Source organism: Heteronotia binoei, chromosome 1, assembly GCF_032191835.1.
Source record: "Heteronotia binoei isolate CCM8104 ecotype False Entrance Well chromosome 1, APGP_CSIRO_Hbin_v1, whole genome shotgun sequence".
In the NCBI taxonomy this organism is placed as follows: domain Eukaryota; kingdom Metazoa; phylum Chordata; class Lepidosauria; order Squamata; family Gekkonidae; genus Heteronotia; species Heteronotia binoei.
Window position 1 is genome coordinate 247,777,209 of NC_083223.1, and position 123,207 is coordinate 247,900,415.

A 123,207-nucleotide genomic window follows, 5' to 3' on the forward strand; every position below is an offset into this window, starting at 1 on the left:
CAGGGCCAAAGGAAAGGCTCGCTTGCCTGATTGGCGACGACAGTAATTTCAAGGGCGGGCCAAAGGGGAAAAGTGGGCAGCGCCCTATGTTGCCAATAGGGTGGCGTTGATTTGCATGGTGCAAGAAGGGAACCAACTGACGCTGGGCCAGTGGCTGCGGGGTTGGGCAAGGGGGCTTGGCGCTGGGACAGTGGGCGGCTGCTGCGTGGGGGTGGGAGGGCTCTCAGGACCCCGAAAGCGGCGAGAGCCCGATCGGCGCCTGGGAGGTGGGTTTGCCTCCGCTGTGTGCTCGGCGCTGTACAGCAGGGGCGCTTGGCAGCACCCCAGGCGTCGCCCCGCATCCATGGGGGAGAAGCGGATCTTGTGCGTTGGCCTCGTGTGCTTGGATATCATTAGCGTGGTGGATCGCTACCCGGAAGAGGACACAGACACCAGGTACGTGCTGTGGCTTCTCTGGGGTGGGTGGCGAAAGGCCAGGTACTGGGGTGAAGGACGGAAGTGGGAGGGACCGGTTGCGGTATGGAGAACGGCGTGGGTTATGAAACGTGGGTTTGTGTGTTCCTTAATCTGAACTAAACTCCTCCTCCTCCAGTAGTTCTGCCTTCTCAATGACTAATGTGGAATGGGCTTTTCCTCCTCTCTCCACTAACTCCGTATCCATCAGTTCGCAGAGGGGTGGGTGCAACGCCGGTTTTGGCCCTAGAAGCCAAGAGTGTTCCCAAAGCCCCAAATCTACTGGAGTGCGGCATTGGTCAGTTCAGTTACGGCTGCTAGGCTACTGCCCTAGAGATGACTTGGCATAGACCAAGTTGGGAGCTCTGCCTAGTTCCGGAAGTTTTGCCCAGACTGTTGCAGAGCTGGCAATTCCACCATGGTCTGTACTACTGTGTAGAGTTCCTACAGCAAGTTGCTACAAAGCAGATCCGACTATGTCATTTTTGCATCATTTAAGGTGTCATAGTTATACTTGTGCTTTGCTTCAGTCCTGATTTCGGATTTCTACAATGCAATGCTGGATGTCTCGTCCTATTGATTGTATTGACTTTCCTTTGTAATCCACCATGAACCCTAATAAGAAAGGAGAACTATAATGTAAAAAAATAAATAAATGTCATATTGCTAATACCAATTCAGACAGCTTTCTGGGGCACCTTTGGAAATAATCAAGGCTGTACATTTTATTCTGCAAATTGTTTTGTTTTGTTTTTTGCACACATGAGCGAGTCCCACTGAGGCTGGCCTTTGATGTGTTTCCAGGTGTCAGTCGCAGCGCTGGCAGCGAGGGGGGAATGCCTCCAACACCTGCACGGTCTTGTCTCTCCTGGGGGCACCCTGTGCTTTCATGGGCTCACTGGCTCCGGGCCATGCTGCAAAGTAAGTGTGTGAGGGAAGGGGGGGAGGCTTGCATCATTTCTCCTTTAGGATGGGCAGTCCTAAAATGAGAAATGAGTCGCCTGCTGGACTTAACCAGGTTCTCAGTTTGTGTGTGTACAGGTACAAATGCATTGGGGGAAAGGGTAGACACAGCACTGATTTCTGATCCGTTGCCATAAAGGCGGATTAGCTTGGGTTGGCAGTGCTGCCGCCTTTTGAGTAGCAGCAAACTAGTTGGAGGCAGTAACTGCACTATCAGGGAGAGGACCAAAGGGAAAAAGTCCTGCCCTCCATCTCTCTTGCTGCGAAGCATGTGTAGGTTTCTGACTCTTTTCTAGTACCCTGTGGAATGGCCTCTCTGCACAGCCTCCAAGGTAATATTTAGGAGGAGGAAGAAGAGATTGGATTTATACCCTGCCCTTCACTACCCGAAGGAGTCTCTGAGTGGCTTACAATCTCCTTCCCCTCCCCACAACAGACACCCTGTGAGGTAGGTGGAGCTGAGAGAGCTCTGACAGAAACTGTTCTTGAGAGGAACAGCTCTGCAAGAAGGTGCAGTTGACTCAAGGTCACATCAGCAGGTACATGTGGAAGTGCAGGAAATCAAACCTGGTTCTCCCAGATAAGAGTTCATACACTTAACCACTACACCAAACTGGCTCTCCAGGAGAGTGGTTGTGCAATGAATTTCCTTCTAGAGCTAGTTTGGTGTAGTGGTTAAGTGTGCGAACTCTTATATGGGAGAACCAGGTTTGATTCCCCACTCCTTCACTTGCAGCTGCTGGAATGGCCTTGGGTCAGCCATAGCTCTTACAGTTGTCCTTGAAAGAGCAGCTTCTGGAAGAGCTCTCTCAGCCCCACCTATCTCACAGGGTGTTTGTTGTGAGGGAGGAAGGTAAAGGAGATTGTAAGCTGCTCTGAGATTCAGAGTGAAGGGCGGGATATAAATCCAATATCTTCTTCTGGGGTCATCTCTCCCCTTAAAGGCCATCTTGAACCAAGTGAAAAGATGGGATGTAAATGTTTTAATAACAAAGTTAATAATACATTGAACCCTCCTTGTTCTTAGCCTATCTTGCCCTCGGCTGTCCTGCCATAACTCTGGTTTCCTCTTTGCGGAGATGCTCATGACTCTGGAACGGAAGCTTGCCTCAGTCTGCAGCTGGGTCCGTTGGCAAACATGCCAAGCGTAGCGTGAGGCTCAGATGCAAGTGTCAGCCCCTCTCTCTAGTTCTGGCCATGTTCTGGCCCTTGCTGCTCAGGAGGGAGGAGCAGCTCTGGTGTGTTGCTGGGCTAGTGGCAAATGACAAGCCCTGGGTCTCACCACTTGCAGCTGCCTTGCATGGTTTCCAGATCTTGCTTTGGTTTTGTCAATGCATCCAGGAGCCCATTTTAAATGGCAGGGCTCAGCCTTAGAACATGTAAAAACAGAGCAAGCAAAAATGGATATGAGCATGTCTCTGCACGTATGCACAGTTTATCTGAGCCATGGTCTTTTTAGGATAGTGGGAATGAACTCTGGAACATAGGGCATCATAAAGCCTGTGCCTCTGAACATGGGCAGAATGCCTTTAGTCACCACTAGGTAGATACAGCTTGTTGGTTTATTTACTTAATCTCTAGTCTGCCTTTCGAACATGCTCAAAATCACTCTGCAAAGTCTAGATTAAGGAAAGGCTCTGCCTTCTAGGTGAGAGCATTCAAGCAGGTACTCAGGGCTCCTTTCATTTTTTAGTAACTCACTGCAGTTATTTGGGAGTGAGGTTTTGCTTCATAGGAACATTAAGAAATACCAAAGTATTTAAATTCACAGTTTTTGGCATGCAAAAAACAGACTCCTTCAAAGCAGCACAAACTGCCAAAAGAAAGGCAGCTGTCAAAGGAAGGGCAACATACAGACCCCCATTCACCACCTTCAGAGCTGCCTACCTTCCTTCATTCCCTGCTTAGGGTAGAAGTCATATCTGTTAGCATCTGTCTTGTTTGGGGATGGGATGGAGTGAAGAGTATGACTATTGCCCTTTATTGAAAGGATAATGGACTAGATTGGAGCAGAGAGGCTTGGGTTTCCTGGATAAATTTAAGCCCCCTTCCCATGAGACCACTGTCTCCCTTGAATGTTTGCTGTAGCTCTGAGCACTCTTGTGGGGACTAGTTCCTGTTGGATGCTGGGAGTGGCTGTTCTGTTTGGGAACCAGGGCTCCTGGCTTCTGTTCCATCCCTACAGACAGAGACACCTCTCCAAGACACTCCTGTTCTCTGCACACCCAGCTTTGTCCGTGATGATTTCAAGTGCTACAAGGTGGACCTTGCCCATGTGGCCGAGCACCCGGCATGTGCGTTGCCCATCTCGGTGGTGATCAGCAACATGACATCAGGCACCCGCACCATCCTGCACGCCACTAGGTGCGTAGGCAAAATATTCCTTGTTTTTGGCTCTAACCCTCCTCTTTCTCTCCCCCTTCCCTGGCCCCAAGATTCATCCTGTCTGATTTCCTGCACCGCAACGTGAATGTGGCCCATGTGGTCTGGCAAAGCCAGGGGGACACACCGTGTGCCTGCTGCATCGTCAACAGCTCCAACGGCTCTCGGACAGTCACTCTCTTTGACACGTAAGGCCCAGCCTGGCTGCTGCTTCTAACTCCCCCTGCCAGTGGGTGGCGCCAGAGGGAACCCTGCTATTTGCCTTAAGGACCAGACCTGCTCTAGCAAGCCCCTTTGCTCTTTCAACCAGCTTCTTCCTCACATGGGACCCTAGGGCCATGTTGGTATTAACAGTGATTTCACCGGTTTCATGCTTCCATTCTTTTTCCACAAGGAAGGAGAAATACAGTCCCAAGAATATCAGCCTGTCCCTCCCATCCTTAAAGAAAGCGTCTCTGACGCAAAGGAGAACACAGGTATGCCTGAATTCTGAATATTTTGTATCAGGAAACACCAGGTGATGTGATGCGCATTTCAGGCATATTTGCACTGCACTGTTCGTTCAGCTTTTTAGTGTTTTGCATTTGCTAAAAATTTTGCTGATCTTGAAGGAGCAGCAGGAAAATATGGTAGCCATTGAGAAAACCTTGTTCCGCAATCTTGTTGCCTTCCCCAATTCTACCAACATTGCCTTTGCAGAAGGGTCAAAACTCCAAAAACAGAGGTTCTTGGGAATCAGAACTGTGGGGCCAAAATAGCGTCCTGCTGATTTTGGGATCTTGTGTGGAACTGCCGCATAACTAGATATAAGAAGTTGCCAATACGGAATCAGACTACTTGATCAACAGCAGTGTCTGCTCTGACCAGAAGCTGCTCTCCAGTTTCTCTGGCAGAAAAAAAAGACTTTTCTCAGCACCAGCTGGGTTCCTTTACGTGGAGATGCCAGGGACCTTCTGCATGCCAGACATGTCCTTTCTCCCTGAGCTCTGGTCCTCCCCTTAAACAAAAGCAAAGCTGCCATTGGGCCCAGCATTATCTGATTTGCCTGGCAACCATTCTCTAGGGCATTTCCCAAGAGGCCTTGTAACTGGAAATATGAGGGATTGAACCAAGGATCTTCTGCATGCAAAGCACGTTCTCAGTCACTGGCTAGCACGGGTCTTTTAAAGGAGAGGGGGTTAGAACCCATTCCTCACATAGCAATTCCAACTACAGCCCCAGGAGCAAACTAATGCAGCGGGGCTTGGGCTTCTTATATGTTCCTTGTCTAAGGAAACTGAAGCCAGTGGAGAGATGAAATACAGGCTCCTGATTCATAGGGTTGCCAGTCCCTTCACCCCGGTAGCACTCTTGTAATGTTAAGAATGGGGCAACAGGCCAAAATATAGTAAGTGAAGCATGGGTCAGAAGACCTGCCAGAATTTCTGTGCCTTATTTCTGCACATCTGCTGCGCTCTGGGGCCAGCCGCAAAAGAAGGCTGAGCTCCTGCCCCTCTTAATAGTTGTTGAAAGAGAATTTTGGGAGGAACAGCTCTTCTTAACTCTGACAACAAAGCTGTATCTCCAAAAGAAACAATTGTATGTATCTCATTTTCAGAAGGCCAAAGCCCTTTTTAAAAACTTTCCTTACAATACCCCTGCAAGGTAGGGCTCTGTTGTCATTGTGTATTGCTGAGGAGATGAAAACAAATGACTTGCCTAAGGCAAGTGAGTTTGTGGCAGAGGAAATATTTAAACCATTCTCTTAGCCACTTTGCTGCATGTTTCAGTTATAACTATAAATTTTAGTTGCTGTAAATGCTTCTTGGAAGCTGGAAACTGGATCCCTGGGTTCTCTGGAAAAGGAGTAGAATCTCACAAGAAAAAGAAACATGGAGCCAGAGTTTCTGGACTTTTGCCCTGACCTGGTAGGAGCTCCATTGTATTCCCACTTTTCTATCTTGTTCTACCTTTATGCAAAATATGACGAATAGTGTGGAATAAAGAGCACAGTAGGGTGTGGTTTTATTCTCTCTCCCTTCCTTCCTCTTATCAGCAATGACTAATATTAATTATCCATTTAGTACACTTAATGTACAAAGTGCTTTTTGATTGCTATCTTGTTGGTCATTGTGCTGTTTTAAGGTCGCCCCTTTTGACTAACACAAATCCAGCAGGTAAAGCTTGGCATGCAGAAAATCTTGGCTGAATTTCTTCTTATTGTGCAGCTATTAAAAGACGGTTGGCAACCTGACATGCTGGTTTTCACTCACGTTTTACAGCTTGGGAGAACTGAGTGATTCAGCATCCAAAACATGCAAGTTCAGATCCCGTTCTTCATCTTCTGGTGCATAGCTGTGGCTGTGCTGGAAGGTACAAGCCAAAAGATGTGGAGTTCTGTAGATTCTAGCTTAGTCTGCTAGGGCTCCAAGACGGTGCTCCCAATCAGGATTTGTGTAGGGGCTTGCTTGAGCAGGTCAAAAGAGTCCCCGCTACCTTGATTCCCAGAATGGCACCACCCAATGGGAGGGAAAATACCATTTGTGCACCATCAAGAAAGATCTGACTCACTTAATTCTTGGCAGATTCACCTACTAATTCTACACAATGCAGCCAATCATCTTCATCAATGCTAATTCCTGATCATCCTTTTTGGTAATTGCGCACCATCATTTCTCTCCTTGTGATGTTCCTTCTCCCTCACTGAGTCTTTCTGACTCAGGACTGAGAGTTGCAGGTGCGAGAGCTTCTGGACCAGAGCAGGGGGCACACCTGGAATCTGGACAGTGGAAGGTGAGAGGCTGTGGGCTTGCAAATAGACTCACTGGGCCCAGTGATCCAAGACAGAAGGGAAGGCCACCACTGTGCAGTAGAAAAGTGCTTCTGTGACTCTGTGTGCCAGCACCCCGCCATGTGCTGAGACAATGTCCCCCTTCTTTGATACTCTTCCAGAAGGCTTTCTATGGTCCCCTTTCCCCCCCTGTCCCTGTACCTTAGGCAGCATGGCTAGCACATGTTCAGCCTCAGTGCTTAAATATGGGGTTGTGATCAAGTGAACTCCTCCTGAGGGGGTTCCTTAATCTTTATAGGGGATGGGCACCAAACTCCCTTTTTGCTGCCAGTGGAGCGGCAAGCCCTGGTTAATGATTCCTAGGGGCCCGCACAGATCCGGGAATGTCTTCTGGGTGGCCTTTGTCCCAGGTGCAGGTTTTGAGGGTTAATAATTGAAATGGGGTAGAGTCCACTTCCCCATCATGGGGGCTGAGAGTCAGTTAACCCTTGGCCTACCAAGCACCCCAGATTACAGCCCTTGACACCTCTCTGAGGCATGATATTGTTCCCAGTAATAGCGGCCCATGAATTAAAAAGATGATGGCTCTTCTACGCATGGGTGAAATTTCTTTTCTATTGGAACGGAATAACCACATTTAGACGTAGGGATGCCAGCCTCCATGTTGAAACTGGGGATCCCCTGGAATTTCAGCTCATCTCCAGACTACAGAAATCGGCTTCCCTGGAGAAAATGGATGGATTGGAGGCTGAACTCTATGGCATTGTATCCTACTGAGGTCCCTGTCCTCCCCAGGCTCCATCCCCAAATCTCCAGGAGTTTTCCAACCTGGATCTGGCAGCATTTGCCTCCTCCCCCATCCCCTGCTGGTGGCCAGAGTGGACCCAGCAACCCTAATTAAGCCCTATGTATCTGGGTTTTGGACAAGTTTGCCCAGTCAACATAAACCTTAAAGGAAATAGAGCCTCTCTTGTATGCCAATGAATGCAGCAGGCTCAAGTTCAGATATTTCCTTGCAGTCACCTCCAAAAAAGCTAGTGGGCAACCAGTTTCCATGACAGCTAAAAAAGGCAAGGTCAAGCAAGTGGTGATGCCAGTACGGTCTCTCTAAAACCATAAAATGGGAAGTATCCACTAACTTGGGGAAGGCAATGACAAACCACCCCGTAAAAAGTCTGCCGTGAAAACGTGAAAGCAACGTCACCCCAGAGTCGGAAACGACTGGTACTTAAATTACTTTGATGCCAGAGGGTAGCCCACTTTATTAGACATCCCAGCATGCAATGCATCATACCAGACACCCCTGAATGGGCATTAACCAATATCAAAGGGCATCACCACTTGCTTGACCTGCACACAGTTCCAGTAAGACTTTTTACGGGGTGGTTTGCCATTGCCTTCCCCAAGTTAGTGGATACTTCCCATCTTATGGTTTTAGAGAGACCGTACTGGTAAGATACTTAAATTACCTTTACCTTTTTATCCACTAACTGCTTTCTTACTGGAACTGTGTGCAGGCTATACCGGCTTCCTTTCACTCCTAGCTATTCTCTCCCTTGGAGATTGCAGAGTGGAGAGTGAGAGAATTGCTTCATAAAGGAGTAGGTGGCCCTCCAGGTGTGGAGATGCCAAAACATATAGGGCTTCAAAGGGCAAAACCAGCACCTTGAATTGCACCCAGAAACAACTCAGAAGCCTGTGTAGATGAGCCAAGACTGGAGCGATATGGTTCCTATGACCCACTCCAGTCCGCATCCTAGCTACAGCATTCTGCATCAGTTGAAGTTTCTAAACACTTCTTTAGGCAGCCCCATGCAGAACTCATTGCAGTAGTCTAATCTAGATCGGGACTGCCTCCTCTGGTATGTACTTCGAACAGCTTTATGCTCTGCAGGGAACAATTTACTGGTAATCCCCAGCTCAAAAGACATCTGGCTGTCCTCTACCTGGTGGAACTCTCCGAATAACGTGCATGCCCTGTGGGACCTAATACAGTTCTGCAGGGCTTGCAAGGCAGAGAAGTTCCACTAGGCTTTTGGATGAGGACAGCAACAGGGACCATCCTGCCTGTCACTCCCTCCCTCTCCATCCTGTTTCCTCTCTACCTCTCCTGCAAGACAGTGACACAAATTGGAACTTTGAAGTTTCAAGCACCATCTGAGAATATTTATATCTATTTTATTTAACTCTTGGTATTGTTTTTATTAATGTACAAATGCCTTTACTGTTTGTTTGCTGCCCTGAGCTCTGTGTACTCAGAGAAGGGTGGTCTATAAATTTAAATTATAAATAGAAATAATCAGGGCATGCACCTCAGTGGCCAGATCTTTTCTGCCCAGGAAAGACCCAGTTAACCAGTCAAAGCCGATAAATGTAACTCCTGGTCACAACTGCCATGTATTTATCCAGTGCTAGACCTGGTTTCTAGAGCCCTCCAGTGTTCTGTTCAGATTTTAGGGCATGGATTTAAGAGGCTAGGCATGTTGAACACATTGTCAGGACATTTTCAAGATGCCAGGAGCAAACTCTTCAGGGCTTCATCAATCAAAGCCAACACTTGGAATTGCTCTCTGCATACTGCTAGGAAGGGAAGCCGCCGTAGTGTTTTCAGAGTCAGCCCCAGATGCAACACGTGAATAGAACCTCCATATTCAGAAGGAGTCTGAGGATGGCGAGCTTCTTAATGCCTTGGCTGTGAGCTGCCCAGAAGCACTGGATGGGTGCCATGGAAACACAATTCTAGACTGTCCGAACTCGTTGTGTTCGGTTGGCTTCCAGGCAAGGAAGGCAGAGTTGAATGGAGTAAGGTTAAAGGGTTTTTCCTCTGTCAGTTATTTTTCATTTTAATCGTGGCAGCCTGCATTCCTGCTCTTTGAGAGCAGGCTGTTGATTTAAATAAATAATCCGGAGAGGGCTCCCCCCCTCCACCATAGCCTGCGTCATCTGCTGTCTCATGGATTTTGTCCCCTCTACATCTCTCCCACCCCTTTCTGCAGCAACCTGCCAGATGTGACAGATGCTGATTTTGAACAGGTTAACCTGTCTCAGTACAAGTGGATTCACTGGGAGGTGAGTGAGACGACAGTCCCTAAGCTCAGTGAGGAGGATTGCCAGCTCTGGGTTGGGAAGTAACTGGATATTTTGGGGGTAGAACCCATGGGGGGCAGGGTTTGGAGAGGGGAGGGATGTCAGTGGGATAGAATGCCATAGAGTCTACCTTCCAAAGCAGCCATTTTCTCTGGGTAAACTGATCTCTGTCAGCTGGACATCAGTTGTGATAGCAGATCTGCAGCCACCACCTGGAGTTGGCAACCCCAATTGATGAGTCCACGGCTTTTTTTGTAACAGGACATCCTTTGCATATTAGGCCACACATCCCAATGTAGCCAATCCTCCAAGAGCTTACAGGGTTCTTAATATGGGGCCTACTGTAAGTTCCAGGATTGGTTACACCAGGGAGGTATGGCCTAATATGCAAAGGAGTTCCTGCTACAAGAAAAGCCCTGGGTGAGTCAGAGGTATACCTACTGAGTTGAATGGAGCTTGCTCCGTAGTAAGACTGCAGCCTGGGATACTGACCTTCCCTGTCTCTGGCTGCCTGTGGAATATGGGATGGCAAAGTCCTTTGAGGTTAGGGCACCCTTCAGCTCACCTGTGGGTGGTCCTTTTAAGTGGTGAATTGCCTGCTGTTGTTCAAGCCATCAAGTTCTGCTCCCATCTGTAGATATCCTCCTTGCTTCTCCAGCTGGTTTGCCAGCCCTCTTGTCTCCTGTCCCCATGGCTGTTCCCTGCCTCTCCCTGTGGCTGGTGTTCCTTCTCTCTTTCTGACCTTGTGCCTGGGCTGGTTAAAAATCTCAGCTCAACCAAGGAGGCTGCAGACACGAAAAGGAACAGCCATGGCTCAGCCAGAGAGCTCTTTCTTTCGTTCCTTCTTCCCAACCAAAATGTGCATGCTGCCGTTCTGCCCCCAGGTGGCTAACCGTTAAAACATTATAAACACGTACCATAAAAGAATTGTCAAACCAAGCAATTAACAACAAAACTTAAACACACATTAAAAAGAAAACAGTAATTAAAGCATACAGCAGGGAGGAGGGGTCGTTGTGGGAATGCCAGATGAAGCAAAAAAGTCTTCACTCACTGATGGAAAACAGTGACAGAAGAGGACAGATGACATTCCCCTGGGAGAAACCTTTTGTGTGTCATGGCTTACTACATTTTATTAGTCTTCAAGGCGCTTCTGGACTCCTGCTGTTCTCTACTGCTACAAACAGACTAACCTGGCTTCCCGTCTTGGTCTATCTCGAGGGAGTTTTTATTGTATTTGTTTATTGCAACATTTGTTAGCCACTTTTCTGTCTTGTGGAACTCAAGGCAGCTTACAATGTAAATAAAACAATTATTAAAAGCACCTTAAAAATTCACAAGTTCTATAGTTTTGGTGCCATGACCAAAAAGGCCCTCTCTCAGGTTGTGACATGCCTAATTTTTTTTGGGGAGTGGGGAATTGACCCAAAGCAAGGCTTTGGAACATCACTGCAGCAGTTGGGTAGGTTCATATGAGTATTGTGTGGTCCTTCCTTTACGCCGGAAGGTTTTGATTTTGGTCCCTTGGAAAGACCCCTGCCTAAGCCGCTGCTGGTGAGAGAGCATCATCCCAGGCCTAAGAGGTCAATGGTCAGACACTATAGGCAACTTCGTATAAGTGGGTGTTGTCTCCAGCTTGGTTGCAGGGCTGCTTCTCCAGGATGGGCTGGCTGGGCATTTGCCAAAGCTCCAAGACTACAGCAAAGCCATGCCTTGCATGGGACAACTGAAAAGACAGTTCTAGAAATTTGGGGGTGATAATACTAGCCTGCATTACAGGACTGTTATATTATCCCGAGATCATGCATGTGAAGCCTTATGGAAATGTCAAGTGTCACCCATGGGCTGAGAAATGGGAAGGGGCAGGGCCCATTCCTGCAATTCTCAAAAGCTGTTCAAAGAAATGGGTTGAGCAGAGAATCTGAGCAGCCTGCCCCACTAAGAGCATCTCTTTCCCCAGGGCAGGAACGCCTCTGAACAGGTGAAGATGATACGACGGGTAGAGGAGTATAGCCGAACCTGCTCCGAGTCTCAGCGAGTGGGCACATCTGTGGAAGTGGAGAAGCCACGACAAGATTTATACCAGCTGTTTGGCTATGGAGATGTGGTAGGGAACTCCAAGGCGGGAGCTGTTAATAATCTAAGGGGGCACCTTGGCTGAATTTAGGAAGGATGCGGCTAGTTCTGGAACAAACCAAAGACGGGCATCCCAACCTGGATTAGGGCACACCAGACAGCTGTTGCCCCACTAGTAGTTATACTGCAAGGCCACCTGGGGAGTCCCACATTCTTGTCAATGTTTTTGATCAGCAGCAGCTATAGAGACCTGCAATTGTAGCATAAGATGAAATTCCCTTTGGAAGAATCCATAATGCTCAAGTCAAAATACATTTCAGTGATCTATGTGGCCTTCTCCTGTTGACTGAGGTATCCAGTTATTCAGCTACAAGACTGGGCAGCCAGCATGTTCAGATATCTGCTAGCTAATTCTAAGTAGAGAACCACGGGAGGGGTTGTGGCTCAGTGGTAGAGTAGGCAGAAGTTCAGTCCCCAGCATCTCCATTTAAAAAGGACAAGGTGATGTGGAAGACCTCCAGATGAGAAGATTCCCCACCAGAAAGATTAGGCAATACTGACCTTGATGACGGAGCAGTAGCGCAACACAGTAAAAAACAGCTTCCTGTGTGTCCAACATTCCTTTCATGGCCTGCTTACGGAGCCCCTGTACCGTAAATCCTCTGGCAGACAGTCAGCTGAGCAGGGCTGGGCAAAGTTTAAGAGCCAGTTTGGTGTGAACTCTTATTTGGGAGGTTAAGTGTATGAACTCTTATTTGGGAGGACCGAGTTTGATTCCCCACTCCTCTACATGCACCTGCTGATGTGACTTTGAGTCAGTCACAAGTTCTCACAGAGCTGTTCCTCTCAAGAGCCGTTTCGGTCAGAGTTCTCTCAGCTCCACCTTCCTCACAGGCTGTCTGTTGTGGGGAGGGGAAGGGAAAGCAGATTGTAAGCCACTCTGAGACACCTTTGGGTAGTGAAGAGCAGGGTATAAATCCAGTCTCCTCTTCTCTTTAAAGTGCCTTGAAATGATGGTGATTTTGCCACTGTTCTCTTCCTCCAGGTGTTTGTCAGCAAGGATGTGGCTAAAGATTTTGGTTTCTATTCTGCCTCTGAAGCTGTGAAGGGGCTGTACAGGCGTGTGAAACCAGGGTAGGTGGAGGCCACGAAGTCAGGTGGGGTAGTTACACTGGAATTGCTTCATATAGTCCCTTATCCAGTGCTTGAGGGAGAGGGGAATGTATGAAATGGAACCGTGAGATGGAATCAAACTGCAGAAGGACCTCACAGGGCCCATATCAATGGCAGGAGAAAGTCCCTGACTTAACCTTAACCTGATTTAACTTAACCTGTTGACAGTTGCCATTAAGAGCGCCAGTGTGTAGTTGTTAAGAGCGGCAGACTCCAATCTGGAGAACCGGGTTTGGTTCCCTCCATATGAAGTTTGCTGGGTGACCTTGGGCCAGTCACAGTTCTCTCTCAAAACTCTTTCAGCCTCACCTACCTCACAAGGTGTCTGTTGCGAGGAGAGGAAGGGTATGTGATTGTAAGCTGCTTTGAATCGTAGAGTTGGAAGGGACCTCTAGGGTCATCTAGTCCAACCCCCTGCACAATGCAGGAAACTCACAAACACCTCTCCTCTAAATTCACAGGATCTTCATTGCTGTCAGATGGCCATCTAGCCTCTGTTTAAAAACCTCCAAGGAAGGAGAGCCCACCACCTCACGAGGAACCCTGTTCCACTGAGGAATCGCTCTGTCAGGAAGTTCTTCCTAATGTTGAGTCGGAAACTCTTTTGATTTAATTTCAACCCGCTGGTTCTGGTCCTACCTTCCGGGGCCACAGAAAACAATTCCACACCATCCTCTATATGACAGCCCTTCAAGTGCTTGAAGATGGCGATCATATCACCTCTCAGCTGTCTCCTCTCCAGGATAAACATCCCCAGCTCCTTCAGCCTTTCCTCATAGGACTTGGTCTCCAGACCCCTCACCATCTTCGTTGCCCTCCTCTGGACTCGTTCCAGCTTGTCTATATCCTTAAAATGTGGTGCCCAAAACTGAACATGATATTGCAGGTGAGGTCTTACCAGAGCAGAGTAAAGCGATACCATCACATCACGTGATCTGGACACTATACTTCCGTTGATACAGCCCAAAATTGCATTTGCCTTTTTAGCCACCACATCACCTCTGCTCTAGTCCCCAGTAGGCCCTGACTTGAATAGCCCAGCCTATTTCATAAGCTAAGCAGGGTCCACCATAGTTACTATTGCATTTGCCTTTTTAGCCATTGCATTTATCTTTTGAGACTCCTTAAGGTAGAGAAAAGCGGGGTATGAAAACCTGCTCTTCTCAATGCTCTTCATTGACCCTGCCAGAGAATGAAACTCATTGGCCCTCTGTGGGAATTCCCTGCACCTCTAATTTCTCTAACTGGTTTGGAAATATTTCTTGATCCCAACCTCAATCTGCTTCCTTGGCTACAGCTTGAGCTGGTGGCTTCTCATCTGTCTGGAGGTGAGCATGAGGGGCATGTGTATTCACACTGCAAAGTGCTTCCCCCACACAGACTGCCACTGAAATACTTTAAACTGCTTTCTTTAGTTCCACCCTACCAAGCTAACTCAGAGCTCACCATGTTATGACTCCCATCTGCATTCATACTGGGGTGGGAACAGCAATGGGGTTATCCATCCTACCTGAATGGCCAGGCACCTGGCTTTTGCTGTGCCCTTTTTGGTCACCTTGATTGTGTAGGATGCAGTGTTTGTAAGCAGAGGGTGTGTTGAGACAGGTGTCCTCACCCCACAAACTCTCTGCTTCTCCCCCCTCCCCAGGGCCACCTTGATCTGTGCTTGGGCTGAGAATGGGGCTGATGCGATGGGACCAGATGGGCAACTGGTGCACTCAGATGCCTTCCCCCCCGACAACGTCGTGGACACGCTGGGAGCCGGGGACACCTTCAACGCTTCTGTCATCCTTGCTCTAAGCAGGGGTGAGTACAGCAATCCTTCTCCTCCCTTCCTACACTTCTGTCTTGTCCAATCCTACCTGCCTTGTCAAATAGCAGCACTAGGACACAGGGCAGATGCATTAGATGTTCCCTTCTGTCCATTTACCCTTCAAGTTTTAATAGGCTGGTTGTGCCTCTGTACTGTGGAGAGAGTTGATGTTCTGCTTTCTGTGGCAGGGAGACCACTTCAGGAGGCCATCACCTATGGGTGCCAGGTGGCTGGCCGGAAGTGTGGGGTGCATGGCTATGATGGGATCGTGTGAGCTGCATTCCAGAACGCATTCCGGAAGCCACATCTGCTGGGTCTGGGACCCTTCTCCAAGCCAAGGACCAAAATCTTCTGCTGCTGCACTGCATACACACCATGGATGCTGGTGCTGCTTTTATGCAACTCACAGGTGGTGGGAGAGGGAAAGGCCAAGCCTGACTTGCCATCCTGCACGTACCGTGCTGTCTGCTCTGGCTGGCCCTGGTGCTTTTGTCCCCAGTGGGGACTCTTGTGTTGCTACTTCTTGAGTAAAGATCAATAAAAGCGCTCAGATTTACAGATCACGGCTGCCTCTCTGTGCAAGTCCCATATAAAAGGTTTGCAGAGGAAGCCTGTCTGTCTCTTGGATGGTCAGGAGGAGCAGCACAAAGTATATATCGGAGTATTGTTGGAACTCTCTGTCTGGGGCAGTGAGGCTCTGTATTCTTGGTGCTGGGGAGGGGCAACAATGGGAGGGCTTCTAGTGTCCTGGCCCTACTAGTGGGCCTCCTGATGGCATCTGTTTGGTTGGGTTTTTTGGCCACTGTGTGACAGTGTTGGACTGGATGGCCATTGGCCTGATCCAGCATAGCTTCTTTTATGCTCCTAAGACCCTAGGATGGGGGTAAGGAGCAGGAATCCGGATACTGCTGAGGCATTCTGCATCCTTCAAAATGACCAGTGGAAGAAGGGATAATTTGAAGCCAAGGGGGAATCAGGCTATGTAATTTAGCATTTAGCACTCTTTCTATGCACTCTGCCCTGCCCCCTCATGCACTATGCCTCATGAAGGGCTACAGGCATTGGGAGGGAGGACAGGAATCCTGGCCTTATGATTAACAAGCAGGGCTTTTTTAGTAGCAGGAACTCCTTTGTATATTAGGCCACACACCCCTGATGTAGCCAATCTTTTAAGAGCTTACAGGGTTCTTAGTACAGGGCCTACTGTAAGCTCCAGGAGGATTGGCTACATCAGGGGTGTGTGGCCTAATATGCAAAGAAGTTCCTGCTACAAAAAAAGCCCTGTAAAATATTTTAGAGCGCTATATAAACTTGTATGGATACTGTGGCCCACCAAAAAGGCCATGACCTGGATAGCCCAGGCTAGCCCAATCTCATCAGATCTCAAAAACGAAGCAGGCCATGGCTAGTATTTGGAGGACTGACTCCAAGAAATACCAGGGTTGTGACACAGAGCCAGGTAATGGCAAACCACCTCTGAAATGTCTCTTGCCTTAAACCGCCCCCCCCCCAAGTTTAGCTTACCACCTAGTGGTGCATAATGCTAAAACAGCCAGAACTTCTGGCTGCCAGACCATATCAGGATCTCCTGGCTATATTATACACAATGCCATAACATAATCATTGTTATTACCACCCAGAAGACAACTAAGTGGATTCTAGATCAAATCCAGCCTGAATTCTCCCTAGAAGCTAAGCTGACTAAACTGGTCTCATTATGAGAAGACACTGCAAAAGACAATGCTAGGGAAAGGTGAAGGCAACAGGAAGAGAGGAAGACCCAAGATGAGATGGACTGACCCACTTAAAGCCCTTAGTTAAGGAGAGGATGTTTTGGAGGTCATTAATTCATAGGCTCGCTGTAAGTTGGAAAAACTTACCAACACTTAACACATGCACATGAATTCACAGAGAATAGGTGGCTGTTAACCCTAAGGCTACATCCATAAGATCTACAGATGGTGGGGGCTCACTGTGGGTCATATGTTGCCACTAGGGCCATATGTTGGTGGTGTGTGGTTATGGTTACAGTGAGTAGTAGAATTAGTGCCAAGCTGCATGCTTGGTTGATCTGATCCAGCATGGCAAGTCTTGAAATCCTGAGCACTGGTGGTTCTTTTCTGCTTAATGCTAGCCGAGATTTACTGTGGACAGGGCCTGGCATCAAACATAACCCAGGCTGCCCTTGTGTTTTGGGTGGCTCCCTTCAAGATGTTTGTTTCCTCTTTTTGTGACACAAAGACATCAAGTTCAAAGACACTTTATTGGCAGGGCAAAACACAGAGAGTGTATCAAAGTACAGGAGATTGAGAGGGCCAATGCCATCAGTAACCTTCCTTTTATGAAACCTACAAGGAAGGAAAGGTAGACAGCAGCTGCCCACTTAGGAGAGTTGCTGCGGCTCAGTGGTAGAGCATCTGCTTTGCGTGATTAAAGAGCCCAGGTTCAATTCCAGGCATCTCTAGTTTAAAGGATTACTTGGTAGGTGATGTGAAAGGCTTCCATGTGAGACCCTGGAGAATTGCTGCCAGTCAGAGTGGACAATGCTGGCCTTGATCAACCAAGGAGTGACTTGATAGAAGGCAGCTTCATGTGTTGGGAGGAGCCAAGACAGACACTAACCAGTTCCCTAGCATGCAGGCATTGTGCTTCTGTGTTTCACATCCTGAGAGTCTTGAGGCTGGGAGTAGGAAATGGTTCTTTGCCTATTTGGTGGGGGGAGTGGCACTTGGAGGTGGAGAACACCACTGGCATTGCAGCCTCCAGACCTACTTGCATGGTACACAGAGAGCTGGGTAAAGCCTTCTCTGCAAAGAGATGTTCTGTGAAGGACACCAAGGATACCAGGTCCTGGACACCTGATCCAGGCTAAGCCAATCAATATCCATACAGGGGACAGTACATTTGGGATTCTCAGTTGCATGTTGATGGGGATGGCACTTGGAGCAGGCAAGATAAGCAAGGATTTGTGCACAGAGCCTGAGAGCTGCACACATGACTGAAAGGGTGAGAAATCTGGGTGGTTCCAGGGACATGGGCACAACAGGAAATGACAGCAGCAAGCTCGAATTGGCTGGAAGGGAGTGGAATGGAGAACCACCTACCTGCAGCCTCTTCTAGGGAATTGCCCTGGAATAGTTCTGCTCCTCTGTCCACAGGGCCAAGCCACCCACCAGACTTCTTCCTCTCCTGAGCAGGGTATGCATCAGTTTCCAGGAACAGGAGGCATCTCAGCCCCTTGTCCCTGAGTGTCCAGCGATGCTTCCTGGCCAGGATCCCCTTTATGCATTGGTGTTCCAGGGCTCAGTGAAGGGGCCTCCATCACTCCCTGCTCCTGAAAAGTCTCTGGGGCAGCCGGGGGTTCTGATGTACCGTGCTGGACTGGGAGGTCTGAGAGCCCAACACTTTGTCCGTCTGGCTCTGGAGGGGCCCATAACACTGCCCCATCTTCTCCACTGGGGGCAGCAAGCAGTACTGGGGCCTGATCCTGCCAGGGGCCCAGAAACAGCTCGGAGGGATCCAGCAACCCATCCTGGTTCAAGTCCTGTGTCTCCAGGATGCTGTCCACCATCAGCACCAGCTGCAGAAGTGGAAGAAGAGATGAAGTCAACACTTTCATTAGTAACAAAAAAACACCCATGGTCACTGTTTCCCCCACTCCGCGGAGCTTTAATCCTTTATTTGATTGCTTTAGTCTTATTAAAATAATAGAATTAAACTATGCCTAACAGATACCTTGGGTGCCTTCTAAGTATACCCAACTCTGCCCTTTTAAGAAGAAAACTGTGGCAACCAGCCTTTGAGGCTAAAGGGAGGCAAGAGAGAATACTTGTTCTGGTGGCCTAGGGTTGCCAGCTTCCTAGTGGGGTCTAGAGATTTTCTGATTCCTCTGGTGAAAAATTACAGCTTTGGAAAGTGGACTCTATGACGTACCTCTCTGAGGGAGATCTTAGTGGAGCCCAAGATCCTTACACTTCTTGACTGAGGGCTGATTCATATATGCCCCAAGAATGAGAAGAAAAAGCCCTGAGTCAGTAGAGGCGACTGTTCCACTTGAGACTGCAGATGGATTTGAATGTGTCTTCAGATGGAAGGAAAACCATGAGAATTAGTCCAGCAGGGAGAAAGGCTCAGCCCTCTTGCCATTTGCTTGCAGTGCTGGTTTTCTGCTTGCCAGTTTTTAAAACAAAGGGAAACATGCTAAATTGTAATCTTCTACCTGCAGTCTGAAGTGGTGCAGTCCACATTGCATGTCTGCTCCAGGGCACATTGTAGCTATCCTGAAACTCAAGGGAGTTTCACGAGAAAAATGAAACAGCAGGAACAGGAGATGAAAGATTTTAAGCAATTAGAGCTTTGTTAGGGGACTGTCACAAAAATATGTAGTTAGTAAAACTATGCTGAAGTCACATGAAATCAGAAAAAAATAATAAACACTGTGTTCTTGAATTATTTTTATGTAGCAAATTTTTATTGCACACAAATGCAGTATAGTATAATGACTTACGTATTTTGTTTTGTGATTGATGAAGACCTACTAGTTTGAAAAAGCTGCTTTGTCATAGCTGCTTCCTTGGTACCTCCTAACATTTTGTGTAACCTTTTAACATTTTGTGATTGACCTGGGACAGCCATTTTGTGATTGGCCTCAATCCCCATGATAGCTGTTTTGCCATTGGTTCCAACTCCATGGCAACCATTTTGTTGTGGTGGCCACTGCCTGTTCTTCCAGACTGCTCACAGGTTCCCCTGCTCGAGAGTCAAGTTATGACAGCCAAGAGTGGCAGCCTCAGGGTAACAAGAAATGAGATCCAGAGGTTACCTCCTAACAAAGGAGGCAACAACCTAGGACAAGATGGCAGAGAGTGTCTTTCTCCTGGCAGAGGTACCAAGGACGAATAAAACAGCACTTACTAAGTCAGACAAGGGTTGCCTTTTGGCTTGTTCTTCCACCAGCTCACTAAGCATCCGCATGAATTCGAGGCCATCCAGTCGGCCACTCTTGTCATAGTCATGAAGAGCAAAGAGAAGTAAGAGAGCTGCAGATAAGGGGAGAAGACTGTGTCAGCCAAAAGGAAAGCAACTGGGAAACCACTGTAGGAGTAATGATGGTGGTGATGGATTTTCATTTATACTCTCCCTTTCTCACTGGGACTCAAAGCAGATTACAAGTAATGATGCTTCCTTCTGTCTTACCACACCTGTTGTACTTGTAATCTGTCTTGAATCCCAATAAGAAAGGTGGACTATTAATGAAAATACGTAAATAACTTGGACTGCCTACAGAGACTACCAAAAAATTACTATAGCCAAACTATAATGGTTTAATGGGACAGAGCTGTCTTTCCTGTGTGGCATGGAGGGGCCTACTGGCTAAAGGAAACAAATCTAGGTCATAGAATCAGACTTAGAATAGGCCATACAGGCCATCTAGTCCAACCCCTGTTCAGTGCAGGATCAGCCTGGAGCATCCCTGAGAAGTGTTTGTCCAGCCACTGCTTAAAGACTGCTAGGTCAGTTTAGTAAGGTGGCTGCCAACATTTAAATGCAGAGATGCCTCTCTTGAGCTGGTATTGGGAAACATGTGTGCACATCTGCCTGTAACTTGTTGATAGTATACATGGAGCTTGCTGGGCCTGGGTCTATGGGTTGCTTCCAGTGAGGTGAAATGAAATTTACTCAGCGTAGTTCCACTTGTGCAAAAGGTAACATAGAGGTTCCTCCAACACAAAGCAGTTCAATATAATTCTCAATATAACTTTAATGAGGGGTCACCCAATGTTCCTTCTAAACTGAGTTAGTGTAAGCTAGCTGACAGTTTTTTAGCCTCCGGTTCACACATTTTTGTCTTAGCTCAGGAAGGATGGCCCCAGAGAAAAATAATGTATGCAGTAGCTTGCAACATTAATGGCAGTAGCTCATGAAGTAGAATTTTTGCTCACAAGACTCCACAGCTTACTGGGGGTACTATGGCTCAGTGGTAAAGCAGCCACTTGGCATACAGAAGGTCCCAAGTTCAATCCTCAGCTTCTCCAGTTAAATGATCTGGCAGTAGGTGATGAGAAAGATATCTGGGACACTGGAGAGCTGCTGCTGGTCTGAGGAGACAGTACTGACCTTGATGGACCAATGGTCTTATCTAGTATAAGGCAGCTTCAACACTTCCCTTCTGTATGTTTCGTCTAAGAACTGCAATAACAATAAACAAACTACAGCTTCAACACCATGTGCGAGGAGCAGTCAAATGTGCAGCAAGGTTTAATTTGCTTTTGAAATTGTATCAGCAGAAACAGCTTTTGTTGTGTATGTCTTGTACTCCCCCAAAAGGTGCAGGGACTGTTGCATAAATGGAAGTTTTCCATGGGATGCAACCCAATGCGTCGTCATGGGATCTGCCTCTATGGGGGGACCTTTGTTAAGTCGCACTGCTTGCCACAACTGGGAAATTTTTGCAAACAGCATTTGTAAAGAGATTTTCCCTCTTCATCAGAGTCAGAAGAACTGTCCTTAGGGTTACCCTCAAAGCACACTAAAGACCACCCTAATGTGGGGGAAGGAGGAGCAAAAGAATGTGTTGCATGCCAGCTGGGAGTAAGGCAGCATCCTCAGCCTCCAGCAGCACAAAGCACTGAAAGCTGCAGCTGGCTAGTTTCTTATTTTAGGTCTCGGTTACGCTATGTAATTTTATGCCTGGCTTCTATTGGTCAAAGCCGACCACAAGGCAGCAGGCTGGAGAGAGTGATGGGCCACATCAAATCAGTTTACTTCTCAAGGCAGAGGAGGAACAGACATCTTGTAATGGGCAATCATTGCCACCAGGCATTAAAACACCAAACATTTCTCATCTGAGTGTCTTTTCCAACTTCAGCTTTATAAGTATGATTTTGCTTTAGAAAAGCAGGTGAGAAGTATGAGGATCTGCCTTAGAACATGTTTCTCTCTCTCTGTAAAAGGCTCTGAACAGACTTAGGGTGGGTAAGAACCACACCTTCAGCCTAGCCAGCTGAATCAAAAAGAGCCAGTGAGGTATAGTGGTTAAGAGTGTAGTATCTGGAAGACCCTGGTTAGATGCCCTGCTTGTGCACTGGAAGCTTGCTGGGTGACCTTGGGCCAGTCACACTCTCTGACCCTAATCTAACTCACAAGTTGCTGTTGGGATAAAATGGAGGAGTGAAGTACGTAAGCTGCCGTGGGTCCCTGCTGGGGAGAAAGGCTGGAGTATAAATGAATAAAATAAAACAAATAAATCTTCAATACAAGAGGCCAACTGAAGATACTGAGACCAATTTTGCATTAGACCTTTAATCCTGGTTTAGCCCTGTCCCCAAACTGACATTCTACACTAGAACAATAGAATCAGAGAAACCAACCCTATGACTATGATTCTATGATTTTAGTGTGAATGTCATCTTGGGGACAGGGCTAAACCAGGATAAAAGGTCTAGTGCGAAAGTGATCTGATTGTCCCTCTCATTGGCTGAAAAAATATTCTAACCTTTCTAATTTGCTTCTTGATATTTAGCATGATATACAGACACAGACTGCCTCCTCAGGCAATATCCAACTTGCCACTTAGGATTCTCTCCCCAGGCCTCCTCCTCCTCCTCCTCTGCAGCTGCAGCTGAGAGGCAGATGACAACCAGTGACAAGGCTTTTTCAGTGGTGGCACCTCATCTTTGAAATACCTTTCCTTGCTGCCCTTTAAGTGCCAAGTCAAAACATTTTTTCTTTTCACTAAGGCTTTTAATGGAGGGTTTCCATATTTTAATGCTTTTTAAATGATCTGCTTCTAGCCTGAGGATTCTTTTGTAAATATCATGTTAGATGGCGCACACACACACACTCATACATATATGCACACTTCATGCCGAGGTTTTACTTTGTGTGACTGATGAAGTGAGCTTTAGGTTGCACTAGTAAATCTGTTCATTTTCAAGGGGCCACAAAACTCTTTGTGTTCAGGCTGGATATTATGTAAAACAAAACACATATACCTCCACACAGTGGAAGAGAATCAAAGATGTTCTCAGGCAATATCAGACTAGCAAACTTTGGTGTGATTGGAGATCTTTTCTGCACCCAGCATGGACTAGCTTAATTAAATCTGCATCCCGCATTTTCCATTAGGTTCAGTAATATCTCCCCCCTCTTTCCCTCCTTTGTGTTTTCATTCTTAATTAACAAGCAGTCCAAAGAAGAGTTCTAGGGAAATCAAAGGCTGGCTCATTGCTTTAGTAGATCCTAATTTAGGGTATGTACTCTAGTGTAGCTTTGGAGTTTTGTTTTTTCCCTTAACAGATCAGCATAGCTAACATTTGCAATTCCTACATACCTCTACACTCTGTTATTATTCTGCTTGTAATTTTAAAATTCCATCAGAAACCACTTCCACTGTTGATCTGGAATTCTTGATTCTGAATGTTGGTGTTTTCTACTTCTTTCACATCTGTCATTCAGTAAAGTTTGTTTAGATATATCCTTCGTATGTCTCTGTTATCTAGAACATAACTGGGACTAGAGAGCTAAGGGATAAATCCCAGATTTGAGAGTTCCTGACTACTGATCCACTCAAAGCAACACCAGACATTGAAGGCAGATCACCCACTGCCTGAACACAGAGCAACCAATTAGATCCCAGACCCTTTAGATATGAGATCAGGAGTTGCCATTTACCACCAGATTCTAGCACCAAACAGGAATGTGATTCTTACCCTGTTCCCTTGTCATGATGTCAGCATCCTTCTCAATCTGACCAACATTCCTCAAATAGTCTTGGAGCATCCTATGACAAATGGAACCACCAGTTGGTCCAGCCAAGGCTGGGACAATACATAATACAGGTAAAGGATGATAGAGACTAGAATGAAAAGGTATCACAGGAAGGGGCCTAGCAATTAGCCTTCAGATCTGGTCAATAGGCCCAGTTGCCAAGAATGCGCTGAGAAAGAACCCTGCGTGGCTGGATAAATTTCAGGAAAAAAGTCATCTCAGGACTCAGATGTGCCTGGAATGGGAACAATGTACTGGAAGCTTTACCCTAAAATCCCATATGCATGCAGGATTCACCCATCACCATACAGCAGTAAGGAAACAGCATTCTGCATGTGTTCAGACTGAAGTGTGCGTGGAGTTAATCCAAGCTCTGGAAACAGGCATTGTGGCCAGCTCCTTGCAGTGTTATACACTGAATCACCACCAAGCACAATTGAGAACTTCTTGTCTGCTCTTGGAGCAGGAAGAGGCTGTCTTTTCCACTTGGAGAGGAATTGGGGCTGAATGGCTCATTTTGGGGATAGGAGAGAGGGAGGTTCTGCACTTCAGGTTCATTTTTAGTTATGCTAGTTAAAGACAGGCATGAATTTATGGGAAACAGAGCAGGATGGGAGGGAACTTTCACCTATCAATCTCCATCTCTTCTCTCTTCCCCTGCATCTCTGGTGTCCCCCTTCCATCCAGTCAAAAGGTGATGCAGAACAAAACTAAGCAACCTGGAAGCAAACCTCGTATTTGTGTGTGTGTGTGTGCATGCATGGGACAAGCACTCACCTCACATTCTCCTTCCCTGGATGCAGAGGGTTAAGGATGGGATGATTCCTAGAATCATTGAGGGTCTCTGGCCTAGAAAGCTCAAAAACAAAGAAGGGGGTGAGATGTGGATTGGCCATTTAACTTACAAGGAAATTTCCCAGTGGACCACTGCCCTAGATGGCCACTGGCAGTCAGGAGCAAGCAGAGCCAACCCCCAGCAATCATGCCAATTACTCAGGGGCCACTCGGCTGCTTATCAACACAGAAAGCCCCGCTCAGCAGCAGTCTAGAGCTGTGAAAGGTCTTGCATTGCCCATTGTCCATTTTAAGATTTACAGCAATTATATTCTGCTCAGGATGTGAACTGTTCTGCTCAGTGGGGGGGGGGGATTAGAGGGAACATTGCTGAGTTTGGTGTAGTGGCTAAATGTGCAGACTCTTATCTGGGAGAACCGGGTTTGATTCCTTACTCCTCCACCTGCAGCTGCTGGAATGGCCTTGGGTAAGCCATAGTTCTTTGAAAGAGCCACAGCTCTCCTTGAAAGGGCAGCTTCTGTGAGAGCCCTCTCAGCCCCACCCACCTCACAGGGTGTCTGTTGTGGGGGGAGAAGGTAAAGGAGATTGTCAGCTGCTCTGAGACTCTGATTCAGAGAGAAGGGCGGGGTATAACTCTATGGTCTTCATCTTCTTCAGACCCTTCATCAGCAATGGCAGTCGGCATCAGATCACCAATTGTCTTCTCCTGCACTGCTTCCAGTTTGGGAGACGATGCAGTGGGGGAACAGATGCACTAAGTGACCCTTGCAGCACTGGCTTCTAGCACAGCTTGACTTGCTCCAGAGTCATTTTCACTTCCCAGTCCACTCCAGGGTGTTTGTGTGCTCTAGTGAGCATTGGAAATGAGGCAACACAGAAACCCCCACCCCACACTGCATTGGGCTTGATAGGACCCCATTACCTTCCGCATCCCTGGATTAAAGGAGCAGTTCAAGGCCCCTTCCCTCCCCCTTGTTTCCCTGTTTGGTACCTCTTACTGCCATCCTTTGGTGCTGCCCAGCTGATTGGCAGAATGAGTAGCAGAGTGGCTAAAAGAATCTCCTCCTTCATTCTGGCACCATTCAGGGGAGTAGCCTGGAAGGAAAAATAAGGATTGGCATTAGTGAGTGCCCTGTTTGGGGTCAGTGGTATAGGAGGGAGACCTCTAGTGGTTGTTCCCTGCAATGAGAGAAATGCTATTATTACTCTAGCTATTATTACTATGCTATTATTACACAGCCCTCACCTGGATAGCCCAGGCTAGCCCAGTCTCTTAGAAACTAAGCAGGGTCAGCCCTGGTGAGTATTTGGACGGGAAACCAGCAATGAAGTCCAGAGTCTCTATGCAGAGGCAGGCAATGGCAAGCCACCTCTAAACGCCTCTTCCCTTCATACTTCAGCTGCAACTTGATGGCAAAAAAAAAAGTTACAGAGGATACATTTCACACGTGTAGTGGCAGCAAAACAAGTCAAGGGCAGATGTTGCTCTGCTCCACAGCTTAGTGGAGTCTTGTGAGCAAAAGCTCTACTTTGTGAGCTACTGGCATTAAAGTTATGAGCAAACCATTTGGCTGCTGCATAAATTGGTTTGCTCTGGGGCCATCCTTCCTGAACTAAGACAAAAAGGCTAAAAAAACATGTGAGCTAGCTTGCACTAACTCAGTTTAGAGGAAACACTTATAAATTGCCTTGGGTCTCCAAGGGGGCAAAGGGAAAGGAAAGATCCCCTGTGCAAGCACCAGTCATTTCCAAATCTGGGGTGATGTTGCTTTCACAATGTTTTCACAACAGACTTTTTACGGGGTGTTTTTCTACTGCCTTCCCCAGTCATCTACACTTTCCCCCCAGCAAGCTGGGTACTCATTTTACTGACCTCGGAAGGACGGAAGGTTGAGTCAACCTCAAGCCGCCTACCTGAACACCCAGCTTCCACCAGGGATCGAACTCAGGTTGTGAGCAGAGCTTAGGACTGCAGTACTGCAGCTTTAACACTCTGCACCACTGGGCTCTTACAAGGGGGGGAAAGCAGGGTATAAATGTAAAGAAATTTTTAAAAATGCAACCCCCCCCAAACCAACAACAGTGGGACACACAAAATAGTCAGCTGCTTATCAGATGTCTTTCCGTTCCACCCTGCAGTCTGTTTAGGACAGTGACCAGTCAAGAGTTCCACATACACAGTGGTGCCATGATCTGATCCCAGACACCCAAGCAGGCAGCCGGCCACAGTGTCCCCCCAGGCGGAGAAGCCACACAACATCCAGCCAGGCAAACCCTGATGCTCATTCACACAGGCCTTCTTCTACAAGCAGAGAAGAGGCGCTCAGAGGGCTGCTGCCCATTCATTCCACTGTCAGCCGCGGAAGCACCCTCAGCGCTCCCCTCGGCCTACCAACCAACCATCCTCCGCCGGCGGCCCCACGCCCTGGCAGAGGGCAACTCTCTCTCTCAGGGCACGATCCATCCAGGCACACACGTGCAGCAGGTGCCCGCCCAGCGTCCTCGCCGCCAGACCCTCCGGCGCGCTCCCCTGGGCTCCCCTCCCCTCGCCTCCCAGCACTGCAGTGCGGCGCCGTCCACGGCTGGCCACGCACCCGCGGGCAAAGCGCTCCTGACCAAGCACCCGACTCGGCTTGCGGCTCAGCGGGGACGGAGGGAGGGGCGCGGGGGACACACAGGCCAAGGAGCCGCCTTCTTCTCCCGCCGCCTGGCTGCGCTCTGCTTGGCGCCCCCCGCAGTCCCTGGGGCCACGTGGCGTGGCGGGGGAGGCGGGCGCTGGCAGTCTGCAGCCCGGGCCCGCCCTGCGCCCCACCGCAGCCCCCCCGCCCTCCGGTCGCGTCGCCTGACACAGGAAGCTTCCTGCAGCGGCCCTTCTACCCATTCTTTCAGTGGGCGACACAAGGCCGGGATCGAACCCGTGTAACGCAGGAGGAGGACTGGAGGGGAGTCCTCACTTTACCCTTCATCTCACAGCCCAAAGCGCGCACAGCGACCCCGCAGGGAATCCCTCGTCAAGGGGGATTGCAAAATCAGGGGTGGTGTGGCGGGGGGGGGGGGGGGAGAGGGAAGCTCATGGTTGGCTTGCGTGGGGGAGCGCTCTAGTGCCGGCGTGAGCTGTCGGCTTCCACAGATCTCTTCCTCCTATCGCCTCGGGCAGTGGCTGCTGTTTCCTTTCGGCTCTATCGGCTGCCTTTGAACGCAGCCCCTCTCGAGACGTGGCCTCAGACAGGCGGCCGGCAAGAATCATAGCAAGACTGAGATAGACGTATCGTGTGCTGTCTGCAAGGAGCGTTTAAATGCCTTTGATCTCAAACATTCCCTTAAAGTAGAGGGTGGAAAGGAAACACGCCGGGGTTTGTGTTTACGTTTTTGATACAAAAAGGATTTTTAAAAAAACGAAATAATTTTTCCCCGTCAAGCTTTTCAAAAAGAGGCAGTATGGTGTAGCGGTCAGAGGAAACCCAGGTTCGAACCTCCGCTTTGCTCACTGGATGACTTTGAACCAGTTCCGCGCTTTCTGTCTAGCCTACCTTACAGGGTTGTTGTGAAGATAAAATGGAGGCGAAAAGAATGATGTCCGCAGCTTTGGGTCCCCATTCTCTAGGAAAAGGTCGGATAGGCTCCAGATAGACGAGAAATTTGCAAGCGTGTTTGTTTCTAAAGAAAGAAAAAGGTATTTGAGCTGTAGGGGTAGGCGACAGGTATGGGTCGGAGAAGTTTACCATTGCAAAGTGTTAGAAAAAGGAGGCTTGTGGCACCCTAGAGAGTAACCGCATTATCCTGCCAGAAGCTTTCTGGGCAGCTGTCCCACTGGGTCAGAGGCACGCACGGCAAATGCATTTCCCCCCTTTAGATGAAGCGGGCTTTAACCGACGAAAGCTTCTGGCTGAGGCAGTTAATCTGTTAATAGTTCCAGAGGGATGGCCGTTTAAGCAAAAATACGACAATCAGGGATCTGATGGCGCCTAAAAAGCTAACCACATTTACAAGCTTCGCCGGACTAAAGCCTGTTTTTAAAGGGCTATGAATGGATCCTTTAAGGTTGCCCAGCTCCAGGTAAGACCTGGAGATCTCCCGGTATTCCGACTGCTCTCCAGACAGCAGAGACCAGTTTCCCTTGGGAAAAGGGCTGCTTTTGAGGGTCTGCTCCAGCCTCCAGTCCGCCCCAAATTTCACCTTTCCAAAACTCCACACCCCCCCGTCCCAAAATCTTCAGGAATTTCTATTCCGGAGCTGGTTTTAGGGAGCTAGCCATCAGTCTGCAGTAGTAAAAGAACAAAATTAGAATTCGGTACCTTCTTAGAGATCAACAAAACTACCAGCACGGTGTAGCCTTTCTGGTGTCTGATGGAGTTTTGACCTCTGAAAGTTTATACCCTGATTATCTTGTCGGTCTTTAAAGTGCTCCTAGTCTCGAATATTGCTCAGTAAACATAAATCTGTTGGGGAGAAATCTTTAGTGGGTCTTCCCAGAAATAAGTCCAATATTATTTACCAGCCCCCAGCAAAGTATCCTTAAGGACTGCAGCCTCTGTCTCGAAAGGTGCCACAAGACTCCTCTTGTGGTTGTTTGGGCTATGACAGAACTAACGGGGGCTAACAGCTACTCCGGGGACCTGGGCTAGGGTTGCCAAGTCCAATTCAAGAAATATCTGGGGACTTTGGGGTGGAGCCAGGATACATTGGGGGTGGAGCCAGGAACCAGGGTGTGACAAGCATAATTGAACTCCAAAGGGAGTTCTGGCCCTCACATTTAAAGGGACCACACACCTTTTAAATGCTTTCCCTCCATTGGAAATAATGAAGGATAAGGACACCTTCTTTTGGGGCTCATAGAACTGGACACCCTGGCCCAATCTTTTTGATACTTGGAGGGTGTTTTGAGGAGAGGCACCGGATGCTATGCTGCAAATCTGGTGCATCTACCTCAAAAGTAGCCCCCCCCCTCGAGCCCCAGATACCCACGGATCAATTCTCCATTATACCCTATGGGAATTGGTCTCCATAGGGAATAACGGCGTGCCCAGCAGACATTCTCCTCCCTCCTCCCGCTTTCTGTTGACCCTGAAGTGGGGGGAGGGACTCCAAAACCGGGGGATCCCCTGCCCCCACCTGGGGATTGGCAACCCTAACCTGGGCTGACATCAACGCCTTCTCTCGTTTTGGCTCTGCCCCTCCAGCCGCAATGAGTGGCAGGCGGAGGCTGCACGGTGCCCGTCACAAAGATGGCCGCGGGCGGGCGGGGTTTCGCGCCGGCCCATCCCCAAGAGGGCGGTCCAGCTGGGGAAGTGGGCGGTGCTTGCTCCTTCCGGCAGCGGCGGAGTTCGCTGCTCGCTGCGGGGTTGGCTGGTTTGGCGGCCGAGGGGCTGCGCGGAAGATGCTGGGGCTGTCGCTGTTGGTGGGCTTCAGCACCGGGTTGCTCGCCTATTATTGGGCTCGCGTCCCCAAGGTCAGCGCTGCCGCCTCTTCGAGCGCCCTGGACGGGCTGGGCAGGCGGGAGGAAGCCGGCAAGTTCTCCTTCTCCGGCAACCAGGAGGTTGGAGGACGGGTGGAAAGGGCTCTTCTGCCCCGGAGCCTGTCCGGCTGTTGCCAACAAGCTCCCGCCGGTGGGAAACGAGGCGTGTGGCTCAGCTTTTATTACTCTCTGTTGCTTCTGCTTCCTGTGCTTCATTGCTCCTTGGTGCGACTGAGCATGTACAGAGTGCCTTCCTCTAGTTCCTGACAAACGACAACCGTTTATGCCTACCATTTCAGAGATAGGGAGCTTTCCAAGGGCGAAGGCGGGGTGGGTGGGGGTTAGACAGACCAGAGGTTGCGGAGCTTTCACTTTTAAAGAGACTGAACTCTGACCGCCTCTTTCCTCTAGATCAAGGGTGGGGAGCCACATGTGGCTTTCACACATATTGTGTGGCTCTCGAACCCCCACCGCCCTGTCAGCCAGCTTGGAGAAGGCATTTGTCTCTTTAAATCACTTCTCCAAGCCAGCTAGTGGCTTGGATAATGTATTTAAAGTTGCTTTCTTTCCACCTCTCCCCCCAATCTATTTGCCTGCCTTCCTATCTTGCAGCTCTCAAACACCTAATGTTCATGTCTTGCAGCTCTCGAACATCTGACATTTATTCTTTTGGCTCTTACATTAAGCAAGTTTGGCCACCCCTGGTCTAGACTCACTTCCTTGGTGGGAATATTGAGGTCAGGCTTGGCATGCTTGCGGAGGGGGGGGGGCGCTACTCATCTCCCCATCTGTTGGCTCATCCGGCTGCTTGTGCCAGCTCCTTTCTCCTCCTGTGACTGTCTTTGGGATGCCCAGTGGTTAATTATTTTAAATGGTGGGGCTTTCCAGAGAAGTTTGAAATTCTGTCTTGCCCTGTCCCAGATGTTTTCACAGGGTAGCCGTATTGGTCTCCAGTAAAACAGTTTGATTTGAGTCCTTGGAGATGAACAAGAGTTTCAGGGTAGAAGCTTCCGAGAGTCAAAGCTTCCTTTGTCAGATGTGGGGGTTTTTTTCTTGTGAAAGGGAAAAGATGCTTGGTACATACTGGGATATAGTCTTCCTTTTATTGTCACATGTTTAAGGCTAATCCCTGCTGCAGAATACAAATCTTGTAGCTGGGTGTCTGATTGTAGTTATTAGGTATGGAAACCAACACCCTATTTCTCACCTCCCACCACTGGCTGCTCCAGTGTGTTTCTCTTAGGTCACTTTCCTTCTGTGCCTTTCCATACAGATATTGTTTTTCAGTCCCCTCTAGAATACACACCTTCCTCTACCTTAATGCCTCCCTGTAACTACACCCTGCCCATGAAACAAACAAACAAACCATAAAGCAGAGGGTGTTTCAATATAAACACCTTTGCACTGGAGTCAGGACAGGTGTGCGTGGGTCAGGAAGCGCGTGCTTCTAAGGGCAGCTGACCCACTTCACCAATACTTGTTTCCACTGTGTAGTCTCTGCTAGTATTCCTCCAAACAAAGATGCCTACTTCGGGGGGTGTCCCATGAGAAGACATAAGGAGAAGAGCACACACATAGTGCAGTTCCTGCGTTTTGCGGGGGATTTGCTTCAGTTCTTGACTGGGGCTTTTTGTTATATGTTGGGTTCTAAGAATCTGAGAACTGTGTATTGGATGGATCAAGTGAAAAATCAGGCTCATATATTCCCTTGGAAACGGCTTCGCTGGGGGAGACCCAGGTTCAAACCTTTTCTCAACTGTAAAGCTTGCTGGATGACCTTAGGCCAGGCCCGTAGGTACAGGGGGGCCAGGCCCATTCTTTCAACCTCCCTTTCCATCTGCATAGCCCCTTTGCTCACCACCACTCTGAACAAGTAGTAGCATTGCACATAAGAAGGGGTGGGGAGTGGAGCTGCTGCAACTGCCCAGGTGAAGGGGTTGTGGAGCTCAAGGCAGCTTACAGTGCCGAGAGCCTAGGGCTGCCAAACTGGGTGGCCTCCTGGCCCCCTCAAACAACAAATTCTGCTGTGGGCCCCACCAAACATGGAATCTTGGCTACGGCCCTGCCTTAGGCCAGTTACCGCCATAATCTCTCTCCACATCATCTGCCTCAAAGGGTTGTTGTGAGTTGAAATGGAGAAGAAGGCGGCACTACCTTTGGGACTACCTCTCCCCATATGAGCCCTGCAGGGCTTTATGATCAGCGACTGTTCCTCTTAGTGGTACCCAGCCCCAAAGATGTCCAATTTGCCTCAACTAGGGCCAGGGCCTTTTCGGTGGAATGATCTCCCCTTGTAGATTCAGGCCCTGCAGGACCTACTGCAAGCCCACAGGGCCTGTAAAACAGCTGTTCCACCAGGCCTTCAGTTGAGGTGGTGGACGTCACCCGTTATTGGCCTCACCCTCCCAATCTAGTGCTGGAGGACCTGACGGACTTGGATCAATAAGCCATGCCTGTTGAGGCTGAATCTGTTACTTTTAGCTTCTGTAATTTTAGCTCTTTATATAATTTTAATCTGGTTTTGTTTGGCTGCCTGATTTTATGCTATAACCCGCCCTGAACCTGTTTTATGGGAAGGGCAGGCTATAAGCCCAATAAAATAAATAAATAAAGAGAAGAACTTTCCTGCACTGGAACTCACCTTATCAGATACACAACTCTTTTTTAAAATGACTTGGGTCCTTGGGATGCCGAACGAGGGGTCTACATCTTGAAAAAGTGCCATCTTGTCTGCCAGTCAATTGGTTGCCTGTGGGTGTTGGGCAGAACCACAGAAGCAGTGGTCGTCTGCTGCACCCTTGCCAAAAAACCCACAAAAACTGTTAGCCTGCTTGCTTGTGCACACAACAGTTGTAGTGCTCCCTCTAAACTTTGGAACCTTGTGAGCAAAAATTATCCTTTGTGAGCTACTTTGAAGTTGTGAGTGAGCGATTTGTCTTCTGCATAAATTAGTTTGCTCTGGGGTCATCCTTCCTGAGCTAAGACAAAAATGTGTGAGCTGGAAGCTAAAAAACAGTGAGCTAGCTCATACTAACTCAGCTCAGAGGGAACACTGACTGACTATGAGTAGTCATTTGCAGCATATAGACAGCAGCATATAGAAAAGAGAGACTCCTGCCTGGTTGTTTCACAACACCTATTACTCACCCCAGGCAAGTTACTTACAGATCTCCAGTTATGCTGTTTCCTGCAAGGAGGCCTGTGGGTGTGGGTGGATCATCTGGAACTGAATCTGGGCTGGCCTTTCCCCCATATACAGCGCCCCCTGCTGGTGGCTTGTCAGCCATTCCGTTCCTTCCTGGAGAAGTACTGTCCCATTGTGGATGAGACGTTCTATCCTACACCGTGGTGCTTTGAGGGCCGACTCCAGACCATTGTTCGTGTCTTCCTCAAGTCACGCCCACAGGTCCACTACCGCAGGTAGGACTGGGGAAGAATACTGGGAATGTCTCGGGGGCAATTATTCTTCTGTAGGCTGCATGAGCAGCTGTTTGCAACTGCTTAGGCAGGTGAGCACCGAGTTTTGATCCCTTGCATCCTATTAATCTATCCTAGGCCCCTGGGGCACAATATCTTGTTTTCTAGTCCATCTAACCTCGGCATAGAGTAGAGGTCACTGGAGGAGAGGTAGCTGAAAATTTCCAGTGTTGTGTAGGGGGTTGGACTAGATGACCCTTGAGATCCTTTCCAGCTCTGTTTCCACCCTATCTCTTTGTCCCTTCATTTCCCATTTAGCGAGGTGCTGCGAACTGAAGATGGAGGGCAACTGTTGCTGGATTGGGCCAACGATGAAGACAGGAATACAGGCCACCCTGACCCAGAGAGCTGCCCTATTGTCTTATTCCTGCCAGGCCTGACAGGAAACAGTGAAGAGACCTACATCCTGCACATGGTGTGCACAGTCCAGCTACAGGGCTACAGGTGAGAAAGCTTCATTAGGTCGTCTGTGCCAGTTTCCACAACTGTGAAGTAGGCATAAAGAACTGGTTATGGAGCAGCTTTCTCTTGCCGTGTGTAAATTTTGAATAGTCCCCTCATACCTCTGTGACCTGTCTACTGGAAGAATGGCCTCTTCTGACAAGAACCTATGCACTCACCTCAGGTTTAATCACTTAGAGAATGATTAAAACGTGGAATTTGGTGTCTGAGGATGTAGTGATGGCCATAGTAATAGATTAACAGTGAATAGGTCTATCAGTGGCTAGTAGCCATGGTGACTAAGGGGAACCTCCACATTCAGAGGCAGTAAACCTCTGAATCCCAGAGCCAGGAGGCAACATCAGGGGAAGTGCCCCATTGTTGGCTGTCCAGGGGAACTGGTTGGCCACTATGTGAGACAGGATGCTGCACTAGATGGGCCACTGGTCTGATCCAGCAGGGCTCTTCTGATGTTCTTAATCTGCTTCAGTTGGAGCCATTCCTCCAGCCACCACCCAGTCTTGCCCCTTGATGACAGGCACTCCAATTTTCTAAAATGCTTCTTTGATGGGTATTAAGTGGCAGATCATGTCTGCGGAGATTATAAGAGGCTGGCTACTGGCATTTGAAGGCAGCCCCATGGCGCAGAGTAGCTAAGCTGCAGTATTGCAGTCTCAGCTCTCTGCTTACGACCTGAGTTCAATCCCAGGGGAAGCTCGGTTCAGGTAGCCGGCTCGAGGTTGACTCAGCCTTCCATCCTTAAATGAGTACTCAGTTTGCTGGGGGCGGGGGGGAAGTGTAGATGACTAGGGAAGGCAATGACAAACCACCCTGTAAAAGTCTGCCATGAAAATGTCATGATGCGACGTCACCTGAATAGGAAACAAATGGTGCTTGCACAGGAGATTACCTTTACTTTTTACTGGCATTTTAAAACCCAAAAGTTCACAGAAATGTAATTTCTAGCTTTGGCTGGCTTTGTATGGGGCCTGGTGTCATAATAAAATATTTCAACTTGTGGGGCAGAGCTTCCTTGCCAACTTGGGCCAAATGGCTATGTTTAGAAGATGGTCTGAAGGCAAAGGCTGGCAAGAGTGATGGATGGTGAGGTAAAGTTGCCAGCTCTGGGTAAGGAAATCCTAGAGATTTTTCTGGGGGGACTGATCTCTTTGTCTGGAGATCAGTTGTAGTAATGGGAGGTTTCCAGGCCCCACCTGGTGGTTGGCAACCTTTGGCTGAAGCCTCTTGTACGAGGCAGCGTCAGGGTGGAGGGTGATGATCCTGCCAGTCAGCTCAACTTCCTTCTCTTTTCCTTCCAGGGCGGTTGTGTTCAATAACAGAGGTTGCAAAGGAGAGGAATTGCTGGTGCGTACTAGTCTGGCCCATACCTGTGTTCCCCTTTTGCCTGTCTTTTGCCGGGTATGATGGATGTTTGCAGTGACAGTGCAGAGATGCTTATCATGCCCCTTCCAGACTGGGCACGTTGCTTCTCTCTGCAGAAGGGGGTGACTTTTCATCCATTCTCTGCCGTTTGGCTGAAGGCTCCCAGTATGGTTTCCAGGCCTTCATGCCTGCTTCTCTCCCTCAGACCTACCGGGCTTTCAGTGCCAACAACACTGAAGACTTGGAGCTGGTGGTGGCCCACATCAAGAGCCAGTTCCCTCGGGCACCACTGATGGCAGTTGGCGTTTCAATGGGCGGGTGAGTTTTAGCTTGGTCATTTGTGGGGGAAGATGTAATTGTTCAAGGGAACAGGAATGAACACTTGCCGTCTGTCCTGTGCTGCCTCAGACCATGGATCTAACAAGGTCATCATGGCCAGCTTTGTGGCAACAGCTCCCTTCTCAGGCACAGGTCTTTCATAACACCTCCTACCTGATCCTTTTAACTGGAGATGCTGGGGATTTGAACCAGTGATCTTCTACATGCCCAGCAGAGGCTCTGCCACCAAGTCCTTGGCCAAAAACTGGTCCTTCCACAACAAAGAAGTCGCTAGACTACACTCCTATTCGCTTTCCAGCTTGATTGGGCTTTCTTTGGCCCAATTGGGAGCTTCCTCAAAGCTGTGAAATCCAGAAATCCTCCTTGGGTCACATGGCTGACTCATGCTTGTAGGAAACCTCCACTTGGCCGCCCCACCCCAGCTCCTTCCTGCTCTGCCTGGGCCCAGTTGCAGGGTGCGGTCAAGAGGATGACTTCCCTGTTGTTTTCTCATACTTGTTTTCATTGTCTGTTGCCTCTGGTGCTTTTTAATGTTGACAACCATGATAACAATTTTAAAGTTTTTGTAAAACCATTGACGTTTTTACCACAGTCGTGTCCCTCAGCCTCCACCAAACCCAGCACTGGCAGCCCACTTTCTTGTATCCATTCTGTTCCCACTCATCTCAATGCATTGTGTGCTCCCCCCACCCTTAGGGGGCTGCCTGTGATTATTCCCTCTATTTAGTGGCCTGAGAATGTAGAAGTCCCTTTTTAGGAGCAGTCAGAAAGGGAATGTTACCAAAAAGAAACCTACAGCTAACCAGGCCTCTAGCTAAACATGGGCCCACAGGGCCTGCCCCCCTGGCAGTTTTTTTTTGGGGGGGGCTTACCCCTATCCCAGGGCCATCCCTTCCCTCCTGCACCATTTAAATCGCATAGGAGGGTCACCCAGGAGCAACCACTGCCCCTCCCATGCCAGTTAAAGGGCCCACCAATCAGCTGCTTGGCGGGGTCTTTAAATCATGCTGGAAGAGCAGCTGCTGACCTCCCTTGCAATTTAAAGGGCCCCGCCAGTGAGTTGATTGATGGGCCGTTTAAATTATGTGGGGAGTGTGGCTGCTCCTGCAAGTCCCTCCCCCATGATTTAAATTGTGCAGGAGGGGGTGGAGGAGGGAGAGGGGCAGCCCCTGGCCTGCCCAGCTTCCTGCTCTTATCCTTGTAGCCCCCTCCCCCCCCAGCCCCTAGCTACAAGGCTGAAGTTAACTGTGCCATCCTAAACAGTTACGCCCTTCAAAGCCTACAGTGCACTTGGAAAGATACAGCTCTGTTTAGGATTGCACTGTAACAGAACAAGTTGTTTCTCATCAGGTTGATGGGACCTGGAGCTCTTCCATCAAAGGCAATGGCAAGCCACCTCTTGCCTTGAAATCCCCAAAGGGTTGCCATAAGTTCCCTGTGACTTGACAGCACTCTCTTCCACCACCATCACATCATAGGGGGTCATGATGCTGCAGCCAGACTGGAAAGACACCTGGTGAGCCAGGGGCATAGGGACTAGGAGCCACACGCCCAATGGCTAGTTGTCCCCAGGAGCAACTCCATCACCCTTCCCTCCCACTGACACTTCTTCTCTGGCAGGATTCTGGTGCTCAACTACCTGGGGCGGAAAGGCCATGAGGCTGGGCTGGTGGCTGCTATGACCTTCTCTGTGAGCTGGGATTCCTTCGAGACCACCCACTCGCTCGAGAGACCCCTCAACCTGGTGCTTTTCAACCAGCGACTCACAGCCAACTTGCGGAAGCTCATCCAACGGTGTGTGTTTTAAAGGAGGAGGTGCAAGAAATGGGAGGACTGGACTTGCAGGGTTCAGGACAGACATTCTCAGAGGGAAGGAGAGGATATGTGAATTTCCAGAGTAAAGAGGGCCCCTCTAGATGAACCCCCCAGAGCAAATGTGATCCTCCTTCCCCTCCTGCCACAAGACCCCAAGACAAGTCTTTCCTCCCCTCCTTTCCTTCTGGCTCCCCCACTGACTTTCCATCATATTCCAGGCACAGAAAGGTGGTTGCTGAGAAACTGGATGTGGATCATGTGCTGAAGGTACCATTTCCCCCAATCCCAACATTGCCTCTTCTGTCTCCCCTCGCTGAGCCTTGCAACACCCTGATGCTTTGGTGTGATCTCACCCTCTCTCTCCTTCTCTTCCTCCCCTCTCCCCAACACTAGGCTCGTTGCATTAGGGAGTTTGATGAGCGCTACACATCCGTGGCCTTTGGTTACAACTCATGCAAGGAGTACTACCAAGCAGCCAGCCCGTGTCACAAAGTGCACCGCTTCCGTGTGCCAGTGTTGTGCCTTAACGCCTCTGATGACCCCTTCTCCCCTCAGCATGGTGAGTCCTGGCCCACACCCTATCCTGCTCTCCTAGGCTGTTCTCCTCCTGGAGGAGAGCTGTCTGCATTTGACTTTGTTGTTGTTGTTGCAGCTATTCCTCTAGATGCTGCTCAGTGTGTGCCCACATTGGCCTTGTTGGTGACATCCCACGGTGGCCACATAGGCTTCCTGGAGGGCCTATTTCCACGCCATGGGAGTTACATGGACCGTGTCTTTGCCCAGTTTGTGAGTGCTGTCTTTGAGCATCAGGAGGAACTGCAGGCTGCAGTAGCAGCCAAGGAAGACAAAGAACTTGAACAAGACCAGAGTCTTCTGCTGCTGGATCAGTGAGAAGACACCACTGAAGACTGGGCCAGGAGATTCCAAGCCCTTCCTGTCAACCTGTGGCTCTGATCCCACCTGCCCTCCCAGGTGGAGGGCCTGTATTTGCCTTCACTTTTAGGGAGGCGGCGAGATTATAGCCAAGGCATGTGCCACTATGCTGCAAACCCTTGTTTTCCAGTATGATCTATCCCACATGAAAGGCTGTGCCCCTGAAGGGATGTCTCCATGTGTCCACACCAGCAGGTGGCATTGGAGACTTCATGTATTTTGGGGAGCAAGCAGTGGGATGCTGAGCTGAATACAGAGCTATTTTTTTCCATAGAGCGATCTAGTTTTTTTGCTTCTAAATAGGAAAGAAGTTGTGGGCATCACTATTACAGTGGCATCGCTGCACCTCACAGGGATGCTGCTTTGACCCTCCTGGACCACACTTACTTGCCTGAGTGTGAGATCTCCAACTCCTTTTAATTAAACTTCCCTTCTTCAGTTAACAAAAGCAACTGACTTTAGCCAAAAATGATTGCGTGCTCAGTGTGCAGTGTGAGTCGCTCCTAAGAGAAAGGTAGGCACAGTCCAAATGTGCTCTTGGAAAAGAATATATACATTTCTCCACGAGGCCGAGGAGAGCCTCTAAAATCTCATTCTTGCACAACCAAGGGGCACCGACCTGGTTCCTTCCAGGCAGCCAAGTGCAGCACCCCACTGAAACTTATTCCACACTTGAACACAATTCAGCTGTGATGTGACAGTGTGTGTGATCCTTAACAGACGGTGGTGCACTGCTTGCCTCCTACACCGAGAAGAACCCACCGCCAGACCTTTGCCTTACTTGCAGTAGAGACAATCTCAGGAAAGCTTTTTTACAGAAAATTTCGCCATGAGATCAGAGGCTTTGAGTGCAAATTCATACATCAAACACTTCATTGCAAAGTCTCATCTTCATAGGCTAACTTCCAATGGGAGGAATGCAGGTGCTTGGAATATTTAGCTGCTCTGTGCTGCTGCCTCTAGGAGGGGCAAGAGTGAATGAACAGCGCATAATGGTCGGCTGTTCAAAATTTCACATAGCAGATGGTGGTGAAGCAATAATATTCATGTTCTTCCTTCCTTCGCTAGATGCACATTTAAGATAGGATGGGTGTGATATTTCCCGCTCACACAAACTGGCTTTCAGAGATGCATTGCTACTGGGCATAACTCCCACTTCTGGTCTTGGGAAGCCCCCTGCAGAGAAAGCCACAGGACTGGTGACAGCAAACCCATCATGCACCTCTGCCTGTTTTGATTTCCTTCTATATCTGCCAGAGCAGGGCCAGGGGCACCTGTAATCCTCCTGAGCCATCTTTCTGGGTGAAAGGGAGGCCACCATGGACCCTACCTCTAGTCCTTAGGATGAAACACAAGAATACTGTGCCCAGACTAGCTGTGCCTCTGGAGAAAAGTGCCCTTAAATATAGCTGTCATCACTGTGGTCTCAGTGGGTGCCTTTTGCAGCCAAAGGGGATTTCTACTTGGAGACAAGCTAGCTGGGTGCTTGTTGCACAAGGGTGGGGGAAAGAGCATGCAGGTAGCAGCAAAACTGCAGTGGAGTGGCCAGTGGGACTGAATGATAGGATGCTTGGGGAGGCCAAGGATGAGCAGTCACTGAACTCAAGTTCTGAGTTGGTGGCTGCCTCAAGTGGTGAAGGAGGGCCAGTTAAAGCTGCACCTGCTGCTGGTTGAAGCTAGCAGGGGGCATTCATTCTCCACTCACCTCTCTTACTCCCAGAAGTGCTAATGCAAGCAGGTGCAAGTAGCTCGGAGTGGCACAGAAAAGGCATATCTAAATGACAGCAGGGAGTTCCCTGTGTCCCTTGTTCAACTAGCCAGAGGCTGTCAAAGCAGCTGCACTGTGATGGTACAAGGAAAGTGCAGCCACAAACTTGGGACATGTGAAACTACCTTATACTGAGCCAGGCTACTGTACAGTTTTGTCTATGCCAGCCAGGGGTCTCCAGCCTCTTTTGAGCCTATGGGCACCTTTGGAATTCTGGCAGCCACAGATTGGTTGACACAGAACTGGCTGCTGCAAGAGGCAAAACGAGCGCCAGAATGGCTGCTGCAGCTTCCCTTTGGTCACTCAGTGCAGATCCTAGTGCTGTGGTAGCAGCTGCTACTAAAGCAATGTTTTTAAAAAGCAATTTATTAAACACATTGAAATTTATTAAATTAAAAACATGCACAGCCAATCAGATCTCCAGTCAATCAGAAGCCTTGCTGGGCAGAAGCCCCGCCCACTTTCTAAAAATATTTTGCAGGCCCCAGGAAAGGTGCCAGCAGGAGTCACAGTGCCCACAGGCACCACATGCTGGGGACCCCTGGCCTGCCCTATTGAGCTATCAGGTAGAGAGTTGCCCCAGCACCTGCTCCTTGCCGCTGGGCCTTGAACTTGGAAACTTCTGCATGCAAAGCAGGTTGATTTACCACTCAGCCACAGCCCCAACCCTTCCGCCCACACCAGCAACGGTAGAGCAGGAGGGGGCGGCTCAGCTCCACCAGTAGGATGTGCTGCTGTTAGTAGCACCACAGCACCCGCTACAGTCATGCTGGGGCAGCTCCCCCCTCATTCCAACACAGCCCTGCACAAGCTCCCAAAGGAAAGGGAGAGGTGACAGGCAACCAGAGAAGAAGGCGGGGAGAAGAGATTTTGCTCCATCCTATTTAATTGCAGTTGCACGACTTTTGTCTGTTGGATGGAACGGGACTTACCACTCAGAGGCTGGAATGTTTCAACTGAACCGTCAAGAAAAAATGGAGGGTTTGTGTGCGTCTTCCCCCGGGGGATGAGACAGAGGACCAAAGTTCATGCCCAGGACTTGATCCGAGCAAGGCCCCGTCCCCCTTCCTCAGGGCAAGCAGCTCAGCCAAGCACACCTGAGCCACACATTCAAGCAGAGTGAGGCTTGCCCGGCTTTCTGAATCACTCTCCAGTCTGTGAGCCCAGGAATGGGGTCAGTGCAGCCCCCCAGGGAGACTAGAACAGAGTCCAAGCTTTCCCAGCACTCGATCTGGCATGAGGAGGGCTAGAGGAAGCCAGGGAAGGCTAGCTGTAGCAGCAGGACTGTGCCCACCAGCAGCCCAGCACACAAGAGCAGCAGCAGCCACACCGGGAAACTCCCTGGAAAGAGACAAGCATTTGGGTTGTGTGTGCCGCACCATTACCCCACAGTATCACCCCATGCACCATTACCCCACACTCTGCTCTGAAACAGGGAGTGTTGCTCCATGCCCTGTTTCCCAGAAAGGCCTGCTGCAGTGAGAAACAGCTCACTGGCAGGGTGAAGCCTCCAACCTTGGCATCAATGTGCTTCAGCCCTGGCACCCCCAATTTCCACCCTTTTATCTCGGGACGTACGCCGGCAGGGGATCCGGTGCAGACGGCAGCGGCTGTCCACGGCCACGCTCAGCAGGGCCGCCTCGTTGTCCTTCAGCAGATCGGGGGTCTCAGGCAGGAAGGCCACAGCAGTGACCACAATGCCATGTGCTTCTCGCACATAGTACAACCTCTGTGGGTGCAGACAAGGGTTTCTTTAATGGAGGCTCGGCGGGACCCCAGTGTTGCCGAGCAGGGGCCAGACGGGGGGGGGGGGGGCAAACCGGGGGGGCTTGGGAGCCAGACGTGGCTCTTTCACACATATTGTTTGGCTCTCAAAGTCCCCACCACCCTGTTGGCTGGCTTGGAGAATGCATTTAAAGTTAAAGTTGCTTTCTTTCCAACTCTCCCTCCCTCCCCTCAAACATCTGACATTTATTCTATGTCACTCTTATGTTAAACAAGTTTGGCCACCCCTGGGCTAGACCCAATATCAGTGCAGTGCAGAGCCCCTGGAAGCAAAAGCATCGGATTGCCAACCCCTAGATTGAGTCTGCTGGTTAATCCATCCCCATGCAGAAAGCCCCATGTGGCTGCTCCAAAATACAGCCACCTTGGGATCTCAAAGCCCAGAGGCTTTCCTACTCCTAGGAAGTCCCAGCTGACCTGGCCCAGCCTTGGGAGTGAGCTGAAGACCTCATACCTGCAAAGAGAAGGCAACAACGATGGCAACAGAGCCCGTCACAGTGCCCAGACCCAGGAACGTGCCAGTGTCACTGCAAGACACAAACAGACACAGCTGTGAGCTTCAGAGCCAGGCAGGCAGGTGCTACAGCAGCCTGGGAACTTCTAAGATGGACGGTCCCTTTAGCCAATCATTACATCTTGGATAAGGAAAGGTGTCTGGCAGAGGATGTGGCTTACAGGTGAGCACAACTTTCTTCAGAAATAAAATACTATCCCATGCCAGCTACGCACAGTTTTTCTCTGCTCCCCCAACCTTTCAGGAGGAGGGGGGCACAGAAAGGAAGTGGAAGAACCAGTAGGCCTACCTGATGGAGAGGCAGGAGACGACCTCATTGCCGCAAGGCCGGGTGAGCAAGGGCAGGAAGCTGTGCCCGTCCCACTTGGTAATGTAGCAAGGAGGCGGCCGTCGCTCCCGCTTATAAGGTATCTGCACTGTGTACAGCCGCAGAGCCTTGGCTTGGTCCTCCACTGTCCCAAACCTGTGTAAGGAGGAAGTGTCATAACAAGAGGTCTCCCCGCCACCCCAAAGCATAATGAGGCTCCTGCAAGATCCAGGCCACCAACCCAACCAAGCTGATTACCTGCAAGCCTGGTAGCGGTAGGCCTTATCCGGGATGCCTGGGAGGTTCTCGTTCCAGTGCAGCCCTGTCACCAGCTGGTCCCTCTGCCACACGCAACACTGGAAGTCCCGGCCCACCGTCACGACCTGCGGAGCCACAACAGGGCAGCGCTAAATACATCATAAGGATGCTCAACGTCTGCCCACACAATCCCAACCAGAGGCAGGCAGAGGTCACAACTGCTCAGCCCCTTTCTGCCTCCAGCTTTGCCTTTTCTGTTCTTTGCCTCCCTAAAATTTCTGCGAGACATGAATGGGATGGTAGTGCCAGGGTTACTGACTGGCCCGAACTGCAACCAACTCATGATGACCTCTGTGATGCTACACCTTGTGGCGTCTTCAAAGCAAGAGATGAGCAGAGGTGATTGGCTGTTGCCTTCCTCTGCACAGCAGTCCTCATCTTTCTTGTTCTCCCTTCCTGTCCAAGCACTGACCCTGCTTAGCTTCTAAGCTTTGATGAGATCCAGCCTGTCTGAGCTATAAGGGCTCTATGGACATTTTTCTATCATATTATACCTTTCTTTCAAAAAACAATTTACAGTATTTTCTATCAAAGAAATATACTTGTAACTGATATTAAAACTGAATAAAAAGGCAGTGTAAATCTATCTGACTCCATAAGAAGACATTACCACTAAGACAAGTCATTAATTACATTAGGAATTGCTTCTTGTGAGGTTAGATAAACTAGGAGACCAGACAGCACAGAAATCAGAAGAAGAGAGAGGATGTTCAAGCTGAGCAATATCGTCTGTTATCTTGGCCATGACCACAGGAATCCTGCCCCCCCCCCTCTCTCTCTCACACACACACACTCTCTCTCTCTCTTATACTGGAACTAAACAAGGGCTAGGAAATTCCTAGCTATCAGACTCTGGGGCAAGGAAATTTGGAATATTTTTCCAGTCCTGAATGGTGCATGACTTTTGGTTGAGGCAAGCGGGCATCCTTATCCTACTGCTTATGCCATCTATTCGTCCTCCCTTACAATGACTTACCATCTGGATTGTTTTTTGACTGTTTATTACTATTTTATTGTTGGATTTTAACTGTTTTTTATTATGTCCGTAACCTGCCCTGAGCCCGTTATGGAAAGGGCAGAATATAAATCTACCAAAATAAACAAATGTGCTTAGATACAGGTGGAGACTGTTGGAGCCATGCAGGGCAAAGCAGATTATCTGGTCTTTTTTTTTTTTTAAAAAAGACTCCCCCTCTAAACACCTGGCCTGAGAAAGAGCTCGATTCAATTCTAAACCTTCTGAGATATTAAAACCACCTTGGCCTAAAGAAAGGAGTAAAAACCTGCCCTTTGCTCTCTTTCCTCCAAATGCTGGGGTGCTGCTCCCTTGCTCCAGAAAGTGAAATTGCTCCACACTCTCCAAATAGAGGCATATTCCTTAACCCATTGAGGGCATTCACCTTGGTTGGGGGCAGAAAGGCACACAGTTCTCACATGTTCTCCCAGGTTCCTTTTGCCCATGAAAACTGCTCTTGGTTAGAAACAGGCAACTGTCTGAAATTTTGAGCTGGCACACCAACAGCTCTGATAACCACCCGGTTGCTTAAAGAGGAAGGTATACACAGCATTAAGGCAGTTTGAAGCACACCATTCCAGACATATTTTAAGCGCACTTACAGTGTGTACATGTGCTCTATTTAGTGCAATTTATAAGAAAGTATAAGTTTATAAACAAGCATGTATACTGTAGCTACTCAAAGCTGAAACACAAAACCGAAACACTAAGTGTCCTTTTCTCCCCCAAGCGTCCTTGTAATAAGCTTTAATCATCAGGCAGCTGTCACTTTTTTTAGTTTGTAAGTCCGCAATTTGGGTGGAGTCTTTAAGTGTTCAGCTATAAAGATCAAACTGAGAGAATAAGGAACTGTATCCCCAGGATTTTCCACAGTTTTGTGCCTCTGTCCTTCCTTAGCCTTTTCTCTCGAAGATGCTGCTTTTTTTGAAGCCACAGTTTCTCCACATCAAACCCGGATCAACGCATGTTAAGGTTCCGGAGGAAAAAGGAACTTTGAGTAACATGCACTGATCCGTGTGTGATATAGAGCACTGGGAAACAAACCTGCCTTCTCCAACAGATACAGCCTTTTACAGTAGGAACACTACAGACAAATCTAGTTTTGGTCACGCACCTTATTATCTGGACTCAGAGCTATGTCCTCAATTTCTCCATTGTGGGCCTGGAACTCGAGAGCTTTCTTCATGCTGGGAAACTACAGAAAAGGAAAGGGAGAAGAAGTACTTGGCATTGCCACATCCCCATGAGGGCTAATTTGGGGGAGCACTTCCTATACTTTTACATACAAAGAGCCATCTTTGCTGTCCATAATCTAAGCACCCTTTTGACCTCATTCCCAGTTGTAGGCCATCTCCCCCAGCTCTCACCCCTAGACCAGAGCTGCGTGTACCTCCCAGACCCGTAGGAATCCATCCACGCCACCAGTGGCCAGGAGGGTGTGGTCATCGCTAAAGCACACAGCCTTTTGCAGGGCATCAGGGCTGGTATCTGTCTGGACCTGGTGCAGGGTTTCCACAGTCACTTCATTTGTCTCCTTGCGTGTGTCATTGGTGCTATCAGGGCCACTGGCTGGGGGGGCCTTGCGCCTCCGGGGACCCTTCTCATCACCACCTGCAGGCAGAATGAAATCAATAGACAGCTCTTGGCACATGTAGATCAGTCCCTTTCAAATGACTGAGCCAGACCACCTTGCTAGGTTTTTCAACCCCATTTCCTGGGCCCACAGCAAACTGTTCAGAGACCACTGAACTAAGCCGAAAGGGCATGCAGACTCTACCAGCCATGCCCTATAGCCCTGCATATAGGCATTCTGTAAGTCAACCTTTCTGTCCTGCAGTTCTGCTAAAATCTGAACAAACTGGGGCATCTTCAGGAAACACTGAAGGATCTTCCTCTCTGGGGTGGTATTTAATCACTATGGGTAATATGTAGCTATTTTTGTATATTGTATATTTTAATAGGCATTTTCTACATGATGATAGAAAGTGCCATCAAGTCACAGCTGACTTAAGGCAACTCTGTAAGGTTTTCAATGCAAGAGATGTTCAGAGCTAGTTTGCCATTGCCTGCCTCTATGCTGCAACTCTGGTCTTCCTTAGTCTTCCATCCGACTACCACTCAAGGCCGACCCTGCTTAATTTCCAAGATCTGATGAGATCGAGCTAGCCTGGGCCATCCATGGCAGAGCATTTTATAGACAGCAGCTTTCTTTAAAGTTCTCTGGGTGGGATGAGTTACAAAACTAAAAAAGATAACTGCTAAGCACTCACTAGCTTTATCGAGGGAACAATCACCACTACTCCCTTTCTGACTGGGTTTCTGCAAGTGGAAGTTCAAGATGTGGCAGGTGGCATCCTGTCCTGCAGCAATGATGTTTCCAGCCAATGCCATGGTCATGGTGGCTCGCGTCTCTGTGTCGTGCGCATGCAACAATGAAGCGGACAGGTCACCTCCCCTCCAGTCCAATTGCAAGAAATGCTGGGAAAGAGAGATGGAGAAAAGATTTAGGGGAACAGCTCACAAAAAATACAGAAAATAGCTTCCATAATCAATCCCTTTGCATTTCCAGGTGTTTCCAATTTTGCCCCGTCCTGCCAGTCATAACTGGGAAGAGGATGTGTACCATACAATTGCCAGCCCTGCCCCCACAATGGCACTATCTCAGCCTCCTGCTTCTGGTCCCTGAAACTAGAAGGACTGCAGCAAGGAATCCACAAGTCAATGGAGAGAACAGCAGCTCCAGAACACTGCAGTCAGAATCTCCCCAACTGCACAAGGCAACCTTTCACGTTCCTCATTCCAGAGCACAAAGAGGCAAGGTAACATCTGTGGAACACCAGTTCCAGATAGCTGCCTTAGTCTGTAACAGCAATATAAAACAGCACTGGCACTTTTAGGACTCTGAACATTTATTCCAGCATTAGGATTAAGAATATAAGAACATAAGAGAAGCCATGTCGGATCAGGTCAATGGCCCATCCATTTGTGTATCAGAGATCACTTCAGAAGATGCATGAAGCGGCCATCTATAAATCCTTTTTAGACTCCTGCATCTGATGAAGTGAATGCTAACACATGAAAGATTAGATAAATCTTTAGTCCCTGAAGTACTACGAGACTCCGTTTTCTTTCTCTGGAAAGTGCCAGGTAAATACAGTGCAAAGTGTCTGTTCCCTGGACAGAGGGCAGCTACATCTAGCACTTCCCAGACCATGTACCCCAGCAAGAGATCCACCTGTCTCAAGACGCAACAGTGATGCTGCTTCTGCCCGATGGCCAGGTGACAGGCACAGAACTGGCTCTCTCTAATCCAAGCAGTAGCCCAGGGCTCGTGGGCACGCTGACAGGTGTAGTGCCAGCCTGGTGCCAGTGTGATGGGCGCAGCTCTTCCTTCCCTCTCCTTACCAGGCCATTCTTGATGCCGGTCTTGGCAGCTCCGCCGCCACCCCCGATCACAGCCAGACCAGCCTCGCGATGCACGCGCAAGGCATAGAGAGGGAAGGGAGCCCGGTAGAGCTCCGGGGGTCGCCGGGGGGCCATGGTCTGGATGACAGAGGGTCAAAGGTCAACTCATGCCAACCCCAAGTAGACTTTCCCTTCACTTAAGCCTCCCTCTGGCACGACCTCTGGCCCTTTTTTCGCCCGCCCCCCGATGTCCTCCCCTCCTCTTCCTCCTCCGTTCCAGTCCGTTCCCGGTAGCAGCGGCTCTCAGACCCCTACTGGGCATGCGCACACTTCGCGATCGTCTTCTTCTTCTTCTCTGCGCAAGCGCAAACGTATGGCTACACGTCAGCATAAAAACTTAGCCGGCCGGTGCGCAGGGCTTCTCGTCACGTGACAACCTCATGACTTCACATACTTATATGCGCCATTTTTCTGAAGGGCGGAAGTTGGGCAGTGTAGAGCTCTTTTAAAGAGGCGCCGCAGTTAGTTGCTGACTTGTTCAGTCAGAAGGCAAAGGACAGTGCTCCATGGTAACCCCCGGGAAGGGGGTTACCTGTATACTCTGTGTTCTCTAACAGTTTCCTTTTGTCCAGACTACATCAGGAGTTACATTCCCACCAGTTACATTCCTGACAAAGGGAGTTTGTCTCTCCAAAACTTATGTCCCCAAAATCTCGCTGCTCTCTAAGGTACTACTGGATTCTAGCTGTATTCACACATGTTTGCCATTGAAAACTATCTGGAAACTTAAGCTGGTCAGATATGAGGCAGTCAGAGTGGCTGGCGTTGGAGCTGGATACGTGGATGGAATCATTGCTACAGGCTATAGTGAAAGTAGATGCATGCTTGTTTTCAGGCACAATTCAATGTACTGATTTCTTAGCTTTAAGGCTACAGTTGCCAGCCTTCAGAACCTGGACATCTCATGCTATTTCAGTTGATCTCCAGATGACCAAGATTAGTTCCCCTGGATAAAATGACTGTTTAGGAGGGTGGATTTAGAAGCTCCAGATGTGACCCTGGAATTACAGGTCATCTCCAGACTACAAAGTAGTTCCTCTGGAGGAAATGGATAATTTGGAATGTAGATTCAATGTCATTGTACTCCACTGAAGTTCCTATTATCCCCACCCCCCAAATCTCCCAACTAGGATCTGGTCCCCCCCATCCCCCACTGGTGGCAAAGGAGGACCTTACAACCCTACTGTGGTATTATATCATGCTGAGGTCCCTTTCCTTCCCAAACACTGCCCTTCCCAGGCTGCATCCCTAAAATCTCCAGGTATTTCCCAACCAAGAGCTGCAACCCTACATTAGACTTGGAGCCAGCATACTCAAAAGAATGCTTCCTCTCATAGTAACCATCCTGCCAATTAAGAGCCTGCTCTCTGTGCCCCACCTGCAGATATGGAGTGGGTGGCAGAGACAGGGCTTTTTGAGTAGTGGCACCCTTGCATTTGGAAGTCTCCCCCCCCAGCAATGTTCATGCAGCCCCTGCTTTACTGTCCTTTATGTGCCAGTCTAAAACATGTCCTATTACCCAGCCTTTTGACTGAATGTTCCATTTTTAAAGCTGTCTTTTAATGCTCTGCTTCTAGCCTAAGGCCTGTTTTAAGGATATAATTTCTCCTTCCTGGATGTTTTTATAGCTTGCTTTGATAATAGTTATAAAATCATTGGTTTAATTATTTTATTGTACTTGGTTTTATTTTTTAGCTCTCTCGAGCAGGACTTTGACATGCCACTTTTCTGAATTAAAAAAAGAAACTAAATGATATATGCCACGCAAGCACACCTTCTTTGGCTCAGATTGGAAAAGGGCTGCCTCCAAGCTGGCTAATTGCATACTTCTTTAAAGTTTTCATAGCATGACCAATTGTCTAGGTGCTATACGTGTCCTCTGGCCAGAGCCCGTCTCCAGAGTGCTCCATTTTGTGCTAGGTGACCAACAATGTTCCTTCTAAGCTGAGTTAGTGTGAGCTAGCTCACAATTTTTAAGCCTCTGACTCACACATTTTTGTCTTAGCTCAGGAAAAATGGCTCCAGAGCTTGTCTATGCTGGGCAGAATTGCTGCAATTAAAATGAATGTTCTACCAAGAATTATATTTTTATTTCAAACAATTCCAATTGTGAAGGACAATAAACAATTCGATAAATGGCAACGAAAAGTCTCAGAATTTGTATGGGGGGGCAAGAAACCAAGAATTAAAATGAACATTTTAACTGATGCAAAAGAAAGAGGAGGTTTCCAACTGCCAGATTTAAAACTGTATCATGATGCAGTATGTTTGGTATGGATTAAAGATTGGATGACATTATTAAACAAGAAGCTGCTGGTGTTAGAAGGTCATGGAAATATTTTTGGTTGGCATGCATATATGTTTTATGGGAAAAATAAGATGGATGGTTTTTTCTCACACCATTATATAAGAAGAAACTTGCTAAGTACTTGGGTAAAATATAAAAAAAATGGTGACGAGAGAAAGCCGTTATGGATTGTGCCAAGGGAAGTATTAAAATTATCTTCAGAAACTGATGCAGGGATGTGTTTAATGTACAATCAACTATTAAAAATACATGATGGAGGAAAAGTGGAATTAAAATCAGTTGAAGAATTACAATACAAATATAATTGGTTTCAACTACAACAAATTAAGAGCTTGGTGAAAAAGGACATTAAAAATGAAGGCATAAGACAGGAGCAAACAGAATTGATAAAAATGCTGTTGGGTGATAATGAAAAGTTGATTTCAAGGATTATAAATTACTATTGAAGTGGTCAACAGAAGAGGAAGTAGTTAAATCTCAAATGATAAAATGGGCAATTAATTTTAATAAAGAAATTCAAATGGAATCTTGGGAGTATTTATGGAAGAACTCTATGAAGATTTTGACATGTTATAACATTAAAGAAAACTGTTATAAAATGCTGTATAGATGATACATGACACCTAAGAAACTGGCAAAAATGAATAATCAGGTGTCAGACAGATATTGGAAATGTAAAAAACATGAAGGATCTTTCTACCATATGTGGTGGACTTGTGAAAAAGCAAAACAATTTTGGCAAATGATTCAGAAAGAAATGTCAAAAATTTTAGGTTATGACATTAAGAGGTCTCCAAAAAAAAGGTATTTTTGTTGGGATTGCAAATGGAAAGTTTTCCAAAACAAGATAGAACGATGGTGTGGTATCTGCTTTCAGCTGCAAGGACATTGTATGCGCAGCTATGGAAGCAAGACAAAATACCAGAAAAATGGTACTGGATTTTAAAAGTTTTGTCATGGAGTGAAATGGATACACTTACAAGAATCTTAAAAGACTATGATTTTGAGAAGTTTAGGAAGGAATGGGAGAAATTTCACAACTATGTTGAAAAACAATGGAAAGTAAAAGGACACTTGGTGATTTTTGATAAAAACAGGAGGTGGAATAATGGACTAGAATTTATAAAGGGAAAATTTTCTTATTGAAAAATGAAGACGAATTTTTAGAGTTAACTTTTCTTATTTTATATTTTTATTTCTTCCGTATTGATATAAGGTTCTAAAATGGGGATTCTTGATTTGTTAAGTTACCTTGTTTCTTTTTTCTTTAATTTTAAAACACCAGCGGAGATCAAGAAAAAGGGAGGGAGGAGGAGGGGGGGGGAAGTGATGTTTTTATTTTGTATTATTTTAAAATTTCTTATAGATTTCTATAACAATATATTGCTAATTAATAAAATTGTTTAAAACTGGGAAATTGGCTCCAGAGCAAACTAATTTATGCAGTAGCTCACAACTTTAATGCCAGTAGTTCACAACGTAGAATTTTTGCTCACAAGACTCCACATCTTAGAGGGAACTTTGGTGACCAATTATGCAATCCAAGAATGCTTTTCTGGGAATGAGATGTTAGTAGACTTCAGTAGGATTCTGAGTAGACCTGATTAAAATGGCACTAAAAGGCAAGGATGGGAAGAGAAAGGTCAAGGAACAGTAGGGACAGGGTCCGCCAGTGAAAGTGGACACATAGCTAAGGAAGTTCAGGTAATATTTCCTGGACCTGAAGCCCTACTAGTCCACCATTCTGTTTCTATTTGAAGCCTGGAGAAGTCTACAAGCATGAAGGAAGGCAAACCCAACCACTCCAGCAACTAGTATTCAGAGGTACACTGCTCCTGAGCATAGAAGTTCCATTTGTGATGGGTAGCCATTGATAAACTTGACCTTCCTGAAAAGGCCTTGTTAAAAACATGGTAGTAAAAGCCCCGCAGGAACTCATTTGGATATTAGGTCACACCCCCTGACATCACCATTGTTTCACACAGGTGATTTTGTTTCTACAAAAAAGCCTAGCAGGAACTATTTCCATATTAGGCCACACCCCCTGATACCAAGTCAGCTGGAACTGCATTCCTGTGCGTTCCTGCTCAAAAAAAGCCCTGTAGAGGAAAAAGAGGCGGCTTGGCAATGAGAAGGGGGAGAACATTCCATGGCGGAACTCAAAGAGATACCAGTGGGAGAAGGTGCCTTCTTCAATGAAAGAAGCAAGGTCAGGAGAAGATGAGGAGAAGCATATATTCAAGTTGAGAGGTAAAGCATTTAGAGCTGAGTACAAAGTCTACCTCTCCAGTCTGTTCACGAGCACCCAAAATAGGCTCTGCTGCTATACATGTGGTTTCCAGACAGATCCATTGAACAGCTGCACTGTAAATGAATTTTAAACAGGAATCTTTTGGCATCCTATCCAAAACTGTGAAGGTGATGGACAAGTTGCAGAAAAGTTGGATTACTCCATCTCCATGAGGGCAGTGGGTCTTTCACCAGGGACAAGCCAAGGCTGTAGAGAGCCACCTCCTGGCTGTAGATGAAGCAGGAACCCTGCACCAAAATACGTGTTTAGGCTCACTGTCAGGCATTTCTAGTTATAAGATTCCAGTAGCAGGGCTGAGGAAGACCTAGGAGAGTCTGTCAGCTAGAATGGACAGTGTCTGGCGAGATAAGGCAATACTCCGATGTTAAGGTTAGTCTCTGGAGTGAGACAAAGCTCTGGAGTTCCAAAACGTCATTTGGCAGGGAATACCTGCAGGGACTGGCAGACAGGGTAGTATGTAAGCAAGCCCCTGTTTGAGAGGCTGAGTCCGAGGGCAGGGGCTATGGCTCAGTTGCAGAGGGTCCCAAGTTCAGTCTCTGGCATCTCCACTTAAAAGGGATCAGGTTGCACGTGAAGTGAAAGACTTGCACTCAAGACCCTGGATAGCGGCTGCCAGTCTGAATAGACAATACTGACTCTGGTAGACCCAGGGTCTGGTTCAGTATAAGTTAGCTTCATGTGTCCATTTCTTCTCAATGCTGATCTCTAGTCCGGAGGAGGAGGAGGAAGAAGATGATGATATTGGATTTATATTCCACCCTATACGTTGAATCTCAGAGTCTCAGAGCGGACACAATCTCCTTTACCTTCCTCCCCACCCCCACCACAACAAACACCCTGTGAGGTAGATGGGGCTGAGAGAGCTCTTACAGCTGCTGCCCTTTCAAGGACAACTCCTATAAGGGCTATGGCTGACCCAAGGCCATTCCAGCAGTTGCAAGTGGATGATTGGGGAATCAAACCCTGTTCTTCCAGTTAACAGTCTGAGCACTTAACCACTACACCAAACTGGCTCCTTCTCTCTAGGGGGTTCTCTCTGACAAGAGGAGCCAGGGTGGAGCTGGCCAAGCTATCCCAGAGCAGCAGCAGCAGCAGCAGGGGGCTGGGCTGGTGCTTGGACCTCCCAGGAAAGCAGTGTACTGCATGGGTGGTTGGGAGGCTGGGCTGGTTCCCAGGGAATCTGTCAGGAGCCAGCATCTCTCTCTGCAACAGCAAAGTGGCAACTAGAACTTCTGCTCTTCCTGGGAACCACCAGCTGCTGAAGAAGTGCACGGGTGCCTTTTGGCCTCTATATCAACAGCAGGAAGCATGGCTGAACTGAAGGAGGCGGGTGCTGATCAGGAGATACCCGTGTTAGGCACTGGGACCCTTGAACTAGCTCATCTCCCACACTGTGGAAGCTGCAAAGACATCCAGAGGAAAACCTGGTCCTCCTTCAGCAATAGGAAAACGGGACAAGCAGAGCCGGGCAGGGGGCAAAGAAGAAGCAGCAGAAGAGTAGCCCCGCTGCCTAGTGATGGACCACAGACCTCAGCCACAAATAGGGTAATGTAATTAATGGAGCATGCTAGTGGGGAATAGCAGGGGATGCTTCATGCTCTGGGGTGGGCGGGTGCATTTACTTCTGTGGACTTAGAAAGATATAACTCTATTTAGGACTGCAGTGTCAGCCCCTAAATATTACAGGTTTTGGAATATCTGGAGCTGTGAAATTTTGAAGGCGTTTTCTGAGATGGGCTTAGATTAGTGCAATTATTAAAGAGATCCAATGGTAGAGGGTGAAGCTGCATGCAGTGCTTGAGGAACCAGAGCAGGCAGGTGGGGCTGCTTCAGTTGTACGGGGAGCATTAAGGAGGGGCACAGCTGGGGTGGGAGGCAAGTCCATTTGTCTGCGTTTCTCAAGCTGCTGCCTCCTTTCCTCAGGGCCAAAGGCGCGCCACTCTCACCCACAGAGTAGCCACGGGGGCACAGTGCCCAATGAATGCCGCTCGAGAGCGAAGCCGGGTACGGACTCTCCATCAGGCGTTCTTGGCACTGCAAGCGGCTCTGCCCACAGTCCCACCAGACACCAAGCTCTCCAAGCTAGATGTGCTTCTCCTGGCAACCAGTTACATTGCCCACCTGAGCTGGACCCTTGAGCAAGGCCCCCCCATGCCCAGGATGACCCCGACGGCCTTCTTGCACCCTCTGAAGGTAATGGGTGCTGCTGAGCTGCCCAGAATGAGTGGGATTGGTTAAGCATCATTAGGGGAAAGCTACTGCTAAGTGACTCCTTACAGTCTTGTCACTTTTCCCTATTTACATCTCAGCCCGTGGCCTTTTGAAGGGGTGGCAAAATGGATGTGCAGGAGGCGGCCCAGGCTAGCCACATCTTGTCAGATCTCAGAAGCTAAGCAAGGTCGGTCCTGGTTGCTATTTGGAAGGGAGACCATTGAGGGATGCGCTGTGCAGAGGAAGACAATTGCAAACTACCTCTGAATGACTCCTGGCTTTAAAACCCTATGGGAGGTTGCCATGAGTTAGCTGCAAAAAGCAAAAAAGGTAAAGGTAGTCCCCTGTGCGAGCACCAGTCGTTTCTGACTCTGAGGTTATGTTGCTTTCACATTTTCACAGCAGACTTTTTATGGGTTGGTTTGCCATTGCCTTCCCCAGGCATCTGCACTCCCCCCCCCCCAGCAAGCTGGGTACTCATTTTACTGACCTCAGAAGAATGGAAGGCTGAGTCAACCTCAAGCCAGCTACCTGAACCCAGCTTCCACCAGGATCAAACTCAGGTCATGAGCAGAGCTTAGGACTGCAGTACTGCAGCTTTACCACTCTGCACCATGAGGCTCTTATGTTAGCTGCAACTTGATTACAAAAGGGGGGGGATGCTGTAGTAGGGTGGGGGTAGAAGAAAGAAAGAGGGGGGGACATCTGCATGTCAACCCCTGCTTCTTTTGTGTGGGGTGCTGCTGAGTGTCATGTCCCTGAAAGCCCCTATATTGGCTTGCTAGCGTTTTATCAAATAGCAGAATCCTTTGAGGACTCAGAAGGCTTGGGGATGCCTTCCTGTAACATTCCCCCTCTTCTTTATTTGCAGAAATGGCCCATGCGGTCCTGCCTCTATGCCAGCTCCTGGACTGAAGGCATCCCCACACCCACTCTCTTCGATGGCTGGTCCCAGCCTAGTCCTGAGGCTAGAGGAGCATCTCTGTGACCCCCTCGCAATGCCCCTCCTCCGTACACTGCACTGTAGTGGCTTCAGATGGTGATGGCTGTTTCTCTTCTATGGCAGAACTTTTGCTGCACCGGGGAAATCTAAAGGCCTTTCCTTGCCCTCTTCTTCCTCCTCACCTACTTGCCAGCTTCAGGAGAGCTCCCTCTGCTTTGTGCTAGGATTCCCCCCCCCCTTAGTCCTAGCCAAGGCTTTACTTGTAGTAAAAGCCCACCAATAACTCATTTGCATATTAGGCCACACCCCCTGACACCAAGCCAGCCAGAACTGCTTTTCAAAAAGCCCTGGTCCTAGCTGTCTACCGCTTTAATGGGGGGAATGGGGATGCATAGCCCTTCGAGGTTTGCTGTGACTGTCAATGAGTCACAAGGACCTACTGTTTCCCCAATTAAATGGGGAACATATAGATCACTCTGGATGGCTACTAGTCACAATGGCTTCTAGCCGTGATGGATACCTATTCTCACCAGCATTAGAGGCAGTATGTCCGTATATCCGTTTTTGGGGGGCACAGGCAGGAGGATACTGTTATATTCATCCTCTTGTGGGCCTCCTAGAGGCAGCTGATCGACCACTGTGAGAACAGAATGCTGGACTAGGTGGTCCTTTGGTCTGATCCAGCAGGACTCTTCTTATGTGCTTATGGTCATTATTGTTCTACACAGCAATTTCTGTTTTCCAAACAGCTAAGAGAATGAGTAACAAAAAATGTACCTGAAAGTATCATTCTATGTAAAATGACTCACATTTTTGTTGCTTTTCCCCCCATGTGTAAAACCAGACTTATTTCCCCTCCTCCTTCTCTTTTGAAAACATGGTTTTTTGAAGCTGAAAAACAAGTCTGTTTGAATTGCATTGGGACATGCGATTTTGCCTTCACACAGAGACATTGATTCACAGTATGTTTCCCATTTGCAGTGGATGCTGCTGTTGCATGAAGAATGATTCATAAACATCATAAACAAAGAGAACTTGCTCTCCCAATACTTCTCTGACATGGGTCTGTGAGCATATGCAGCGTGCCTTTCAGTAACACAGAGCACAGATAAGGTCTTCCAGTTCAGATTATGGGAGTCCAGGCAGCTTAAGGGCCCAGCACTTGAGCCCGTGAGGTGAGATAATGTGGGTAAGAAATTCTTCCTTTCTGTGGCAGTTCATGGGTGCTGTAGGACCAGCTGGTATCCCAGTAGCAAGTTTCAGAAGCCCCCCCCCCAACCCTCCCCATGTAGGGAAACAATTGAGGAGTAGCAGCTGTGGCTGTGCTCTGGGAAAGAGGCCGGGGCCAAGGCTGAGCACATAAATCTATCCTGGGCCTGGCTTGGAGCCTGGACTAACGAGCACGTTAATGAGTCGGCCTCCTGCCTTCCTCTTCCAGGTACTGGCAGGGACACATCTGATGAGGCAGGGAGAGTCACCCCTGCCTTGGGTAACTCCTAGCTTTCCTTCTCCTTCCCACATATCTCAAAACTATTTTTGACCCACTGCATTCTCAATAAAAGTTGGCCGAGTTATTCCCAAGCAGCTGGCTACCCATGGGTCAAGGCCATCCAGAGCTGTTGTCTGGGAGATGCAGGAAGACCATGGGACAGGGGAATCTCAGATCAAGAGCTCAGCTCGATCTTTCAAGGGGAGTGTAATCCCATCCCACAACAGGAGAAGCTGACAGGTAGTAGATTAAGGATAGGCAAAAGAAAATACTTGTCTGAAGAAGTGAGCAGTGACTCATGAAAGCTCCTTAAAAAAAAAAAAGGGTAAAGGTAATCCCATGTGCAAGCACCAGTCCTTTTCAACTCTAGGGTGATGTTGCTTTCACAATGTTTTCACGACAGACTTTTAATGGGGTGGTTTGCCATTGCCTTCCCCAGTCATCTGTAGTTTACTCACAGCAAGTTGGGTACTCATTTTACCAACCTTGGAAGGCTGAGTCAACCATGAGCCAACTACCTGAACCCAGCTTCCACCAGGATCGAACGCAAGTCATAAGCAGAGCCTGGACTGCAGTACTGCAGCTTACCACTCTGCGCCACGGGGCTCTTATGAAATCTCCTACCCTACCACAAATGTTATTAGTCTTTAAGGTGCTACTGGACTCTTCCTCTTTTCTGCTGCTACAGACAGACTAACACTGCTTTAAAAGGGAATTAGATAGATTCATGGAAGACAGGTCTGTCAGTGGCTACTAGCCATGGTGACTGAGGGGAACCTCCGCATTCAGAGATATATCAGGGGGAAACCTCAGCCTCTATGCCCTGTTGTTGACCATCCAGAGGAACTGGTTGGCCAATGTGTGAGACAGGATGTGTGCCAATGTGTGAGACAGGATGCTGGACTAGATGCACTGGTCTGATCCAGCAGGGCTCTCCTTATGCTCTTAACCTCCATTCCCAGACCAGCTTTCATCAACCTCAGCACATCTGTTTTGCCTGGATCTAAGCACCCGTTTAACATAAGAATGTGCATACGTACTGGCCTTAGTCAAGTGGCAGGAGTAGCTCAGAACACTTTTTACCATCTGGGGCTAGTTCTCCGGTTGCCCCTGCTCTTAAAGGTGACCTGTCCACCAACATACCCTTGTTACTTGCCTCCGATAACATTGATAAAAGTCACAGATGCCTCTGATATTATCCAGAGTTGACTACTGTAACACATCCCATGTAGGACTCCCTCAAAGAAATTTCAGCTGTTCCAAAATGTTGTAGCAAGAGTCCTTATGGGCATCTGCTGGAGGAATCAGTGCTATATCATCTGCAGCATCTGTTTTACTTCTGCGCTTAATGCAAGATATTAGATTTGACGTTCAAAGCTTAGGCTAGGACTACCTGATGGATGGCCTCCACCCCATCAACTGACTTGAAGTGGGCTTTTGGAGTTTGCTTAGAACTCTGCATGGAAAGGTGATTTTTGTGCCCTGAATGGATTGCCAGGGGCATGTAAAGTGGCTCTCAGCAGTCTCTTCGCATCTGCAACACTGCTTCCCTTTGGCAACGTACCAAGGTTTGAACAGTTTCAGGCCAAGTATTCAGGCCAAGTCCTCCTCCCACAGATGGCTTTTGGGGATCACAGTACAGGTCAACAGGGAGAGAGGACTGCTGTAGGGCTCTTGTATCCATTTTACTGATTTTTTTACTGTTTCTTTGCATTGCTATTTGGAGCCCAAAGGATGAGGTTGAGTTAAGTGGGGAAAATAGTAGACTAAGCATGTTTGGGGGTGTGGCAAGGAAAGCTGCTGTGGCTTCCACTTGCTGCAGAGCTGGAGTGATGAGTGGCTGTAGGAGGGGTTGGAGAATCACAGAAGACATTCAGGGTTTGCCGGCTCCTTTCCTGCAGTTGCTGGAGCTTTGACACAGCAAGCCTGTGACCCTCCATCCTTGACTCCCCAAACCGATTAAAGCAGTGAACCTTTGCACCTTGGCACGCCTGACCAAAACCAAGGCCAAGCAGCTGTTGCTGCCCTAATCTCTTGGGGAAGTTCTGTACTTGGCAGGGGGGTGTGCCACAGATTTGGAGGAAGGGCAGGTTCTAAATTAATAAATAAAACAGCTACTGCTGGAATCTGCAGGGGTGCCTTACAGACAACTCACAGTCTGACATCACTCTAGTGTGTACAGAAAGGCCAGGAATGGTTTCCGAATTCCACAAGGTGGGGCAGTAACTCTGGCATCCATCTCACAACCCAGTTCTCCATAGCATGTGCTCAAAGAGCAGAAATGGAAGAGGGAAGATCTCCACCAAGCGCTGCCCACCTCAAACCCAGCAGGCCTGAGAATGTAAATAAGAAATAGAAAGTATTCCTCAGGGCTGATGTCACATGCTGTGAGGTGGGGCAGCTGCCAGGGCCCAGGTGGGGCCCACTGCTGTTGATCCCCCAACTCATGCACCTCCCCTGCCATCTGTCTGCATGCCTTTCTCTGTCTGGTTGCTTGAAGTGCTCTGCTGCCCATGTTCCTGGCTGTCCAGCATCACCGAAGAAAGGTGCACAGTAGAGAGACACACTCACTGGCCAGTGTTGTTGGGGAAAGCGTGGGGGGGCAGGTACTGCAGGCAACTGAGCATGGGCAGTGAGAAGGCCTATGAGAGGGAGAAGAATACTCATGCAGGTGAGGGCACACAGGTGGGTGGTGGAAAGGTATGAGTGGGGACTTTTGGTGGGTGGGCAGACAGGGCCTCTGGCCACTTTCTGCCCACAGCCTTTCAAAACCTGGAGCCCGCCCTGGCATTATTTAGTTATTTTCTTTCATCCCACCATTAAGTGGTGTGTTTTCCTTCCACTCTAATGAGCAAAGTCTGAAACCTTTCTCCACCCCAAGGAGCCTTCCTCTAACTGAACTCTAGCAAAATTTCATCTAGCCTAAGGGAGGATTCCATGCCCTTACTTCTGGGGAAGGACTGTCCATCATACACTCTGCAAGCCACAATGCATTTAAAGAGGAGCATCACAGGAGGCTGCAGAGGAAAGAACTCTGCCTCATGGTGATGATAAGCCATGCCTGAGGGGATAGTTTGGCGCTCCAGTGGTATTGAAGGCTCTGTTCTTTCTTTCTCCTGCCTTCACTTGTATGGCCCGAGCACAGAGCTGATGCTTCATCTTTTCTCACAAAAGCCCTCTGGAAATCTTCTCTTTTCTTCTTGCAGAGTGTTCTTTATTCAAACTGGGTATAATGCAGAAACTTCAATAGTGGGGAAGTTAGAGAAATGATATGCTTAGGGGGGATATAAACAAACGAAGAGTCTTACACGTTACAGTTAATGTGTTTTCCTGAGCATAAAGGGTAAGAGGCTTTGCTGTCCCCATTGGGAGCACAAGACCTGAAACAAGCCCTTGAAGAAAGGGAAGGACTTCTTCCTTCCCCCTCCCTTCCTCTGAATCCTCCATTTCAAGGTTGTTTCCTTATGGGTGTAACCTGCTGCCCCACGGTCAAGAAACATGGCACGATCGCTCATGAGAACCCACTTTCTGCCCTCCAAATAAAACCACAAGAACCAATGATAATCGTTTTTACTAACAGCAACAAAATTGTTGCCAAGCATCAGAAAGACAAGAGACAAGGTCCAGGAAGTTAACTCACCTTTTCACAGACAAGAAATGCATGGTACAAAAAACAGAGAATGAGGGAAAAGGTCCAGTGTTCAGTCCCTCTCTCAACCCCAGCCCCGCCAAGACAATAGGGAGGGAAACAGGCGCTGCCTTCTAGGGACCAATTGGCATGAGATGTTTGGCCATGAGCCAAGCGGGGGTTCTTCTGACCCAGCTTGCATTCCAGACAGCAGCTGGGAGGAAACCTTATTTCCCAAGTGCTGCAGGGCTCCAATTTGGAAGGGGACCATGACAGGAGAGGAGGATGATACTGCTTCCCCCACTCCCCGGTGCCACTTTCCCAAGCTGAAATAACCCTGGGGGCCTTAACTGCCTCCTTGGGGGGGCTGCGTATGCACTGAACACAGCAGCTGTCTGTCTGCAGGGAAGGTGAGTTGAGTTGGGAGAACCTGGACACAAGGCATGGCTGAACATCTTGTGTGGTTTGGCTCTAGGAGATAGGAGCCACCCAAGGAGCAGGAATGTTTTATGCTGCCAAAGTGCAACCCTTCCCCCACTGGAGAAGTCCGGAACTGAACCAGGCACTCCATGGACACTGTATGTGGATTACTGAACACTTGAATTCTGCACCTTGTCACAGAGGTGCCTGATGAAAGCAGTCAAAGTGGAATGAAATGATCTCTTGGCATTCCTGAAGGCGAGGTCGTCCCTCCCACCTTTTCCTTCAGGCTTCAGGCAAAGGGAAGGTGGGGTTTTCGGCTACAACCGAAGTGGCCCCCCCGGCATCGCGAACAAAGGATGAACAAAATTTGGGGGAGCAGCAGGAGAAAACAGCAGAGCTACAGGGACTGGCTGCCTCTCAAAGCTGGGAAATGAAAAAAGATCTTGACTCTTTTACAGCTGACCCTTGCCCAGGAAAAAAAACCCAGCTGGTTCATTGGACAGCAGAAGCTGAAAATGTTCAGCTGAGAACAGATCTCAAGGCATCACGAGCGAGAGGAGAACAGAGAACCTGAACTTTTTCTGCAAATGCAGAAGGATGATATTTCCATTCATGGTGCTCAGTCACCTATTCAGCCAAGCAGACATCTTGAAGTCACACCCCTTTCCCTTCAGAAGTGAAAGAGTCAAAACTTGAATGGTCTTAGTGTTCACAATAAAATAACAATGCCACAGTGGCGGGAGGGGGGGGGAGTTGAATGAAGCTATTGCCCTCATCAGACCCCTGCCCTTGCAAGGTTGCTAGGGTGGTGGCAGCAGCATGACCCCACTGCAAGATCAAGTATCTTCTTTGGCAAGACTCACCCTCCCCCAGAGATGAGTGGGTCACAGACATTTAAGCTCAGGGCACTAGGGGTGGAAAAGGAGGCATCTCGAAGCCATGGAGATTCCTGCCATGGCCTTTTGTGCTTCAGGATTTGGGGATGGGCAGCATCTGCTCATCTCTCCCTGGTACATTCACAGTATGGTACAAGCAGCAGCACTGAACCTTGGAAGGGGAATGTACCACAGTCAGGAAGGGGTGGGTGTGGCCCCATGCCCATCTGGCACTGCATGACAGGAGACTTACGTCCAGTACGGGATAAGCCTTGATGGCACAAAGGAGGGCCCAGGAACTCCTCTTGCGCAAGGAGCCCCCCTTCCATCCTGGAAGAGAACAGACCCCTGTTGATCTTCACTATCAAGCTTTGCCCAACCAGGTCAAAGTGCCGTCTCTCGCAGGATGTAGGTGTGAGCCCCATCTGCCCGAGCAAATCCTTCACACATTTCTACTTCATCTGTGTCGCTCCCTGGGGGCAGGCCCTCCGGCAGTCCATTTGGCAGCCCATTGCTGGTTTTCTCCATGGCTAGAGGTGCTGGCTCTGAGCCACTTCCATCCTAACAAGACGGCCAGAGAGAGCAAGTCAGCCATCGTCCTCTCCAGATTGTTCTCCAGCATAAACACCCCATCCCTGTTCCCTTCCAAAGCGGCTCCTCAGCATTGTGGTTCCCCTAGATCAGGAGTGGCCAAACTTGCTTAAAGTGAGAGCCACATACAATAAATGTCAGATGTTTGAGAGTTGCAAGGCATGAACGTTAGAGGAAGGAAGGAAGGAAGGAAGGAAGGAAGGAAGGAAGGAAGGAAGGAAGGAAGGAAGGAAGGAAGGAAGGAAGGAAGGAAGGAAGGAAGGAAGGAAGGAAGGAAGGAAGGAAGGAAGGAGAGAGAGGGTAAGGTGGAAATAAAGCAACTTTAACTCTAAATGCATTCTCCAAGCTACTAGCTGGCTTGGCTCAAAGAAGTGATTTAAAGAGACAAATACCTTCTCCAAGCCGGCTGACAGGGCAGCAGGGGCTTCCAGAGCCACACAATATGTATGAAAGAGCCACATGTGACTCCTGAGCCACAGTTTCGCCACCCCTACCCTAGATGCTTTTTCCACAACCAGGCAAACCAGTCCTAACAGACAGCTGAGCTTCCCTGGTGTCCAGAAATCCCAAGTTATTCTCTTTAACAGCCTTAAAACTCCAGGCCAAATTCTCCATCCTTTGGGCAAGACTAAACAGAGTCTTTCCTTAGCCTGAACTTCACAGCTGTGTATATTGGCACAAAGCCTTAGATTTTGCTCAGAAGTCTGGAACAAAATGCTTTGGGATTTGAAGATTTTAGGCCAGCCTGCAGCTGCTGCTCCTCTCAGTTAATATTTACTAATCTGTAGCATCATCAGTGGAGCACCAGGCCTTGTATAGCACAAGAAAATGCCAATAGGGGCTGAGGGCAGGCAGCTAGCGGCTATCCAGGATAAAGCAAAAAGCCAGGAACTGGCAAGGCTGGGAATTCAGGAGGCAGCGCACGGCCTGGTGTGGCTCAAGAAAGGATTTGCGGCAGGAGCACAGCTCAGCAAGCAGAGAAAGGAGGCTTGGTTCCACACCCAGAAAGCAAAACTTAGGTGCAGAGGGAGGATGCCATAGGGAAAGCAATGGGAAAGTTAATGCTGAATGAATGCCAGAAAGAATGAAGGAGAAAACAAAGGGAGGAGATTTCTCCAGGACACTGAGGGGGAAGTTGGTGGCTGAAAGGATCTGCTGCTTGGTAAAGTTGTCCTGCAGGATGCAGGTTGCCTCTGCCCCAGACCCATCCAAGTGCACTGTATTTAACCTGGGCATGCAGAGTGATCTCTCCAAGATGATGCATTGAAATGGGTCGGTGGCAGGCAGTGGGAACAGGAGAGAGAGATCCAGGGAGGGAACAGGAGAGAGAGATCCAGGGAGGGATAGCAGTGAGAGGGCAGAGGCAAGAGCTGGATAGTCCTGACCCAGCTCCTTGGGCTTGGAAATGAAATACAGGGAATAGAAGCTTGAGGCAGACATGGAGCTGGACAGGGAAGGAGTGCCAGGACTTGAGGAGAGGTGCGATGTGGCTTGCAGGTTTCCAGGAGGTCAGTGTTTTCCTCCTCCTGGCAATGCTGGCGCATCTTCACATGGCTTCCCTGGGGAATGGACAGACACTGTCTCTCTTTCAGCCCACCCAGTTGCTACACAGTATGCAAGTTTGATGTGTGTGGGGGGGGGGGGGAGGCTCCAGTTAGTGTACAGAGGTAGGACATGAAAAAGCCATATGCCAGCAGATGCTCCTTTTCACCCCCTCCCCCATCCCAGGCTCTCACCTCTGCAACATCACGGACCCCACAGCGCAGCTTATTACGGTACTTTGGAGGCAGACAGCAAAATAGGCGTGGCAGCACTGGGAAGATAGTGCGGGGGTTTACAGCCTCACCATGCATGGGGCCTGTGGGGGACAGAAGAGGCAGCATTACTGGGAGCTTTGCAGGGTCTCTCTCTGGGCTGCTGGGACCAGGGAGAGAACACAAGGCAATGTTAGGTACCGGCGCCCACACCTCCTTCACCCACGGGGAGGAAGGGACCACTGGACCTCTCCTGCAGGGCCAGACAGAATCACATCCTCCAGATCCCAGTATCTATGCACAGGGCACAGAGTTACACATCCATACCCTGCCAGCACACACACATTCACAAATGATTTTCAAGCCCCATTCCGTTGCCGCTCAATTCTCCTGTCCCATTTTCTATCTTTCCCCCTCACTTTTCACTTTCACATCAAAGACCACCTAAACCAGCACTGACAATCCACCTTTTGGTTGAAGGATCTCCCACGTCCAGCCCCCACAATATCCCAAACGCAGAATGTACACAAACACATACGTACAAGAGTAAACGACTGAGCTAGATAAATCAGCAGTTTTAGAACGGCAGCTTCATGTGTTTACACACCCCAGGCTCCACTGGGTAAAGGCCCAGATTATGTTACCTGGGCTGAGCTTGGTCATTTTGTAGAACTGTGCTTACCTGTGAGAAGACTAACCAGGAGTCCCACAACGACGACAGTGGTGGAGTTGTGCGCGCTGTACCACATGTACGACAAGTTGTAGAACTTCTTCAGTCCTGTGCGCCTAGAAGGAATGCAAGGAGATCCAAGTTAGGTTCTGCAGGTGGAATCAACCCTCTGGCTTAATTTGCACCTCTAGCCTCTCAATGTCCCATTCAAAAGCACACAGGTCCTTGATCTTCTTTCCCTGGGGAGGGACTCAAGAAAACATTTCCTGGTTCTCTCTTTCAGGGAAGAAAAAAACTAAAATCTTTCTTTTGGAATAGTTCTCCAGCATCTGCCTTGGGTCAGTGACATCAGTTCCCTACTGGAGAACAAGGACAAGATCAGAATTGACTTTCACAATACTCCTCAGACCCAAGCAGACAGTATGTTAAGGACTGTTCCACGTGCACTAAGTAATTCTTATGATGCCCTATCAAGTAGACCAGGATCACTACCTATAATGGACTGTAGTGAAGAAAGTGACTGGCCACCTAGTGCATTTCCATTTGAAAAAATAGTGAACCAGAATTTTCCAGCCCACCTCTCAGATTTCCTTGGCCACTATATGATGCCTTAATTCTATAACAGGGAAACCTGGGTGTCAAAACCCACACCACATTTACCTGTGAGGCCGACAGACTGCTGGCAAAGAAAAGGCTTGTGTGTGTATGGGAAAACAGATCAGGATGGCATTTTGTTAGACACAATAATAATAATAATAATAATAATAATAATAATAATAATAATAATAATAATAATAATAATAATAATAATAATAATTTTATTCTTATATCCCGCCCACCCCCGCCAAAGGCGGGCTCAGGGCGGCTCACAGGCACTCTGGGAGCAAACTAACTGCAGTGGCAGTACCAGAGCTTTAGGAGTACACCTAAGTCCCTTGGGCAGAGAATCATTTCAGCACGCTAAGCAAAACAGTCTTATGTGCCACTCTTTAGCACATTATGCAGAAGGTTGCATACGTATATCCTAGAAGGAAACCGAAGGCAGGACAATGATCTCCCCTCTGCACAGAAGAAACTAACACGAGGTATGTGTGTGTATATACATATCACATTTCCTCTTTGCCATCAAAGCCTGCTGGGTGACCATCGTGTACAGAGCAGGGCAGTAAATAAGTATATTCAGGGCTGGCCCAACTGCGTGAGCAGTCCATGTGGTCACTGGGCCAGCAATAGTTTTATTTTTATTATTTATTAGATCAGTAAAGTATGCATTACCCCTCTTTTTCTCCTGGGTCAAGGTGGTTTTGGGGATGCCAACGAAGCAGTGCATGACCCAAGAGCTCCTGCAATGAGCAGTGCAGCTGCTTAGGACAGCAAAACATCCTGCGTCAGCCATGTTTAAAATCAAATGTCCACAAGGTCTTCTGAAATGCAGTCCTGGTTAAGTGATGGGAGTTAGTTGTCTATGGGAGTAAAAGGAAACTATCCCCGCTCCTTGCATGGGGTTTCCAAGACAAGCCTTGATAACTGGAGGGGATGCTTTGTGTACAAGCTGGATACTGCCAGGTCTTAGGACAGGGGTACAATGTCCCACTGAATCCCGTCCCCCCCCCCCCAAATCCTAGGGGTCCATGCTGAAGAAACTGTGGTTGTTTTTATTAATCCCACTGGTTACGACTCTTTTGCCCAGACCTCATTTTGGGCAGGAGCTCACAGGAATGGAGCTCTGGGACCTCTCAATTTTATTGTGCTTTCTTTCTTACCTCCCCTCGCCCCCCCTCAAAAAGATTGCTTCTGGGCTCCACTGTTCAACCCCCCTGTGAGAATTTTGGTGAACTTTAGGATTTGACAACATTTATTATTTTTCCCCACAAAAATGAGAAAATAACCAAAAAATATAAAGCAGACAGATGGAAATCTTCATCATGCCACTGTGGCCACACATTGGAGAAAGTAATTTAAAAAGTATGATGGGAGTAAGGTTTTCTTATGACAATTATAATGTAAGAAGCATTTTAAGGTAGATGCTAAGCTGATATAATTTAGTGCACCTTCCGGCTATGTCGGGTGTGTGGCATATGCAAATGATTTGTGCTAATGAGCTCTGGCACCTCTTTTTCTACAAAATGACCCCTGCTTTTCCCACCCCGGCCATCTTACTTCCTTCTCTCCTTCCCTTGTAAAACCACTCAGAATTCTACAAAGGGACACATTAATTTCACAGCTATGCCAGACACCTGACTGGAATAACTTATTCTGAACATGGACTTTGGACTTCTGTAGTGCCAAGTTTTTACAAATTCTCTTCTCTCTTTCATTTCAAAAGGCTGCTGGGAATTGGATTTTCTTTTCTTCTTCTTTACCTCTCTGGAGTTGTTGCCGAGGTCAACAGAGTTGTCATGATAGCTGTAGTGAAGTTCCTCTCAAGTGAAGGGATGCGGGTTCCGTTGGGCAAAGGAGGTGAAGCCTGTACATTGGCGATGAAGCTTCCAATGCCAACCCAGAAGGCCATAGCTAGCCCGGCCACCAACCCAGCTACAGCACCCTGAGGAGGAGGAGGAGGAACAGAGTGTAAGGAGCTTCCTTCTGCACTGAGACAGCCATGTGCCCAAAATGGCTGCCATCAAAGCCTTCAGCATAGACACACACAGAGGGGGAGTGGCTATAAATGTCTGAATCCCTTTCTACACTGGTCACTTCTATGTACTAGCCCTTGGTAACCTGTCCCCTCAGCAGTGTTCAGGGAAAGGAGAACTGGGGGGGGGGGGGGGGGACTGTCCTGATTTGTCCATCCACAGTACTTAGCTTCTGTCAACAGAAAGGGGGCCATGAACTGCCTGGTGGTGGACAAAAAGAAAAGCAGTTCCTGAATATCCCTAAGGCTGTTTGGAAGGGAAAATGAGGGCCTAGCAGACGCCACTCCCCCACCTAGGAAAGTAAACACTCACCACAGAATTGGCACAAGGAAAGAACATGCCAAGGCAGAAGAGTCCCAGGAGTGGCCCCCCCACCATGCCAAAGATGCTGAAAGCAGCCTAAGGTTGGGGAGGAAGAAAAAGATGGAGGAGATTTGCTAGAATTCATCCTTTGAAGTACATCAGGTGTTATACATTTTTTGTATTGTTATTTTAAAAAAAGACACATTCCTTGCTCATAGCATAATACAGCCATCACCCAAATAAAGAATGATTCATGATACAGGGTATAATCAACTGAATCTGAATAGATGTATATATGAATAAAACAATAATTTCTGAAGTAGTAACACACACACACGCATTCTTTTCAAACAAGCCTCAAGTACACCTCAGCAGGCACCATCTCAGGGGAGGCATTCCCAGTTGTGCTTGTTTACGGGAGAGAAATGCCTCTTCGGAGGTGAAATTTGCCACCTGTAATTTTTGTAAATACTCATGTATCAAAAAACAACCATTTGGGACACCTTTTAAATCAAGGTCTTTATTTACTCACTATTGAGCCAGACTATAGATATCATAAGCAGAAAGAAAATGGAGAATAAGAGACCAAACAGAATCAAGAAAAGACTGCAGGAGAGAAGAGAAGAATTTTCATTGGTTTTTGACAGAAAATAAAAAAGGGAGGGAGGGAGGGAGGAAATTCTATGTACAGAGGGCTGCTTGAAAGAATATGCAGCAACCAACCAAGGCATGATGAGACGACAAACAAGTTCAGTAAACATGCGACAGTTCTGTGAATAGAGACTGTGTGTGTGGAGGGGCAGTGGGAGCAAGTGGCCACATTCCCTTTGTGAACACAGAACACACTGGCCCTACCTCTTCTTACAAACACTAGCCACCACATCCACACATGCACAAAGTGTATGCACGGAGGACGAACAGAGGTGGCTTGCCATTTGCTTGCCTCCGCATAGCAACTCTGGTTTCCCTGGTGGTCTTCCATCCAAGTATGAACTGTGGCCAGCCCTGCTTCGCTTCCAAGCTCTGGGCTACTCAGCCTGCTCCAGTCCCTTTACTAGAGGACTAATGGGAGGTTTTTTGGCAGGTGATGTGTCACTAATTACCATGCCAAAGCTTGAGCTGCCCATTTCTGCACCCTAAGTCAGAGCAAGCTAGACAGAGGTGGGATTGGAGGTCTGAGTGTCCCACAGCCATAACCGACCTTGACTGGTGAACATTACACAGAGACTACCACATATGTGGCTGAAAATGGCAGCATGTGGCTTGGCACAGGGACAGGATTGGGGTGAATACATTTTTCAATAAGGGATGCCCCTCTTTCTCGCACACCAAGAGCCCAGCCAACATACGCACACACCAATATGGTTGCAGAATCTTCCTTCCTGCTCCCTGCCCTCTCTTACCTGCAGCACTGAACCCATCATGGACGAGATGTAAGCCATGCCCAGACAGATAAGTCCATAGCCCAGAGCTGGGGAGAAAAGGGGGGTGGGATGGGGGTCAAGAGAGCAGAGCCATCCAGATGTTCAGAGGCAGGGAAAGGGAGATTTCCCTGCATGGTGACAGTTCACCAGGCTTCGAGAAAGAAGGGACTCAGGCACCTCAGTCTGCATCTAAGTGGGGTCTCTCTCCCTGCCCCTTCAAATCCAAGAAAGGTGCAACTTACCTAACAACTTAGAGTAGAGGGTGGCACGTCTTTCGGGGATGCTGGCCACGTAAGGACGGATCAGGTCCTCCATTGTCACTGCTGCCAGCGAGCTGAAGGCTGAGGAGATGGTGCTGCCAGTACGAGAGAGAACAAGGAAGGGGGTTAGTGAGGTGAGCTCAGCAATCTCTATTGGACCACCCTTGGCCTTAGAGACAAGAAGGGAAGAGGTTTGGCACTCACCTGAGAGAGCCACTGAAGAGGCAAGCCACAAAGAGACCTGGAAGGCCAGGTGTTTCATGCAGCACGTCCATAACAAAGTAGAGGACCATCTGCAAAGTGGAGGGCATGGGTCAAGGCAAGGGTGGGGGGAGAGAATGAGGAGAGATGCAATCAGCGTTGATATTCAGGAGGGCTAAACAGCACCTGGATTGGACCCAGAGTTCATACTTTGAAAGTAATCCTGCAGGGAGTGCCCTCAGGACAAAGAGCCATAACAAAGAAAAGGCATACATGTCATATGGGTAAGCTGTGATACTCTGCAATAGCAAAATGAACACTGGAGTCCAATGGCACCTTAGGGACCTACAACATTTATTCCAGCAGAAGATGTTGTGAGTCAGAACTCACTTCCTCAGATGCATGGAGTATATGTCTTTTTTTTTGCTGTTAAGTCACAGCCGATTTATGGTGACCCCATAGGGTTTTCAAGGAAGAGACATTCAGAGGTGGTTTGCCATTGTCTGTGCCTGTGTAGCAGCTCTGTTATTCCTTGGTGGTCTCCCATCCAAGTACTAACCAGGGCCAACCCTGCTTATCTTCTGACACCTGAAGAGATTGGGTTAGCCTGGGCTATCCAGGTCAGGGATACAACTATAAGGCCAATGAATTTGCATTAAAGGCTGCAAGTCCAAAACGGCAGGGGGCAGGAGAGGAATGTTACAAAGAGATACCGTTTTTAAAAAAGATCCAGTCAAAAAAGTAAATCAATTTGCTCAGAGAAGGTGAGGATCACTCCCAATCACCGGAATACATGAAACAGCCTTAGAATCACAGAATTGGAAGGGTCCATACAGGCCATCTAATCCAACTCCCTGCTCAATGCAGGATCAGCCTGGAGCATCCCTGACCAGTGTTTGTCCAATCGCTGCTTAAAGATTGCCAGTGGAGGGGGAGTGCACCACCTCCCAAGGCAGCTGATTCCGCTGCTGAACAATTCTTACTTGAAAAAGTTTTTCCTAATACCCAGGTGATACTTTCCCATCCTTAATTTAAACCCATTATTACAAGTCCTCCCCTCTGCTGCCAACAGGAACAGCTCCCTGCCCTCCTCTAAGTGGCAGCCCTTCAGATACTTAGAGAGCAATCATGTCCCCCCTCAACCGCCTCTTCTCCAGACTGAACATTCCCAAGTCCCTCTGCCTTTCCCCACAGGGCTTGATCATCCTCGTTGCTCTCCTCTGCACCCCCTCCATTCTGCCCACATCCTTCTTGAAGTGAGGCCCCCAGAACTGTACACAACACTCCAGGTGTGGCCTGACCAATGCAGAGTACAGCGGAACTATGACATCTGGATGTTATGTCTCTGTTGATACATCCAAAGATGGCATTAGCCTTTTTTGTTATTGCATCATGATGGCTGCTCATATTTAACTTATGGTCCACCTGTACTTCAAGATCTTGTTCACACACACTGCTACTCAGAAGTGCATCGCCCATCCAGTATGTGTGTTTCTCATTTTTGTTGCTGAGATGTAGAACTTATGCAGAGTCAGACTGCTTGTCTATCAAGATCAGCAATATCTCCTCTGACTGGCAGCAATTCTCCAGAGTCTTTCACAGAACCTACAGGCTTTTTTTTCTTTTTTAAACTATCAGACCCTTAACTAAAAGCCTGGTTGGACAGAAACATTTTGGCCTGAAGCTTGAAAGAAAGTATTGTAGGTGCCAGGGGAGCCTCAAAAGGCAGGGCATTCCACCAGTGAGGTGCTGCTATTGAAACAGCCCTGTCTCTGGTTGCTGCCTGCCTCACCCCCGAAGGCAGGGATGCAGAGAGAGAGAGAGAGAGAGCTTGTGAGGCAGACCTTAACCGGTAGTATGGACAACATGGGAGGAGGTAATCCTTTAAGAACCCTGGCCCCAAGCCACTTCGAGCTTTGAAGATAAGAACCAGCACTTTGACTTGTGCTCAGAACAAAATGGGCAGTCAGCCACAAACTCCATGAACTTAGGGGGAGGTATTTGTGAATTTCCTGCATTGTGCAGGGGGTTGGACTAGATGACCTTGGAGGTCCCTTCCAACTCTATGATTCTATGATTCCCCTTGAAATTATTTTGTAGGAGGAGAATGACTTTTCAATGAGCAACAAGTTTTCCTAGAATGGACAAGAATTTTGTAATAGACTCACAAATGGAATAAACTTTATTAGACTCCAAAGTGCCACTGGCCTACTGTTTAAACAAGAAGGGGGAAAAAAGATGGGCAAAAGTTACCATTTTATCACTATGCTTTTAAATGCCAGGTGGGAATCACTTTCTCTGACTTTCTTTATTGATACTAATTGTAATTTCCTTGAGCCTGTTTTTGAGCCTGCTTTTTTTTAAAGGAACAACCATTGTTCCCAAATATTCTGCCTGGACTCCTGCCAGACCTAGGCTGTATCATGCAAGACTCACCTGTCTAACCTTCAATGTGAGGATCTGTGTCTGTGTGTGTAGAAGGGGCATAAATTACAACGTATGAGAAGAGATGTTCATACAGATCTCAGCTCATTCCTCTTCCAATATGGCAGCTGCAAGAAGGGGAAAAGTCTTTGCTGCATGCAGACAGGCCAGCTGGCAAACCTGATCAGGCGAGGCATTCTTCTGTTCCTCTGTCAAGGGGTGCTCTTGGTAGTAAGCGAACATGACCAAGCCAGTGAGGCAGCCGAGACACAGCACGATTTGCTGGCAGGGGAACACGGCATAGCAGGAGCTGGAAGTGGTAAAGAGGAGACATTACCCAAAGGAATGAACCACACACATGCCTCCCCCTTCCTGCAGTTACTTTTTCAGGATGGGTAGGTGGGGCACGCGCAGGTGAAGCATCCGGCACTGTGTTTTAAGATATCCGCTGCTCACACTCACAGCACAGCCTGCCGCTCTGTGCGAGAACTCAGGTACCGTTGGACTTGAGCCTGGTTCACCCCAAAGAGAGAAAGCATCATGAAGACTCCTCCAAAGGCCAGACTCCAGAAGGTGTGGCGTTCATAAGGATCGGGATTTAAGCTGGGGAGGAGGAAGAAGGGAGCCATGTGACACAGGAGCAAAGCATCCACACACTCCCATCTCTCTTCCACCATCACTGCTTCACAGTGAGGGATCTCGGCAAGCATCTACCCAGGTGCTTCACCTCACCCAACATGGACAGAAGGGGGAGGAGCCAATAAGTTCAAGCCTGCACTTACTTAATGCCCGAAATTCTGCCATGCTTAGCTGCCACCTGCCAGACGCGACCCAAGCCGCCCACCTTGATGGTGCCGATCATGATCACGGCCACTTGTCCCGCGAACATGACAAACGTCTGGAACACATCTGTCCAGATCACAGCTTTGAGACCACCCTGCGAAGGGAAGGAAGCTGCAGTTTACAGGAGAAGGGAGGTCCTGGAATGGCTAGCAGAGGGGCCAATGCGAAATCTATATGTCGGACCCACTAGCGCCTCAGCATACTAGAATCCTAACCGGGGCATATGGGAGAGGGAGGTGTTTCTTACGGGAGCAAGGGCTGTAGTTGACCAGATGGGCTCAAGCTTCCCCCTCCCCTCCCTGGATCTACACTTACTAGGGTGGTGTAGAGGATGCAGACCAAGCCAACAGCAAGTACTCCAACCCAGAGATCAAAATGGGTCACTGCAATTAAAAAAAAAAAAGAATCCTCAGGGAGGGGCCCGTTCTCAGGACTGCAGGATTGCAGCCAGGACTGCCTTCAGGTACATGACATTGCCCATCCTTTATGAACCAGTATTGAGCCTCCAAGCAGAACAGCCATATACCCCCAGGTCGATCCCTTTCGACTCCCACATTCTCCACTTTCCCCGTGCAGGTACCTCCCTCCGTTGATGCCTTCAGCAATCCCAACCTCGAAAGTTCACCTTTCCACCCCAATCCTCCCAGTGTCCTAGAAGAAACCCACTAAGCCTCACATGAACAGACATGAAGCTGCCTTATATTGAATCAGACCATTGTTCCCTCATGGTCAGTATTGTCTACTCAGACTGATAGCAAGTAGTTCTCCAGGGTCTCACATCCCCTGGCATTTTTAACTGACGATGCCAGGGATAGAACCTGAGACCTTCTGCATGCAAAGCAGAGGCTTTTTCCCGGAGTCTGAGGTCCTCCTAGTGCAAAAGGTGTGCCCACACTCCCTTGGGCCCTTGACTTTGAGACTTCTTTCTTACCTGCATTGAGTGCCAATGCTGGGGCATAAAGCACAACGCCCATGTAGATCACCTGCAGGGAGAAAAATAGCCTCACTGTTCCCGCAGTATGCTTGGCCCAACTATGCTCAGGTCAGAAGGCAGTCAGTACAGTAAATGGGGTGGGTGGTGGGTGTGGATATGTGCATTTCCACTCTCCTGTGCCTCTTTCTACAGTCCTCCCAGCTTTGGTATACATAGTTGGTTTCAACATCAAAACTGCTGTCCTACACTGCAGCTCTCAGTGGCTGAATGTGTGGTTAAGGAACAAGAAATGTAAGCTCTAGTACTGCATCATCTGTTTTGCTGCAGATGGGTTTGCTGGTGGCCGAAAGGCCAGCTCTGCCTTCTTGCCAGCAATGCCCCTCCCCCCGGCCTTTGGAAATCAAACTCATGGCTTTTGTTTGTCACATGGATGGGGAGCTGATAGGAATGCTTTCTGTGAATTTCAGCTGTGTGTCCCCTTATTGCTGCCCCAGTCTCTGCAGCCCTCTTGCCTGGCAAGAAGCTGCTGCTCCTTAACCCCACATCCAAAGACCCAAACTCTTGTGCAGAAGAGGTACTGGGTGTCTAGTGTGGGTTTCCTCTACCAGGAAGCGATGGGGTTGGAGGGCCACAGTCTCTTTGCCATATGCCTGCCTGGCAAAAGGGGCCATTGCTACAGGAAAGACTGAAGCTTACATCTGTGGAGCTCCCTGAAATTGTGTTCATCCTAAGGCTCTTACTTGTCAAAGCCCTGTCTTTCCTACACTGGGGATACCTTGTTCCCTCCCTTGTTGTACTCTTTGTGTGGTCACTATTCCCTCCAACTACCAGCAAAACACATTTAAAAGTTCTGTAGTAAATTTCTTGAGATCAAAGGTCAAGATTATGGAGCTCTGGGAGTGAGCTTCCAACAGGCAGCAGTCACTGTTCCATCTAAGTTGTGCCGTGAGAGCAGCTGCTCATTAACAAGGGAAGCCCCACTTAGCAGCAATCTGGAGCTGCGCAGGGTCTTGTACTACCCATTGCCCATTTTAAGATTACAGCAGTTATACTCTGCTCAGGATGTGAACTGCTGTGCTCCGTAGTGGGGAAAAATTAGAGGGAACATTGGTTAGGGTGGGGGCAGGTTGATATCAGGCATCATACCTATCATGGGGGTGTCATTCTGTGGATTTCTGTGGACGCCACTCTGTGTCTTGGAACTGATGTACCGGGGATCTGAGGATTCTGCCACTATTTATCTTCTTTATTTCTACACATTTTTTTCTTTTTATCATTCAACAGTGATTCCTCACACCCTCTGTCCCTTATCACTTGAAATAAATAGGTTCCAATGGTTTACTTACTTGTATTAAGAAGTTTTTTAAGTCTGCATTCTACAATCTTGGCAGGAGGTGCAAAGATGGGAGTAGTAGAAGAAGAAGACAAATGAGATGTGGTACAGAAAGAGTGAGAAGAGAGTGGGAGAAGACAAGAAGGGACAATTCACCAGAGCTGGAAACTCTTAAAAATGAGGACTAGGAGCTTGACGTTAATGTGGACACCATGCAGAGCTTTTCTTTCTTTGGTATGCCTCTTTTTTAAAAAAAACCCAAATCTAATGAGTGGCAGACGTCATTTCTATACTCACCATCTGGAAGATGAAGGTGACTGTTCCACATATCCTTACTACCTTGTTGAAGCGCAGCTCCAGATACTGGGGGGGGAAAGAGATAGAGAAAGGAAGGTTATTGGGGCAGAAGGGAATGGGATGCACCCTTGATAAGGACTAAGTGGGGAAACACGGAATCTTTCAGTAAGTGGGAGGAAAGGAGTACTGAGGTACAGGAGATATACCTGCAGGGCTGCTATGTTGTTTGAATGCAGATACTAAAGAGACTCCCTCCCTTCCAGATCTTCCCCAAAGCATCAGCACTCACACCACATCTTCCTCTTACCCAGCTATCATATATTTAGATTTCCAAAAAAAGCTCTCCACAAAAAAACCATATACATTTATGTGGGAGATCTGTAACTGGATTTTCCACATAAATGTGCTTTCTTTTCAACTGAAACACAGCTGCAGGGGACTGCCAGTTTTTTGGGTGCAATGGGGGTGTGTACCTCTTCCCTCTCATGACATTTTCCAAATCCAAATCCGCCCCCCCCCCCGCCCGGGCAGCAGTTTCGTACATGGTGATGGTGGGGGAAATACAGGCTATTATTTCCTCTATTTTTATATAACTATTTTTCTAGTTAGTAAATACATAAGGAACACAAGGCAGAGAGCACAAAGCAACTGACAGATTTCACAATGCAGAGAAATAAGCTATGGCAAACACAAGGATCTATACTATAAATGGAGCCATTCATTTTATCCATAAATGATTTAGTGCTGGGGTAAAGAGATTCTTTTTAAGGGTGGGCCACCTCACTAAAAAGTCATCTCAGTCAGCGGCAAGGAAAAAGAAAGCAAGATCCAATTTTCTGGAGAGTGACAGGTGGGGAAAAGAGGACGAATTACACTGTTAATGTTCACCCCACCAACAATAGCCCATCTTTATGGCTCTGCTGTCATATACTTCCCAACATTTTGGCAGGCTTCACCCTAGTAACCCTAAGAGAGTAGATATGGGGAGTTGATCAGAATAGGGTATCGTCTTCTGCCCAACTGAGGCAGAAGACAGAATGTGAGATTAAATGGTCTACTAGTTGAGATGCTAATCCTCTCTTTTACCAACACCTTCTTTTGTCTTATGCTTAGTTCCACTTCCAAAGCTGTCACTTACCTCATATGCACTGGTTAGGCGAAGGCGGTAAAAGACAGGGATGAAGATGTGAGCTGGGATAAGGAGCCCCAGAAGGTATGAGCAGCCGAGGAACCAGTACTCGGTACCAAAACGATAGATCTCAGCAGGGACACCTAGGATGGCCACAGCAGATTGGAACGTAGCAAGCAAAGAGAGTGCAACTGGCAAGAAGGTCATGCTGCGATTGGCCAGCAGAAACTCCTGGACAGTGCGCTGCTTCCCACCACTCAGAGCATAGAAGAGCCCAATGCCCGCTGAGAGCACCAACACCAGCACAAAAATGGCATAGTCCACCACGCCAAACTTCATTTCTGCGACGACACTGCTGTTGCCACCCTGTGGCAAAGTGCTGTCCATTGTGGAACCAGATTGTGCTGGTCACAGGATCTTATCCATCACTGGTTTATTGGGACCATTACTGCAGGATGGCTGAACAATAATTTTCACCAAAACGCTCGCTTCAGACATTCAGTCCGCCCCCGCCATCGCTGACTCCATCCCATCATGGATGTGCCAAACAAACGGGCAGCTTCTAGGAATCTCTCTCCTTTGCCATAATTAAGAGGAGCTAGCCTGGAAGTGAGAAAGAAAGGGAAGATATGTGAGGCTGCTTAAGAGGAAACTCCCTTTATATTCCTATAAGAGCCTGAACATAGGAGACAACTGACCTTCACTTGGCTGCCACCAATCTCCAAATCTCAAGGACTGTGAGCCAGCTGAAGGAAAGTCTTTTTGACCCAGCAAGCACTGGCAGGGCCCCAAGTAGGGCTGGTGCTATCAACCAAGTGTAACCTCTTCAGGCCCAAAGCATTTATTGCCCTTTGCTAGATCCAACCCTGAACAGAGAGGTCTACACAGCACAGCAAGACAGGGTGAACTTTGACAGGGGTCGGCCTTGGCTGCTGGTCTTCCTGGCTGAAGAAGCAGAGGCCAGGCCAAACAACACAGTGGGCACAGCCCAAGAGCAGCACCGCTCACAGGGATCAGCATGCGGTGCCGTCAGATTAAACTTTCTAGCCATGGCAACACCCTGTCCCCAGCTAAGCCACGCCAAGACACACACTGGGATGTGTGGCTAGCCGCCCAAACACCACATTTGCAGTGCAGACAACTCTGAAAATATGATAAATGTGGGTCCACTCTAAGATGCACGTGGACAGATTACATGACTGGACGCTTCCCTATACCAGAAAATAAACCCTGCTTGTTGAAAACTAGCATATCAACCTTTACTCTTACTTTTTTACAAACTTCTTATTTTTAAAAGCCCATCCTTCAAGGAGCTCAGGTTAGCATACTAGTTCACTCCAAGATAGATTAGGACAACAGAGAATTCTTGATCCAAGATAACACATAACACTCCCTCTAAGCTGTGGAGTCTTGTGAGCAAAAATTCTGTTTCATGAGCTATTGGTATTAAAGTTGTGAGCAAGCTATTTGGCTACTTCATAAATTAGTCTGCTCTGGGGCCAACCTTCTTGAGCTAAGACAAAAATGTGTGAGCTGGAAGCTAAAAAACTGTGAGCTAGCTCATGCTAACTCAGAGGGAACACTGGTCACACAGTGAGCTTCACAGTGTGGAATGGGGATTTGAATTCAGGACTCCCCAGGCCTAGCCTGACACTGATCACTGTACTATACTGTCTCCATAGGATATGATAAACTGGTTTACTATCTCATGTATAACACTGAAGAACCAGGAGAGCTTTTGACCTAGCTCCTTCTTCCAGCTATAACTATTAAGTACCACACCACACTCCATTCAGGATAACAATGCTACACAATTGCCACATCTCTAAACAACAAGCCCTTGCTCCAAACTATCAACCCCTAGTCCCCTGGTCAAGCATGCTTTTAGAGTCCAATTCTCTATACATTAAGAGCCCCGTGGTGCAGAGTGTTAAAGCTGCAGTACTGCAGTCCTAAGCTCTGCTCATGACTTGAGTTCGTTCCCCGGTGGAAGCTGGGTTTTCAGGTAGCCAGCTCGAGGTTGACTCAGCCTTCCATCCTTCCAAGGTTGGTACAATGAATACCCAGCTTGCTGGGGCGGGGGGGGGGGGAGTGTAGATGACTGGGGAAGGCAATGGCAAACCATCCCGTAAAAAGTCTGCTGTGAAAACTTTGTGAAAGCAATGTCATCCCAGAGTCAGAAATGACTGGTGCTTGCACAGGGGACCTTTCCTTTCTCTATACATTATTAAAGTATAGAGCTGCGCTGGGCAGGGCATATTTCTAGGATGGAAAACCACCGCCTTCCCAAGATTGCTCTGTATGGCGAACTTTCCACTGGCCATCGAAATAGAGGGGCACCAAAGAAGAGGTATAAGGACTCCTTGAAGAAATCCCTTGGCACCTGTTGCATCAACCATCACCAGTGGTCTGACCTAGCCTCAGATCGCAAAGCATGGAGGCACACCATCCACCAGGCTGTCTTTTCCTTTGAGAACGCACGCATAGCTGGTCTTGAGGACAAAAGGAGATTGAGGAAGAATCGCACTGCTACAGCACCAACCCCAAATCAGACTTTTCCCTGCAGCCACTGTGGCCGGATCTGCCTGTCCCGCATTGGTCTTGTCAGCCACCAGCGAGCCTGCAGTAGACGTGGACTACTGCACCCTTCTTAAATCTTCATTCACGAAGTCAAGCCGAGAGATTAAAGCCTATGGGTTGTTAGGGGTAACCAAAACATTATCTTCCAAAGGAGAGGAAATGGTGACTGGATTTCAAGCAGTTAATAACCCTTGTGATGGAGGAACTTTGACATGAAGAGAGGGAAGGTCTAGAAGAGGCTGAGGCCAAGCATTTAGGCAGATCAGAGATGCTGTGGATGCTGATAGGGAGGTCTGGGCAGTGGCCAGCTGCCAGCCTCCAAGTGGGACCTGGAGATCCCAAGGATTTACAGCTCATCCCCAGAGATCAGTTCCCTTGGAGAAAATAGATTATTTGGAGGGTGGACTCTGTGGCATTGCACCTCACTGAGGTCCTTGTCCTCCCCAGGCTCCATCCCCAAATCTCCAGGAGTTTCCCAACCTGGACCTGTCCACCCTACACCCCATCTCCTATCAGTGGCTAGGGAGGGCTTGGCAAACCTCCCTCCCTCCCCACCCCTGTCTTTTTTTCATAGGGCCATTTATCTGATGGTGTTTAATTTTTAACAGAAAATTCTATTTTTCAAGTTGGGAAACCATTTGGGGGTTTTGTACTTTTCTGCAGAAAGTGCAAGAACACAGGGATGACACTCTACTTCCTCAGGAAATTGTTTTGTTTTTAACCTCAGCCAAGAATGACCATTTTAAATTACTCTATTAATGGTGTAATGTGTCATACTTATGATGCTGTACTGGTTAGAATATTAGACTTGGATCTGGCAGATCCATATTCTGAAACCCCATTCTGCCACTGAAACTTCTTAGATGACCTTTGGTGAGTTCCATAAACTCTGCCCAACCTAATTCACAGGGCTGTTGGTGTGAGGCTAAACAAACTGGAGGATGAGAGAACAATGTTGCAGGCTGCTTTGGGCACCCAGCAGACAGAAAAGTGGAATATAAATATATATATATCTAAATAAATTAGCCAGCAGGAAGACATTTACAGCTGCTGATTACTTCCCCCCCGCCCTGCCCCAAGAAGTACCCAGCCTACAGAAGTTTGCCAAAGCTGTTCCTGTTGTTTTTGGAGGTTTTGCAAGATTTTAGACTGGCTTGTGGTGACCCACTAGGCTTTTAACTTGGAGTGAGCAGTGAGTTACACTTAAGCAAGGGGAGATCTGAAAGTAAGAAACAAAAGGAAAGAGGCCTGGAAAGAAAGGATCAGCTAGAAGGCTACTTGCAACAAGTCATTCTTATGAGATTGCCCAATCAACCTAAGTGTTTGCCGGAGGCAACACAAAGTTTAAGGACACCAGTTTAAGGAACCCTCTGGTGAGGCACTCCAGGGACTCTTGCAGGAGCCCAGAGGATGCAAGTGTATATATGGCCATGTGGCCACAGAAAAAGGATTTGGCTCAGCCAGGCTCCCATGCAACAGCCAGAGAAGGCCTGCAGGCATACTGCAGTCGCTAAAAGAAATCTCATATATAAGTCTAGCTTGGTCCAGGTGGTACATATAATAATAATAATAATAATAATAATAATAATAATAATAATAATAATAATAATAATAATAATAATAATAATAATAATAATAATGTTTTATTTATATCCCGCCCTCCCCGCTGAGGCAGGCTCAGGGCGGTACAGAGAAACACTTGTGGATGTGAGGTGGGAGTGAGGGAGATTAAAAAAGATCAGAGCAAGATCATAAGAACATAAAGGAAATAATGAACGATCAGGCCCATGGCCCATCCAGTCCAACATTCTGTTGTCATGGAGTGACCAAAATCCAAGCGCTATCAGGAGGTCCACCAGTAGGGCCAAAACTCCAGAAGCCCCCCCCCCCCCCCCGCACTGTTGCCTCCCCAAGCACCAAGAATACAGAGCACCACTGCCACAGACTCTGGCCCTTGCAACAAGTCATTCTTACCAGTGGAAGCCAGAAGGGAGTCGGTATTGTGCCACCTTGCAGTAATCCGAGACAGGGATGGGAGTTTTCAGACACATGGTTTTTTTCCCGGTAGGGTTCCATGATTGAAGCAAGCCATTTCACACTGTTCCGCTTTTATCTCGCTTCCACCAGCGCCAGCCGTTTTCGCCTGCCGGCGCATGATCTCCGGCTTTTTTTTTTTTTGGAACATCGGGCAAAGATCGCTATAGCGTCGTATCACAACAGCACCACCATAGAGATGGCTAGGCTCCATTGAGATAAGTTACCAAGTTTCAGCGGCGGCGATCTATGGTGATGCTGTTGTGATATGTCACTATAGCGCTATAGCGATTTTAGCCGACGTTCCAAAAAAAAAAAAAGCCGGAGATCGCGTGCCAGTGGGCGAAAAAGGGCGCGAAAACTGCTCCCGGGTTAGATACTGGACATTTCACACAGCGCCCCATAGCGATTTCAACCCGGAAGGAGGGATTGAAAAGTGGAAGAAGTAGCTCTTTGTTAGTAACGACTCAGGCATGCCTCACTACCGGGACAGCCGCGGGACTGTGTGAAAAGGTGATAGTATTCCGGTAGCAGCCAGTTACTGAATCGGGTCTGTCTGAAATGCCAACAGAAACCGGTTACTGTTCAGTAACTGACCAGCTGCCATACCGGAATTCTTAGGCTGTGTGAAAAAGATCATAGTGTTCCACCTATACCTTGCAGCTATTAGCCACACATGGCCTTCTGCTCCATATGTTTATCCAATCCTTTCTTGAAGCTTAATATGCTTGTAGCCACCATCACTTTCTGCAGCAGTGAATTCCACGTGTTCATGTGGGCGAAGAAAGCTTTGGATCTGCACGAATCCCCAAGGCCCTTGTTAAGAGAGCCATGCATAGGGAGGGGGCAGGCAGCAGTCCACAGAATGAAGCCAGTGGCAGGGAGCAGAAGGGAGGAGAACTAGCCAGTTAAATGCTTGGAAAGCACTAGGGGCAGGATATGTTTGCTTTGAAACTGTAGCCACAAACAGTATGTGTGTGCATACAGTCATACACACATACTCCAGCCATCCCACACAAGGCCCACATGCAAAGCACAGACCTCTCTCTTCTCACCAGAAAGCAAAATGTAAGCCCCTTGGGTAGAATGTTTGAATGCGTCTAAGTGAATTTGCAGTTATGTTTCTCTGAGTAGCTAATTGTGCCAGAGCTGCTCTACTGCTGCATCTACTATTTCTACTTAGTGGATTTGTTACTCAATAGAATCTGGTTTGTTCTGAACCCATTTGTGAATCTTACCAAGTTAATTATATGGACCCACATCTCTCATACCATGCTTGTTGGTTAATTTGAGGGTCCCATGTGCACTGGAAATGAAAGCTAGCATGGTACATTGGGGAGGGCACTGCCAAAGATGGCGCTTGACTCTTTTTTGCATGACCTTGAAAGCTCCCTAGTTCCTACTGCTGGACCTATAAGGAAAGCCAAGCCAAGAAAAGCAAAGGAAGCCCTTTAGTGAAACTTGGCTAGCAAATCATTCATATTCCAAACCCCAAGCTAGGGGCAAAATCAAATCACAGGGTTTTAAATTGTGTTATTCTTCCCTCTTTGTATGTTCTCTTTGCTGTACAGCTAAGCATGCAGAATTCCCAGGAGTTGTCCTAACATGCAAATAAGACAGGACCAAGCTCCACAGTCCTACAATCTACAATGACACCATAGTAGGAAGGAAGAGTTCTGGCTCAGCTTGCCAGCAAAGGAACAAACAAGGAGCTGATCTCAACAGAAATGTACTTTGCAATTGCGATACCCACACTATCTGAGCAATCTAGCAGTTCAGGTTTATCAAGGACACCCACATCTGGCAGAATGAGATCATTATATTATTACAAACATTATATTATTACAAATTATTCACAAACTATTGTGAATGGTCTCTGTACATGTCTGCATTACACTGGAATTATACATTGTTACCTCTCATTCAGTACCTCCTGCATTTCATGGCCCTTTGACCCTGCTGTTTACAACCCTTTTTTTCTTCATAGATTCATATACTGATACATCTGCCTAGTGAAGATCCACTGTATTGACCTGGCAAGATGAACTTCAGTCCAGAACATGTATGTTAGAATTTGGTACTTCTTAGTCTTTAAGGTGCCTGTTTATTCTTTGCTGAAAAACACGACTCCCCCACTCCCGCCCTGGAATTCACACTTGGAAACTGAGGCATTCATTCACCCTCATGTGCAAGCTCAGCTATTGGAAACCTTCCCTTAAAGACCAATCTGGAAAATTTAACGGATAAAGCAAAACAGAATAAAATTGAGAGATTAAACACTGGAACAGAGCAGTGGGAAGGACAGCAGTCTTTTCAGCACTTATCTTTTGCTGTTGTGAGTCATCAGGCCCTTGGCAATACGATGGGGGTAGGGCAAGGCAGGAGAAGACTGGCAGATTACGGGGGAGAGTAAGAGGTATCCAAGAAGAACAGCAGCTGGAAAGTTGCCCTTGACCATATTGAGTGCATAGTTCTTGGGATTAAGGCATTAATTTGGCACAGCAAAGCAAGAAAGGGCTTGTTAAAACTCGTCTGGCCCCATGAAAGAGGGCAGGATTGCAGATCAAAGGCTTTGGGATTGCAGGTCAAAGACTCTGGGATGGAATTTCTTCCAAGCAGGCACTCCTGCCCTGACACTTCCTTTTTACAGCAAGGCAGATGACAGTCCAGCCAGAAGCTAAGAATGCCGCTTTACCTAGAGTCCTTTTTCTGTGCAACCGATTAGGGAGAGCATGGGGTGGGGTGGGGGTTAACTATTTGAGGCACTTTCATAGAGCAGTGACAGCATGGTGAGTCTCCTTTCAGTTTTCCTTCTCCATCTAGAGCCCATGTTGCCCAGGTGAAGGATGTAGAGCTTTCAGGGAGATGCTGGGAAAGTGAATTTGTATGACCAGTCACCATGTTGCCTGCTTCCCTCCAGATATAACTAATTTGCTCCCAGAAGCCTCCCTGAATTGTTTTGCTTGCAATTGGTCTGCATTTTTTCTGGCTGAAATATTCCTTTTGTTCTTTGGCCAGTCTGTGCCTCACAATCAGCCCAGTTCAGCTTATCTTCATCCAGGAAAGGACACTGGTATGTGATGGGGGAGAACATCCTGCAAATATGTGAGATGGATTTCAGACACTGCACAGTGTCCTCAGCCTACTATTTTCCACTGATAATTTCTGTAGATTTTTGCCCTTCACCCAAGGACATCAGTGCAGTGTTTTAATCACATAGCTACAGCCTCCTATGAGGGAGGTCAAGCTGGGAGATCATGACTCACCAAGGGACACACAGGTACTAGAGATTTCCCATATCCAAGCCTACCTCTATGAGTGGCCACAAGCCCCTTTTCATCCTTGTTAAACCACACATGTTAAAACATCCTCTACTGCACAAGCCCTGTAGCCTAGATGTGGGAGGGGAGGGGGCTGCTGTTACCGTCTGTCCTAGACAAGGCTCAGGCTAAGGAACAGGTTCTTAAACTAAATTCGCACCCATCACTTAAAATGTTTCCTAGCTCTTCTCCTGCTATTATTATTGTGTATATGTGAAAATAGAAAAGCAATTCTGAGCATACTTGTACTAGATTTTTGAATAACTGGATATTCAAGTCTCCTGTTTTGACAATGCAAGCATGATTGCAGCTGCACCAAGATTGCAAGATGAACAGACATTTCCCGTACAGAACCTTTTACCCAAAGAAACATTAAGGCTGCAACCCCAACAGCATTTTCTGGAGAATTAGCCCCATTCAATAAAATGGGAGTTAGTTTCTGAGCAGGCCCACCTATACTTTTTCCAATTACATTTATTCCAGAAATCTCTCTGTATTTGATTGAGGGCTAGTTAGAGCATTTAAGTGTAAGAATGCATCACTCACAACCAAGATCAAAATAATTCATGCTAGTTCTGACTCAGATAGCCCAGACAAGCCTGATCTCATCAGATCTCAGAAGTTAAGCAGGGTTGTTGACTCTGGTTAAAACTTGGATGGGCCTCCTTGAAATACCAAGTTGGAAGAACAGGGGTAGGCTTTATTCAGCTACCTCTCAAAATATCCTCCAGTTCCCCAGTAAAGGTCAATCACCATGACCTCCAGGTGCAGACAGACACATAAAATAAATTTTTTTTAAAAAAGACTTGTGCTACAGTATTCTCCATTAGTATATGTAGGTGTGAAAGTTGGACAATAAAGAAAGCTGACAGGAAGAAACACTTAAAACGAGATGTTGGAGGAGAGTTTCACAGATACTGTGGATTACCCCCCCCTCAAAAAAAAATCAGTGGGTTCTAGATCAAATCAAACCCAAACTCTCCCTAGAAGCTAAAAAGACTAAACTGAGGCTATTGTACTTTGGTCACATTATGAGAAGACAAAATTAACTGGAAAAAGACAATGTTATGAAAAGTTGAAGGCAGCAGGAAAAGAAGACCTAAGAAGGTGGATGGACTCTATCAATGAAGCCACAGGCCCCAGTTTGCAAGACCTGTTAACGATATGACGTTCTGAAGATCATTAATTCATGGCGGTCACCATAAATTGGAAGAAAGTTGATGGCATTTAACACACTCATGCATAACAGTTAGAGTTTTCTGCACTCCAAACCAGAGGTCAACTCTTCAGACTAAGAATTGTATGTGAAGTCTCTGGTTCCTTAAAGGCAAGATAAAGACACTCTGTGCTTTCTCTCTCAATGCACACTCTTGTCAAGACTATTCCACATTGTCCTATGAACAAAGTGATCCTTGGGATTTAAAAGAGGTTCCAGAGTTGAGCAACCAGCTCAAAGCCCTACAGATGGACTCTAACCTAACTTCTTAGCTGAGGCAGATGAGATGGTAATTTTCATTTTCAAAGAGCCCAATAACCAAGTTGAGGAGACTGCAACTTTCCAGTCAGCACCGCATGCTGAGCTGGCAGGGCCAGCTGTTTTGGGAACAGAGCATGCTGTGTAATTTGGCCACAGGCAGTCTGAGAGAATGAGAGATAGTTCTTACAAAAGCAGCAGGAGGTGGGAAGAGGAGCCAGTTCTCTGCTCAGCTATGGGAGTGATGTAGGATTGAGTTAGATCTCAGCCCTTGTTGTCAACTACCAAACTGATTACATACCAAAGCTGCACCTATTGAATTACTGTCAAACAGCTGCTAAAGCCACAGGATGCTAAAATTATGCAACACATAGTAGACAACTGGCAAAGTTAACCAACTGCAAATGTTTCTGCCAGGTGGAAAATATCTAGCAAATACCTCAGGATACCTCAGGTTTTACAAGGCAATTAAAAAAAATCAAACACTAGTTACAGATTAACATGCACACTTCTCACACCTGCCAAGCTTGCAGCACCATTGGACAGGTTAGCAACAGCGTTGCTCCACAAGCTGTGATATGACTTTTGACATCACCACCCTCATTTAGGCTGTTCAGGGGAGGCGGTTTAAATGTCTAGCAGCATGCCCTCCTGGGAGGGGAAATGGAGTGGAGATCATGGCTTTTGTCTGTCAGTTCCGAGTACTCGAGGGGAAAAATCAGGACGGTTTATTTGTCTTATAAAAGTATGCTTTTGAGAGTCCCAGTTTCCCCTTGCCTACATCGGTACCTCTAGCCAACAAAACTACAATCTCGGCCAAGCTAATCTTGCAATCCGATCAAAAGTGCTGGCTTTTCGGAGCCCGACCCGAGTCTAGGCTTGGGTAGCGAGACCAGGGAAAGAAGGCTGCCTCAGACTCCACATGGGAAAAGAACTGGTTTGTGCTGGGAAGACGGCTGGAACCCCTAACCCGGCACGAGCTGCAGAACCTGAGAAACCAGAGTGCCTCTGAGCGCGTCCTGCATCTTAGGCATTTGGAGCTAGTGAAAAAGACGGAGAATAGCCTAGGTCCCAGTATAGAAAAGGGACCACTTTTGCTGGCTGTCACTCACCGCCAGTCCCGATTCAAGCAAGCCCACGAGGCATCCACGTGCTGCTAATGTTGCTACTGCTCTCGCCGTTGCACCGCCAGATATAGATCAAGCGAGGCTGACATTCCCAAGGGCAAGCACCGCCCCCTTCCTGGCGCGCCCCGACAGCATCATGAGTCGGGCATGACGCTCTCCGTGTTCTCTCTGTCTGCCATTTTAACGCCTGGCAGCTGCTTCCTGTGGCCTCTTTGAGTTGCCTGAAGTTCCAAGCAGGAGTCAAGGTGCACCTTTAAGACCAACTGGTTAGTCTTAAAGGTGAAACTTGACTCCTGCTTTGTTCAACTGCTTCAGACCAACACGGCTGCCCGCTTGGCTCTATCTGAAGTTCCAAGGAGAGACGCCGAACAAAATGAGAATAAAGAGGCACCTTTAAGACTACAACTTAATTTTATTCAGAACGTAAGCTTTTCGTGTGGCGCTGCAAAATTATAAGAAGGGTCTTGGAGCACTTAGTGGCTTTGTCCCCCCGCCCCCCCCCCAGGCAGGAGAAGCTAAATACAACGGGTAATAGAGTGGTAAAGCGGCAGTACTGCAGTCGGAGCCCTCTGCTCAGGACCTGAGTTCGATCCCAGCGGAAGCTGGTTCAGGTTGCCAGCTCAAGGTTGACTCAGCCTTCCATCCTTCCAAGGTCGGTAAAATGAGTACCCAGCTTGCTGGGGGGAAAGACTGGGGAAGGCAATGGCAAACCACCCCGGAAAAGTGTGCCGTGAAAACGTTATGAAAGCAATGTCACCTCAGAGTCAAAAATGACTGGTGCTTGCACAGGGGACTACATTTACCTTTAATGATTCAGAGCATTTTCGCATGTGATTTAACATTCAGCCCTGCTTTGTAGGGGACCAGATGGGACGAAAGGGAGTTCTTCTTAATTTTCACATATTGTAATGTACTGAGTTCCGAGACAACATGCTTTATTGTTTAGAACAAAACGTGATTAGAAGGCAACATGCTTTATTGGCTAATACATAACAAAGACAACATGGTGGGGCCGGGTCCCCGGTATATACATCTCCCGGAACAACCCCCTTACGTGGCCAGGTCCAATCCTGGCCAATTAAACTTCCCGCCACAGATCTTCATAGGCTAATTGCATTTAGTTCTTACATCCAATGACCTGCGGTTTCCCACTGGTCAACTCTGTGCGCGCGCACTCGCACTGTATTGCAAATTCAGGGACCAAATTACAAGGACCGAATTGCACCACACTCCTCCACCCCTAGTTCAAGAAACATAGTCTTTCAAATACGCTGGTGGCCTTCGTTCCCTGCTCGACCTCCTCAGTTCGATCTGGGGAACCGGAGAGGCTGCTGTTGCTGCAGGAGCAGCTGGTTCCTCGTTGTGGGGCGAAGCCAGAAGAGCGCTGTCTGTTGCCTGCAGCCACTTTGCAGGCTCCCTTTGCACCCCTGCTGGAGAGGGGTCACTGCAGCCACTGTGGGGCTCCTCCGCTGGCAGGGCCAGCAAGGCCGGCACAGGCAGGGTGGCTTCTAGTGGATTTACCGCTATCATCCCACTCCCTCAGGCTCTGCCGGTTCTTCTGGCAAGGTCTGACAGTGCAGTTGATCTATGTGTCTCCAGAAAAGCTTTCCCCCTTCTGACGAGACCTCGTATGAGCGGGACCTGGTGATCCGCAGTGGTAACCACTCCGGCCCGCTCGCAAAGTTCTTTGTGTAGACCGGGTCCCCTGGAAAGAACCCCCTAGTGTCTTGTCTTGTCTCAGGGGAGCTGTGGAGGTCCAGGGCCTGGTCGGGATGCAACCTACCTAGCCTGGTGGTTAACCTTCTACCCATGAGCAGCAGCTCTGCAGGGCTTAGGCCGGTGACTGGGTTGGGGGTGATTCGGTTCCTGAAAAGGAAGGCTGCCAAGCAGTGGTCCCAATCCCCCTGCACTATGCGACTCAGGGCCTCCTTAGTGGGCCTCCTTAGTGGTGCGCTCTGCTTGGCCATTAGCGGCTGAATGAAAAGGAGCGGACCGTATGTGTTGGATGAGGTACCTATTCAGGAACTCCTGGAAGTCCCGAGAGGTAAAAGCGGTACCGTTATCCATGACTAAGGTTTCAGGGATCCCGTGAGTGCAAGAGACCCTCTGTAGGGCTCTGACCGTGGCCACGGTGGAGGTTGAAGCTTCGCGTGTGATTTAACATTCACCCTCTGACCTGCTTTGTAGGGGACCAGACGGGACGAAAGGGAATACTTCTTAATCTTCACATATTGTAATGTACTGAGTTCCGAGACAACATGCTTTATTGTTTAGAGCAAAACATGTTTAGAAGGCAACATGCTTTATTGGTTAGTACATCACAAAGACAACATGGTGGGGCCGGGTCTTTGATTATATACATCTCCCAGAACAACCCCCTTACCTGGCCAGGTCCAATCCTGGCCAGTTAAACTTCCCTCCACAGATCTTCATAGGCTGATTGCATTTAGTCCTTACGTCCGGTGACCTACGGTTTCCCACTGGTCACTTCTATGCATGCACACTCGCGCTGTGTTGTAAATTCAGGGACCGAATTGCAAGACACAACACATATAATTAACTTGTGGAACTTGCTGCTGCGGGATGTTGCGATGGCCACTAGCTGAGATGGTTTTCCAGACTGTGCAATGTGTAGAAGCAATCTAACACGTTTCGTGGACATGGACCCCATCTTGTTCTGTCTGTTGTATAGCATCTTGGATACCATACATGCTGAACCAGTGCTAGGTCAGAGTGGGCATAAGGAAGGAAAATGATTTTGGGTGGACTTAGATTTGATAGTGGCAGGCAGACCTTACAGCCGTTTTTGGTGGCTGTTCAATTGTGGGGGCAAGGCTAGACCAGTAGTTGCCACAACTACAAAGTGAACAGAGTGAATTGCACCTCAGTATATCATCAGAGAGAGCCCTGTGGCACAGAGTGCTAAAGCTGCAGTACTGCAGTCCTAAGCTCTGCTCACGGCCTGAGTTCGTTCCCTGGTGGAAGCTGGGTTTTCAAATGGAATGCAGCTGATAGTCAAAACATCTTAAAGCAGTCTTAAAGCCCAGTTATATTTGTCCTTTGGAGGTGGGTAATGCTTTAATGCAAAGATGCTGCATCCCAAAGAGACTCTGCTTTCACACACACCTCACCAGTCACCATAGAATGCATTCTGGTAGTACACTGTGCATAGTGTGTGCCTGCATTATGCTAAGACAAAGCCAAGAAGGAGCTCGATAATTCCAGAACTTAGTAACAGAGGGTTTGCCATCTGACAAATTAATAGCACTGAACTAAAACACAGACTGTGAATCCCTAAGAAATGTCCCCCATGCAGAATCCCATTCATTGTCACAGAGGATTCTGAAGGACACCTAGCAATATTTTTGCCTTGGAAGGAATTCCTGGAATGGTCAGGGTGCAACAGTGCGTAATATCACCACTCCCCCTGGTAGTTTAGTGAGTACCATCTTCCGTAGAGTGCAAAGTCTCTGTTTGTTCTTTTCATAAAATCAATGTGAATGATCTACCAGTTGAATTGGGTTGCAAGACCTCCCTGACATGGAGCTCTGTGAGAAAGGGGAGACCCACATGTTAGCAGCTCACTCAGAGCTGCAAGTGAAAACTAGATAGCATTAGCATGTGTGATTCAGGTCCAAATTCCTGTTGTCGCTATTTCAGGATTTTCTACTAGATGATATATTATCTGGGGGGGGGGGGGGGGGGGAACTTGTCAAGAACTTCCTTGCCTGGTTTCACCCTACAGTTGCCAAGTCTGTATTGGAAAATTCCTGGAGACTTTGGGGGTGGATCCAGGAGAGGGAGGGGTTTGGGGAGAAGAGGAGCCTCAGCATCGGACAATGCCTTAGAGCGGGATGTCAAACATGCTGCCCCGGGGCCAAATCAGGTCCCTGGAGGGCTCCTATCAGGTCCACAAGCATGTCTGCTTCCTTCTCCCTCTCTCTTGCTTCTTTCAGTTATCAGAGATTGTTAAATAAAATATTGCAAGAGTGCCAATCTTTTAAGCATGTTTTATTTAAAGCTTTAATTGTATTTGTATGTGTCTTTTATAAACGCTATGTCACCACAATTTTTATGACACACGTGGCCTGGCCCAACAAGGTCTCATTTATGTCAGATCCAGCCGTCATAACAAATGAGTTCGACACCCCTGCCTTAGAGCCAACCCTTCAAAGCAGGCATTTTCTCAATAGAAACTGATCTCTGCCAGATGGAGATCAGCTGTAAAAGCAGGAGATCTCCAGGCCCCACCTGGAGGCTGGCAACCCTATTTCAGCCTCCAACAGCAGTCAGGTTTGCTAGAAATAAAACCAATGGTATTTTCAGTTTGAAATTGCTTCCATTATGCCAGTTTAGCTGCTGTAGAATAAATGTGATGGGACCTCTTGCTAGAGAAAGCCATTGCTTTTTGAGACCAGAGGTCTACAAATGCATCCCTGTTCTCACAAGCTGCACCATTTTAATCCATCCTGTAAAAAGTTCTAAAATATATTTTTGCTTCTTTACCTGTAGAATATGTTTAATTTATATCCCAAAAGAACAAAAAAGAAAAAAATGCCAGATGATAGTTGACTCATTTATTATTGTACAAAGACCCTACACATTTCGCCATGCAGGCTCCATCAAAAGAATTCTACAAAAACATAATTTTACATGTAATACAAATAACAAAGACACATTCTATTATTATAAAAGTATTACAATGATATTAATTTAAAACAGAGGATCAAAATTTATTCCAAAAATAATGCATACACAATATTATACATTGGACATGAAATAACACAATAAAATTTTTTATATATGAAGCAAATACTGACCAGAGCATTAATCTAGTGCTAGAGCTGTTCACAGCAATTACGTTCTTTTACTAGTGGAGAATGGCAGCATTTTTTTTTAATGTACAGAGATTAGCTTAGCAAGGTCAGAAGTCCCAGATCACAATTTAATGCTTAAGGGGCTTAAGTCTGCAGGCTAGGGTTGCCAAGTCCAATTCAAGAAATATCTGGGGACTTTGGGGGTGGAGCCAGGAGACATTAGGGGTGGAGCCAGGAACAAGGGTGTGACAAGCATAATTGAACTCCAAGGGAGATCTGGCCATCACATTTAAAGGGACAGCACACCTTTTTCAATGCCTTCCTTCCATAGGTAATAATGAAGGATAAGGACACCTTCTTTTGGGGCTCATAGAATTGGACCCCCTGGCCCAATCGTTTTGAAATTTGGAGGGTATTTTGGGGGAGAGGCACTAAATGCTGTACTGAAAATTTTGTGCCTCTACCTCAAAAAACAGCCCCCCCAGAGCCCCAGATACCCGCAGATCAATTCCCCATTATTTTCTATGGGAATAAATCTCCATAGGGAATAACAGAGTTCCCAGCAGACATTTCCCTTCCCTCCCCCCGCTTTCGACGACCCTGAAGCGGGGGGAGGGCCTCCAAACCAGGGGATCCCCTGCCCCCACCTGGGGATTGGCAACCCTACTGCAGGCTTAAAATCCACCCCATTTCCTTTTTTTAATAGAACTTTTTCATCGTGATGGTAATCAGGTGAAATCAGTGGGTCCAATGCTCTTTTCCCATAAAATGCTGTACCAAAGGGTGCACCAACAGTTCTGTGAATTATGTTGCTCCCATGTCCTGTCATATGAGTCTTTAATTTTTTAGTACATCTTCCCTACATATATTTCATTACAAGAACTTCTGACAGCATATATAGCCATATCTGAATTGCATGTTGTGTAGTTGTTTAAAATGTATTTTGTTAAGGGGACTGATAAAACATTTTAATATTTTGAGTTAGGTTACAATACTTGCAATATCCATCCTCTTTTGATTTATTTCCTTCATGTTATATTTTGTTGTCTTGTTTCATGTCCAATGTATAGTTTATTCATCTTATATTGTGTATTGACTAATGTGTATCAATGTTTGGAACTAATTTTGATCCTGTCTTTTTAATTAATATTATTTTAATACTTTTGTAATAACTTTTATTAAGGGGTCCTTATATTCTTTGTATTAAATGTAAAATTATGTTTTTATAGATTCCCCCTGACAAAGCCTACACAGCAAAATATGTAGCGACTTTGTACAATAATAAATCAGTCAACTACCACCTGCCATTTTTTCCCTTTTTGTTCTGCATATTGCTATGTGCTGCCTGTTTTTTCCTTCATCCTTTAATTTACACCCCAATTTCATTTCTGCTGGGGACCCAGAGACGCTTACATTGTGCTCCTCTCCTACATTTTATCTTCAGGGTGAGAGTGCTTGACCAGCCCAAACTCACCCAGCAAACTTTCATGGCAGAGCAAGGATTCGAATGTGGATCACCCAAGTTCCTAGTCTAATGCTACAGTTGCTATACCATCCTGGCTCTGACTTTTAAAATATTGCCCAAATTGACCCTGAATGGGTGAAGTATTTGTAATGTTGCAACAGGTTTGTTTTGAAATACATCTAATGCTGCAGTTGGTTTTCATAACTGGTTTGGACTGCTTTTGAAACAGTAACTTTCTCAATGCTGAAGGTTTCACAGGCACACATGATGCACATATTCACGTTTCAGCAAAATAGGTTTTTTTATCTCTGCATGGTGATTAAAACAATCTCAGCTTCTAATCAAAACCAGAACTGCAGGTTTTTCTGAATATCTGGAAATGTTCACATGCAGATTCTCAAGGTAGGGCTGCTACCCAGACTTCTAATGATGTAGTTCCACCTTCTAAGGTTGCCAAGTCCAATTCAAGAAATATCTGGGGACTTTGGGGGTGGAGCCAGGAGACATTGGGGGCGGAGCCAGGAACAAGGGTGTGACAAGCATAATTGAACTCCAAGGGAGTTCTGGCCATCACATTTAAAGGGACAGCACACCTTTTAAAATGTCTTCCTTCCATAGGAAATAATGAAGGATAGGGGCACATAGAATTGGACCCCATGGTTCAATCATTTTGAAACTTTGGGGGGTACTTTGGGGAGAGGCACTAGATACTATACTGAAAATTTGGTGCCTCTACCTAAAAAACCAGCTCCCCCAGAGCCCCTGAAACCTCCAGATCAATTCCCCATTATACCCTATGAGAATCAATCTCCACAAAGGGAATAATGAAGTGCTCAGCAGACGTTCCCGCCCCCCCCCCCCCCCCGTTTCTGGTAACTCTGAAGTGAGGGATTGGCCTCTCTACTCACGAGTTGCAGCCAACTTCTTCCAAGTAACACAGACACCCCAGCCCAAGAGGAAGCCTTTCCAATTGGAGACTGGAGCCTCCAGAGGGGTGGCTTTGGGGGAGGGGCTTCCCCGCGCCACCCAGCTGATTGGGGGTGGAAAGGAGCCTGGCAAAGCGGAAGAACCCCCGCTGGGACCTGGGGATTGGCAAGCCTACCACCTTCTTATAAACTTTTTGTGGCCTGTTGCTTGCCTGAGGACTGTTTCATTAATATTTTAGACCGTTTTGTTGTTTTAGGTTGCCATGGGTTGCTCTGAATTTTATTGGTATGTTTTATTCTTGCTGATTCATATTTCTACTATTTATTTATGCTATTTGTAGTCCACCTTTTTCACGGGGACTCAAGATGGATTACACAGAGTGAAACAAAGCTGGAGTCCAGTGGCACCTTCAAGACCGACAAAGTTTAACGCTGGGTGTAAGCTTTCTTATAAGCAGACAAAAGCTTATACTTAGAATAAAACTTTGTTGATCTTAAAGGTGCCACTGGGCTCAAGCTTTGTTCTGCAGGATACCCACCTGAATCTATACACATAGTGAGTCAGTACAGTCTGCAAAATGAGACATTCAATAACAAATTCATTAGGATTGCAGAAGTCCGGAACTACTGGAAAGAACTGAAGCATAGCATAAGTATTTATTCAATTTATGTTACTCAAACGTCTAACTGCAAGATTAGTTATAATAACTATAGAAAACATGCATGTTATTTTCAAATTCACCTTTTGGTCTTTGATTGACATAGTTTGTCAATTTTGCCATAACTGCATATTCTTGCATCTTGTCTATCCAGTTCTTGAGAGTTGGACAGCTTGCAGTTTTCCACTTAGCTGTAAATATTACTCTTGCTACGGTTAACATATATCTGAACAATTTTTGCATTGTTCTGTCTATATTCGTTGGTAGCATTGTTTCCGGTGACATAGCGAATTTTATTTTCAGATTATTTTGAATTTCAGTATGTGTTGCCATCCAGAATTTATTAGGGTTTTTTTTTAACACTACTACCACATATGGTAGAAGATATCATCTATCTGGATTGCACTTCCAACATAATCCTTTATAGTTTTTATCCAGCTTCTCAATGTCTTTGGGCATAATGTACCAGCAACCACCAAGTTTGGAATCCACAGATTATGTGACACCAGGTAGCTGTGACTGGACCTTCAAATGTATAATTTACCAGCTAGAGCAGCCCCTCATAATATTAACTATTTAACAATCCAATAATATGGATTGAGTTTTAACAGCAGGAAACCAGCCAGGGATGCACTGGGGACCTTGGATAACCAAGGGGTAAAAAGATTACTGAAGGAAGATAGGGAAATGGCTGAGAAGCTGAATGCATTTTTTGCTTCCGTCTTCACTGTGGAAGATGAGAAGTGTTTGCCTGCTCCAGAATCACTAATTTTGGAAGGGGTGTTGAAAGACCTGAGTCAGATTGAGGTGACAAGAGAGGAGGTCCTACAACTGATTGACGAATTAAAAACTAATAAGTCACCAGGTCCGGATGGCATACATCCAAGGGTTCTGAAAGAACTCAAAGGTGAACTTCTGGATCTCCTGACAAAAATCTGTAATCTTTCATTGAAATCTGCCTCCATTCCTGAGGACTGGAAGGTAGCAAATGTCACTCACATCTTTAAAAAGGATTCCAGAGGAGATCCAGGTAATTACAGGCCAGTCAGTCTGATTTCAATACTGGGAAAGTTGGTAGAAACCATTATCAAGGACAGAATGAGTAGGCACATTGATGAACACAAGTTATTGAGGAAGACTCAGCATGGGTTCTGTAAGGGAAGACCTTGCCTCACTAACCTGTTACAGTTCTTTGGGGGAGTGAACAAACATTTGGACAAAGGAGACCCAATAGATGTTGTTTACCTTGACTTCCAGAAAGCTTTTGATCAAGTTCCTCATCAAAGGCTCCTTAGTAAGCTTGAGTCATGGAGTAAAAGGACAGGTCCTCTTGTGAATCAAAAACTGGCTAATTAATAGGAAGCAGAGAATGAGTATAAATGGGCAGTCTTCGTAGTGGAGGACGGTAAGCAGTAGGGTGCCACAAGGCTCAGTGCTGGGTCCCATGCTCTTTAACTTGTTCATTAATGATTTGGAGTTGGGAGTAAGCAGTGAAGTGGCCAAGTTTGCAGATGACACTAAATTGTTCAGGGTGGTGAGAACCAGAGAGGATTGTGAGGCACTCCAAAGGGATCTGTTGAGGCTGGGTGAGTGGGCGTCAACGTGGCAGATGCGGTTCAATGTGGCCAAGTGCAAAGTAATGCACATTGGGGGCAAGAATCCCAGCTACAAATACAAGTTGATGGGGTGTGAACTGGCAGAGACTGACCAAGAGAGAGATCGTGGGATCGTGGTAGATAACTCACTGAAAATGTCAAGACAGTGTGCGATTGCAATAAAAAAGGCCAACCGCCATGCTGGGAATTATTAGGAAGGGAATTGAAAACAAATCAGCCAGTATCATAATGCCCCTGTATAAATCGATGGTGCGGTCTCATTTGGAATACTGTGTACTATTTTGGTCATCACACCTCAAAAAGGATATTATAGCACTGGAAAAAGTGCAGAAAAGGGCAACTAGAATGATTAAAGGTTTTCCTATGAAGAAAAGTTAAAACGCTTGGGGCTTTTTAGCTTGGAGAAAAGTCGACTGCGGGGTGACATGATAGAGGTTTACAAGATTATGCATGGGATAGAGAAAGTAGAGAAAGAAGTACTTTTCTCCCTTTCTCACAATACAAGAGCTCGTGGGCTTTCAATGAAATTGCTGAGCAGTCGGGTTTGAACGGATAAAAGGAAGAACTTCTTCACCCAAAGGGTGATTAACATGTGGAATTCACCGCCACAGGATGTGGTGGTGGCTACAAACATAGACAGCTTCGAGAGTGGATTGGATAAAAATATGGAGCAGAGGTCCATTAGTGGCTATTAGTCACAGTATATTATTGGAACTGTCTGGGGCAGTGATGCTCTGTATTCTTGGTGCTTGGGGAGGGCAAAGTGGAAGGGCTTCTAGACCCATTGTGAACCTTCTGAAGGCACTTGGGGGGGGGGGGGGTTGGGCCACTGTGTGACACAGAGTGTTGAACTGGATGGGCCATTGGCCTGATCCAACATGGCTTCTCTTATGTTCTTATGTTCCCCCCATCATTTCTACAGTTCAAAATACTTCCAAGTAAAGGAAAAAATGGGGCTGTCTGTATATTAGCAAAACAGGTGATTAGTGCATTGGTTCATTAGAAGCCAAACTGGTTAGTATTACCTAATAGTGTGTGTGTGGGCAGAACTCCCATAAAGTCTAGGGTTGCCAACTGCCTGGAGAAAAATACTTTTTCCCTTTAATGAGAGGCTTAATAAGACGTTATTTACCAAGGGATACTATTTAGCTTGATGCCAGCTGTGATATCTCCACAAATATACTTGCCTAGTTCCTCAGAAGTATCCATGGTGCTTAGATCTCCACTTCTTCTGTCTTCAGTAAACTCAGCCCCAAGGGGCTGGCTCCTTGGTGAGCAGAAAAGAAGCCAGGGTCTTGGTGAACTGGATGGGCCATTGGCCTGATCCAACATGGCTTCTCTTATGTTCTTATGTTCCCCCCATCATTTCTACAGTTCAAAATACTTCCAAGTAAAGGAAAAAATGGGGCTGTCTGTATATTAGCAAAACAGGTGATTAGTGCATTGGTTCATTAGAAGCCAAACTGGTTAGTATTACCTAATAGTGTGTGTGTGGGGGGGGGGGGGCAGAACTCCCATAAAGTCTAGGGTTGCCAACTGCCTGGAGAAAATACTTTTTCCCTTTAATGAGAGGCTTAATAAGACGTTATTTACCAAGGGATACTATTTAGCTTGATGCCAGCTGTGATATCTCCACAAATATACTTGCCTAGTTCCTCAGAAGCATCCATGATGCTTAGATCTCCACTTCTTCTGTCTTCAGTAAACTCAGCCTCAAGGGGCTGGCTCCTTGGTGAGCAGAAAAGAAGCCAGGGTCTTGGTGGGTTTGTTCCTGTGCCCATTAGGGTGACCATAATGTCTGAAGGCCAGCCAGGGACACCTGGGGGGGGAAGGCAGGGGTGTGCCTTCCGGTGACGTCACTTCCGGTGATGTCATGCCACCGCCGGAAGCAGGAAGTGACACCACTTCCTGTGACATCATTTCCCCGCGTCACCTGCCGGAAACGGGAAGTGACATCACTTCCTCTGACATCACTTTCCCCAAATGACATCATTTCCCCCAAATGCCACTGCCGGAAACAGGAAGTGACTTCACAGCACTTCCTGTGACGTCCCCAAAAATCCCCCAAATATCACCGCCGGAAACAATTTTGTTCTCAAATCCTGTATATACTTCATCAGTATATGGGATAAGGCACTTTCTCAACTGTGCTGCATAATGCAGCCTATTTATTTTGTCCTGTTTGCTCTGTTGGCTCTATCTGCGCCACCTTCATCACTTTCGGGGTGTGGATCCCCCAGTGGGGTGGTCTCCCGACTCCCTCCGCCGGCTGTTTCTGATAGCCCTGCGCCCCCTCTTTCATTTGATATGTGTCCCGTGCGGGTGCCACCCTACCGCCGGGAGATGCCGCAAAATGAGCCCCCTTGAGGCTTCTGGCGGCAGGGCTCGGGGGAAGCGAGCTAGACTGCTGTTCTTTTGAGGGGTTATAGAGTGTTTCGAGCCCGTCCCTGTGGCATCGGTCTCATCGTTGTGGGACCCAGGGGGCCGGCGCAGCGGCCCGCCGAAGCAGCCTGTCACTAATAACACAGGTCGAGATGCAGGACAGGAACCCGGAAGTGACCGACAGGCTGCTTCAGCAGGCCGCTGCGCCGGCCCCCTGGGCCCTACAATGATGGGACCGATGCCACAGGGACGCGCAGGGACGCTCCCTCCCTCACTCGCCGCCTTCCCCGCCCGCGCGCGGGGCCCTGCGGCAGTGGTGGAGGCCTCTCCGTGGCCTCCGCTGGTCGCTGGAAGCCCTCCAGAGACTCTGGAGGGCCTCCAGGGACCAGCGGAGGCCGCGGGGAGGCCTTCGCTGGCCGGCGCTGGTCCCGGAAGGCCTTCCAGAGGCTCTGGAAGGCCTTCCGGGACCAGCGCCGGGTGCCCCGCGGCCTCCCCGCGGCCTCCGCTGGTCCCTGGAGGCCCTTCAGAGACTCTGGAGGGCCTCCAGGGACCAGCGGAGGCCGCGGGGAAGCCTTCGCTGGCTGGCGCTGGTCCCGGAAGGCCTTCCAGAGGCTCTGGAAGGCCTTCCGGGGCCAGCGCCGGGTGCCCCGCGGCCTCTCCGCGGCCTCCGCTGGTCGCTGGAGGCCCTCCAGAGTCGCTGGAGGCCCTCCAGAGTCTCTGGAGGGCTTCCAGCGACCAGCGGAGGCCACGGAGAGGCCTCCACCACTGCCACCGGGCCCCGCGCGCGGGCGGGGAAGGCGGCGAGTGAGGGAGGGAGCGTCCCTGCGCGTGCGCAGGGGCCCTGCGCAGGCGCAGGGACGATCCCTCCCTCACTCGCCGCCTTCCCCGCCGGCGCCCGCGGCCCACCGCCTCCGGGGCTGGCTAAACCGGGACCTTTAATGGTCCCGGTATAGGCAGCCCGGGAGCCGGGATTGGGTGGCCAGAACCGGGAATGTCCCGGGAGACCGGGACGGTCTGGCCACCCTAGTGCCCATTCTGATCATGTGGCCCCTGTTCCCTGCAGCTGTGATCATGGCTACCAATTGTGGGCATAGTAACTGATTCTGTACCCTGACAGGATGAACCAGACATAGTAGCATATAATAGGGTATACTGGAAGATGTGCAGTTTGTGAGGCATGTCTTTGACCAGCTGAAGATGCAGTTCCAGTGCCTGTGTCTCAAAGGCGCAGGGTGGTGAAGTATTCCACCATGGTGGCACAGGTGTTCACTGTGTTTGCCATGTTGCATGCCATGTTGCTGTGTATGCCAGCAACTCCATTTGACTAGCACTGTGAGTCCGTAATCTTGGAACCTGCACCCAATGGCTGGGTCTGGCCCATGCAGCACCACTGGGAGACTGCCTTCTGAGATCAGGACATGGCACAGATACATGGCAACACAAAGTAATGGTAGAAACACCTACCAGGTGGCTCTTTCCTTGCAAGCCATGGCTTGCTTTGTAGGGTCCCCCATAATGCCAACATCAGTGCTGTGTGACCACTCTGCTGATCAGCACTGTAACACCAACCTGGCAAAAGGTAGTCAAAGCCACTGTATGAGGGATAGGTTTTGGCTTGATGATATTAATGTGATCCCTGTGTCATTCCTGTTGAGGTCATGATGGAGGCATGGTGGAGTCACAACTGTTGGAAATATGTATCTATTCTGTATGTCCTTTGCAATGTTCTAAAGTTTCAGTAATTATAGGGTTAACACTGTGCCTGATTCCCTATTGTCTGCATGACCTAGGAAGAAGATACTGACTGCTGTCAATCAAGGTCTACAAGTGGGGAAAACCTGTTTTGTTTGTTTGGTCAGTTAGTCAGGTGACTTCCTTTGTTCAGGCAGAGAGGTCAAGAAGAAGGAGAAAGTAGTCTCCATTAAGCACATGATCTTCTAGTATAAGCATGTAGTTCTATAGTGTTTGGTATTTTCATCTCCCAGTACCCTTTCCCTGTAGTAATAAATATGTTTTTGCTTTTTCATGTTAAATGCCTCTCAATAATTATTTGTTACAGTGATCCATCACACTGTTTGAGATAAAGAAATAGAATTTCAAACAGCAGATGAAAAAACCCTAACAACGACCAGCACCATAGCCTGCTGAGGCCATGAATGTGATGCTGTGGGGCGTTTGTCCTCAAAAATTCTTCCTGCCAGTTTGGTGTAGTGGTTAAGTATGCAGACTCTTATCTGGGAGAACCGGGTTTGATTCCCCACTCCTCCCCTTGCACCTGCTAGCATGGCCTTGGGTCAGCTATAGCTCTGGCAGGGGTTGTCCTTGAAAGGGCAGCTGCTGTGAGAGCCCTCTCCAGCCCCATCCACCTCACAGGGTGTCTGTTGTGGGGGAGGAAGGTAAAGGAGATTGTGAGCCGCTCTGAGACTCTTCGGAGTGGAGGGCGGGATATAAATTCAATATCTTCTTCTTCTGCCTGGTCATCCAGCAATCCTGCCAGGATCTGGGCCTGTCAAATAGCACAAGTCAGCTGGGCACATTCTAGAGCATGTTTCATTGTGAAAGTGTATGCTACAAGAAGACAAGAGTCATTGGAAAAGGCAGTAATGCTAGGGAAAAAAATGAAGGCGGCAGGAAAAGAGGAAGACCCAACATGAGATAGATTGACTTTATAAAGGAACCCACAGCCCCTAGTTTGCAAGACCTGAGTAAGGCTATTAATGTTAGGACATTTTGGAGGACATTAACTCAAAGGGTTGCCATGGGTTAGGGGCAACCTGATAGCACTTAACTCACACACACATGCTACAGTACCTCTGTTAGTTTTTAAAATGTCACAAAAGCACCATTCTGTTAAAGATTGACACTTGGGGCTACTAACCTGCAATCTGTTCCTTTTTAATGTCTGGTTTATGCATAGATTCAGTTGGGTAGCCAAACTGATCTGAAGCAGAAAAAAAGGTTTGAGTTCAGTGGCACCTTTAAGATCAACAAAGTGTTATTTAAGGTATAAGCTTTCATATGCATCTGAAGAAGTGTGCGTGCACATGAAAGCATATACCACTGGACTCAAACTTTCTTCTGATTTATGCATAGTGACTGGTAAGTTTGGCCAGCAAGTAGAAGGACATGGCTGAATCCTGTTTTCATGCTACATTAGAAGATGTGCAGGTGAGTGAGCCCTTAACAGTATGGCTGGTGGTGTTGTCTTAAGAACACAAGAACATAGCCTGCTAGGCTCAGACCATTGGTCCAGCTAGTCCAGCATCTTGTTCCACATAGCAGCCAATCAGGTGTGCTCTAGGACCAAACACACAGGGCACAGAGCCTGATGTTTTCTTCTGATGATGCTTCCTAGCACTGTGTTCAGATGTTTGCTGCCTCTGTATATGAAGATTCACTTTCCAGACACCATGGACCTATCCTCCATGAATCTGTCTGATCCCCTTTTAAAGCTATCTAGATGACACCACTCTAATGGCAGAAAGTGAAGAGGACCTAAAGAACGTCTTGTTGAGGGTGAAAGAGGAGACTGCAAAAGTTGGCTTGAAACTCAACATAAAAAAAAATAAGATCATGGCATCTGGCCACATCTCTCGGCTTGGCTTCGCAAACAAAGATTTAAGAAGTGTGCAATAGTCCATGTCTGCTGCAGGCTCGCTGGTGGCTGACAAGACCAATGCGGGACAGGCAGGTCCGGCCACAGTGGCTGCAGGGAAAAGTCTGATTTAGGGTTGGTGCTGTAGCAGTGCGATTCTTCCTCAATCTCCTTTTGTCCTCAAGACCAGCTATGCGTGCGTTCTCAAAAGAAGAGACAGCCTGGTGGATGGTGTGCCTCCATGCTTTGCGATCTGAGGCTAGGTCAGACCACTGGTGATGGTTGATGCGACAGGTGCCAAGGGATTTCTTCAAGGAGTCCTTGTACCTCTTCTTTGGTGCCCCTCTATTTCGATGGCCAGTGGAGAGTTCGCCATACAGGGCAATCTTGGGAAGGCGGTGGTTTTCCATCCTAGAAATATGCCCTGCCCAGCGCAGCTGTGTCTTCAACAGCAGTGCCTCGATGCTGGTAACCTCCGCCCACTTGAGAACTTCAGTGTTGGTCACAAAGTTACTCCAGTGGATGTTGAGGATGGTGCGAAGGCAGCGCTGATGAAAGCGCTCAAGGAGTCGCAGGTGATGACGGTATAAAACCCACGATTCGGAGCCGTAGATGAGGGTTGTCATCACAACCGCTTTGTAAACATTGATCTTTGTGCCTTTTTTCAGATGCTTGTTGCTCCACACTCTTTTGTGCAGTCGGCCAAAGGCACGGTTTGCCTTTGCCAGCCTGTTGTCGATCTCCTTGTCGATCTTAGCATCTGAGGAGATGATGCACCCCAGGTAGCTGAACTGCTGGACTGTCTTCAGAACTGATTCACCCACAGTGATGCAGGGAGGGTGATAATCTTCCTGGGGTGCAGGCTGGTGGAGAACTTCTGTCTTCTTCAGACTAACTTCTAGGCCGAATAGCTTGGCAGCCTCTGCAAAACAGGACGTCATATGCTGCAGAGCTGATACCGAGTGGGAGACATCACTGGCCACATCACTCCTTGGCAAATAGAAGGGGGAAGACATTGGAGTAGTGACAGACATCACATTCTTGGACTCCAAAATCACTGCAGATGGTGACTGTAGCCATGAAATTAAAAGACGTTTGCTCCTTGGGAGGACAGCAATGGCAAACCTAGGCAGTATAATAAAAAGCTGAGACATCACCCTGCCAACAAAAGTGCATATAGTCAAAGCAATGGTATTTCTGATAGTAATATATGGCTGTGAGGGTTGGGCCATAAAGACGGCTGAGCGCAGAAGAATAGATGCTTTCGAATTGTGGTGCTGGAGAAGACTTGAGAGTCCCTTGGACTGCAAGAAGATCAAATCAGTCAATCCTAAGGAAAATCAACCCTGACTGTTCCTTGGAAGGTCAGATGCTGATACTGAAGCTCAAATACTTTGGCCACCAAATGAGAAGGGAGCACTCACTGGAGAAGACCCTGATGGTGGGAAAAACAGAAGGTAAAAGAAGAAGGGGACAGCAAAAGATGAGATGGCTGGACAGCATTACTGATATAACTAACATAAATTTAAGCAGACTTTGGAGGATGGTGAAAAACAGGAGGACCTGGCGTGACTTGGTCCATGGGGTCACAAAGAGTCGGACTCGATTGTGTGACTGAACAACAATACTTGGGCCAATCACTGTGTCCACAGGCAGTGAATTCTGTTGTTTAATTACTTCTGTGATGATGAGGACAAATTGACACCAGAGCTGATTGCAGGGTCTATTTCCAGCCTTTCAGTTGTTGGTGAGTACCTCTGGTTAGGGAGAGCCTGTAATCAAGGACCAGCCCCTCTTTTTGTGCAAGGCACCCTTCAGCCATCCTATAGTATCTGATTCAGAATCATAGAGTTGGAAGGGGTCATACAAGCTCAGTGCAGAATCAGCCTAGAGCAGGGTTTCCCAAACGTTTCTTTCCTGTGGCCCGGTTATTTTTACACTTCTCCTTCGTGGTGCACTAAAATTTGGGGGTGGCGCCAAGAGACTTTGGGGGTGGAGCTGGGAGACAGGAATTATGTCATTTCCTGTGGTGTCAAGGGCCAAGTGATGTCACTTCCAGGGCACTCCCCCAAACCTGTCTCTTCTTCTGAAGTAACTTCATTTAAAAAAAAATCTCTCTGAAACTCATGCTGAGCCACAATGGGGGTGGAAAGTGGGCGGTCCTCTCTTTCCACTCCCAGACCTGCATGCACCTATCTGTGTTCTTCTCCAGCTTGCAAGCACTCCTAATGCCCATGTTCAATTGCCTGCACCACCTACACACCCCTTCCTCAACAGCACTGGCCAGTGTATGCAGTTGGGAGTGCTGTTGCCATTGCCATCAGGAATGATAGCACTGTGTATCATCCACACTGGGCCCTGGCAGCTGCTCTACCTCAAAATATGCTGAAACATTTAGTAGGCCCTTCCTTCAGCTTCTACTACTGGAACCCTGACTCAAGCTATAACCAAACTTGATTGGTTTCAAGAAAATCTTTCGATAGCTGTTGAGATATACTGCAGTAATCTCCAATAATCTCTTTCTGCCCCACATCTCTCACTCTCACTCACTCACACAGAAATTTTATAGGCCAGCTGGCTACAACTGGGATGCCAACTTTTCATTGGCAGAGCTCCTATGTCTGCAACAACAATATGATGACCTGAAAAAAACACACACACCCTTCTTTGCCACCCAGGCCTCCTGGGGAAATCTCCCCAAAAGAGCATACTGCAAGGCACATGAAAGCTCATACCTTGAAGAACACTTCATGCATCTAAAGTGCTAGTGGACTCCAGTTTTTCTCTTAAATACTGGGAGGGGGGAGAGGGAAGGAGAGGCAGCCCAGCTCCTCTCTGCACAACACAGAGACGAGGGAAGGAAGGAAGCCAAACAGAGTTCAGGCTTTGCAGCCTGTGTCAGTCTTCAAAGCTAGCTTTTTTCTGCACAACAGAGAGACAAAAGGAAAGAAGCCAAATGGAGCGCAGGCTTTGCAGTCTGTGTCAGTCTTCAAGGCTAGCTTTTCTCTGCACAACAGAGAGACGGGGGAAGGAAGGAAACAGAGCAGAGGTCATGCTTTGCTGGGGGCGGGGCTAGCTTTGCTAGAGGCGGGGCTAGCTTTGGCTTTTCTTGTGACCCAGTAGTGAGGCTTCCATGGCCTGGTACCGGGTCACGACCCTGCAAATGGGAAACACTGGCCTAGAGCATCCCTGACAAGTGTTTGTCCAGCCGCTGCTTGAATAGTTAGAATGTGTCCCTCTTGTGATGGCCACAGCCTTAGATGGCCTGTTCGAGAGGATCAGACAAATCCATGGCAAAGAAATCTATCACTCACCTTTAGGGGTCATTTTGTAGAAAAAGAAGTGCTGGAGCTCATTAGCAGAACTCATTTGCATATGCCACACACCCCTGACATCACTGAAGAGTGTACTAAATTATGTCAGCATAAGAAAGAGCACAATAAAATATCGAGGTTCCGAAGCTCCGCTCCTGCGAGCTCCAGTTCAAAATGAGTCCTGGTCACCATGGAAATTAAATGGTGCTTCCATGGTCCGAGGCAGTATATCTCTATACCAGCTAGAGTCAGGGACTGGTTTGTGATGTGAGTGGAGATTTTTGCTGGGTTTGAAGGTAAAAATATTTGCGTTGTGACAAACAGCTGTTCTGCCCTCGCCTGGCGAATTTGGGGATTGACCCGGACAACTCTTGTGTGCAACGCCGGCCACATCCAGGCTGGAGATGAGCCCAAGGGAAGGAGGAAGTCGCTCACTCGCGTTGTCATGTGAGCCATCATGGCTGTGCCCAGCTGGCTGCTCGTGTGTTTGCTGAGGGGCGCCATCGCCGCGGCCTCTGAGCCGAATCCCCCGCACATCTGCAGCGGCTGCTGCGCAGGCTCGGTGCGGAACAGCTCGGCGGTGGCTGCCTTCTGTGGCGCTCGGGAGGGCGCCGAACTCCTGGGCCGCTGCTGCCTGGAGAAGGAAGCCGTCGTCGGGTGAGTCGGCCCGGGAGGGAGCCGTCGGGGCTCTGGGAGACGCCGCCTACCACCGGAAGATGGGCTCGGCTTCCAAGTACCCTTGAATGTTGGCATCCTGGTGGAATCATTCACGGGGCAGATTAACTGTCTGGTTTTCCCGGAAGAGAGAATCGAGCGTCAAAACGAATTTTCCACTCCTCCACAGTCCAGTGGCGAAGGGAGGCATCCGTGAAAGGGTGAATCCTCCCGCCCCCTACAACTTCCAGGCCTGGGGGATCTAAAGCCGTCCACCTCCTTTATCCGTCAGTAGGTGTTGGAACCCCCAACAGCCCCTAAAATCCATTTCTTCTTCTGCTCTCATTTCTTGAGGTCTGCACAGACAAATCAAGATTAGTACAAAATTAGAGTCCAGTGGTGCCTTTCAGACCAACGAAGTTTTATTTAAGGTGTGAGCTTTTGTGTCTGAAGTGTGCTTGCACAGGAAAGCTCACACCTTGGATAAAACTTTGTTGATCTGAAAGGTGCCATGGGACTCTAACTTTGTTCTATTGCATTTGCTTCAGACCAACACTGCTGTCTGCCTTGATCTACTGAATTAGTACGACTGAGCACAGGTATGAATCCTGCTCTGCCAGATCCTTGTTATAACCACCATAGTGTTTCTCTAGTGTACACCCAAAGGGCTGGTATATAACTCCACGGTTCTAGATGAATAGATGGAGGACCTTCAGCAAGATGAAGCTGCCATAAGTATCTTTGCTTGCAGCCCAGTGTAAGAACACATCCCTCTAGGAGGGGAAAGGAGTTTGGAAAAGTCTGGCCAGGCAGCTGGAGAACATACTCATCTTCTGAGGTACAACTACTTGTTTATTTTCTCCTTAGGCTGGATCTGGGGAACTGCTCGCTGCATCAGCTGTGTCCCAGCTTTCAGGAGGCCAGCACGGCCATTGTCATGTGAGTTCACCCTTCCTCCTATAAGACCCATAAGGGAGCGGCAGCTGTTCGAGTCCTCTTGCGGAGATCCTTAGGACCAAACTATACAGCAGTAGCAGGGGTCACCCACCATCTTGAAGATGGATACTATTTTGGAGCAGTGAGTTGGTTCCCAGCTGGGAAATCCTTTAAACTGCGCCTTGGGAGCCTGACATGTCTGGGTTGGAAAAATGGTGTGTGTGGGAGGATACAAGCACAATAAGGACCCCAGTGACACAATTTAGAGGAGTTCCTGGCTGGGAACTCACTGCTTCAAAATGGTGGGCATCACTGTGGATGCTCTTATGGACTATTCTGTCCCTTAGTTAGGCATCTTGGGGACCCAGCCTCACCAGAGCTGTAACCAGAAAACATCCGTTGCTCTGTGTGGGAGCTGGAATGATGGTTTTCTGAGCCTTTGCTGGCTTTTGTGTTTAATTGTGGAAACTGTGTAACTGCCTGCTGTTTTGAGGTGTCATTTTGGCATGCTCATATGCCATTTATCTATTTAGTACATTTTTACCCTGCCCTTTGTCCAAGGAGATCAGGACTAGTCTCTCCCCTCCATTTTATCCTATGGCCACTCTGGGAAGTAGATGAGGTAAAAGTCAGTGTTAGTTTTGGGGCAAATAGGGATTTGGGGATTTGTGGCAAATGGGGATTTGAACCTGTGTCACCCACATCCCTAGTTCAGCACTGTAACCCTGCACCCATGATGGAGTGTATTTTTAGTGAGGGTATAAACTTTCCCTCAGTGAATAGACATATATTGAATTTCTAGGCTGTATACCTCTTGCCTCTTCTCAGGCTACAAAAGAAGTCTCCACAAGGTCCCTAGATTTCAGCAGCCCAGTCACAAAAAGTGGTGACAGCTCTCAGAGTGACAAGTCCTTAACAGGTCTGAGGTAGAGATGCAGGACTGAGTGGCTTTTCTTCCTTCCTGCAGTGATCTGACCATCAACTCATTGGAGCCTCCCCCAGAAGATGCCTTCCGGGGATTCACCCAGCTCCAAACTCTGTAAGTGTTGGGACTGCTATTCTCACAGATCCTTTAATTTAATAATTAGGAGCCTGCTGCTCTTGCCAGTATTTTTATTGATATAAGGGCAGGGGAAGCACTGTGGCTGAGTGGCAGAACCTCTGCTAGGCATGCAGAAAGTTCCAGGTTCAATCCTCAGCATCTCTAGGTAAAAGGATCAGGGAGCAGGAGATGCAAAAGTCTTCAGCCTGAGACCTTGGAGAGCTGCTGCCAGTCTGAGTTGACAATATCAACCTTGATGGACTGGTGGTCTGACTTGGTATGAGGCAGCTTCATGTTTCCATATGATGGATGGTTTGCTTGGGGTGGAAATGCCAATGGCTTCTTGAGCTGAAGGGGTAGCAGCTTGTTGTGGGTCCCATGGGCCAGGCCAAGCCCTCTACTTCCAGTCACAGGGCTGAGGGTTTTTGCTCCTGCTCCGGGAGCTGTTGTGGGTAGAAGGAAAGCTGGCCTAATTCCCCTGCCTGCCTCTAAGAATATTTAACCCATCCCCAGAGCTTTGCCAGCAGAATTGGATTGTCCTGGAGGCAGCAACGTGTGGGATAACGTCACCACCCAAGGAAGCAGCCGGATCTGCCACAGCCAGAGGAACCCCTGCAACGGCTCTGGGGGATTTGGTATGACGGGAAGAGGGGAATGCAATATGACAGGTATGAGGCAGCAAGAGCTGAGACAGGAGAAACAGATGAGCAAGTGGGGGATTCCAAAAAGCAGGTCCACATCCACCCTGGCACTGTTTTAGCAGTGATATTAGTGGGGAGTCGCTAAGTGCTTTGGGTTGTCTACCTGTGTGCTTCTGGAGTTGGAGCATTTGGCTGTTCCCTAATGTGGTTCTCCCATCAGGAACAACCCAGTGGGAGGCTGTTGCACAGCTCTGTTCAGGAAGGTCTCCCATAGGAGAATACCTCTTGCCGGATATTACCTTTGCCCCTTGTCTCTAAATGAATTGGGCTTACCCTGGCTTTGGAATACTGCTGAGAGGGATTCCACTCTAACGTTTCCCATTCCCAGGTGTCATTTTGTAGAAAAAGAGGTGCCAGAGCTCATTAGCACAACTCATTTGCATATGCCACACACCCCTGACATCATGGGAAGGTGTACTAAATTATATCAGCTCAGCCTTGAATTATAATTGTCATCAGGCCTCAGATTCAGTGGGAACTCACAGGAGCACAGCTCCTGAACCTTTCTGAGTTCCACCTCCTTGTCCATTGAATAGTATTGCAGCTGCATAACAATCCCTGGATGAGCTCCACCAATTTTTCTACAAAATGACCATTGATTGTCATAGTAAAACTTCCCATCATACTTTTAAAATTACTTTCTCCTATGTGGGCATAGTGGTATGATGAAGATTTCCATCTGTCTGCTTTATATGTTTTGGTTATTTTCCCATTTTTTGTGGGGGAAAATATTAGAAAGTTTGTCAGTTTTCAAATCAAGTCAAGTTAGCCTTTATTGGCATAAAATCTTAGGAGTTTTGTAAAATTCTCACAGGGGGGTTGAACAATGGAGCCCAGAAGCAAGTATTTTTTTGGAGGGGAGGGTAAGAAAGAAAGAAAGCACAATAAAATGTAGGAGTTCTAGAGCTCCTCTCCTGTGAACTGCTGCTCAAAATGAGGCCTGCCTATCTGTAAATATATTTGCTCAGCAATAAGGTTTGCTCAGTTTAGCCAATGTAGAGAAAGGACAAGAGTAGCCAAGGTGTGGTAGGGGATACATACTGGAGGCACAAGAGAAACTTGGAGTTATGGGATAGAGGTGGTGCCTTGTTTTGGAGTGGGAAGGAGAGGCAGGAAAGCTGGCCCAATTGCACAGGTGATCCAGATGGCTGGATGGGATACAAGTACAAAATAACACACTCCAAGAGGTACATGCAGGATCCCTTGTGGTGTCACTGAAGATGTTTGGGTTTAGTGCTCTCTGCATGCATGGCTTGTCATGGACTATGAAGTGCTAAGAAACTTCCAGGCAGACAGAAGTAAACAAAACTAGTTTTGTAGGTGCTTTATGGAGTGGAGCAATAGGGTGGGAATGATGCAGCTTGTGAGGCTTAAAGTTAAGCATTAGGAGTCAGTGCAGAGATGCTGTGGAGCCTGTACGCTGAGCACTGGAAAGAGGGAATGCGTTTTTCTCACCTTGCCTGTCCTTTCTCTGCAGGTTGGCTGTGCCCGGAGGACTCATTTTGTACTCCTGACGGACCTGGCCTGCATCTGTGCCTTTGTGAAGGCCCATACCATGGCTACAAATGCTTGCGCCAGGTAAGCTGATATGGTTGTTTTTCTGTCTGGGTACAAAGGTGCAAGAAGGGATGAACAGACTTTGTTTGTTTCTTAAGAGGAGGAAGTGGAAGGAGTAGAAGAGGCTTCTGTGCCCCAGGTAAGCCTAGATGGGAACTGAACCTTGGAATGGAGGGACTCTTGGCCTCTCTGCAGCAGTCATGCCTTTGGGCAGAGCATAGGCACCGACCCAGCTGGCCACTCTTTTGTGTTTGCTTTGCAGGGTACCTTTCCATACCTGATGTTCTATGGGACTTTGGGAGCTGTCACCACTGGCCTCTCCATTCTGCTCTGGGTCACCCAGCGGCGCAAAGTCAAAGCCTTGTAATGGCCTCTCCCTCCTCCAGAACCATCCCTGCTAAGGGGACAGCTTTTTCTGCCTGTTGCTCAGGCTGCGGCGTCTCTGTTCATTGTGAAACACTTGATCTGAACAGTTTAAAGATGTTAGCCACACTGGTCTGAGCAGCCACACAGGGTCTTGTTGAAGTTTGCTTGAGCCACCATCTCTTGCTTGTCTACATTCCCCACCCCAGACCAAAGCAAAGTAAAACATGGCTGGATCCAGAACTTTGGTTGACTCTTTCCAGCAAAAGTTTTTTTTTTTTTTGCTTTCCTGCTGTACTGGTATCTTTGGGTTTCCTTTCCAATTTGTAATAACCACAAGTGAACTGGGCTATGCTGATGATTTAGAGAGGAACTGCCTCAGTTGTCTGGAAGCATTTCAGCAATTGCTTTGACTGTTCAGAAGACAACTTTCCAGTCTTCTTACGCTGAGGAGGAGGCATTGCTGACCAGCAGGCCATGTTCCTTGTTCCTCCCACCATGGACGTCTTGTTCTATTCCTGCTGGGCTTCTGGAAGACACCTCAAGTTGCTTAGAAGGACAGAAATGGAGACTTCCAAGCCTTGTTGTACTGTTAGAATGAATTCTGAGGCCTGAAGTACTGCTGTGTCTCAGGAGAAAAAGATCTGGGTGTTTTCCTCATGAGTGACCTGTTCTTCAGTCAAAGGATCATTTTGTAAATAGCTGTGAGGCAGCTGGTATCACATGACCCACTCCTCACTTTTTTGCCTCTCCAGTTTCATCACTTGCAGATACTTGAAGAACACATATTCTCTTAAATGTCTCTACCTGTCTCCCTTGTTCCCCTCTGCATAGACACTCCTGCCCCTGATACACCTGCTTGATGCTGCCTCTCTCTGCCCCTTCATATCTGTCCACAAAACCTAGTAAGTGCTTTGGTTCTCTCCTAGAGTCCTTGTCCATCCCTAAAATTTAGCCTGGACATCTGCACACATGCATCCCTTTTGTCCATGGAGCATCCTTCCCTCTCTGCTGCAACAGAGACTGAAAGGCTTTGTTTGGCTAGTATTTGAAGTGACCTGAATATTGAGGGCATAATAGGACAAAATAAATAACTATATCAGTAATGGCTGGGTGGGTAGCTTGTAGGCATGGCTTTGGCCTTCAAGCTACTCTTTAAGCCCTTATGCATGTCCCACTGAGTTCATGCAGGAGCCCCTCAAGCTTGTCTTATGCTGACTGGGTAGGGGCCATGGCTCAGAGAAAGAGCCCCTGCTTTGCATGCAGAAGGTCCTTAGTTCAATCCCCGATATTTCTAGTTAAAAGGATCGGATAGTAGGTGATGTGAAAGACCTCTGAGACCCTGGAGAGCCACTTCCAGTCTGACTAGACAATGCTGACCTTGATGGACTATAGCGGAGCTTCTTGTGTTCATGTGTACTGTGGCAGGTAGATGCTTTCTGGAATGTTTTAGAAGCCCTTCTGCAGTGCAGGGGAGTAATTTCTAGCCACTGCCCTGCAAATGGCTTTGTAGGGTGCCATGAAGAGATGGGATGAGGTGGACATTGCACCTGGAGTCTAGGGGGAGGGTTTCACAGTATCGGGTAGTTGTTTATTTAACCTGCATGGTGGGTGAGTGAAGGAGAGTTCCTTGTATGAATATATGCTGGGCATCTGTTCATACATGGCAGCGCTAGATGATACGTAACTTAGAGCAGAGGTATTGTATTCCTTTGTGTTCCTGTATACAAAACTCAGTTGACCATTCAGATGTTTTGTATTTTTGAAATGACTTCCCAATTTCTTCCTTGTTAGAATGCAGCCAGTTACTGGTTTTGATTTGACTTTGTATAGTGTGTGGATGTTAGCAGCAGAGGAGATCAGTAAGGGAGAGATCGTAGGAATAGGGGAGCAAGACTTCACCCCCAGAGAACAGCAGGCAAATAGGACTGTTGGCTATTTCATGCCTGCATGCTTTTTAAAATGTACTTGATTTGCAAAAAGGTTTGGTTAATGCTTGATATGTGTTTTATTAATATTGTAAACCACCTTGAGCTCCATAAGAAGAAAGGCAGCTAATACTTTAAATAAATAAAAGATGTTAGCCGGACTTAAAAGCAAGCATTGAGACTGAATGAGTTTCACTGATATTTGTGCACAAGTCCCCTCTCACTTACCCTAAGAGAACAGTTTGGGGCAGATGAGAGAAGCACATGCAAAAGAAGTATCTGACTCGGGGCTCAACTCCACTCTGCTGGAGAGAAAATGCTGTTTTCTCCAGAAGGTGTAAAAGCTTGATTATGGCTGTTTCCAGCAAGGGAAAAAAAAAGCTATGTAAAGTGAATGTCAAAAGAACATCCAGTTGATATTGCAGTTTATTCTGGCAAAGGGTCATTATGGGCATCACAGCATCTGGGCTGGGACGGTGGGTGCCTCCTCAAGCAGCTGGGTCAGCAGCTGCTTTCTCCTGGCAACATTCCCTTCCTCAGTTCCTGCTGGTTTGTGTACTGCAGTTCCATTGGGCAGGCTTATCCTCCCATGATGCTTTGCTGCAACCCAATTTTGCATCACACTCCCATCACCTCACAATCAGCTTTCCAGGAAATGCAGCACCACCTAGTGGGTCTTGTGTGCAAGACAGGCAGAGAGAGGCCATTGATGTCTGGCTTCTTAAACTAACTGGTTTAAATGGGGGCAGGGGAAGAGTCCACTGCAGCTCTGCTGGGGCAGATGGTTGCCTAATAAAGGGCCTACCATAGTAAAGCAACTGCTCATGGCCAGCACTAGGGGCTGAAATTAATGATTTCAGAGGATATGCCCCAGCATTCTTCTCATTATTATGGGAAACTGCGGGGCACAGACTGTTCCCTGAATGCTTGGCAGCCGCCCTGAGCCACTTGTGGGAAGGGCGGGATATAAATCATAAATAAACTAAAAACTAAAACTAAAAACTCTTCTCCCTTGGTTTGCTCCAATGGTGGAGAGAGAGAAAGTAATTAAAAATATGCAATAATTTCACAGGAATGGGAGGAGGGCACCAGCTTAAAAGCTCTGGCATGGGGCTTCTGCCACATATAGCAAATCATAGTGTAGACCTGTTTATGTATTAGGGAGTTTGCCTTGTGTGCAATAAGAAAGTACATGATTGGCATGTATCAGGATTTAGGATCAATTCCTAGCCTTTCCAGTCAAGAGATAGTTGGGTATCAGGTGCTGGGCTTGTCTTGCTCAGTGTACAGTGCTTACCTAGCTGGATCCATGCTCTAAATTTGTATAAGGAATATACACTGAATACTTACCTATTTATATCCTGCCTTTCCCCTCACGGGGTTCCAAAGCAGCTTACATGGATCTCTGTTTTATCCTCACAACAAGCTTGTGAGGTAGGTTAGGCTGAGAGCATATGACTGGCCCAAGGTCCCCCAGTGATCTTCTGTGGCAGAGTGGGGATCTGAACCTGAGTTTACCCAAATCCTAGTCCAACACTGTAACCCCTACACCGTTCTGGCTCATATATTCCAATGTACCTCTTGTCTTTTCTATTTGCTGTATGGTTTTGTTTAAAATTAAATCAAGTTTGCTGCTATTTGGGCCAGCATTGAAGTTCCAAGAAGAGCCGTTGTGTTTCATATCCCTGGTATATTTGGGCATAATTAGTGTTGCTATAATTAATCATATTAGCTCAGAATTTAATTTTACTGTTGTACAGTTAACTAATCTGGGGTTTTCCCAATTAGCCTTTGCTTTTTGTTTTGGTTCTGTGAACTGAATGCTTCAAATCCTTGGCTTTGTTTGACTGGTCCGAAGGTCTCTGTAACATGAAGAATAAACTGCTGTCAAGGAGAGAATGAATCCTGTTCATTGTCTGAAACTATGCATTTTATTTAAAAGCAGGAGGCAAAGTCTAAGATTCTTGTGATGCTTTGAGTTTTGGTTTAGTGCTGTGGCCTGCCTCCATAACTTGGGTTACATTCAGCAGGGTTGGAAATGAGCTGGAACCTAATGAAGTAAGAACACAGTGCCTCTGAGCATGTGTAGAATGCTTTCTTTCTCACATAGTCATTGTCAGGGCTGACCCTGCCTTGGTGCAGTAAGGTAGCCAAGCTTTACCTGGGTGTGGTCTCAGTAACTACCAGGGTAACACAAACCATAAAGCAAAAGAAGTCTTCATTAAAGAAATTAAATAAAAGTTATAAAAATAAGTAGGGTTGCCAGGTCCAATTCAAGAAATATCTGGGGACTTTGAGGATGGAGCCAGGAGCAAGGGCATCTAGTGGCACTTCAGCAGAATCTCCAGCAATGATTCATGTCTTGTATGGCTGGCTAAACTGGCCCGCCCCTTAAACAAAACAACATAAAGCTCACATCTGGAAAGCATGCTCTTGGATTCTAAATCCTTTGACTACCCGGTTGACAATATAATCCGGATGTAGTGTGACAATTCTGTTATATGCATGTCTTTTGCCATTGATAAAGTACTACCACAAGATGAGAAGCTTTCACCATGGGACCTCATCCGGAATTTTATAAATATTGAGGCACCCTGTGGACTTTTCCCTATGCATCTAGTAACTTAGAATGTTTGGCCTTCACATTTAAAGGGACTACACACATTTTAAATGCCTTTCCTCCATGTGGAAATAATGAAGGCTAGGGGCACCTTCTTTTGGAGCTCACAGAATTGGACTCCAGGTCCAATCTTTTTGAGACTTGGGGGGTGTTTTAATGAGAGGCACTGGATGCTATGCTAAAAATTTGGTGCCTCTACCTCAAAAAACAGTCTCCCCCAGCCCCATATACCCATGGATCAATTCTTCATTATACCCTATGGGAATCTGTCTCCATAGGATATAATGAAGTGCCCAGAAGACATTTCCCTCCCCCCCCACCCACTTTCTGATAATTCAGAAGTGGGGGGAAGGCCTCCAAACTGAGGAATCCCCTGCCTGCACCTGGGGATTGGCAACCCTAAAAACAAGGCATATTGTTCTGTGGCAGTGCAATGCATACAAGTAACAAAACAGACTAACTACACTTATTGGAGTCCTAATACACTGGAGAAGATCCTGATGCTGGGAAAAACAAAAGGCAAAAGAAGAAGAGGACAGCGTTACTAATGTAACAAACACAAATTTGAACAGACTTTGGAGGATGGTGGAAGACAGGAGGGCCTGGTGTGACTTTGTCCATGGGGTCGCAAAGGGTTGGACTCGACTGCAACTGAACAACAACAAAAATACAGTGTAGCTGGTTCTAAAGCAAAGAATTCCACAATTTCTTTGTAGCAGTAAGAAAGTGTACGAAGAAAATGGTAAAATCAGAATAAGGATTATTTTCTTTAATCATACTAATAGAAACATGCTGACCATAACCTCCTGAACCAATCTCTGGGCAGTATCCATGAGTTCCCCCTTCCCTCACATATTCACAGCTGAATGTTGTGAGCTAATTAACAAGCCTGAGTAGATGGCCTTGACAAGTAACCACCAGAGTGCAGGGGAGAGGTGGCTAACACATGCAGAGAATCTGAGAACTTAGCTGGACAATTCCTCTAAGATGGCTTTTCTCTTGACAGTCACAAACTAACCTTCTGCCCCTTTGAAAAGGAGCAAGGGGATGACATGGCTTCCAGGCAGGTTTCACAGCTGATATTTCTGTTGTGGCCCAAATACATGAGGGTGAGGCATCTATAGGCACTTCAGCAGAATCTCCAGCAATGATTCATGTCTTGTATGGCTGGCTAAACTGGCCCATCCCATTAAACAAAACATAAGGCTCACATCTGGAAAGCATGCAACAACTGACAAAGATGCTGCATATACTCAAAACTATACCACGACACTATCTGTTATATGTTAATAAATTGTATTGTGTATAACACTACATTTGGACTTGTGCTGTACATTGGAAGGCTTTGCAGTCAGTTAAAAGTATAGTTTGTAATTTTTGTCCTCCAGAAATAAAAATTAGTCTGCTCTTGAATTTTAAATCCTTTGACTACCCGGTTGACAATATAATCCGGATGTAGTGTGACAATTCTGTTATATGCACGGATTTTGCCATTGATAAAGTGCTACCACAAAATGAGAAGCTTTCACCGTGGGATCTCATCCGGAATTTTATAAATATTGAGGCACCCTGTGGACTTTGTTGGAGCAAGAATCTACATAAACCCAGTCTGACAGCTACAGTATGACAGCTGGTGATCTAGCTGCCAGGCTAGGTCACAGTGACCTGATCAGCAGACCGGCTTGAGCCGGCAGAAGCCAAGTGATGCAATCTGCTGAGTCAGCACGGCCAGGATTGGCTGCTTGGACTATATATGATCTGTGTGTGCATCACACAGGTCTCTCCCTGTGAGATGGTGGTTAGGCGAAGCACTTTGTCCGTGGAGGTGATATTGTATAGACTGCACAAGAGAGCACTTGTCGTGTATATATGTTAATACACCTTTTGGCACTAGTTGCACGCGTCTGCCTGATTTTCTTTCCTGAAGCCCTGTGTCGGGCAAGTCATCTCCCTCACTCTGCTACTCCCGCTCCGACAGGGTTATGGGCCCAGGGCGGTTCCGCTGCGCGGAGGAGAGAGTTGAGAGTTGAGCTGACTGTGAGTTTGGAAAGAGCCGGAGGCGAGGAACGCCGGTGAAGGACACAGAAGCACCACCGTTCTCTGTTTGAGAGCCAGAGGGACGTCGGCAGCCAGCTGTGAGGAGGAGTCGGCACGATGGCTCAGCAACAGCTTGGAGTAGCCGTTGAGAAGCTCACCTCAGCCAACTACGCGGTGTGGAGCCTGAGAATGCAACACTACCTCAAGCGTGAAGGGCAATGGCTGTTCGTGAGTAACCCCCCTGCTGACTTATCTTCTGCCGAGACTGTGTTATCGGATAAGGCACTGGCCAACATAGTGCTATCTATAGGAGATGACCAGCTGGTTTATGTGCGAGGGAAGGACACTCCCAAGGCTGCCTGGGACGCGTTGAGTGCGGTGCATGTTAGCACCACTGCTGGTTCCCTCATGGCCTTGACAAGGAGGATGTTCCGCACCGTTATGCCGGCTGGAGGGTGTGTGAAAGATCACATCAAACGGCTAACGGACTGTTTCGTTGAGCTGGAGGCAAGAGGCAAGACTGTAGCTCCAGACGACAGAGTGTACATTTTGCTGTCGTCGTTGCCACCTGAGTACACTCCCCTGATAACTTCTCTGGAGACGGTGGACGTAGCGACCCTGACCATGGAATACGTCTGTGCCCACCTGCTTGACTTCCAAGAGAGAATTGCGGCCGTGAGCTGTCCGGGGGTGTCGGCCGGGCAGCGTGCTGTTATCGGTGTGTCCGGGAAGACAGCCAAGAATGAGCCAGCTTTTGCTGCTGGCAGGCGTCCGAAGGTGGAGGAAGTGGAGCCGACTGCGTTTGCAGTCCGTCGCTGCTATGGATGCGGGTCGTCGCAGCACCTGCTCCGAGCTTGCCCTGAGAGGGAGAAGAGGCGGGGGCGTGTGCGGCGAGAGCGGAGGACCGCCAGCCCGTGTGAGGAAGCAACCCGGCTGGTCACGTCTGCAGTAGAGAGCACAGGGTCTGCTTGGATTTTAGACTCCGGGGCAACGAGCCATCTCTGCTGCGAGAAGGAGTTGTTGAAAAACATTGACAGTCCTGAGCATAAGTATGTGAGATTGGCTGATGGGACCACTGCCAATTCTGTTTGCTCAGGCAATGTGGAATTTCCTGCACTGAAATGTATGTTGCAAAATGTGTTGTATGTACCCTCACTGCAGTCTAACCTGTTGAGTGTTAGCACACTGTTTGACCAGGGATACCAGGTGAGATTTGAGAAAACCTGCTGCAAAATCCTGGGAGGTGGGGGAAAGTTGCTTGTGACAGGAAAGAGGGAAGGTAAACTGTATGTGGTCCAGAGTGATTGTGCCCAGGTGGCTCAGGTGTCGAATGAGCCTGTGCACAATAATTGTATACATTTGCTCCATAGGAGACTTGGGCACTGCGGATTTAGGGCGTTAAAGAAAACCCTGGAGCTTGTGCCTAGTTTGAAAGTAAATCCTTGCAAATGTTACTTGGATTGCCAGGTCTGCAAGAAGACCAAAAGCAAGGCGTGTGCTGTTGCTAAAGAAAGCTCAAGGGAAAGCACACGAGCCCTGGAACTAGTCCATTTAGACGTTATTGGCCCATTGCCAAAGAGTCTGTCGGGGAGGAGATACTGCTTGGTGGCCACCGACGACCACACGAGGTACGCGTGGGTTTTCACCATGGTGCATAAGTCTGAGGTGTATAAGACATTCACCAAGTGGGTCAAAGCAGTGGAGAGACAATTAGGGGTTAATCTCCTAGCTGTACAAACCGACAGAGGGGGGGAATTCTTATCTAACCAGATGAAACGTTGGCTGGAGAACAAGGGCATTGCCCACCGTCTGACGAACCCAGCAACGCCCCAAGAACATGGGCTATCCGAGCGAACAGGCGCCGTGTTACAAACATTAATGCACAGCATGCTCGAGGATGCAAAGCTGCCAATTCGTTATTGGGCGGAAGCGATGCATTGCTCGGCATACGTACATAATAGGGTTTGGTGTAAGCCTGTAAATGATTTGCCTTATAAGCGGCTATATAACCACTGCCCAGATTTGAGCTTTCTGAGGGTATTTGGAACCCAAGCCTGGGTGAATATTCCTCTGAAACATAGAAGGAAAGGAGGTGACCGGGCAGTGAGCCTAACCTTTCTGGGCTACCAGCCAGAAACCAAATCATATCGCTTTTGTGATAAGCGGGCGAAGCTAACCTTTAGTAGGTCCGCTGGATTTAGTGAGTCCAGCTGGGCAAGATTGCACTCTACGGAAAGAGACCTGGGAATGCTGCCAAGTACTGATAAGAATGTTGGAGCGCAGCCCAGAAGCCCAGCCCAGGAGGTGGCACCCAGTGGGGCTGGAGAAGGTGAGCCGAATCCTGGCACAGGGCCACGGGTGTCGGCTAGAGCCACAAAAGGCATCCCTCCTGCTAGATACGGGTTCCCAAGTGCAAACCAAGTCAGCACCCCTGAACCTGAAACATACGAGGAGGTGCTGAAGCTAGATAGTAAAGAAAGGCTAGCATGGTTTGCCGCAATGCAGAAGGAATATGATTCCTTGCTGAAAAACAGAGTATTTACTGAGGTGCTAAGGCCGGGCAACCGGAACATTATCTCCTGTAGGTGGACCTACCGGTTAAAGAAAGACGCAAATGGAGCCGTGCAACGAAAGGCCAGGTTAGTGGCCAGAGGGTTCAGCCAAAGGAAGGGATTGGATTATCAGCAAGTGTTTGCCCCCACTTTAAAAGCTGAAACCCTCAGGGCAGCATTGTGTAAGGCTGGAAGTACGGGGCAACAAGCCCATCACTTTGACTTCGAGACAGCCTATTTGAACTCCCCCTTAGACCAGGAGCTGTTTATGGAACAAATCCCCGGTTTTGATGGTGGGAGTGGTGTGTTAAAACTGAACAAAGCCTTGTATGGTTTGAAACAAGCCGGACACGCATGGTACAAGTGTTTGAAGTCAGCATTAATGAAAGTAGGATTCAACCAGCATCTGGCAGACCCTTGCATGTTTAGCAGGGTGGTGGGAGAGTCCAGAATGATAGTCCTCATCTTTGTGGACGATCTGATTGTCTTAGTGGACTCCAACCAACAATTAGCATGGTTTCAAGAAACAGCCAGTAAGCTGTTCACTATCAAGCACCTGGGGCCAGTGAGCTACTACCTAGGGGTGGAAATAGCGAGGAGGGCCGATGGTTGTTTTGAACTGTCCCAGAGCAACAAAGTGAGAGCGCTGCTAGCTCAGTATGGTATGAACGAAGCTAGCAGTGTGCAAACACCCATGACCACAGGTTATAGCAAGGAACCTGAAGGTGAGATATTCAAGAATGTACCATTATACCAGTCCCTGATCGGGTCCTTATTGCACCTAGCGTGCTGGACCAGGCCAGATATCAGCTATGCGGTACATATATTGTGCCAGAAAAATGCTGAACCCCACCACAAAGATTGGGTGGCGGCTAAAAGAGTACTACGTTACCTCAGCGGCACAATAGAACGTAAGCTATCCCTCAGAGTAGGAGAAAAACCTGAACTACGCGCCTATGCTGACGCAAGCTGGGGGGACCGGCCCAAGGCAAAATCAACCACAGGAATTGGAATATTTCTGGGAGATGCCCTAGTAGTATGGAAAGCCACCAAGCAGACCCTGGTGGCATGTAGCACGTGTGAGGCAGAGTACGGTGCCATAAACGAATGTGTACTTAACCTAGAGTGGGCAGTACAACTGATGAGGGACTTTAGCATACCTGTAAATTTGCCAGTTTCAGTATATACTGACAACTCAGCAGCCAAAGAACTGACGGAGAACCAAGCTGCTCGAGGGAAAAGCAAGCATATACTTATCAGGTACCAAAATGTGAAGGAAGCAGCGGCTAAAAACCTCATAAAAATAATAAAGTGTACATCGGATGAGAATGCCGCTGATATATTCACGAAATGTTTAACTGCAAGTGAACATGAAAACTGTGTAAAGTGTTTGGGTATACTGGGTTTAAATAGATTAGGAGGTGTGTTGGAGCAAGAATCTACATAAACCCAGTCTGACAGCTACAGTATGACAGCTGGTGATCTAGCTGCCAGGCTAGGTCACAGTGACCTGATCAGCAGACCGGCTTGAGCCGGCAGAAGCCAAGTGATGCAATCTGCTGAGTCAGCACGGCCAGGATTGGCTGCTTGGACTATATATGATCTGTGTGTGCATCACACAGGTCTCTCCCTGTGAGATGGTGGTTAGGCGAAGCACTTTGTCCGTGGAGGTGATATTGTATAGACTGCACAAGAGAGCACTTGTCGTGTATATATGTTAATACACCTTTTGGCACTAGTTGCACGCGTCTGCCTGATTTTCTTTCCTGAAGCCCTGTGTCGGGCAAGTCATCTCCCTCACTCTGCTACTCCCGCTCCGACAGACTTTTCCCTATGCATATAGTAGCTTAGAATGTTATACAGGTTATGGAATTTTCCTAATTATGGGAGACTCGGGCTGATTCCGCACTCACCTTTCTCTGGGACAGGCTTCCATTTCTGGGTGGAGCAAACTGGCGATTTTGCACCAGTTGCTCCGCACTGGCATTTTGCACGGGGCAAACCCAGGATTTGCCCCGCTGCGATGTAAACCTGTTTTTTCAGGTTTACACTGCAGTGGGGCAAATCGCAGGTTTGCCCTGTGCAAAATGCGGGGGTGGAGCAACTGGTGCAAAATTGCCAGTTTGCTCCGCCCAGAAACAGAAGCCTGCCCCGGAGAAAGGTGAGTGCAGAATCAGCCTCTGTGTACTGATTACAATGCCATTAGTGGCTCAGAAAGTTTGTTACACAGTCTGTAGAGTTTTGTGGACTGTACGTTTTCATACAAAGTGCATTTGAGGTTTTTATACTGCTTGTTTAATCATTAGAGACTACTTTGTTATACACAATACAATTTATTAGCATACAATATATAGTTTTGTGGTATAGTTTTGAGTATATGCAACATCTTTGTCGGTTTTTTCATGCTGCCACATTAAACTGCAGAAATCACAAGACATGGTGTGGTAAACAGAAAGTGCTACCTTGCAAATGGGTGAGAGAAACAGATGTCTGCACCTGTGAATTTTCTGTTGTGGTTTCCACCTTGAGGAAAGGCCTGTCTGAGGCCAGGAAGCCTTCAACACTCCTAGCAACACTCCCACAGAATGTGTAATAGGGAATTCTTCAGATTGACACTTACACACAAGGGGACAAGGGCTGTAGTTTATGGTACTGTTTATCATCCATGCTGCCTTGTTTTTACTGCACTGTTTCCTGATTTCTGTAATCCAGTTTTTGCTTATGTCTCATACTGTTCCTATTGCTTGGCTTTAAATTTTGTAACAGGTCTTGAGTCTCAGTGAGAAATGCAGACTAGAACTAAAGGACAAAGGCCTGCAGGCCCCTCTCCCATCTAAGCTGTAATCCTGCCTGTTATGTCCACTGACTCAAGTGTCTTAGTGAACACAATGGGACTTATGTTTGTGTAAATATACATAGGATTGGACTATCAGTGTTTTGTGCTGGGTACAGACTCAGTACATAGGTTGAGTTTAGAACAAAAAATGCTTGGTCATTTCAGAGGTGGCTATCCCACTTGCAACTCCCAACATAGTCCCTCTAACAGCCACCTGCATTATTTCTAGGAATTGGTCCTGCAGCATGGAGAGAGTTCCTGAGTTCTCTTCTTGCAATTTGTGGGTGTGGGGTATAGAGCCCATTTATACAATCAACATAATTACACATGGCTTCTTGGTAGCTTTATATGCCTTGAAAACCCATGTATGGGTAAAAACTGGAAGTGTG

General features: G+C 47.8%; 7 protein-coding genes across 10 annotated transcripts; 4 read left to right on the forward strand and 3 right to left on the reverse strand.

Moving 5' to 3' along the window:
• Window positions 1-219: 219 nt before the first annotated feature.
• KHK (ketohexokinase) lies at window positions 220-15,280 on the forward strand. Of its 4 annotated transcripts, none has more exons than XM_060251081.1 (8): window positions 220-435; window positions 1,258-1,374; window positions 3,852-3,986; window positions 9,565-9,637; window positions 11,616-11,762; window positions 12,777-12,865; window positions 14,553-14,710; window positions 14,906-15,280. In XM_060251081.1, exons 1-8 carry the CDS (start codon window positions 344-346, stop codon window positions 14,989-14,991), a joined length of 897 nt encoding a protein of 298 aa, XP_060107064.1. In that variant the 5' UTR covers window positions 220-343; the 3' UTR covers window positions 14,992-15,280. The 4 variants fall into 4 exon arrangements, with proteins under 4 accessions (XP_060107064.1, XP_060107073.1, XP_060107081.1 ...); XM_060251090.1 differs by lacking the exon at window positions 3,852-3,986 and adding an exon at window positions 3,646-3,780 and having other exon boundaries at window positions 233-435; XM_060251098.1 differs by lacking the exon at window positions 11,616-11,762 and having other exon boundaries at window positions 282-435.
• A 1,681-nt stretch (window positions 15,281-16,961) lies between these two features.
• On the reverse strand, window positions 16,962-25,405 carry CGREF1 (cell growth regulator with EF-hand domain 1). Its single transcript, XM_060251118.1, has 5 exons — window positions 25,273-25,405; window positions 24,264-24,335; window positions 23,429-23,499; window positions 19,632-19,756; window positions 16,962-18,297 (listed from the first exon to the last, which is right to left on the reverse strand). The coding sequence occupies exons 1-5, from the start codon at window positions 25,350-25,352 to the stop codon at window positions 17,923-17,925; spliced, it is 723 nt and encodes a 240-aa protein (XP_060107101.1). The 5' UTR covers window positions 25,353-25,405; the 3' UTR covers window positions 16,962-17,922.
• Window positions 25,406-29,574: 4,169 nt separating this feature from the next.
• Window positions 29,575-38,397, forward strand: ABHD1 (abhydrolase domain containing 1). Its single transcript, XM_060251132.1, has 9 exons — window positions 29,575-29,730; window positions 32,996-33,156; window positions 33,472-33,657; window positions 34,974-35,019; window positions 35,243-35,355; window positions 36,997-37,170; window positions 37,410-37,458; window positions 37,585-37,750; window positions 37,844-38,397. Exons 1-9 carry the CDS (start codon window positions 29,659-29,661, stop codon window positions 38,080-38,082), a joined length of 1,206 nt encoding a protein of 401 aa, XP_060107115.1. The 5' UTR covers window positions 29,575-29,658; the 3' UTR covers window positions 38,083-38,397.
• A 1,843-nt stretch (window positions 38,398-40,240) lies between these two features.
• Window positions 40,241-47,581, reverse strand: PREB (prolactin regulatory element binding). The gene is made up of 9 exons (XM_060251144.1): window positions 47,237-47,581; window positions 46,102-46,309; window positions 45,222-45,442; window positions 44,946-45,026; window positions 42,757-42,881; window positions 42,481-42,654; window positions 42,132-42,204; window positions 41,471-41,621; window positions 40,241-41,233 (listed from the first exon to the last, which is right to left on the reverse strand). The coding sequence occupies exons 1-9, from the start codon at window positions 47,369-47,371 to the stop codon at window positions 41,139-41,141; spliced, it is 1,263 nt and encodes a 420-aa protein (XP_060107127.1). The 5' UTR covers window positions 47,372-47,581; the 3' UTR covers window positions 40,241-41,138.
• A 5,500-nt stretch (window positions 47,582-53,081) lies between these two features.
• On the forward strand, window positions 53,082-55,114 carry TCF23 (transcription factor 23). Its single transcript, XM_060260003.1, has 3 exons — window positions 53,082-53,460; window positions 53,839-54,108; window positions 54,998-55,114. The coding sequence occupies exons 1-3, from the start codon at window positions 53,224-53,226 to the stop codon at window positions 55,112-55,114; spliced, it is 624 nt and encodes a 207-aa protein (XP_060115986.1). The 5' UTR covers window positions 53,082-53,223.
• Window positions 55,115-60,113: 4,999 nt separating this feature from the next.
• On the reverse strand, window positions 60,114-76,718 carry SLC5A6 (solute carrier family 5 member 6). The gene is made up of 15 exons (XM_060251157.1): window positions 76,293-76,718; window positions 75,155-75,220; window positions 73,522-73,573; window positions 72,906-72,973; window positions 72,530-72,684; window positions 72,210-72,350; window positions 71,928-72,057; window positions 69,327-69,415; window positions 69,105-69,217; window positions 68,842-68,909; window positions 67,448-67,534; window positions 66,863-67,044; window positions 64,512-64,615; window positions 63,812-63,933; window positions 60,114-62,045 (listed from the first exon to the last, which is right to left on the reverse strand). The coding sequence occupies exons 1-15, from the start codon at window positions 76,668-76,670 to the stop codon at window positions 61,869-61,871; spliced, it is 1,932 nt and encodes a 643-aa protein (XP_060107140.1). The 5' UTR covers window positions 76,671-76,718; the 3' UTR covers window positions 60,114-61,868.
• A 29,300-nt stretch (window positions 76,719-106,018) lies between these two features.
• Window positions 106,019-112,591, forward strand: ATRAID (all-trans retinoic acid induced differentiation factor). Its single transcript, XM_060251167.1, has 6 exons — window positions 106,019-106,249; window positions 107,114-107,185; window positions 108,150-108,221; window positions 108,738-108,859; window positions 110,403-110,503; window positions 110,745-112,591. Exons 1-6 carry the CDS (start codon window positions 106,050-106,052, stop codon window positions 110,847-110,849), a joined length of 672 nt encoding a protein of 223 aa, XP_060107150.1. The 5' UTR covers window positions 106,019-106,049; the 3' UTR covers window positions 110,850-112,591.
• Window positions 112,592-123,207: the final 10,616 nt, after the last annotated feature.

Excerpts from the sequence above, each read along its gene's own strand:
- SLC5A6 (XM_060251157.1), bottom strand. The coding sequence starts at position 76,670 with ATGGACAGCACTTTGCCACAGGGTGGCAACAGCAGTGTCGTCGCAGAA. Across the intron at positions 67,535-68,841 it reads TGATGGGTTCAGTGCTGCAG|GCTGCTTTCAGCATCTTTGG; the intron begins GTAAGAGAGGGC and ends CCCCAACCTTAG. Across the intron at positions 67,045-67,447 it reads TTCCTTGTGCCAATTCTGTG|GGTGCTGTAGCTGGGTTGGT; the intron begins GTGAGTGTTTAC and ends CCTCCTCCTCAG.
- ATRAID (XM_060251167.1), top strand. The coding sequence starts at position 106,050 with ATGGCTGTGCCCAGCTGGCTGCTCGTGTGTTTGCTGAGGGGCGCCATC. Across the intron at positions 107,186-108,149 it reads GCCAGCACGGCCATTGTCAT|TGATCTGACCATCAACTCAT; the intron begins GTGAGTTCACCC and ends TCCTTCCTGCAG. Across the intron at positions 108,222-108,737 it reads TTCACCCAGCTCCAAACTCT|AGCTTTGCCAGCAGAATTGG; the intron begins GTAAGTGTTGGG and ends ACCCATCCCCAG.
- ABHD1 (XM_060251132.1), top strand. The coding sequence starts at position 29,659 with ATGCTGGGGCTGTCGCTGTTGGTGGGCTTCAGCACCGGGTTGCTCGCC. Across the intron at positions 35,356-36,996 it reads GTTGGCGTTTCAATGGGCGG|GATTCTGGTGCTCAACTACC; the intron begins GTGAGTTTTAGC and ends CTTCTCTGGCAG. Across the intron at positions 37,459-37,584 it reads ATGTGGATCATGTGCTGAAG|GCTCGTTGCATTAGGGAGTT; the intron begins GTACCATTTCCC and ends CCCCAACACTAG.
- TCF23 (XM_060260003.1), top strand. The coding sequence starts at position 53,224 with ATGGCTGAACTGAAGGAGGCGGGTGCTGATCAGGAGATACCCGTGTTA. Across the intron at positions 53,461-53,838 it reads AGACCTCAGCCACAAATAGG|GGCCAAAGGCGCGCCACTCT; the intron begins GTAATGTAATTA and ends TCCTTTCCTCAG. Across the intron at positions 54,109-54,997 it reads CCTTCTTGCACCCTCTGAAG|AAATGGCCCATGCGGTCCTG; the intron begins GTAATGGGTGCT and ends CTTTATTTGCAG.
- CGREF1 (XM_060251118.1), bottom strand. The coding sequence starts at position 25,352 with ATGAAGGAGGAGATTCTTTTAGCCACTCTGCTACTCATTCTGCCAATC. Across the intron at positions 19,757-23,428 it reads CATCATGACAAGGGAACAGG|CTCTCTTACTTCTCTTTGCT; the intron begins GTAAGAATCACA and ends CCTTATCTGCAG. Across the intron at positions 18,298-19,631 it reads GGCAACCCTTGTCTGACTTA|CTGGTGCTGATGGTGGACAG; the intron begins GTAAGTGCTGTT and ends CCACTTCTGCAG.
- PREB (XM_060251144.1), bottom strand. The coding sequence starts at position 47,371 with ATGGCCCCCCGGCGACCCCCGGAGCTCTACCGGGCTCCCTTCCCTCTC. Across the intron at positions 45,027-45,221 it reads GATTCCTACGGGTCTGGGAG|TTTCCCAGCATGAAGAAAGC; the intron begins GTACACGCAGCT and ends CCTTTTCTGTAG. Across the intron at positions 42,882-44,945 it reads CTCTGAGTCCAGATAATAAG|GTCGTGACGGTGGGCCGGGA; the intron begins GTGCGTGACCAA and ends GTGGCTCCGCAG.
- KHK (XM_060251081.1), top strand. The coding sequence starts at position 344 with ATGGGGGAGAAGCGGATCTTGTGCGTTGGCCTCGTGTGCTTGGATATC. Across the intron at positions 436-1,257 it reads GAAGAGGACACAGACACCAG|GTGTCAGTCGCAGCGCTGGC; the intron begins GTACGTGCTGTG and ends ATGTGTTTCCAG. Across the intron at positions 12,866-14,552 it reads TACAGGCGTGTGAAACCAGG|GGCCACCTTGATCTGTGCTT; the intron begins GTAGGTGGAGGC and ends CCCCCTCCCCAG.